The sequence below is a fragment of the Gopherus flavomarginatus genome, chromosome 25 (assembly GCF_025201925.1).
Source record: "Gopherus flavomarginatus isolate rGopFla2 chromosome 25, rGopFla2.mat.asm, whole genome shotgun sequence".
NCBI classification, from domain to species: domain Eukaryota; kingdom Metazoa; phylum Chordata; order Testudines; family Testudinidae; genus Gopherus; species Gopherus flavomarginatus.
Window position 1 is genome coordinate 1,197,442 of NC_066641.1, and position 144,179 is coordinate 1,341,620.

The 144,179-nt window shown below is 48.9% G+C and overlaps 1 protein-coding gene across 7 annotated transcripts; it reads right to left on the bottom strand.

The window, feature by feature from the left end:
* Positions 1-6,770: 6,770 nt before the first annotated feature.
* GPATCH8 (G-patch domain containing 8) lies at positions 6,771-95,684 on the bottom strand. 7 transcript variants are annotated; one of them, XM_050934889.1, is made up of 11 exons: positions 76,249-76,323; positions 68,702-68,719; positions 64,501-64,573; positions 46,821-46,836; positions 45,985-46,052; positions 45,429-45,515; positions 24,585-24,728; positions 20,613-20,649; positions 15,328-15,377; positions 13,698-13,828; positions 6,771-13,198 (listed from the first exon to the last, which is right to left on the bottom strand). In XM_050934889.1, the coding sequence occupies exons 5-11, from the start codon at positions 46,009-46,011 to the stop codon at positions 9,334-9,336; spliced, it is 4,341 nt and encodes a 1,446-aa protein (XP_050790846.1). In that variant the 5' UTR covers positions 46,012-46,052; positions 46,821-46,836; positions 64,501-64,573; positions 68,702-68,719; positions 76,249-76,323; the 3' UTR covers positions 6,771-9,333. The 7 variants fall into 7 exon arrangements, with proteins under 7 accessions (XP_050790846.1, XP_050790843.1, XP_050790839.1 ...); XM_050934886.1 differs by lacking the exon at positions 46,821-46,836 and adding an exon at positions 48,007-48,051; XM_050934882.1 differs by lacking the exons at positions 46,821-46,836; positions 68,702-68,719 and adding an exon at positions 95,577-95,684.
* Between the last annotated feature and the right edge of the window lie 48,495 nt (positions 95,685-144,179).

Genomic DNA, 144,179 nt, shown 5'->3' on the forward strand with positions numbered 1-144,179 from the left:
TAGTTGGCAGACGGTATCAAGCGGAGAGCCCCTAGGGTCAGCCAGTTTTGTTCAATATCTTCATTAATGATCTGGAGGATGGCGTGGACTGTACCCTCAGCAAGTTTGCAGATGACACTAAACTGGGAGGAGTAATAGATACCCTGGAGGGTAGGGATATTATACTGAGAGACCTAGACAAATTAGAGGATTGGGCCAAAAGAAATCAGACGAGGTTCAACAAGGACAAGAGCACAGTCCTGCACTTAGGACAGAAGAATCCCATGCACCACTGCAGGCTGGCTAGGCAGCAGTTCTGCAGAAAAGGACCTAGGGGTTACAGTGGACGAGAAGCTGGATATGAATCGACAGTGTACCCTTGTTGCCAAGAAGGCTAATGACATTTTGGGCTGTATAAGTAGGAGCATTACCAGCAGATCAAGGGACGTGATCATTCCCCTCTATTTGACCTTGGTGAGGCCTCATCTGGAGTACTATGTCCAGTTTTGGGCCCCACACTACAAGAAGAATGGAGAGTCCAACGGAGGGCAACAAAAATGATTAGAGGACTGGAACACATAACTTATGAGGAGAGGCTGAGGGAACTGGGATTATTTAGTCTGCAGAAGAGAAGACTGAGGGGGGATTTGATAGCTGCTTTCAACTACCTGAAAGGGGGTTCCAAACAGGATGGATCTAGACTGTTCTCAGTGGTAGCAGATGACAGAACAAGGAGTAATAGTCTCAAGTTGCAGTGTGGGAGGTCTAGGTTGGATATTAGAAAAAACTTTTTCCCTAGGAGGGGGGTGAAGCGCTGGAATGGGTTACCTAGGGAGGTAGTGGAATCTCCTTCCTCAGAGGTTTTTAAGGTCAGGCTTGACAAAGCCCTGGCTGGGATGATTTAGTTGGGGATTGGTCGTGCTTTGAGTGGGGGGTGGGACTAGATACCTCCTGAGGTCCCTTCCAACCCTGATATTTTCTGATTCTATGATTCACGTGAAATTACAAGGGGGAAAATACACAACATGATATTAGCCTGTGGAACTCCCCACCACAGGATGTGGTTGTGGATAAGAACCTAGCACGGTTCAGAAAGGGACTGGACATTTCTATAGGAAACAGGCAGATTCAGAGCTGGCCTCATTAATGTGAACAATCACTGGACAGTGGGGGTGAAACCTGCTGCAGGGTTCAAGCTAATCCCTGCCCGTCAGAGCCCAGGCTGAGGCTAGGGGGTGATTATCACACAGCTGACATTGCAGTGTTCCTGCCCCTTCCTCTGCAGCAGCTGGTACTGCCTGTGTCAGAGACAGGGCAAGAGGTCAGATGGACCCACAACATGGAGGTGGGAAACGGCAGCGCTGGTGTCCCCGGGGCTTTCTCATCCCTTCCTCGCCGGACCTGTCCCACTGGCCTGCCTGCTGCCCTTCCTCAGCTCCAGGCGCAGTCTCACACTCACCACGGGGTCGCCACCGCACAGGGCAGGTGGAGAAAAGGGCCAAAGTGGCCAAAGGCCAGTAGTGATTTGGGGTTCCAGCTTGAGGCACCCCCAGGGGCCCGTCTCCTTGCCCCTTCTCCCCTTCCTAAGCGGTGTCCCCAGTGGGCAGAAGGGGAGCTGAGACAGAGGGTGTGACTTGCTCCAGGTCACATCTAGCTGAGCTGGGAATCGCCCCCCTTCGCCCAAGCTGGGCCAGCTGCCCTAGCCCTGGCCATGCCCCCAGAACACAGCCAGGCACGGGAAGTGGCACCAGGAGACCAGCAAGGCGTGGCCTGGGGACCCTTCCTCAGAGCAGCAGCGGTCCGGCTCCAGGACCAGGCAAGACCGCCGGGGAGGGTCAGGGCACAGCGGTGCCCTGGGATTCCTGCTCAGAGCGGGTGCTCGCATGGCAGACATCACACGAGGCCCTGCGGTGAGGGGAGCCCTTGTGCCTGCTGCTAGAGTCCCAGAGGGCCCCAGAGCCACGTCATCCAGCAGCTGCAAGGCAAAGCCAGATGCTGGAGTTGGGGGCTCTCCCTCTCCCCTCACCGCACCCCCAGGAAGCTGCTTTGCTGCCAGCGGCAGCTCACGTGGAAGATCCTACAGCACCTCGTGTGGGGTGAATGGTGCAGCCGGGGCTGTGCTGAGCTGAGGTGCCAGGTTCTCCTTCCCCTCCTAGCCCAAACGCTGCCCCCAGGGGTAGCTGAGCTTGGAGGGGGTTGTACCTGGTGCGTGGGGTGGGGCTGTCTGGGGTGGGGGTCTGTGGAGTGGGGCTGTGTCGGGGGGGGGATGCTCTCATACAGGGGTGGTTGTTTGGGGCTAGGGCTGTCTCAGCTCAGGGAGTGCTCCTGTGCTCTGGCCCCAGGGTGTGTGTGGTTGTGGTGTGGGGCTATGGGTCCGGGGGGAGGTGCTCTCACGCTGCACCCCAGAGCTGGCTGCATTTCAGGGTGTGGCTGAGACTCTCCATAGCCGGGGCTGACATGCCCAGCCTATGGATGGAGGTACTGGGCTACTGGCTGATTTGGGGATTTCAGGCTGCCCAGGGTGAGCCCAGAGTGGAGATTACGGGGAAGGTTAGCCATGGAGCAGGCTCCCCCTGCCACAGAAGCTGCATGGAGAATCCTCCATCCAAGGCAGGGGAAGGCAGTTGCTCTCAGATCTGTAAGACCCAGCACCCGATCTCCTAAACCAGACTGGGTTAAATATAATCCTGGCCTGGCTTCCTGCCCCCGCATGGCTGTGAGAGATAGAGCAGCACGGGTTGCCTATCGTGCCACTCCAGCCGGCTTCTACTCAGGCAAAGAGGAAACCTCAGCGCAGCAGGGCCAGGGGAGCTCCTGGGCCAGCCAGGCAGAGGCTGAAGGAACTGCTCCTATTTTTAAAGAAGGTCTCTCCCCCCTCCCCAGTGCATCGAGCAGCCCGGCCCTGTGGGCAGGACACCAGGCCTGGAGGCAGGAGCCCTGGGCTCTATTCCCAGCTCTGCCACTGACCTGGGCCACATCCCTTCACCTCTCTGAGCCTCTCTTTCCCCTCTCACCTTCTGTCTTATCTATAGAGATTTTGAGCTCGGGGGAGAGGGGGGCAGACCCAATGCAGTGTGGCCCTCATCACACTGGGGACCTCTCCCACTTGGCACTAGTGCAGTAATCTGGTGCTTGCGCCTGAGGGAAACTGAGGCATAGAGCAGGGCCATGACTTGCCCTAGATCATGCAGCAGGCCCATGGCAGAGCCAGGACCAGACTCCAGGAGTGCTGATTGCGAGGCACCGGCTCTAACTGGTGGCCCGCTGCAGCACTCCTTCCTCGGGCCCAGCCGAATGCAGGGCCCTGCTGGCAGCGAGCACTCGGACCTGAAATGGACAGCGATTAGGACCAGTCTAGCCCCAGTGCTCAGGGCAGCCCAGGATGGAGCTGGGGCTCAGGAGACCGGGGCTCTGCTCCCGGCTGGGTGACTTGGCAAGTTGCTGCCCCGCTCCCTCCCAAGGGCGAGGTCTGGGGCACCAGGGGGGCCTAGGAACTACTGTAATCCACCAACTGCCAGGCGGGGCTGGGCGTGATGAGCATGGGAACAAGCTGTGGGCACTGAGGGTGCCCCACTCATGCCATGCAATGAGCTGCAGACCTGTCCTGCTGCCAGCCCCCAAGCTTGCCTGCACTGGCCCCAGCACAGCAGCTCCCCGCGCTGGGTGCAAGGGTGGGAACACCCCCCAGCTCCAGTCTAGCTTCCACTTTTGGATTTGCTGCAGTAAGGGACCCTTCCCATGTTCATCAGGGTGGCATGGGGGGCTTGCAATCCAGGGAGGGAAGGGTAGAAAAACAGCCAGTAAATCCAGTCTAGTACATGCACAGCCTACGCCAGGGCACAGGAGACAGGAGACAGCGGGTGGGCACAACACCCCAGGACCCCCGGACAGCGGGATAGGCAGCAGCTCTGGCATGCCGGCTGCCTGACCCCGGGCAAGCCTCACGCGTCCCAGCCTCATGGGGTGCTAAGGCAGCCTTAGGACGACACTGGGTTTGATGGGGAGCTCCCGCACACAGAAGGGGCAGGAGCAGGGGCCGATGGCAGGGCTAGGACCGGAAAAGCCTTGAGACTGAGGCTGTCACTTGGGCTTGATGGGGCGGTGCAGGGGGAACCCATGAGCACTTGGCAGCTGCCCCCAGGGCTGGAGTCAGCACTGACAATTTCTAGCCCACGAAAGCTTGTGCCCAAATAAATTTGTTAGTCTCTAAAGTGCCACAAGCACTTCTCATTCTTTTCTCTCTCTTCCCTGCTGCCTAAAGTAGAGGGGCCCAGCCCACCCAGCTGGCCCTGCTCTATGCTCAGCCAGACACTAGCATGTGGTTTGCATTAGCACATGACAGAGAAAACAACAGGACACAAGCTGGGCATTGAAAGGGGAATTTGAGCTCCACAGTCCAGGCACAGACTAAGGCAGTGGGGAAGGCCAGTGCCAGCCTCCGTCATGCAACCTACGAGCACATCTTAGAAAACAAACAAGGGCCTAGGTTTTACTGTGGGGGGGAGGGGGGGAAGAGAACCTTTGGCTGCAAACTCCCCCCAGGCTTTGCCACTCCTAGGAGGGCAGTGGCAGGAACTCGGTGAGAACTAGGTTATGCTGCTTCAGCAGCTTGCCAGGGCAGCCTGAGTCGCACCAGAGATGTAAACCCCTGCCCATGGCTTGGGCAGTCTGCTGCAGAAGCAGCCAGTGTGTAAATGCCACCTCCTGCACACGCCCAGGGGCCTGTGTACAGTGGGCAAGAGCAGCAGGGTGGCTACATGGATACACATGAAGAACGTGTGTGGGGAAGGTACAGGCCAGGCAGTACTGGATTGTGATGTACTGGCACCATAGGAAGAGATGGGTGAGAAAGCTATGCAGAAAGGAGCTCTCTGGGATGGTCTGTTGATGGGGCTGTGAAATCAGGGTGGTTTGCTGAATCCCAGCTGGAGTCCCTCACCAATATCCCTTGCAGACTGGCTTTTAAAATGAGAAGATATGAAAACCTGCCTGCCCCAAGTCATTACTAATTCATTTCACACCAGGGTTCCCAGCCCATGTGCTCCACACACAGCCCCTGCCTCCTGCCAGGAATTAAGATGCAGTAGCACCCACAGCCGAAAGCTTGCATAGGCGCACCACTTTACACACAGCCTGCAGCTCGCCTGGCCGAGATGCTGCATGGCCCGAGGCAGCTCTCTGGAACCCTCCAAGAACGTCTTCTCATGCACCATTAGTCTGGGCCGAGTGCCCAAGCCACAAGCAGTGCATTCTTCACACAAGCCGATTCTTGGGTAACCCTCCCGACATGGGAGTGCACCCATCCCACACAGGAAGGAGCACGCACCTGCATGCTTGAGTCTCTTGTGCGTGCAGAGGTCGTGACAATGAAGAGACTTATGGCGCAGATCTCGTCATCCAATGAACAGGGGGGGGCGGCTAGTCTGAGCAGCTCTTCTCCAAGGCTGCAGGGAGCTAGAAGTGGAGCAGCCCCCGCCCCCCCCTTCAGGAGCTGTGTGTGAAAGGGGCAACAATTCATTCCCCTTCCCAAATCTCTGCCACCAGAACCCACTGCTGGAAACCTGGCTGCTCCTGGGGAACACACTTAGCACAGGAGCAGCAGCAACTGTGAGAGGCTGCAGGCCACTCTAGCACTGCAGGGCCTGACCGGGTCCCGCCGCAGCACTTCTCAGCCACAAACCATGGTGCAGAAAAGTGGAAGGGGATGGCCCTGAGGAGAGATGAGTGGAGGACCGGACAGGCCTGGGGCAGGAAAAAAGCTGCATTTAGTAGTATCTAGTTGTGGGTGAGAGCAACTCTCCTTGCCAGTGCTGCTACCTGGAAGGAAGCTGCAGTCTCTCTCCAGTGTTCGTTTCCAACCATTTCAACTGGGCTTCCTGCACATTGCTCCTTTCATGGCAATGGCAACTATTCACCCCCCGAGCCATAAACTCTGAGTGTAGGACAGCTGGCAAGCATTGTCCAGAGCAGAGGTTTTCAACCTCTCTCATTTGTGGACCCCTACAAATTTTACTGCACAAAGCAGTGACCTGACCGATTCTCCCTCCCCAGAGGAGGGAACCGAGGACTTTCATTTGCAGCCTGCCATAAGCTTCCAGTACCTAATGGCTGTAATTTAAAGCCCAGCCCGGCCTGGAGGATGCGACCGTGAGGAGCTTTTTCAAAAGGAAGATCCAGTTCTCTCCTTGAAGCCTACGGTGCTAAGAAACAGGTGCTGCTGAAGCCTAAAGAAAACAACTTCTTTGATTAAGGAATGATCAGTCTGGGCTTTTTGTCCTCCACCTCCCCCTCTCTACACACCAGACAAACACACTGATAGCAATGCAGGAAACGGGCGGCTGTGTTATGCTCTTGGAAAAGATTACAGCAGATGGAGTTGGGAAAGTGGCAACCAAAGCTCTGGGAGGCAAGGCTCAGACCAGCACACTGGAGCCTACAGCAGAGGTTTTTCTGTATATGTAATTTCTACATCAATTTTGACTCTTAAGAACCCCCTCCCCCCACATGCCAAGGAGGCCAGAGACCACTTTTAGAAACTGCAACCTACCACATGGTAGGAAATGCTTGTGCTGACTGAACAGCCAGCACTGGAAGACAGGTCTTTACATGACCCAGCAGTTCTTACTAGCAATAGTCTCAGTTCTCCTCTGTTGCAATGAACATTTAAAACAGCTGAAATTCAGACTACTGAGAATGCTAAAAGATGACCCAAATTCCACCCCCTTCTCCGTTTCCATCTAGATTAACCACCAGCTGCAAGAGCTTGTCTTGTGTTTTTGGGAAGAACATCATCATTTTTCCACAAATCCTTGGTTTATTAGAAAGTTTCTTTTCCCTCATTTTACAGCATATTTTATATATATATATATATATATATTATGTGACAAAGTTAAATACAGTTTATGCTTGTTAGGTTCATTTTTAGCACTATTCTGGAAGTCAACCTCCTCCCCCCACTGCAGTCTGTCGGGTGCCAGAACACGCACACTGAATCTAACAGCTAATGAAGCTCACGACTGAAACATTAACATTAATACTGTATCTATTAAATATTTACATCAATTAAAAATGGAGTCCCTTTATTTTAACAGGTGATTTTTTTTCAGTGCTGTTTGTTCAAAATGCAAATGTCTCTTTTTAAATAGCGAGCAATCTCAGGGCTTCGAATCCTTTGAATTTACACCCCCGATTTCTCAGTTCTACAGTGCTCGGAGGGGTATGAGGAGGAAAGGGAAGAACAGGAATGCTAGTTATGCTTGTAGCCACAGCATGCTTGTTGCTTCATCTCAGAGCAGGCTGTCTTGGCCTGGGTCTGACAGCACAGAGCATGGAATCCGGCCATGTTTCCAATCCAGACCACAAGGGAGTTACTGTGAACAGAGAGAGTATGGAGCCCCGCACATTTGAAATATGCACTAAACCAGAGACTGGACTTTAACTCCTCCAAAGCAAGCAGGAGAGGAGCTCCTGTTTTAGGGCTGATGCAATGCGAACAGCTGTTTAGCAGAGGGACAGAACTTCCAGAGTTAGTAATGGAGCTGATATGTGAACAAATCCCTTCAGAAAAATGGCACAGGCAGGAGGAGCTTGAATGAATGAGAGATCAACCAAAAAACCTCACTCAAAATAAAAAGGCACATTTTAAAGCTAACAGTTCTTTTATCATTGGAATAGTGGACTTGTGCCTGACAAGTAGCTAGGGTGACATCTGCAAGTCAGTGGTTCAAACCCAGGAATAAACATGGGCGTTTTGTTCTGTATGGGACTTAACCTAATTCCCTGACACTCCTGAATCTGCCAGCAGGATCAGATTCCTCTGAAGCTAGCGGCTTAGCTCTAGATCACAAGCATGCAATATATACCTATGTTGCTTCCATCTGTACAGCATTTTACAAATCCAGCAGTCGTCACCTTCCAACGTGATACAATTCATTAGCTGTTAGAGTCATCAGTGTCTTCAATGCACCGCATTTATTCCAAACCTCACATTTTTCTTCTGCAAAATGCTAAATGATGATTTTTTTATTTTTTTTTACATTTTATAGTCCATAAAAACTCCAAAAATACATGAGCTTGATAAAATATACATGCTTAGTCATTTTGTATCTAGCTGAAAGGGTAAGTTTAACCTTTACAAGTGTCTTATTTCAACTACAGCAAACATATTTACACAAAAGCCACCAGAACAAGTACCACTAAAAGAACTGGCTGTAAAAAATATTATTGCAGTATACTACAAATATGTAACCTTTTTATAGGAGCTACAAAAAGCAGCATTTTTACGTTTACAGAGTTCAGTGCAAGTCTTTACATTTAAAAAAATCCTATAAATTAACAAACAAACATCAATATTACAGAGAAAAGAATACATTTTACATATTCTGGTTAATTTCTCCAGATTGTTATTGGGTTCCGCTCCTCTGTATTGCTTCAACTCAGGAAGGGATTTTTCTTTCATTCTCAATCAAATGCCTCTTTTTTACAACACTTCGGGAGATCGGAGTATGAAAGATCTCTCTCAAGAGTACAGTGGTCAAAGCCTAGACCAAAGTCACAAGCCAGCAATCTGAGAACACCTCTCTGTTTCACTCAAAAGCTTCAGCGCACAATCCTCACCGGAGAGCAGAATTTTAACACAGGATGGAGAAGTGCCCAAGCTTTGAACATAGTTAGCTCTTTTGTTCAGTAAAGCTTTAAAATTAAATCCTATTTCCACCTTCGCCACGTATGTCAGACAGTGGGGTATGTGACATCAGGTACCAAGAACTCTTCTGCAATGTCTGCTAACTGGTCACTGCCTCAGCAAAACCAAGAGTGGCCACGACCTTCCAGCAAAGTCCTCTTGGTAGGACACAGCTGTCAGTTATTAAATGTTTTATGCATGCAGCATCACTGATTACAACCAGGATTCAATCATGTAGACCATTTTAATTAGATGACCTCATTACAAGGATTTGAGAGAGAGAACCATCAGCCAGAGTAGGCAACACTATGTAATTTACAAGAGAGCAGAAGGAAGATGAACAAACATGTAAGAATACAGGGGAAAAAAGCCCTTCACAAAGCATCTTGTCTCTCTGAATTTGAGACAATTCATCTGGGCCATGATGGTGCTACATAAATATGTTCTCTCAGATGTGGAAATGTGAGAAAATCCCTAATAGTAAACAAATGCACACAACACGCACAAAACTGAACTGCTGCACCATAGGTATGGCCTTCAAGCCAGAACTCACTTCCTCAGCTGTTAAGAGTGAAAGGAAATTCTCAGATCTCACCTGTCAGCTGGATCACCTTCACCCCACTTTTCGAAATGTGCAAGTCTCCATTCCCTGAGGTTGAGTTACTTTCTCTTCATGTGCCATGGCTGGGAGGGTGCTGTAAGTCCTGACCTGAGAAAATGGGGTGCAGCAAAGGGTGAAGATGTAAAGCTGTAGCAGCTGCAGCAGCAGCAGGTCGAGGGGCAAGAAGTGTTGGATAAAGAGCAGCATGGTGAACAGGATGAAAGGTGAAGGGACCTGGATGGAGTGCAGATGCAGGAATGATATGTATGGGATGGCTGGCTAGAAATGTAGCGGGGTGCCCTGGAATAATAGAATGGGTTAAATGGGACAATGAAATGGGTGTCAAGTGTGGCTGGGGTATATGATGAACCTGAGCAAGAGGTTGGGGGTGAGGGTGTGGGTGAATTCCGATAGCTGCAGCAGCCGCAGCAGCATGGTGCTGCAGAATGGCATGCTGCACAGTGGTGATGGATGTTGCAGATGCAGCTGCTGGCTGCTGAATGTGGATAGGTTGCAGAGCAGGTGCTGCTGGGGCCAGCGCTGCTGAAGCAGGAAAGGTTTTGACCTGCTTTGCTAGAAGCTGTTGCTGAATGTGCTGCTGAGCTGCTTGCTGAAGCTTACTGTACTTCTCCATTTCTTCAGGCGTGAAAGTGATTGGTTGGCTCTCAAGTGGTGCCAGGGAGGAATCTTCTGCTCCTTCTGGCTCTCCATCAATGCTTGGCTCCCCACTCGGAGTCACGTAACCAGGAAAGTGCTCAACGTCTGGAACTAAAGGCATGATGCTGGTTTCTACAGGGACAGGCGGGTTACCACTCTCCACGGGTTCTAACGCATCACCATCACTGGGATCAGAGAGATAGCTGTGTGGCATAATTAGCTCTCCAGAACTGTAGCATTCAGGAAGTGCCTGCGGTTCCAGAGGAATTGGTGGTGTTTCCACAGCAGGTTCAGCAGGTTTCTGTTCTTCCAGTGGTTTGTCCTGCAGCAGCATCACCACCTCCTCCTCCAGCAGAGGCTGGACTGCCAGTTGACTCGCCGTGCTACCCTGGGGAACTTCATCAGCCTCTGACAGCTCCTGTTCCTCACCCCTCTCTACTCCCACCTCTTCAAACCTCTTGGCATTTGGTTTTCGGATTGTAGGGAGCTTCCCAATTAAAGGTAGAACTGGTTTGTTGCCTAATGAGGGGGGAAGCTTAGGGCCAAAGTACCCCTGTGGAGGATCTTTAAGTTTTATCCCAACCTTGTTTGTCCCTGCTAGCATTTCATCATTAGCAATGGGCTTCTTTTCAACCTTCCTGGACTGAACCTTTTCTAGCAGCAGTTTTGCTGTGACTGAGTTCTTTTCTTCTGGACCACAATCACTTTCAGGAGCTTTCCCCAAGCCAGAACTACAGCTATTTTGAGGAAGAGAGCCAGTTACCTTTGTTTCATCTCCTCTGCTCTCTTTTTTCAGAGCCCCTTCGCTTCGGCCTGCTCTGAAATAGTGTGGAGACTGCGAGCGATATATTTTGGATCTGATGAAGTCTCTTCGCCCAGATCTCCTGTCTTCAGGGCTCTCATGATCCCGAGAGCCCTTTCTTGAAAGAGATCTCTGTGAATGGCTTCTTGTGCTCCGGCTGCGACATCTGCTGTAGCTCCGACTCCTTTTCCAGCTGCGGCCAGTTACACTTCTCCTCTTGCTTCGACTGCGACTGCAACTGCTGCTCTGTGTTCTACTCCGACTTCTTGTTCTTGACCTTCCCCTAGTGTGGGTTCGGCTCCTGCTTCGACTTCTAGACCTGCTTCTACTTAGACTGTAGTCATCTTCCGAGGAGGAGTACTTGTGCCTTTTTGATCTGTGTTTTAAGCTGTTGTAGTCAGAATCCTCTGAGTCATGAGACCTCTTTGAATGACACCTTGATCTATCACTGTAGTCAGTATAGCTATCATCTGAATAACTTCTCCTGCGACTATACCTACTGTGGTCTGAAGAGGCATCAGAACTCGTTGAGTATGACCTTCGAGAGGATCTGCGAGAAGAATGTCTTCGCCCTGATCTGGAACGGCTTCTGGAGTGGTCGCTACCAGAGTCATAGTCATCACTGTACTGTGACACTGATTTCTGTCGGAAGTCTTTTCGGAGAGAGCCTTCATCACTTTCATAGTCCCCACTACTCTGCCGGCTTCTATGGCTGGACCTGCCAAAAGAAGGAGCAGAACACCGCTTCTTTGAGGCAGATGATAGCTGCAGGTCAGTCTTGTGTTTTTTGCTGCTGTGCTCTTGGGAAGAGTTACCACTGTCCTCTTTTTTGCCACTAGTCCCCTCTTCCGCAGAGAGTGCCTTCCGCTGAGGGTCCTGAAAGCAGTGTTTTCTCTTCTGCAGATGGCTCCCCTCATCGGGCACGTCCGGTTTCAGCACCCGCTCTGATTCAGTAGGAAAAGACAATTTGCTTTTTTTGTGTTTGTGTTTTTTCCGTTTCTTGGGTTTCTCCTCCCTCATGTCAGTTTTTCGGCTTTTCTCTTCAGCTTCTTCCTTGTGTTTACGTTTGTGCTTGCTGGACTTTTTGTGCTTCTTTTTCTTTTTGTGTTTGTGGGATTTCCCAGCCTTGTCTTTTTTACTGGTTAGAGTTTTACTACTGTCATCTGTTTCTCCCACTTTGCTAACGCTTGCCAAGCTGGAATCCTGCTTGCTCTGGGTACTACAGATAGAGACAAGTTTATTTTCTGGTTTTGCAGCAGAACTGTTAGTTGTGCTTCCTCTTTCCTTGCTTTTGCTTATGTCACTAAATTCTGTGGACTGTATATTTCCCTTAGAAAGACCTAATGTGTCTTTAGGTTTTTCTGCTCCTTTCGCTTTAGCATCTTTGTTCCGTGACAGCTTAAAATCAAAATACAAGGGATTACAACTGTATGAAACAGATGGCTCTGCCCTGGTGAATATCAGAAGTTCTGAAGGCCACTGCAAAGTAGTGCTTTCATCTTTACTCAAAACTGGGAAAAAGGGTCCCATTGGATGCTTCGGTCCCTCGATGACTTCTTTACAACCTGGGACAGGCTGAGTGGCTTCTTTAGCAGTGTCTTGTTTCGGGGGATTGCTTTCTGTAGACTGCTTGCTTTCTTGCAAACTTGCATTTTCTGGAATTTCTTTTGCTTCTGTTTTGCTTCTCTGAGCTGTAAGTTCAGTTGTACTAGGCTCCTTCTGCTGCACAGTGCACTCAGCTGCCTTTTCTGTGTGCTTGCCAGCTCTGGGTTTTGGAGAACTACTCTTTTTACTTTCATGCACCGTCTTTTTGCTTGCATTTTCTGCTTCCATTTGCTCTGTGGACTTCATGAAAAGCAGGAACTGAAAATTGGGTTTTACTTTACAATGGGCAGGGGGAATATAATGATAATACTCTGGCTCTAGTGGCATTGGTCCATCTTCTCTTCTCATCTTTTTTAACTTAGATAATGTAGTGGCAAGAGATCCATTGTCTTTTTCATGCTGGTCATCATCTTCAACTCTGTTGTCAGGACTATTTGTGGTCTCAGCCTCACCAGTCTTCTGCAAAGTCCCTTGATCGGAGGAGGCTCTCTCCTCAGTTTTTGTTCCATCTGCAGGACTCGATTCCTCCACATGGTCCTTGAAAACAGACGCTATAGACTCAAGCTTTACTGGAGCCTTCTTGGCAAAAGAGAATGACACTCCTATCTTCTGCAGTGGAGTTCCCAAATTATTCTTAACGCCAAAACTGATTGCCTGTGTTGCCTGGATTGGTATTTGGCCTGACAGAATAGTGCTGTTGACTTGTCCAGTGTTCAGAATGACTCCCCTGTCCATGGTTATTTCTGTAGCCTGGCTAGAAGTTGTTTGGATGGAAGAACTGCTGTTAGCAGCTGAATCATTATCATCATCACCACCTTCTTCATCTACAGCCACAGTGGTCGTTTTGAACATGGGCCCGCTTCCAGGAGCGCTATGGAATGTTTTAAAATAGAGGGGAAGACTGATTAGAGAGATTCACAGAAGATTATAGGTGGCGTCATACCTCCGTTTAAATAATTTTTCTCCTGCCCATGCTTAATTTTTAATGCCCCCTAGGCCTGTTCTTAGCATAATTAAGTATATGGTAAATATATTAAAACAATGGCTTTTCACCCTTTTCAGGGTAACTTTTACCCAATCCTGCCCAATGTCTTGCATTCTTTAACACTATGAAGAGCTGTGGGCTACAGCTGGTATGAAAGACAATACAACTGTTTTGCATAGTGCTTAATTTACTCATCTGAATGTCAGTGGAAAGAAGGCTGAGCCTCAAGCCTTGCTAGTTGCAAACACATCACTTCGCAATGGCTCAGATGCACAGCAGCAAGAATGATGTACTGGTTACAAGCAGTAGTTTTTGTAACCTTTTTACTTCAGGTGAAACCCATATCTGTGCTGTCTAGCCATGGCCAGAGATCTCTACCACTCACCATTCAGGTTGCTTTCTCTGCTCAGCCAGTTCATGTAGACGCCGGAGGGCCCTCTCTTGCTTCTTCTCATCTTTACGTGATCTTGAAGAGACATTGCGAGCAAATTCCCTTTGCTTGAGATCTTTCAATCTCTGTGGCAAGAGACAGTGAGAGAGATCAGATGAAAATGGCAAGTGAATCAGTGCATTAAAGAGTTTCTCTGCTGTAACACTGGAAAGTGTGTTGTCATCCCACCCCACCACCAACCAGTAGAAATTTACTGAGCTAAGATGGAGTGACAGCATCTTAGTCCACCAAGCCAAACAGAACACATTGCCATCCTCCCAACAGTTAAATGGAAAGACAACTGTTGATCACTTTTGGCTACTACTTCATATCTAATATCTGCAGTTCCAATCAGTGTTGATACATTTTCTTTAGCATATACAATAAAGCTGATTTCAAAGCAACAAGCAAATTCTGGAAGGAAAAAAAAATGACTTTACTCTGCTGTTCTTGCAGGGTGCAAATATACTTGACAGTGCATGACAGAAGTCTTGATAGTATGCGCCAAAGAATGAAAAGGGATTAGCTAGTGCAGAAAAATTATCCAGGTACATATCTCGAAAAGCAATGTACAAATTACAGTTAGGGAGGCGGGGTGTAACTAGAACTGAACTCATGAAAGTGACTGTTTAATCAACAAAATGGAAAATACCTTTTACCATGAGCAGTAACTCATTTTCCTGTATGTCGTGTTTGGACAGTGTGGAAAAATTTCCAATATTAGCAAGAATGCAGCATGGCTTTGCCAGTTTCTTAGTAAGTCCACTGAAAAAAAGAATCAGAAGTGGCACTGGATACCAGAGAGGCACGGACTGGAAGCTTGGGGTGGAATGGGGTAAACAGAGCTAGGTCCAAGTAGTTTAGCATTTTCTTGACCTAGGACGCAATTTTCAAAGCCCCTAGGAGAGTTTGATCCCCAAAGCCCATTAACTTTAATAGGTTGGGTGCTGAAATCCATTGGGCAGCTTTGAAAAATCTCAGTCTTAAACCTTAGGGGAAAAACGCTTTTTCCACTGATTAACTTGCAAAAATACACAATTAGTTTAAGAGTGCTGTCCTGATCCACAGAGAAAACCAACAAGCAGCTCTTGCTAAGATTTTCAGAAGGGACTAGTGATTTTGGCTGCCTGTTTTTTGGTACCAAAGCACTGAGCACTTCCTCTGAAAAACATCCCTGTAAGGTGTGTCACACTGAGCTACTAAAAATTGTGGCATTCAAAAATCAGTAGTCACTCTTGAAAAACCTTGGACTATAATTTAACAAATTGTTTACTTCAAAATATAACCTTTACCAAAGGCTGATTCTTGATTAGAATAGAACTGCATAGAGATATTCGTCACATGCTAGGATCTGAAAATCTATCAAACGGATCAAGTTTGAGGAACTGATCTGACCCAATGTAAAGTGAACATTGCTTTGTGAAAAAGATGAAGATTGACAAGACGGGGGATTCTCTTACCTAATAATATTTACTAAATGTGATTGAGCTTTATCAAAATCAGAAGGGAGGACACACACACACACACACACAAAATTAAAAAAAAAGAGAAATACAGCTACAGACACTAGTAGAAGGAAACTCACTCTTGTGATCTGGACTCCAAAATTAGAAGGATTTGCTTTCAACACATCAGCTGAAAATGTTACATCACAAAGAAAAAAGAAAGTAAAAATATAACAAGAGTGGAAAAGAGAAAAAATAAAAGCAAGCATTACTACACAAGCGCTCAGCATATCTGCAGACTATCGTATTGACTAAGGAGCGGATCCATCAAAGCTAAAAGGCGCAGTTTCAGGGGTAAGAGGAAGGGAATGCACATACATACACACAGCGCAATGATCCCACCTGAAATAACCACTACTTTGACCAGGATGAAAAGGGCTTAGGGTGTGGGGGAAGGTAATATGTTAAATAATGAATAGTAAATTTCTTTCTAGAGGAAGAACAGGCTAAGCAATGGTATCAGCTTTTTTCAGGCTGATTAAAACGGCTTATCTAAATGCTCCAGGAAGTTAAAAGTCACCAACAGCTGGCAAAACAATTTAACTGGGGTTCGATGCCAAGTTTCTGGATTTTTCATCCATTGGGGGAAAAAATGACCCAGCTTTTTACAATAAAAATGAATTACAACTTTTCACTTTGTATGAGTAAGTGGAGGGTGCAAACACCAAACTCCCAGAAACCCACTCTCATCCTTCAGATGTGGCTTTAAACACCCACCTTTGAACCGTACAGCAGGCTCACTAGAGTCGCAGGCTCAAATATGGTGGTGTTGCCCATAGTGTAATCTTGTTTTCATTACACACACAGTTTAACCAGACAATTAATGCTTTCTTCAATGCTGCTCTTCTCTCCCCCCGGACCCCTTTTGATTCTGAAGTGAGAAAAGGAAGTGCAGTATCACTATACTATACTAATATACTGCAGACTCTGTAAAGGAAGCGAATGACAGACAATTGAGTTGGATCTTTACCTGTGATTTGGGTAAACAGTAATTACACCGTTTTCAAGAGCCAAACCAACAGTGCCCTAAAGACTGTGCTATCCCCCACCTCCAGAAAAACAATTATCTGATTTTACATAAACTCTACATAACATGTCCCTATCCATAGTGTATTCCAGATGCTCTAGCTATCAACATAAAAACTTGTGTATTGTCAACTATTCTCAATCCGTAAGAAAGACTAAGTAAATATTAGTGCAATGGTAAATTAATTTACAGTATGTTCTTGATAACTATGACCTGTGAATACCAGACTACATGACAAGTGGCATAATTCCTTTAATACCAACAGACAATGGTCAGGTTAATCTTCAACTTAATTCAGCAACAGTGCACATTTACTTTATTCACTGGACGTAAGGATAATCTAACTGCTAGCTTTAGCATTTTAAACTCTCACAGCACTGCACCATCATTTCTTCAGGGTTGTACCAAATAAGATGTAAAACAAGGAATATTATATACCGGTAGTTAGTCTCTGGCTCTTGGAAAGATGTGTTTTCAAGCACAAAAGTTTGGAAATAGCCAAAATGCCAAGAAATCTGGCTAAACTGCTAACAAGTTTCATATACAAGTAATCATGGAAAAACAAAAGACCAGTTTGCAAACCTGTAAAAACAAATTACTATGGACACAAGATCCAAAAGTCCTTGTTCACAGGCAGTTTGGTAAGTGCAAAACAACTTGTGGAGTGGTCTTATACGAAGTCCTGCCATGGAATAAACAATTAGCCCCTCCTTTCCAAGTCCAGAACTGAACTAATATGAGCACACCAATGGATGTCAGTGGTGTCAATGGAACACACTGACGGACCAGTCAACGGAATTACAATATTAATAAAACCACCCACCTACCCAAACACATAATTGGGATAGACACAACTAAAGCCATCAAGGCCTAAATCTAGGGGAATCTGTGATTATGGGGTGCCAAGTTAAATTTTTCAACACAAGGCCTTAACTTTCATAGAAAGCTATTCAATAAACAGTCTGCCTTAATTTATCCATCTAAAATCCCTAAACAAATGCTCATCTAATTGTGAGGTCCCTAAACTCATCAACAAGAACATCACTCCTGTTTTAAATACTGATTAATATGAGACTTTTCTGTTATGAGCTTTACTAAACCAAATTACAATTTCACACTACAAGAGGATTTAGAGATCAGGAAATAAAAAAAGGCATGGCTTGAGGAATTGGCTTTCCTAGGAAGCAGCAATGTTTTCCAAGTAGCAATACATGTACTGACCTACTTCAGAACGAAAGTTACCAGAAAACCAAGAGTATTATTCACCACTTTATTAATCAAAATGCAGTAATGGTTATACTGAGAGATCACTTTCACAAAATCACATAAACTGGCCAATCAAGAAACATACAAGGCTCCAGACCTTGAAATGAATTTTACCAGAATGTAGACACTTCAGCTAGATAAGACACTCAGACTGCATTGAGGAGATCATAAAACACTCTGAAATGCTTCATCTCATGGGATCACTAATGTTTTCATCCACAGCCACCAAGCTCAGCTTAGATGGAGTATGAGAATATTTTCATCTGTGACTTAGGTCTTGATCCTGCGCCCACAGAAGTCAATGGCAAAACTTCCATTGATTTCAATGGGGCATGAACAGGCACTTTCAGAACAGGTTTTCTAGAGCTCTAGAGTTACCATAGTAATCTGGTGCACAGAAAGAAGATTGGTAAAGGAGGGTGTCTTATGATGCCATGAGATGCTGGCATTTAAAGCAACTTACAACCCTCCTACAAAATATGCCCACAGGACTTCTCTAACTAGCTCAAATAGGCTACATTCCTGGATGATTTTAAATTTATGCTACATACAAGACTCTGGAGATATGCCCATTACAGGCACGTAAGGAAGACTCAGTCAAGACAAACAGCTGCTCAGTAGAGTGTGTAAGAACGAACAATAAAGCCAGAATTGTGACCCATGAAGTAACCAAAGCATTCCAGGCTGAAGTTCACTTTACACCATTTAATCTGGTACTTATTTTATTAGGGCACAAAGACAGTTGAGTCTGCTGAGTATTTATTTTCAGACAGAAGGAGAAGGCTAATCTGAAATAAAATCATGCACAGATCTCAGTTGTGGGGAGAGAGGAGAAAAGTTTACTCATGTTCTTTAGCATGTACCTGCCTTCAGACAGAACTCAAGTACAGGGGACTTCACAAAGTGAAGAGAATATCCTGAAGCTACTTGGTATTATAAAGTAGAGACGCTGGCAACACTAAAGCTGTAATAGTCTGCCCTCAAAATGAAACAAGTATCTTAGAACCAACTGAAACATGAGGATGTAGGTGTTTTCATGAAGAAAGGCACATTTTGGAAGGCTATTTTGTTAGTTCTCTCAGTGCAGTGATGCTCCTCCCTTTGTGTCTCTGCATTTATTCCATCTATAACTTGGGAAGTTATTTAGCAGAACTGGATCCCCACTGCTCTGGGCATACTACAGAACTGTATCTTAGTCTATGCCACCTCTGGAGTTTGTTGCTTTGTGAATGCTAATATCAGCGAAGGGCAATAGTTTTCTGTGCCACAGGGTTACCGGTATACCCTTAAGTTTAGAAGTTATTTTCATAAATTGAAAATGAAATACGAAGGGAGACAAAGATGAAACAAGAATCCATGTCTGTTTCCATCTAACACACAAGTTGATGCAAAAACACTTGTCTTGCTAGATGAGTGTAAAGAACAAGTGCAATGTTATAATCATTTTTATGAAATGAAATACAGACTCTGAATGTCTGCACAATATATGACAGACCATACAGTCTCTCCCAGAAGCGTATACAATACAGAACAAACTAACGTAAAAGGTTCAGAAAACCAGTATCTGCTCTTCTATACTAAAAAGTACACTAATTTTATTTAACAGCAGTTGGCAGAGAGATGAGGACAGTAGCCTGGAAGGAATAGGTTCTCTAGTCAGATCATACTGTTGCATGAGTTGCGTTCTATTTAAAGTAAATCTGCAATCCTCACACGTGTGAACATTCCGGAGCCCTCACATTTGAAGACAAGACTTGCCACGGAATACTGTGCTTTTAGGGCACTACACAGGGAGCACTTTCCTTTCTGCTGGGCGGTGCAATGGTGCTTCTCCTCTTACTTGGCACAGTAGCGATGGAAAACTGACTAGTGGATATAGATATGCAAGTTCAGAAAACATTTGATCAATGCTATGTTATAGAACTTAAATGTTCCTGGAGTCAAATGAGAGGATGATTTAAAAAAAAAAAGCCAGAAGCTGTAAGATTTAAGAGACTGTTACAGGTCCTGGAGTTTTGAAAAAGCTGTAGTGTATCATACACTATTCAGAAGATAGACGATCCCTGTCTGACTGATGGTCATCAATATTGTACGATGTAGTCAAATAGGAATAGGGCTCTAAGAAAGGAGAACATAAATGTAAATATAGAATATCTGAGTGCTGAGGCTAGAAAGCTACATGCATCATTCCAAGCCACATAGAGCTGGTTTAATTCAAAGGTGACTGATGTAGCATCACAAAGGGAGAAATCTGCCGTCCCCATAAAACACAAGGGCTTTGGTGCCCTCCCTAGATGCCTAATGGCATACATTTGAGCTGAGGGATTAACTGTGAGGGGTTTTTTTCTATATCACTAAGTCAGCAGCTAGCTACTGAAGTTATCCTTTCATCTAACCCTTTCTTTTTGAATCTGAACCTTTAATAAAAGGCTGCATCACAATTTCTACAGCTTCAGAGGTGGGACAGTTCACACAACCATTAACTTTTGTTTGCTGCACCCAACAGCTCTCCCCTCATTTAGAAATCTCCATTAAAAATTATAGTAACTTTCCATGGTACAAAGCAAAATTAACACTTTTTAACTGCTCTTTGAATGTACTCAAAAAGTCTTAATTTATTTGAGTCATTTTCCTCCTCCTGTATGAATATCAGTTGCCATAATAAGTCTTCTCAAGTTTTTCTTCAGAGGAATTTACTACTCTGAGGATGGGGTTATACTCTTTAAAACATCCATTACATCATCTTATTTTCAAATGTTAACCTTATTTTAAAGAAAAAAGCGTTATTTCCCAGATATTCTGGTTAAAAATGTAGAGAATTAAACCAGCCAATGGGTCTTGGCAGTCACAGGAATATGCATTTCACAATTTAATGCACAATTCAAAATCTGAAAAACTGAAAAATTCCAGATAGAGAATTCCTGGTGTTTTGAATTTGGTTGTGAAGCTGGAGAACTCAAACATGTCTCTCCATTAACAAACATACATAACCAGGTCATTCCCTTTATACTTTTAATGTCGACAACTTGGTGGCAGGTCCAAAATGTATTGGGTAGGGATCAATACACTTACCTATTGTCCCTGATTCGCAATAATCCTGAGTTCCTTCCTGGAATACAAGACAGTGTTTTTATATCTTGGGAACAGAAGGAGATGTAGGGATGGAAGATCTATTTAATAGGGATAAAGTAATGTCCACTGAGCAGTTTTAGAAATAAGGAAACTGCCATTTTAAATTATTTAAAAGCAATGACTATTCCCAAAGGAAATTTACTCGACAGGTAATATGCTATGGAAAATGTAAACTAAAGTTATGGTCTTACGAATTTCTCCCTCTCACACATCTGTATCGGATCACTGCTGCCAGATATTGCCAAGCACACCAAACTCCAGTGACTATAGAAGTTTGGTATATTTATCCACTAAGGATGTTGTGGAGTCTTGTTTTCCCCAGCAATAAAGCCAAATGGGAAACACAAGTTCCCAGCCTCTGTCATATTCAAGCTTTAGTTGAGAAGAAAAATGATCCAAAGAAAGTATGAAATAAGAAATCAATTCTGCAAGTGCTTTATTTAATCTTGGTCCCCTATACATTCTGGCAACAGGCAGAAGGTGATTCACCTTAACTATATGTTCTTTTTTCCTATTGGAATCTCTCTGCTTTATAGAATTAGATAATAAAAAGTCGATCTCAGTTCTAAAATTTCTTCTCTACTCCACTTTCATTATTTCCTTGGAAGGTAACTATCACTGCTGCCTTTTCCTTGAAGAGGCTGCACAATTAAGGGAAAATATTCTAGAAAATGGGATAGCTTTTTAAAAAAAATAATTGTCAGCTTCAACTAAAGGTTACGCAGGACAGCTTGCACTTGGTTTATTTTAGCACACTAGTCGTTCTTTTGGGCTAATTAACTAACCTTAATAACTACTTGCATAAGTCAATGCTCAAGAAGAATAAATGCTTTTGTCTTCTTCACATCGCTTTGCTTCCTTCACTGATCAAAGATGATTCTAGGAAAGCGGACCTGTCAATCTGCAGTACCTTCTATTGTCTCACAACAAAACTACAGACTAGTATTTTAAAAGCTACCCTCATAAAAAGGATAAATCTGTCTCTCAGAAGTGACCCTACCTTCAATCATAATTAGTAAAGGCAATGGGACATGCTAAGATACAGTTATCTACTGCAAGATTCTATTTCAAATATTCCCAGGCAGTTTCAAATTTGCTGCTAAACTCAGACCTTCTTAACAAGGCCAGCTGCACCTTAACACTACACAAATCTCCTAAATGCAGCACGATTTCTTCTGCCTTTAACTTTCTATAGATGACTTCCTGAACTGTTTATTGGATGATTTCCCATTAAAAAAAAAATCTGGAGGTTCATAAGCTCCAGGATTCATTCAATACTGATGTAACAGCTGCAAATTATCCAGTGGTGGTATCCATTCAGATGACCAACACCAGAAAGAGTTTTTCACCAAAAGCAGAAATCTATTTGTATGGATGAGAAGATTATGCCAGCAAAGTTTTCCCCAAGCAGCTTTTACTTCTGCCACCTGATTCTCGGACACTAATGGTGGACAGTTCTTCCACCAACATGAGGTTGGCCCATGCTCTGCAGGTCAGTTTTTCCTCTAAGTCTCTCCAAGCTGTGGCTGAAATATGTCAGTTCAGTCATTCTCCTTCAGATCTCTTCGTTGTTAATTGTTCAGATACATTTATCAAGAGCTGCCATTAATATATCATCACACTGAAAGATATGGTATTAAACAGGCCCCCCTGTTGCCATGCACTCAAATTTCAGCCAAACTGATGAAAAGTCCAAAGAATATTAAATCAGAAGGTTGCAACAACTCCGTCTATCAGCAGTCTAATGTGCCCATCAACTAAGTCAAAATAGCCCTTGTATAGCTGTTTTCCATAATACAATAGAAACTCACTAATTTGTACTTTGCTAGTCTGTAAACCTCAATTTACTGCACTATAGTTTTCGGAGAATTGAGGAGTGCTATAGTGAGGTCTCGTATTATTAAAACTTCATTACTTTTAAAAAAATACTGAATTTATTTAGTATCAAATTCTATACTTAAATGAACAAAGTATATTTTATGATGCATTCTCCTTGGTTTTAAAATTGTATTTGTTGCTCACTTGCTGTTTTACAGAAGTCAATAATGCACAATACATCTTCCAGTCATCAGGACAAATTAATGATGTTCTATTAGAGGTAATATTACAGAAGACCAAAATCTCTTCTTTCTGAGAAGTGATATCTATAGACAGAATTGTTGTGGCTGTGTTGGTCCCAGTATATTGGAGAGAGAAGGTGGGTAAGGTAACAGCTTTTATTGGACCAACTTCTGTTGGTGAGAGAGAAGCTTTCGGGCTATACAAAGCTCTTCTTCAGCTTGTCTCTTTCACCAACAGAAGTTGGTCCAATTCAAGGTATTACCTCACCCACCTCATCTATCTATAGACACACATTTAAAACAGAAAGTTGTGTAATGCCTAAAACTCAATCAGTCTAAAGCAAGGGTTCTCAAACTGCGGGTCATGACCCCTCAGTGGGTTGCAAGGTGGTTACATGGGGGCTGACAGCTTCCACCCTCCTTAAATTAAATTACCCGTCCCATTTTTAATGTATAACAACTGGGGGATGGGGGAAGGAGTCCACACTCAAAGGCTTGCTGTGTGAAAGGGGTCACCAATACAAAACATTTGAAAACCACTGGTCTAAAGTGTGTGAACAGACTGAGGGCATGGCTACACTTGCAGATGTAGAGCACTTTGAGTTAAACCAGTCTTCGGAGACCACACTAGGGAAAGTGCTGCAGTCTGTCCACATTGACATTTCAAGCGTACTGGAGTGGCCATATTTGTGGCACTTGCAGCAGCACTGGGAGTGGTGCATTATGGGCAGCTAACCCAGCATGCAAGTGACTGCAACGTGCTTTTCAAATGGGGAGGGTGGGGTGGAGTGTGACAGGGAGCATGTTGTGTGTATGTGGGAGGAGAAGGATGGGTTTCTTGGGGGGCTGAGAGTATGTCAGCATGCTGTCTTGTAAGTTCAGACAGCAGCAGACCCCCTCCCCACCCCTCTCACACACAGCATTCCACAGTAATGGTTGCTTTGTCTTGGAGCAGATAAGCATGCCGGCTGTCAGAAATGGAGCTTTGAAAGGGCATATCTGCATTCCTGCAGCGATTCAAAATCAATGACAAGAGCGGTCACTTGACTTAAAGGGACTATGGGACGTTTCCAGAGGTTGGTCAGAGCGCAATAATACAACACCTCGTTCACACTGATGCCAGGCGTTGTAGCCAAGGCACAGCAAACGTTATTCCAGTCGCCAAGGTAGAGTACCATAAGCGCTCTAGCCGTGGAGTCAGAGCGCTCTACGTGCCTTGCCATTGTGGACGGGTAGTGAGCTACGGCGCCTGGGACTGCTTTAATGCACTCTAATTTGCAAGTGTAGCCAAGCCGTAAGTCTGAGGCCTGAACTTTTAGTAATGAACATACAGCAAGATGTCTACAGATATCACAACATAGGCCACCTTTTGAAATTCAAATGTTTCAGAGAATTTTTTAGAATTGGCCAACTCAGCGGAGTTACAGGACTTGGCTATTACTCCTAATGACTTTTTCCTTGCTGCAACCGCCATTCTTCTTATAAAACCTATGTCACCCAGATTTACAATTCTCTATTCCATTTGCAATCTAGTATGTGAAGCTAGATATCCCAGTTATTGGAATTCACCATAGGGCCTATTACTTGGGCCTCAGAAGCTCCACTGTTCATTCCAAAGCACTGATGAATTAAGTGGAAGCCATCCATACACACCTAATCTCCTTTTCAATCTGACTGCCACCTGCTCCTGAACATGGTTAGTTCAAAGCTTCACCCCCTGATGCCATCAGTTACATTTCTTTCACTGAGTATTCCATTGTTGGCAATTGAACACATCTCAAACAAGAGCAGCAAGAAGCTTCCTGCAACGAGAATATCACGGTACTTATCTGCAGTGACCGCAGCTGTTTACCTGTTTGTGAGCATGGTCATAAGAGTTTATGTGGTTGTCAAACTCTTGATGTTTTTGATACTGCTTGTCACAGAGTTCACAGTAAAAGTTTGCTCGGAGGTCTTCCAAGGCCTTGGCAATTGCCTTTTCTTTGTCGACATAATCCTGCAATATTAATGAAAGTCAGTACTGTTAAGTTCCTGTAAAATAACCAGTGAAGCTGAACAATTCCATTAAGGAAAAAAGCCTTTGTATGGAAACCTTAACATGACGCTAGTTAAAATAGAAACATTGTTTTAGAGCAACTTGATACACCCATGTTCTCCCACAAACTAAAATATATGTGAGTGTTGTGAAAAATTACTAGAATACATTCTTTTAATCTGGCCTCTATACGTTCTACATCAGAAAACAGTATTCTTATAAAGTAATGCATTTGTTAAGTGGTCACATGCTCACCACCGTAGAGAACAGAGCCGTCACCGAGGAATTTACAATCTAGAATTTGTGGTTCTGTAGTTGGAGACTGACAAAATATTTAGTACGACTACTTAATAAACCCACCTTATGGCTGCAAATGAAGTGCATCAGATGAGCTGCGCTCACATGAGAAAAACAATTCAAATTTCCAAGCCAATTAATAAAATAATTTAAAAACTGGCAGCTGTTCACATAAAGCTAAGACCAAAATGCCGACTGAACCTCCTTAACCTGCCCAAAGATCAACCTCTCTGCTGTGGAACAGAAAACTCTGTCTACAAGTACTGACATTCTCTCTGTTTCGAGGGATACCTGGAGCTTTTCTAACTGATCTTAACTGGTATGTAATTCAATAAGGATGAATACAAGCACTGCATTGCTTTTCTTAGTTTGTAACACCTCCAGATCAAGTTCATCCCTGGTGTATTTCTACCAAATTCTCTTAAACTATACCAAGAATGAGGATGCCCACTATATGTAGTTAAAGCAAATGAAGTTGTGCCCCCAGTAGGATGATGGCTACACAAGAAGGTGCACAGGCAGTTGCAGTTTACCAGAAATAACAGGGAAACAGAATTTTTAAAATGAAGATGCATGCACAGCAATCACTGGCAAAATCAGTCTACAATCAAATGCACATTAATTTAACATCTCAATGGTGGTGGTGATTTTTTTGGGTTGATATATATATGTAAGTGATTAGTTACCACCCCTTAGAGAGGACAGTTATTTTTTGTACTGTGATAATGCCAAAAGGCTCTCGGTCCCATGGTTTCATTCTCTCCTCTCACACTACAAATCCTAATCCAGCCAATTAATCTCATAGTACAAAGACCACTGTTTAACTCCACGGCGCTCCAACCAGGATCTGCTGGGTACAGCCTATAAGGCAGCTTTCCTACTATATATCAGTGATCTGGACACCAGTTATTCGATGATTAGCCAAATTGGCTGCTGTAAGTATTCTGATATGTAGTTTTGAGCTGAACCTGCTATTGGAAATGAAAAGCCAGTCTGTTACTACCTAAAACCCTGGGCCTACCCATCCTACTTCACAAACCAAATTATTCCAATTGGTACATTAATACCAATGACAAACCCAAGAATGATTTTAAGAAGTTTTGCCCTTCAGGAGCTGAGAAGGAAGTGTTTATTTTAGGGCCGTTGATTAATCGCAGTTAACTCATGCAATTAACTAAAAGAAATCATGGTTAAAAAAAATTAGTCATGATTAACTACAGTTTTAATTGCATTGTTACATGAATACCAATTGAAATTGATTAAATATTTTGGATGTTTCTACATTTTCATATATTGTATTCTGTGCTGTAACTGAAATCAAAGTGTATATTATTTTTTATTACAAAAATAACAAAAAAGTATTTTTCAATTCACCTCATACAAGTATTGGAGGGCAATCTCTGTCATGAAAGTGCAATTTACAAATGTAGATTTTATTTTTTTTTGTTACAGAACTGAACTCAAAACCAAAACAATGTAAAACTTAGAGCAGGGGTCAGCAACCTTTCAGAAGAGGTGTGCCGAGTCTTCATTTATTCACTCTAATTTAAGGTTTCGTGTGCCAATAATACATTTTAACGTTCTTAGAAGGTCTCTTTCTATAAGTCCATAATATATAACTAAACTATTGTTGTATGTAAAGTAAATAAGGTTTTCAAAACGTTTAAGAAGCTTCATTTAAAATTAAATTAAAATGCAGAGCCCCCAGACCGGTGGCCAGGACCCGGGCAGCATGAGTGCCACTGAAAATCAGCATGTGTGGTGCCTTTGGCACACGTGCCATAGGTTGCCTACCCCTGCTTTAGAGCCTACAAGTCCACTCAGTACTACTACTTGTTCAGCCAATCGCTAAGACAAACAAGTTTGTTTACATTGACAGGAGATAATGCTGCTGCCTTCTTATTTACAATGTCACCAGAAAGTGAGAACAGGCATTTGCATGGCACTTCTGTAGCCAGCATTGCAAGGTATTTACGTGCCTGATACGCTAAACATTCGTATGCCCCTTCATGCTTTAGCCACCATTCCAGAGGACACGCTGACGACACTCATTAAAACAACAATAATAATGCATTAATTAAATGTGTTCCCTGCTCTGTTTTACCCACATTCTGCCATATATTTCATGTTATAGCAGTCTCAGATACTGACCCAGCACGTTGTTCATTTTAAGAACACTTTCACAGCAGATGTGACAAAACGCAAAGAAGGTACCAATGTGAGATTCCTAAAGATAGTTATAGCACTCGACCTAAGGTTCAAGAATCTGAAGTGCCTTCCAAAATCTGAGAGGGACGAAATGTGGAGCACGCTTTCAAAAGCCTTGAGCGCAACACTCTGATGCAGAAACTACAGAACCTGAACCACCAAAAAAGAATATCTATCTTCTACTGGTGGCATCTGACTCAGATGATGAAAATGAACACGCATCCACCCACACTGCTTTGGATGGTTATTGAGCAGAACTTGTCATCAGCATGGAAGCACGTCCCCTGGAATGGTGGTTGAAACATGAAGGGACATATGACTCTCTAGCAAATCTGGCCTGTAAATATCTTGTGATGCCAGCTACAACAGTGCCATGCCTATTCTCACTTTCAGGTGACAATGCTGCCCACTTCTTGTTTACCATATCTCCTGAAAATCTAAACAAACTTGTTTATCTGAGCATTGTCTGAACAAGAAATAGGACTGAATGGACTTGCAGGCTCTAAAATTTTTACATTATTTTATTTTTGAATGCAGTGTTTTGTAAATAATTCTATATTTGTAAGTTCAACTTTCATGATAAAGAGATTGCACTACAGTACTTGTATTAGGTGAACTGAAAAATAATATTTATTTTGTTTTTTCACACTGGAAATACTTATAATCAAAAATATAAAGTGAGCACCGTACACTTTATATTGTGTTGTAACTGAAATCAATATACTTGAAAAATGCAGAAAAAATGCATATGAAACTATTTAAATAAATGGTATTCTATTATTAACAGTGTGTTTATTTTTTTTTAATTGCTTGACAGACCTAGTTTATTTCGAACAGGAGCAGTTAACAGGGGAGTTTGGTGAGGGAGTTTACAGGGGCTAGATACACCTAACATTCTTTGCACTTAAAGGTTAAAACACTGCTTCATAAAAACAAAGCATCAACAAAGGAACAAGCTTTGGGAGTAAAAAGAGAATGCAGGCAGAAGTCCAGCAACACAGTGGGAGCTACCCAGTTTATTGCACCCAATGCAGCATGTATGGGCTGGTGGTGTATGTATGTACTTGCTGCAAGAAGCTCCTGGCCCTCAGAGACCATGTACGGACTTTGGAGACCAGGGTGGCTGAGCTGGAGGAGCTAAGGGAGACAGAGGTACATAGATGAGACTTTGTGGGACATAGTAGAACGGTCCATCCCTGGTCTGACAGCCTCTGTGCTGTTGAGGAGGATGAAAGCCTCAGGGAAGAAAAACATCCAACTGGAGCAGAGGAAAACGATCCCATAGTTGGGACCCTTCTCCTAGATGATGTTGTGGTATCCTCTCACACTGAAGATACTTCTCCGGGGCAGGGAATTCCAGTTATTATGAAGACACAGGTATTAGTAATGGGCAATTCGATCATTAGAAACATAGATAGCTGCATTTGTGATGATCGGAAGAACCTCATGGTGACTTGCCTGACTGGTGCAAAGGTTGCAGATCTCTCAAAGACATCTAGATAGGCTTATATGTAGTGCTGGGGAAGAGCCGGTGGCCGTGGTACATGTAGGTACCAATGACATAGGAAGGATAGGAGAGAGGTTCTGGAGGCCAAATTTAGGGTTTAGGTAAGAGATTGAAGTCCAGGACCTCCATGGTACCATTCTCTGAAATGCTTCCAGTTCCATGTGCAGGGCCAGTTAGGCAGAATTGCAGGGTCTCAATGTGTGGATGAGACGACGGTGTACGGAGGAGGGGTTTAGATTTATTAGGAATCAGGCAAGCTTTGGGAGAGGGGAAGCCTTACAGGAAGGATGGGCTCCACGTAAACCAAATCAGAACCAGATAGCTGGCGCTTAAAATTAAAAAGGTCATAGAACAATTTCTAAAATAATGGCTGGGGGAAAGCGGACAGGTGTGGAAAAGAATGTGGTTGAGACATCCCTCAGGGGAGGATCTATAAACGGAGATTCCCTATGTCCTAATAAGGAGGAGGGGATGGAAAATGTTAAAATACAAAGAGGATCTGATGAGAAACAGTCAAATGAAAAAAATTCCCATTCAATTACATCATAGAAAAGACGGTTACTCACCTTTGTAACTGCTGTTCTACGAGATGTGTTGCTCATATCCATTCCAATTAGATGCACACGCCGCATGCACGTTTGTCGGAAGATTTTTACCCTAGCAACACTCGGTGGGTCAGCTGGGTCGCCCCCTAGAGTGGCGCCGCCATGGACTCGGATATATACCCCTGCCGACCCAACGGCCCTTCAGTTCCTTCTTGCTGGCTACTCCGACAGAGGAGAAGGAGGGCAGCTTTGGAATGGATATGAGCAACACATCTCAAAGAACAACAGTTACGAAGGTGAGGAACTGTCTTTTCTTCTTCGAGTGCTTGCTCATATTGATTCCAATTAGGTGACTCCCAAGCCTTACCTAGGCAGTGAGGTCGGAGTGAGATGTTGCAGAATGTAGAACTGCTGATCCACATGCTGCGTCATCTCTGGACTGTTGAACCAGAGCATAATGTGAGGCAAAGGTGTGGACCGAGGACCAGGTAGCTGCGTGACATATCTCCTGGATGGGTACATGAGCCAGGAAGGCGGCAGATGAAGTCTGAGCCCTGGTAGAATGTGCGGGGAGATGGCTCAAGGGAACATGAGCCAAGTCATAACAAGTACGGATGCACATAGTCACCCAAGATGAGATCCTCTGGGAGGAGGCAGGTAGGCCCTTCATTCGGTCTGCCACCGTGATGAAGAGTTGGAGTGTTTTACGAAAGAGTTTTGTCCGCTTGATATAAAATGGGAGCATGCTACGGACGTCTAGGAAGTGCAATTGTTGTTCTCGTCGCGATGAGTGTGGCTTTGGGAAGAAGACCGGAAGGAAGATATCCTGGTTGATATGAAAGGCCTCTACCACTTTAGGGAGGAAAGCCGGGTGTGGTCGCAACTGCACTGTGTTCTTGTGAAACACAGTATACGGTGGGTCCACCATGAGAGCCCTAAGCTCGGAGACTCGTCCGGCCGATGTAATGGCTACGAGGAAAGCTGTCTTTCAGGACAGGTATAGTAGCGAGCAGGTTGCTAACGGCTCGAAAGGGGCAGACATAAGTCTGGTTAGAACCAAGTTGAGGTCCCAGGTTGGGGCGGGACGGTGTACTTGGGGGTATAGGTGGTCCAAGCCCTTGAGGAACCTAGAAACCATAGGGTGTGAGAAAACGGAGCGGCCACTTTCCCCTGGGTGGAAGGTAGAGATGGCCGCCAAGTGCACCCTCAATGATGATACCGCTAGGCCCTGTTGTTTGAGAGACAAGGGGAAGTCCAAGATAGTGGGGATCGAGACCTCAGTGGGAGTAACATTATGCGTTTCGCACCAGCAGGAGAAACGCTTCCACTTGGCCAGATATGTTGACCGAGTGGAAGGTTTCCTGCTACCCAGGAGTATTTGTTGTACTGAGGCAGAGCAACGTAACTCGGACTGGCTTAACCACGCAGCAGCCATGCTGTGAGGTGAAGGGACTGCAGGTCCAGGTGGTGAAGTCTGCCGTGGTCCTGGGTTACGAGGTCTGGGCGAAGAGGCAGGGTAATTGGGTTGGCTATCGATAGGTCGAGCAGCATGGTGTACCAGTGCTGCCTGGGCCACGCTGGAGCGACCATGATCAAGCGAGCTCTGTCCTTGTGGAGCTTTATCAGGACCCTGTGAACCAGCGGGAACGGTGGAAAGGCGTAAAGCAGTTGTCTCGTCCATGGCATTAGGAAAGCATCCGAGATTGAGCCCAGGGAGAGGCCTTGGAAGGAGCAGAACATCTGGTATTTCCTGTTCTCGCGGGAAGCGAAGAGATCTATATGGGGATAGCCCCACTTCCAGAAAACAGAATGAATAACGTCTGGACAAATCGACCACTCATGAGATAGGAAGGATCTGCTGAGTCGATCTGCCAGAGTGTTCCGAAACCCTGGAAGAAAAGACGCTACCAGGTTTATCGAGTGGGCTATACAGAAGTCCCAGAGCTGGATGGCTTCCTGACAAAGGGGGGAGGACTGTGTCCCTCCCTGAATGTTTATGTAATACATGGCTGTTGTGTTGTCTGTGAACACTGAAACACAAAGGCCTTGCGAATGCTGTTGAAACGCCTGCCACGCAAGGCGGACTGCTCTCAGCTCTCGGACATCGATGTGCAAGGCCAGCTCCTGAGATGACCAAAGGCCTTGAGTGCGAAGATGGCCGAGGTGAGCACCCCAGCTGAGAGATGACGCTTCTGTCGTCAGGGACATAGAAGGCTGAGGCAGATGGAACGACATCCCTGCACACACCAGGGAGGGCGTCAACCACCAGTCGAGGGAGCCTAGGATGCTCGGGGGAATCGTGACTATCATGTCTATGGTGTCTCTGCCCGGGTGGTATACCGAGGAGAGCCAAGATTGGAGGGGACGGAGGCATAGCCTAGCGTGTTTGGTCACGAATGTGCAGGCAGCCATGTGACCCAGGAGACTGAGACAAGAGCAAGCCGAAGTTGTCGGGAAGTTCTGTAGGCCTCGGATAATTGTTACCATTGCCTGAAACCGAGGCTGTAGTAAGCAGGCTCTGGCGAGATTGGAGTCCAGGATGGCCCCAATGAAGTCTATCCTCTGTGTGGGAACCAGAGTGGATTTCTCTGTATTGATCATCAGGCCTAGACTCATGAATAGGTCCTTGACGATGTCCACATGATGGGTGACTTGTGCCTCGGAGGTCCCTTGAATGAGCCAATCGTCAACATACGGAAAAATGTATATCTGACGGCGGCGGCGGCAGGCACCGACTACAGTCATGCACTTTGTGAATACTCTTGGGGCTGCAGAGAGGCCGAATGGAAGAACCGTAAACTGGAAATGTTGACTGTTGGCTACAAACCGGAGGTATTGTCTGTGTGGAGGATAAATGGCGATGTGAAAATACATGTCCTTCATATTGAGGGCAGCATACCAGTCTCCGGGATCCAAGGATGGGATGACGGTCCCCAGGGATACCATGTGGAACTTCAACTTTATCATGAACTTGTTGAGTTCTCGCAGGTCTAGGATAGGTCTGAGACCTCCCTTCACCTTGGGGATTAGGAAATAGCGGGAGTAGAACCCCTTGCCCATTTCGTCCTTTGGTACCTCCTCTATGGCTCCCATGGCAAGGAGCATCCGCACCTCTTGTAAGAGGAGTTGCTTGTGAGAGGGGTCCCTGAAGAGGGACAAGATTGGGGGGTGGAAAGGCGGGGGCGCGAAATAAACTGGAAGTGGTACCCAAGTTCCACCGTGCATAGGACCCAATGATCCGAAGTTAGCTGGGACCATGCAGGGAGGAAAAAGGAGAGGCGGTTGTAAAAGGGAGGGAAAGGATCCTGGAAAGTAACTGGTACGCCGTCCTTGGGCGCACCTTCAAAAGTTTGGCTTTGGCCCCATAAGTGGCTTGGAGGGACCCTGATTTTGGCCCCCTTGGGGTCCTGACTGCCGTCTACGATCGGCTCAACCATGCCTTCTGCCAAAGTCCTGCCTCTGTCTAGGCGGAGGGTAAGGGCGGTGAGGCCGGGGGCGGAAAGGCCGGCACTGTGTCACCAGCGTGTGCATGCTGAGAGAGTGCATAATGACCTTGTTGTCCTTCAGGCTTTGCAGCCTAGAGTCAGTCTTTTCAGAAAAGAGGCCTCGACCGTCAAAGGGCAAGTCCTGTATGGTATGCTGTAGTTCCGGCGGGAGGCTTGACACTTGAAGCCATGAAATGCGTCTTATGGCAACTTCCGAGGCCAGAGTCCTGGCTGCAGAGTCTGCTGCATCCAGTGAGCCTGGAGGGAAGTCCTTGCCACTTTCTTCCCCTCCTCCAAGAGGGCAGCAAACTCTTGACGGGAGTCTTGAGGGACTAACTCTGTGAACTTGCCCACCACCACACAGGTGTTGTAATTGTAACGGCTAAGCAGGGCTTGCTGGTTTGCCACCCGGAGTTGGAGGGCCCCTGCAGAGTATACCTTACGGCCCAGTAAGTCCATGTGCCTAGCTTCCTTCGATTTTGGAGCCGGAGCTTGCTGGCCATGGTGTTCCCTCTCATTGAGGGACTGTACGACAAGGGAGCAGGGAGGAGGATGGATGTACAGGTACTTGTACCCCTTAGAGGGCACCATGTACTTGCGCTCAACTCCCCTGGCAGCGGGTGGAACAGAGGCTGGACACTGTCAGATGGTATCAGCATTGGCCTGGATCGTCTGGATGAATGGTAAGGCTACTCTTGTGGGGGTATCAGCCAACAGAATATCCACCACTGGGTCCTCTATCTCTGGTACCTCCTCTACCTGGAGATTCATATTGAGTGCTACACGTCTCAAGAGGTCCTGATGGGCCCTCAGGTCAATTGGAGGAGGTCCCGTGGAGGATGTCCCCGCCACTGCCTCATCAGGAGAGGAGGAAGAGGAGAGGCCAGGGACAAGCAGGTCCTGTGTGGACTCTTGCTCTTGGACGACCTCCGGCTCCAGTGGGATCTGGGAATCTGGTGGCTGAACAGGCGCTTCCTCCGTACTGGTAGGAAGGGGGCGGCTGATAGTCGCCTCCAGCACCCGATGCTCCGATGGAGCAGAGCGAGATGGGACTGGAGGTACACCTTGGGCCTGGTGATATGCTCAAAGTGTCCAGAATGACCACTGATGGGGGCCTTGATCTTGGGCCTGGGTCTCCTGGAAGATTCTGGTGGGCACATCGGAGTCACGGCCCTGTGCATAGGAACTGTCTGCATGAGAGGACACCGATGCGTGTCGGGATGGCCAAGGAGGGGCTGAAAACCCCTGGGAAGAGTCTCCCTCTATGACTGATCTCGCTCTGTGCGGCACCAGGGATCGGTACCGGGAGCCATACCAGTACCAGGAACGAGATTGGGACCTATGACCGGAGCAGCGCAGGGAGGTCGACCGGGATCTTGAAGCTGGGTGTCTGGAGTGGCTGCGAGAGTCGCGGTGCCTGGAGCGATGCCAGGAGCTGGATCAGTGCCGAGAGTACCGGGCCGGCGAACGGGACGCTGATCAGTGCTGCGAATGCGACCAGCGACGGGACTGAGAACGCCGGTAGGATCGCTATCATGAGCGGTGCCGATAGGGAGTGGTCTCATCAAGGCCAGCTTGCCCACAGATTGTATGACCCGCACCGGCGGTGCCAGGGGTTGAGGCAGGGCAGACTGTCATTGTGATCAGCTCCCTCGCCGTGGAAAACGTCTCCGGTGTGGAGGGAATAGTGAGCTCAACCATGGCTCTCACCGGGGCGCTTTCAGGTACCAAACTCGACGTCCCCTGCGGGACCAGAATCAACGTGCCAACGTTGTAGGTGCCGCAGCAGGTGTAGGTGTCGGGCAGTCTGATCTAGCCGGGTGCTCTGGCTGCAGTGCAGGTGGCACGGAAGCAGTGGGAGTCTTATGTCTCTTCACCCGCGGGGAGGGAGAACGGTGCCGAGCAGGCACCAGTGCCGGCGATGGTCGGTGCCGAGAGGTCTTAGCAGTACCAGTGCGATCCGGTGCCGAAGAAGTGCTTCTGCCAGTGGATTGTCCAGCGCTCGGTGCCGAGGGCGGAGGAGTAAGAGCTGCCTCCATCAGGAGCTGTTTGAGACAAAAGTCCCGCTCCTTTTTCGTCCTTGGCTTGAAGGCCTTGCAGATCCAGCACTTATCGGCGAGGTGAGATTCACCGAGGCACTTAAGGCAGGAGTCGTGGGGACCTCCTGTTGGCATCGGCTTGTGACAGGTCGAGCACCGTTTGAAACCTGGTGAACTGGGCATGGGCCCCGGCACTGGGTGTGAGGAAGGGGCTAACCCCCGAACCCGTCTTAACTATATACACTAACAATGTTATAAAAACAAATAAGAATTAACTGCAACTATAGAAATTTCAACTATATACACAAGAATAACAAGAGAACTACAAGTAGTTAGGGAAGTGGAGATCAGCTAAGCCGCGCTCCACTGTTCCAACGACGGACACGGGCAGTAAGAAGGAACTGAAGGGCCATTGGCTCAGCAGGGATATATATCCGGCGCCATGGCGGCGCCACTCTGGGGGGAGACCCAGCTGACCCACCGAGTGTTGCTAGGGTAAAAATCTTCCGACGAATGTGCACGCAGCGCGCGCATCTAATTGGAATCGATATAAGTAAGCACTCAAAGAAGAATGATTGAATATCAAGGTTGGAAGGGAACTCAGGAGGGCATCTATTCCAAACCCCTGCTCAAAGCAGGACCAACCCCCAACTAAATCATCCCAGACAGGGCTTTGTCAAGCCTGACCTTTAAAACCTCTAAGGAAGGAGATTCCACCACCACCTCCCTAGGTAACCCATCCCATTGCTTCACCACTCTCCTAGTGGAAAAGATTTTCTTAATATCCAACCTACACCTCCCCCACTGCAACTTGAGACCATTACTCCTTGTTCTGTCATCTGCTACCACTGAGAACAGTCTAGATCCATCCACTTTGGAACCCCCTTTCAGGTAGTTGAAAGCAGCTATCAAATCTCCCCTCATTCTTCTCTTCTGCAGACTAAACAATCCCAGTTCCCTCAGCCTCTCCTCATAAGTCGTGTGCTCCAGCCCTCTAATAATTTTTGTTGCCCTCCGCTGGACTCTCTCCAATATTTCCACATCCTTCTTGTAGTGTGGTGCCCAAAACTGGACACAGTACTCCAGATGAGGCCTCACCAATATTGAATAGAGGGGAATGATCACGTCCCTCGGGCACGCCCCTACTTATACAGCCCAAAATGCCATTAGCCTTCTTGGCAAGCAGTGCATACTGTCGACTCATATCCAGCTTCTAGTCCACTGCAACCCCTATGTCCTTTTCTGCAGAACTACTGCCTAGCCAGTCAGTAGCAGTGCATGGGATTCTTCCGTCCTAAGTGCAGGACTCTGCACTTGCCCTTGCTGAACCTCATCAGATTTCTTTTGGCTCAACTCTCTATTTTGTGTAGGTCCCTCTGTATCCTATCCCTACCCTCCAGCGTATCTACCACTCCTCCCAGTTTAGTGTCATCTGCAAACTTGCTGAGGGTGCAGTCCACGCCATCCTCCAGATCATTAATGAAGATACTGAGCAAAACCCAGCCCCAGGACTGACCCTTCGGGCACTCCGCTTGATACCGGCTGCCAACTAGACATGGAGCCATTGATCACTACCCGCTGAGCCCAACAATCTAGCCAGCTTTCTATCCACCTTATAGTCCATTCATCCAACCCATACTACTATAACTTGCTGGCAATAGGGGACAGCCAAAAAATGACAAGTTTTTAAAATGCTTATATACCAATGCTAGAAGTCTAAATAATAAACTGGGTGAACTAGAGTGCCTAGTATTAAATGAGGATATTGATATAATAGGCATCACAGAAACCTGGTGGAATGAGAATAATCAATGGGACACAGTAATACCAGGGTATAAAATATATCAGGAGGACACAACAACTGGTCATGCTGGTGGGGGAGTGGCACTATATGGGAAAGAAACCACAGAATCAAATGAAGTAAAAATCTTAAATGAACTAAATTGTACTATAGAACCTCTATGGATAGTAATTCCATGCTTGAAAAATAAGACTATAGAAGGAGGACTATATTACACACCACCTGACCAGGATGGTGTTAGTGACTCTGAAATGCTCAGAGATCAGAGAGGCTATTAAAATAAACTCAATAATAATAATGGGGGATTTCAACTATCCCCGTATTGACTGGGTACATATCACCTCAGGAAGTGATGCACAGATAAAGTTTCTTGACACATTAAATGACTGCTTCTTGGAGAAGCTGGTCCTGCAACCCACAAGAGGAGAGGCAATTCTTGATTTAGCTCTAAATGGAGCATGGGATCAGGTCCAAGAGGTGAATATAGTTGGACCGCTTGGTAATAGTGACCATAATATAAATTAAATTTAACATTCCTGTGGCAGGGAAAACTCCACAGCAGCCCAACACTGTAGCATTTAATTTCAGAAAAGGGAATTACACAAAAATAAAGAGGTTAGTGACACAAAAAATAAAAGGCACAGTATCAAAAGTAAAATCCCTGCAAGCTGCATGGAAACTTTTTAAAGACACCATAACAGGTTTCAGAGTAGCAGCCATGTTAGTCTGTATCTGCAAAAAGAACAGGAGTAGTTGTGGCACCTTAGAGACTAACATTTATTTCAGCATGAGCTTTCGTGAGCTACAGCTCACTTCTCCAGATGCATAGAATGGAACACACAGACAGGAGATATTTATACATACAGAGAACAGTGTATTCCATTCTATGCATCCGAAGTAGTGAGCTGTAGCTCACGAAAGCTCATGCTGAAATAAATTTGCTAGTCTCTAATGTGCCACAAGTACTCCTGTTCTTTTTAAAGACACCATAGAGGCCCAACTTAGATGTATACCCCAATTTAAAAAACAAAGTAAGAGAGCCAAAAAAGAGTCACTGTGGTTAAACAACAAAGTCAAAGAAGCAGTGAGAGGCAAAAAGGCGCCCTTTAAAAAGTGGAAGATAAATCCTAGTGAGGAAAACAGAAAAGAGCATAAACTCTGGCAAATGAAGTGTAAAAATATAATTAGAAAGACCCAAAAAGAATTTGAAGAACAACTAGCCAAAGACTCCAAAAGTAATAGCAATTTTTTTTTAAACACATCAGAAGCAGAAGGCCTGCTAAACAACCAGTGGGGCCACTGGACGATCGAGATGCTAAAGGAGCACTCAAAGAAAGGCCATTGCGGAGAAACTAAATGAATTCTTTGCATTGGTCTTCACTGTTGAGGATGTGAGGGAGATTCCCAAACCAGAGCCATTCTTTTTGGGTGACAAATCTGAGGAACTATCTCGAATTGGGGTGTCATTAGAGGAGGTTTTGGAACAAATAGATAAACTAAACAGTAATAAGTCTCCAGGATCTGATGGTATTCACCCAAGAGTTCTCAAGCAACTCAAATGTGAAATTACATGACTAACTGTCATCTGTAACCTATCATTTAAATCAGCTTCAGTATCAAATGACTGGAGGATAGCTAATGTGCTGCCAATTTTTAAAAATGGCTCCCGAGGTGACCCTGGCAACTACAGGCCAGTAAGCCTCACTTCAGTACTGGGCAAACTGATTGAAGCTATCGTAAAGAACAAAATTGTCAGACATACAGATGAACATAATTTGTTGGGAAATAGTCAACATGGCTTTTATAAAGGGAAATCATGCCTCACCAATCTACTAGAATCCTTTGAGGGGATAAACAAGCATGCGGACAAAGGAAATCCAGTGGATAGGGATTTTCAGAAAGCCTTTGGCAAGATCCGTCACCAAAGGCTCATAAGCAGTCGTGAGATAAGAGGGAAGGGTCTCTCATGGATCGGTAACTGGTTAAAAGATAGGAAACAAAGGGTAGGAATAAATGGTCAGTTTTCAGAAAGGAGAGTGGTAAATAGTGGTGTCCCCCAGCGATCTGTTCTGGGCCCAGTCCTATTTAACATATTCATAAACTATCTGGAAAAAGGGGCAAACAGTGAGGTGGCAAAATTTACAGATGATATAAAACTACTCAAGATAGTTAAGTCCCAGGCAGACTGTGAAGAGCTACAAAAGCATCTCACAAAACTGGGTGACTGAGCAACAAAATGTCAGATGAAATTTAAAGTTGATAAATGCAAAGTAATGCACATTGGAAAACAATCCTAACTATACATATACAATGATGGGGTCTAAATTAGCTGTTACCACTCAAAGATCTCTGAGTCATTGTGGATAGTTCTCTGAAATCATCCACTCAATGCGCAGCGGCAGTCAAAAAAGCAAACAGAACGTTGGGAATCAAGAAAAGAATAGATAATAAGACAGAAAATATATTGCCTCTATGTAAATCCATGGCACACCCACACCTTGAATACTGCGTGCAGATGTGGTCGCCCCATCTCAAAAAAGATATACTGAATTGGAAAAGGTTCAGAAAAGGGCAATAAAAATAATTAGGGGTATGGAACGGCTGCTGTATGAGGAGAGATTAATAAGACTGGGACTTTTCAGCTTGGAAAAGAGGTGACTTAGGGGGGATATGACAGAGGTCTGGATAGCACAGTGGTTTGAGCATTGGCCTGCTAAAATAGGGTTGTGAGTTCAACCCTTGAGGGGGCCATTTAGGGATTTGGGGACTGGTCCTGCTTTGAGCAGGGGGTTGGACTAGATGTTCTCCTGAGGTCCCTTCCAACCATAATAATCTATCTATCTATAAAATCATGAGTGGTATTTTCATAACTATAAAGGGAAGAGTAACAGTCCTCCTGTGTACAATACTGTAAGATCCCTCCTGGCCAGAAACACCAAAATCCTTTTACCTGTAAAGGGTTAAGAAGCTCAGGTAATCTGGCTGACACCTGACCCAAAGGACCAATAAGGGGACAAGATACTTTCAGATCTTGGTGGGGAAAAGGCTTTTGTTTGTGTGCTCTTTGTTTTGGGGGTTGTTCGCTCTTGAGACTAAGATGGACTAGACATCAATCCATGCTCTCCAAATCTTTCTGAACCAGTCTCTCATACTTCAAACTTGTAAGTAACAGCCAGGCAAGGCGTGTTAGTTTTATCTTTGTTTTCTCAACTTGTAAATGCTCCTTTTGCTAAAGGGTTTACCTCTGTTTGCTGTAACTTTGAACCTAAGGCTAGAGGGGGTTCCTCTGGGCTCTTTGAATCCGATTACCCTGTAGAGTTATTTTCCATCCTGATTTTACAGAGATGATTTTTACCTTGCTTTCTTTAATTAAAAGCCTTCTTTTTAAGAACCTGATTGATTTTTCCTTGTTTTAAGATACAAGGAGGTTGGATCTGGACTCATCAGGAATTGATTGGGGGGAAAGGAGGGGAAATGGTTAATTTCTCCTTGTTTTAAGATCCAAGGGTTTGGATCGGTGTTCACCAGGAACTTGGTGGAGAAGTCTCTCAAGGCTACTCAGGGAAGGGTTATAGTACTTGGGAGAAAAATATCCGGGGTGGGGGGGGGAGGTAGACAGAGTTTCCCAAATAACTCAAATAATTTGGGTGGTGGCAGCAAAACCAGATCTAAGCTGGTAGTTAAGCTTAGAGGTTTTCATGCAGGTCCCCACATCTGTACCCTAGAGTTCAGGTGGGGAAGGAACCTCAACAGGTATAGAGAAAGTAAATAAGGAAGTGTTACTTACTCCTTCTCAAAATACAAGAACAAGGGGCCCCAAATGAAATGAATAGGTAGTAGGTTTAAAACAAACAAAAGGAAGTATTTCCTCACACAATGCAGAGTCAGCCTTGCCAGAGGGTGTTGTGAAGGCCAACACTATAACAGGGTTCAAAGAAGAGCTCGACAGATTCATGGAAGATAGGCCCATCAATGGCTATTAGCCAGGATGGGCAGGAATGGTGTCCTTAGCCTTTGTTTGCCAGAAGCTGGCATTGGGCGACAGTGCATGGATCACTTTATGATAACTTGTCTGTTCAGAGGACAGGATACTATGCTTGGTGGACCTTTGATCTGACCCACTATGGCTGCGCTTATGTTCTTAAACAAGACTGATGGAAAACTTTTGTACTAACATATACTGAGAAATAAATTTCCCTCGTGTTACAGGATAGAGCATGCAATGGCAACAATATCATATCTGCTATATTCCTGGTGACTGCTAAACTCTGGACTAAAACAAACCCTAAGCGCACTGAAGAGTGAAAGTCCATCGTAGCACCTTGGAAACGGCACCTGCAAAAAGCTGATCAGCATAAAATGAAATTCAGGTCGATTTTCTGTATTACAGAAGCAACACTTAGTACCATAGAGATTATATATGGAGATAGGCCTATCTACCTCATAGAACTGGAAGGGACCCTGAAAGGTCACTGAGTCCAGCCTTCACTAGCAGGACCAAGTACTGATTTTGCCCTAGATCCCGAAGTGGCTCCCTCAAGAATTGAACTCACAACCCTAGGTTTAGCAGGCCAAGGCTCAAACCACTGAGCTATCCCTCCCCCCAAATTAGGGTTTGCTAGCATTTCCAAAAACGAAATGCTATTTTTAACTGTTTAAAAAGAATGTATCTGTGTTGCATTCAAAGTAGTATAACAATCTGTTGGGGAGCAGTATCCTAGACAGTATCCTAGACAGTTAGTTTTACTTAGGGTTCTGAATGATAACTAATGTATACGTTCACTTTTGTTAATTATTATATAGTGAAGGTCTTATGTCTTAAACTAACACTGGCGCAGGAGAGATTGGTACCCAAACTGACATTGGATTTCACAAAGGACTCCTGGTAACAATTCACTTCTCAGCAAGATAGCAACCCCCAGCTGAGAGATCAGAAGTATCGGTTTTAATTAGAAACAGTGGCCAAATTCACCACTGGAATAAGCAGGCACAGCTCCACTGAAGTTACTGCCAACGCCCCTGCAATGCATGTGGCCTTCTAGGACTTACACCGTTCAAAACATCATGTAAAATTTAGGCTGGGTTCGGTTCATGGTGAGCAGTAGTCACCAACTTTTCCCAGTTCCATTATTTTATCCTCACAAAATCTGTAAGAAATATTAAGATCATTATATCTAAGAATACTATATGCATAAGTGTATCCAGGCAAGAAAATGACCTATGATTGAGGGCTGCAACCCAGTAAAATTCAAATGAAGGCTTATCCTCGTTTGATATTTATTTATGAACTGGACCAGGAATCCTGCATCACAAAAACAGTAGCTTCACTTACTGAGCTGAAACAGACTCTCCATTAGCTGTAAGAACCAGAAAGCCAGATATTCTTTATATTAAGTACAGGTCGGTGGATAGATTCGTGCATTCCTTCAATCCTGAGCTGCTACACATCATCCACAATGTGTTTATGCACACATACATTCGGTTTTACTTATCCAGCTTATACATACAAATTTTGGGTGACCATTTTGAGATACATACGGCCAGATTTTTCAGAGTACTTAGCATTTTTACACCACTTTATATGCTCAAAGCACAGCTTTCAGCTTGAAAGGATTATTTTTGTTAAAATTTTAACTTCAAGGTTAAGAAGGTGTTTCTAAACAAAGCCTACATTCTGAACTAAAGTGAGCCTAATGCAATGCTGAAATTATGCATTTATTTATGTGAAACAAGAACCCTTGTTTCCTCAGAGTTCATCTGCACGAGCTGCTTGCTGCTCCTCTGAAGTTAGAATTGAGGTTACAAATTTAAACTTTCTACCACAAACCAGTTGTGATGTCACTAAAACAAGTTTATGACTCTTTACAGGGAAAAAATACTTGGGGCAGATGAGCTCTGAATCCTCATGCTAATATTCTTAAAGAACAGAAAATATAGGAAATAGAAAAACCACCAGTGTACATGCAAAAATGCTTCTAAATACACCGGCTAGGATTTTCTCCAAGAGGAATTAGTTGTTTTGTAATGTCTTGACTCCTTATGTGTGAATTATGTTTTTTAAACTGCTACAGGTTGACATATTACTATAATACAAGATTGAGTTAAAATATTAGAGCACAGGAAAAAATCCTCACTAAGATTTTATTGTTACACGGTTTTATAATTCTTTTTAAGGGATTTTGAACATTTAGATAAAAATCTATTTTAAGTTATAGCTTCAATATGAAGAATGTGTCTATCATCCAAGGACACTGATATGAAAAAACTAAGGGTTTGAGTCTAGAGCTGGTCAGTATGAAGATGCTAGAAAAGGAAAGCAAAACAACATGAGGTTTGGAGAACAATGGCATTTAAAAGATCTGCTTCTGAAACCATTAGCACACTTCCTCCCCTGAATCAATGTTTAAAAAAGGTTAAAAAACATCATGTGGCCAAACTATAACTCTTCAAACAGTCCTGTTCAGAATCTACACCAGGGAAGGAAATTAGACAGTTTCTTGCTTCACTTTTGGTGGGAGAGCTATCTGAAATTCCTTTGAGACCCCGTGAAAGGCTAATAATAATGTGGCCACAGTTGACAATTACATAATTGTTTGCTCTAAAGCAGTGAAACAATTGTGCTCGAGGAGACTTCCATAGATTAATACAGAAATGCAAAAGCCTAGTGACAAAGCATGATAATAAAACAAATGTGTTGGGAGAAACTCGTCAGAGCTCTCAATAACAGTTGCTTAAAGATTGTGCTCTGAATGCTGGCAAAAAGATAGATTTAAAAAACAGTTACAAAGGCAATACACATTCAATTGTAAAAGCAATACACACATTCAATTGCATTTGAAAAAGTAATAGGAAAAACTAAGAACTCTGCTATAAAAACAGCAATGCAGAATAAGACATCATTACACAATTCACAGAAGAAAAGAAAGGCTTCCTGCCCACCAACACGTAATGAAGATATAAATTTACAGCCTTCAGCTGTTGTTGCCTGCAGATCCTTGGCAGCACAGTTTGGGGTATATTGTAGGGAAACCACCACCAAGGAAAACAAATTCCAGCTTTTAGTCACACATGGCTTTCAAACAGCGAATGTCAGAACTAAACCCCCACTCCTTCTGTAGTGTGTGAATGGTTTGTCCGACAGTATGCCACACCAAAATGAACGACTAGGACAATTTTAATATATTAAAGTAGAAATGTGCCAAAGGGATGTAAGAAAATGTACTGTTTGCTATAACCTGCAAATGACCATTTAAAAACATACTATCCTTTTAAATATGACAATAGATCTGTTTAACTGCACTTCAGTTCAGAACTAAGGGGTGATTAAAAAAATAATTAACATGCTGTTTATTTTCATAATGATCAAATATCATAGAAGTTCATGCAACAGGTAAGTTAAGGTCTTAATAAAGAACAACAAAGCGAGAGGGAGCATACAGCTATTAACTGTTAAATAAACTGCTTTCAGTGCCACCTGCTTCACCAATGAAGTGGTAAGTATTTTATAACTGATATGACTTTGTTTTACTTTAATGCAGTTGGACCTCTGTTCACCACTCCCTAAGCAGAGGTTCTCAAACTGGGGGTCAGTACCCCTAAGGGGATCACAAGGATATTACATGGGGGGTGGCAAGCTGTCAACCTCCACCGCAAGCCCCACTTTGCCTCCAGCATTTATAATGGTGTTAAATACATAAAAAAGTGTTTTTAATTTATGGGAGGGGGGTCACACTCAGAGACTTACTATGTGAAAGGGGGTACCAGTAAAAAAGTTTGAGAGCCACTGCCCCAAAGCATCAAACTTTAGGTAAAATGGATGCCTTAAATCTAGTATCCGCTACTTTTCTTCATCCTTATCACCTCCAATGTCCCTGGACAGCTGAATGAGCAAGTTTCTCCAAGATTTAAAGTGCTTCACAGGAAATGGCTGGTAAGCAGAAGAAGGGATATGGAACAGTGCAATACCCTGGAGGCAACACACTCTCCATTGGCCTCAAAACAGGAAAGCCAGTTGTTGGTGCTGAACTCAGATACACTGCAATGGAGCATGTTCAGTGCCAGCAGGGTGGTCCACTATTATTATTAAAAAAAACATCAGTAGTAGATTGGTTTGCTAAATGCAGGCTTTTGCGGACGATATAACAGGAAAAATTCTTGCTTTAGAACTGACATTAATACTGTATATTGGCAGCATATGAAAATTCTGCTAAGTAGATGCAGTCAATATTTTCCCTACACCAGAGCAGCGTTGCATAAATGTTGGCTTTATTAGAAGGCAGCAACATTACAGTGAAATTCCATTTATTGAAGGAATGAGAGGCAATACAAAGAGGTCTACTCCATTTTCCAGTTGAGCAATGGTCATATGAACTCCACCTGTTGATTTTGCACTAATTAGCCCTCCGTGGGCAGGTTCAGCAGAAAGCCAAGGGCTATAAATAGGCCACAGAGACCAACACTTCCTTTTTACCACCCAGATCAGGGTGGAGGCACAGTGGAAGGAGGCAGTGTTGTGGAACCTTGCAGAACTGTTGCCCACGCAGTAGCTGTTCTGTGAGTAAACAGGGGACCTTCAATTGGCAACGCTGCATTCAGCAGCACAGCATTCATATTAAAGAAACAGGCCAGCAGCAAAGCACAAGATTTTACACTACCAAGGGGTAACTAACTAGTGCCATCAGTGCTGGAGCTGAATGACCAGACTGCTCGGTCCTATCAGAACTAAGTCTCTCCCATTCAGCCCATAGAAACTCAGCCATCAATGGGTTCATTTAAGTACCTTGTACTTCTGCCTCAGCTCTTCAGTGTCTTCTTTCTCCACCTCCAGTACACGCCTCCGTTCAGTGGCATCTTCGGCATAATCAAGCTTAGCAACAAGAACAGATGCAATTACTCCCATAAATTCTTGGTGGTACCCAAATAGCCAAGAAAATGTCATTTATTCAACTGTTTGAAAACAGAATCTCTGTGAGTACTGTGCTTAGCTTTCCTTGCTTTGTCATCCCATTGTCTACAAAACAGTTCATTAAGCCTTCCATGCTGCTGATTCCCACCGTGCACGTCCATTCCCAGTAATGGACTTAGCTTTATGGAAATCCAACTCTCACAGCCAAGGAATTAAAGAAAAGACTCCAGGCCTCAAAAATCAGTTAATCATGGGTGACTAAAGGATACATTTTGAGGAGAAAAACTTTTCTATAGTTCAGATTCAAGGCAAAGTTTTTCTCCAGCTTTGCTCAAAGTTCTTACTTTTAGATCACTCTCCAATTGCACTTCTGGACCCTATGTAAATGAAGCAATGTGTTTTAGAATAAGATGGACCAGGATCAACTTACCTCCATTTCCATCCGGCCCATGCCCATGACATCATACTTGACGACGATAGGGATGGGATCTGTTCTACCTGTAACAGAAACACACAAACAAGGTGAGAGGCCAAGTCTGCTCCAACCGCTCACTTTACACATTAGGTTTGGGTGGTTAGAGATCTTGCCTTTGAGTGCAGAGACCAGAAAGCTACAGTGAACCAAACACAAGCCATTCTCACAGCTTACATCCAAACCTGCTTCTCTCAAACCTGTTAAGGTTAAATGTACTCATTAGCTCTTTGGTGCTTATTACTGAGATTCTCAGAACATTAACCACAAGTACATTGTTAATGTTCAACATTGCCAAGTCCTGGCACCAGGAGATTAAAAGGATCTTTCCTCATTACCCTTACACTATTAGATTATAACCCTGATCTTCTGACCCCTCAATGGAAAAACAAGTACCAAACATGTTTTATTGTATAACTCATTAGTTTCCCACCAAGTTTTGCATCTTATTAAATAAAAAAATAACTGATGCCATGGTAGGCCAGAATTCTCTTATCAAAAAAAATGAGCGCTAATTCCAGAACAGGTATTTAATCACAACTTGCTTCCTAATGTTCCCACTAAGAAACCCTCTATTACTTACTGTGTAACCTGTAAGCTGTGAAAAGGACTAGTAGCGAAGAAAATTGACTTTGAACTAATCAAACTATGCTGGAGATTTTTACGTATCTTTAATCCACTCATAACCAGCCAAACAAAGCAAAATGGGGCAGACAAGCACTTTACTACCACAGCTTTTTTACATCACAACTTGCACTGTTTGTTGTGATGTAAGCCCACTGAAAAGTACTTACCTTATCCGGTGCATACCTTGAGTAAAAAAACAGAATGTTTACTTCCCTTATTACTATTCTTGGGTCGGTGTAAACAATTGTTTTGTTATACACACAGATACACATATATTATACCTTTGGGCTAAAAGATCTAGTTTTAATCATGCCAAAATTAAGACACTATTTCAATTCACGTGCACAAAAAAGGCTTAGTTCTTAAAACCACATCAGAAAAGCCTCTGATTTACATCAAAAGTTTCTCTGTTCTCCAAGAGAAACTCTTCCTAGCTCCTTCAAAAACTATTAATCCATGGACCTCCAACTTCACAGGGACATCAAGGAGATCCTATGAATTGTTAAAGACACGTGTATTTTTATTAATTAAACTAGGAAATAAATATGAGTAATTTCCACTTCAGACACGTATTTAGCTTTATATTAACTGCATTTTTATATTTTTATACATATGCCCAGAGACCATTTAGTTGGGCATCTTACAAGTCCAAAGATAAAAATATTTATTAAGCCATCTCAGTCAACCCAAAACAGCTTTTAGCTATTTAGCTTTTATGTAGGTATTTAACAGTAAAATTTTCACCCAGATTACGCCCAATGGTATAATAAGTAAGCAGTGACTGCAATCTTTAGCAAAAGGACCAAATTAAAGACAGGTTATAAAAATGACTTCCTAGGTGCAATATCACTTTCATAACGTCTCAGCCAGGGATTTACTGGTAAAAGGTAGACCCAATAGAATGATTGAGAACAAGTGCAAAAAGAATTTATTTTGTTTTGTTTACCAGTTTTTGTTTTGTTTCTGCAAGAATCACGATCTTTCTATGCAAGCTCATTACCTTGGTAAACCCCTGTATACAAACAATGAGTCAGTACTTTTGCCTTCTAAGGCAGTCAAAGTTTTAAAAATTCATAAATTGCAGTAGCAAGTGCTAGTGCCCATCATGTTGTGGAAAATCAAGTTTGGACAGGATTAGAATTTTGTTTAAACTGATTTTTGGCAGCTCTAACAAACAAACATCCCTTCTCAGCAACACCCTTTAATGAACAAGGATCAGACAAGTGTGCATAAAGAAAGGAAAGGAAATGAAAGACCAAGCAGAAGGATGAAGGCTACAACAGAGAAAGTAAGCCTAACATATTGGTGCACTGATGACAAAAGGAGTAATTCAGTCTGAAAATAAAAAATTACCACTGCTAAGTTTACCATCACCACAACAAGTCCAGGATCAAAATGCTGTAAAAAAGAAACACCATTTGTTAGGCAGAAACCTTTAGGGGCAGAAAACAGGCCGTTTGCAGTAGGCAGACAGGACGGGTTAAAGGCTTCTTCCTCACCTCCTCCAACCCCACTGCCACACTTCGTCCTGTGGAGTGGGGGAGATAGGAGGTGGTCAGTTTTGAGCAGCTACTGTTTGTTTTCACAGCTGCTCTCACTTATGATTTAGCAGGTGTTGGAAAATGTTTAGTTCCTGGTGATGAATCAGTTTTAAAAGATGCTGCATTTTTTCAAATTCAAAGATGTAGATTTTGAAAATCAAGATCTTAAGGTAAGAAAAAAATATTTTGAAGGACATGAAGTCAACAAGGCATTCCATAAACTTATGGCGTGTTCATACAAGACAAGGGAAATGTTACTTTAACTACTCAAAGTGCCGCCTGTGTTTTAAATATAACCATTATTATTTCATTAGGAGTGAGAGCTGGCTGACCTGGCAGCTGGCCAAGCAGACAGCAGGTTCTAACAGCTCAAGCACAAATTGCAACTACATACAGCGGTGACAGCTTCTATCACCAAAATACTGAAGGCACACCCAATGCTGTAGGGTGCATGCAACGTGCTGCCAGACAGAAGACTAGAATTTAGGTCCCCAGCTCTGAGCCCATAGGAACTAGGAGAGTCCAGTTTCCTGCTAACAGGTTTCAGAGTGGTAGCCATGTTAGGACTTGACTACACTTGCGAGTTAGAGTGCATTAAAAGGAGCACCGGGTGCACTAGCTCACTACCTGTCTACACTGGCAAGGCATGTAGAGCACTCTGACTCCATGGCTAGAGCACTTCTGGTTCTCCACCTCGGAGAGTAGAATAACGTTTGCTGCATCCCTGCTGGAGCACCCCAGCATCAATGTGAACGCGGTGTTGCATTACTGTGCTCTGATCAGCCTCCGGAAACATCCCATAATCCCTTTAAGTCAAGTGGCCACTCTTGTCATTGTTTTGGATATGCCCTTTGAAAGCTCTGTTTGACAGCCGGCATGCTTATCTGCTCCAAGACAAAGCAGCTATTACTGTGGAATGCTGTGTGAGAGAGAGGTGTGGGGGGAGGAGGAGGTCTGCTCCTCTCTGAACTTACAAGACAGCATGCTGACATCTCTCCTCCCCCACATACACACAACACACTCCACCTCACTCCCCCCATTTGAAAAGCACGTTGTAGCCACTTGCATGCTAGGATAGCTACCATGTACTACTCTCTGTGGCCCTTGCAAGAGCTGCTAATGTGGCCACACCAGTGTGCTGGCTGCTGTCAGCGTGGACAGACTACAGCACTTTCCCATCTGCGCTCTACGAAGGCTGGTTTAACTCCAAGTGCTCTACATCTGCAAATGTAGTCATGCCCTTAGTCTGTATCATCAAAAACAATGAGGAGTCCTTGTGGTACCTTAGAGACTAACAAATCAAATAAATTTGTTAGTCTCTAAGGTACCACAAGGAGTCCTTGTTTTTTTCAGTTTCATGCTAGTAAGCCACTTTGGCTGACTGCAGAGAAATGTAATGACTAGCTTAGGAACAAAAACACATCTAACCCCACTGACTGCAATGGACAGAGGACAGCCAAAGGGAAAAGAGGAGGGATCTCTGACAACCAGTGCAAGAAAAACAAACACATAGGGCTTGTCTACATCAGAAAGTTGCAGCGCTGGTGAGGGAGTTACAGCGCTGCAACTTAGGAGGTGTACACATCTGCAGGGCACCACCAGCGCTGCAACTCCCTGTTTGCAGCGCTGGCCGTACTCCTGTTTTGTCTCGGGTGTAGAGGATCCAGCGCTGGTGATCCAGCGCTGGTAATCAAGTATAGACACTTACCAGCGCTTTTCTTGACCTCCGTGGAATAAGCATGTATCCCAGCATACCTGAGGAAGCCTCTGGTAATCAAGCTGGTCTCCTTCCCCGGTTTGCTCTCGCGTTCCCCGAACCCCGAGCAAGCAGGTCTTCTTCCCTGCGGTTTGCAGGGTGGTTCGGGGAACGCGAGAGCAAACCGCGGCGAAGCTGGTCTCCTTCCCCGGCTTGCTCTCGTGTTCCCCGAACCCCGAGCAAGCAGGTCTTCTTCCCTGCGGTTTGCTGGGTGGTTCGGGGAACGCGAGAGCAAACCGCGGCGAAGCTTGTCTCCTTCCCCGGTTTGCTCTCGTGTTCCCCGAACCCCGAGCAAGCAGGTCTTCTTCCCTGCGGTTTGCTGGGTGGTTCGGGGAACGCGAGAGCAAACCGCGGCGAAGCTGGTCTCCTTTCCCGGTTTGCTCTCGCGTTCCCCGAAAGCCCTTGAAGCCGCCCAACAGCGCTGCAGTGTGGCCACATCTAACACCACTTGCAGCGCTGGTTGCTGTAAGTGTGGCCACTCTGCAGCGCTGGCCCTATACAGCTGTACTAATACAGCTGTAACAACCAGCGCTGCAAAATTTTAGATGTAGACATGGCCATAATAGGTTAGCCCACGCCACAATGTGATCTTTAGCATTTCACAAGTAGCCATAGATTTGGGTTCTCTCAGATGTCAAGTGAATCTCCTTAGAGCCGTGTTTAGTTCCTATCCCTCTAAAGGGATTGTTGTTGAGTTCAAGGAAGGGCAGGAACTCAAATTGGTATGTGGCTATATAAGATTGGCACCAACAACTAGCCCACTTCAGAAGGTGAATCACACAGATGACAATCTTATTTTTGCTCCAAACAAATCAGAGAAGTTGTACTATCTCTAGAGCAAAGTCACAATCCCCTTTCTTTTCAGACAGTATTCATAGCAAGGATGATGTGACCAAAGCCACAAGGGGAGTGGGAAATGTTTTGACCTAGTAGGAATGCCCTGGCATAGGTTTACTACAGACTCCCCAGCAGGGGAAGGGAAAAGCAAACTGCGTGTTTAAGAGTTATACTCTAGGAAGGTCAATCTCTGAGGGCATGGCTACACTTGCAGATGTAGAGCGCTTTGAATTAAACCAGTCTTCGGAGAGCGCAGTAGGGAAAGCACTGTAGTCTGCTCACACTGACAGCGCACTGGCGTGGCCACATTAGCAGCTCTTGCAATGGCCACAGAGAGCAGTGCATTGTAGTAGCTATCCCAGCCTGAAAGTGGCTACAATGTGCTTTTCAAATGAGGGGGATGGAGTGGAGTGTGTTGTGTGTATGTGGGGCTAGGGGGGAGAGGAGTTTTTTGGGGAGGCTGAGAGCATGTCAGCATGCTGTTTTGTAAATTCAGACAGCAACAGATCCCCCACCCGCCTCTCTCACACACACACAGCATTCCACAGTAATGGCTGCATTGTCTCGGAGCAGATAAGCATGCTGGTTGTCAGAAACGGAGCTTTCAAAAGGGCATATTGGCATGCCTGCAGTGATTCCAAAACAATGACAAAAGTGGCCACTTGACTTAAAGAGATTATGGGACCTTTCCGGAGGCTGATCAGAGCGCAGTAATGTAACACCTCGGTCACACTGACGCCCGGGCGTTTCAGCCAATGCGCACCAAGTGTGAACCTCACCGAGGTGGAATACCAGGAGCGCTCCAGCCGTGAAGTCAGAGCGCTCTACATGCCTTGCCAATGTGGACAGGTAGTGAGCTAGTGTGCCCAGGGCTCCTTTAATGCGCTCTAACTTGCAAGTGTAGCCAAGCCTTGAAATTAAAGTAAACGCAAGATGTTTAATTATTTCTTTGTTTCCAGAATGCAAGTAGCACTTCAGAACTTGTTAGGTATACCAAATATTTATTCCCCCTCCCCCCAAAAAAGAGAGAGCAGGACTTTTCTCCGGATCTCTGAAAATTGTTCAGACTTTAAATCTGTACTGCAAGTTACATTCCTTACTGAGGCACTGCATCAGCTCAGTGATCTGCAAATGTCTGAAAGATAATCCAACAAGCATGGGGGGAGGGGAGGAAATGGACTGAAGGAAGACACTTTGTGGAATCTCAATAGGTGTCAGCTCCTCTGAATTCAGTTATTTTTATCACACAAACATTTCTTAAAGGAGTGTGTGATAAAGTCACTGACAAACTATTTGATACTGCTTACTAGCACAACTTCTGGTCTACACAAATTTTGGAAGGAATATTAAATCTCATGCTTCAGGGTTCAAGCCTCTCTCTAAACTAATAGAGACCAAGATGAGACCTACTCTTGGGAGATTACCCCCACATATGATATTGGAGGGTTCTTGCACCTTCCTCTGAAGCATCTGGTGCTGGCCACCGTCGGAGACAGGATACTCAACTAGATTACTTCGAGACGGCTCCAGCCTGGCAATTCCCATGTTCCTAATATTAATGCAGATTTATTTCTAACATATAAGAGAGAGGTATTGCAGCTACTGGATAACAATACACCCCCCACCCCAATACTTTTCTGACTGGTATTAACCTATGAGAAGTTCAGAAAAAGAGATAATTCCCATTGGAACTAACTTGGATCCCACCAGGTCTTGTAAATAATTTTCTGGTAATACGCAATGTCTGATGCCTTCAATTAAAAAATTAGGTTTAATATAAAAATCAGGATGTTCCAGCTAACAAACATGAAAATATCAGGAAAGCTATTTGTGATCAGATTTTCATGCCACTTAACTGAATATGTTCTCCTTACTATAAACCCTGTAATGCCTGGTATGAACACGTATCCAGCAAAAGGGTACTGGCCTGCTCCTGATCGCTATATGCTACTCTTCAGTAGACTTGATGTCTGTTAACCATTTGATACCAAAAGTCTGGGATTTTTTGCCACAAAGTGCATTAGTGCTTAGGTCTAATTCACACAGAATAATTTTTTAAAATAGCCAACTTGTAGATATACTATAAAACAGAAGATGACCACAATGAGTTCAGAGAATTTTTTGCTTTTATTGTTATTCTCATCACACTAATGAAAATGAAACAGTAGATATGTTTTTCAGGGGGTTCTAAATTGGATGTGCTTAAAAAGTACTAAAATTTGGAAACACGGTAAAAGCTAAGACGCAAAGCTGTCTAAAGGTAGCCCTGAAAAGTTAAGTGTGCTTGACAATTGCATCATTAGGTTCTATGTTTACTGTGTCAATTAATCTGAATTTGCACAACCCACAAGTAAACAGTTATTCTGAATTACTCATTCCACAAACTCAACATGGGTTCTGAAAGTCAAACTGGCTGTCTCAGTCACGCACGAACACTAGTAGTGCTTATCATGTGGTGGTTAGACCTCTAATTACTGTGCCATATGGTGGCTAAAAAAGGATTGGAAGGAGTAAAGAAGGATTTCATTTTCATAATTGAAGACTGATTTTCTTTTTACTTTTTTCTTTTCTTTTTTTTTTTACACTCTAAAATGAAAATGTTGCCAGCACTTAGAACTCGTGTCTACAATACCTATATGACCACAAACTTGCTGTCAAGTGGGAAATTCCAATTCTCTCGTTTTGCCCACCAGTAAGGGACTAACAGGGGTGGCATAGTCAATTCTTGTTGGAGGGCAACCCTTCAGATATTCAACAACTCCTACTGCCCAACCATAAGCAGTATTGTTGAGCTCAGAAGAGCTTTAAACTCTTGGGGTGGTCATTGCAACACAAAGCAGATTAAAATAAAGGCAAGCCTTTTTTAATAAGGTGTATAGATGTGACCTAGCCTAAGCATGAGCTCTGGATATCCTGCCCACTCATGAAACCCTGCAATGAAGGGCAAAAGCTGGGAAGCATACCATAGTCGGTATGCATATCTATTTGGATTGTATTGAGCATTCCTTTGCTTATATAGAATATAAGATGTTCAGGGAAGCAGCAGGGTCTTCCTTTGCGTGTTGTACAACAGCGAGCATGGTGTTGGTGCTTAGCAAGTAGACAGAGTCAAGCAGTGATTGTGTGGATTTGAGACTACTTCGCAGGGCTAGGGGCAGTTCATCTGTGGCCAAAACCAGAAATGGCCTTTTGCACAATTTTATTGTGCTATGAATAGGTCTGGCAGCATATTGGGCCCAAAACACAACAAAGTCTGATATTAGGTCAAGAGAAGATCATTTCTCTCCATTACGATGTACCCATGTCACTGAAAGAATAAATGGATCAAATTATTATATTGTGTTCAAAGGATCCACAAAACCATCAGTAAGGGAAGGATCTTGTACATTATAAACAAGAGTGGCAACAGTTTTCCTCTTATAAGGAGGCTCAGACCTGATGCATAAAGTCAAATCTCCCTTTGGGCCCTGTCATAATTCATGTATTTTGACAGTAATGGAGACAGCTATTGTAATGGAAATGTTTAAAGGTGTTTTCCAGTTTCTTTACTTCCTAATTTTAAGCAGGACTCTATTGAAAGCATTTAGATTGCAATGTGACGCACCTCGAAATCAGAGTATGTCAGAAGTTAGGCTGCCCATGCATCCTTCTTTGTGCCGCTGGTGATATGCTGTTTGATATACAGTCCTTACTTACAATACTATTTTTTTCTATAGGACGTCTGCCTCATTTAGTGCCCAGGAGAGAAAGCGCTCTGGGAATAAGGCAGCAGTTCAGTATTTTTATCCTCATCATTTGTAATGCATGCGTTATTTATTCTACAAATGCTAAATTCATTGCCTCATGGTCTGTTTCTAGGGAGCTCTTCACTGCAGTATTTGAGGGCCTCACAAACTTTTCTCCCCCACTGTGAGATGACAGCATTTTTACCTCCATTTTATAGCTGGGCAAACTGAGACAGGTACTTTCCTGACACCATTCAGTGAATCAGTGACAGAGCCAGGACTAGAATTCAGCACCTCCTGACTCTCATTTCCCCAGAGCATGCTACTTTACTGCCAGAGATGCTGAGCATCCACAGCTTCCACTGACTTCTGCATATCAGTCCCCAGGTGTCTCAAAGGTGGGTACCCAGAAAATGAGGTATACACAATTAGTGGCCACCTACCAAAATTTGGTATTAGTGACTTGTTCAGTAGCATACCAGAAGATGGCCATTAGAGGCAGGGAGAGAACTGGGTTCTCCTGTGAAGCACTCACCTATCTTAACCACAAGATCATCCTTTCTTCTTGCAGCCCCGTCTTGTTCCCTACACACCTTTGAACTTCCCATGTTAATGCAGCAAGAACTCTTCAAGAAGCTTAAGTCAATACCCAACTGTGATTCTTTCCTTTAGCACAGCGGTGGGCAAACTTTTTGGCCCAAGGGCCACACCTGGATATGGAAATTGTCTGGCGGGCCATGAATGCTCACAAAATTGGGGATGGGGTGCAGGCTCTGGGGTGAGGCCAGAAATGAGGAGTTCAGGGTGTGGGACGGGGCTCCAGGCTCGGGTGCAGGGTGAGGTCTCCAGCCGGACATGCGGGCTCTGGGGTGGAGCTGGGGATGAGGGATTTGGTGTGTAGGAGGGTGCTCCAGGCTGGGACTGAGGGGTTCAGAGGGGCGGGAGGGGGATCATACAGGGGCGAGGGCATGGGAGGGCTCCAGGGTGTAGCCTCCAAGGCAGCACTTACCTCAAGCAGCTCCTGGAAGCAGCAGCATGTTGTCCCTTCAGCTCCTATAAGGAGGTGCGGCCAGGTGGCTCTGTGCACTGCTCCATATGCAGGCGCTGCCCCGCCGCAGCTCCCACTGGCCGGGAACTGCAACCAATGGGAGCTGCAGGGGCAGCATACAGAGCAACTTGGCCGCGCCCTGGCGTAGGAGCCAGAGGGGGGACATTCTGCTTTTTACAGGAGCCGTGTGGAGCTGGGGCACATGCATGTGAAGCAGCCCTCGACCCCATACCCCAGCTGGAGTGCAGCAAGCCCCAGGCCCCGCTCCCCAGCGGGAGCTCAAGGGCCAGATTAAAATCAGCTGGTGGGCCGAATGTGGCCTGCAGGCCATAGTTTGCCCACCCCTGCTTTAGCACCATATATCTTGTGCTTTGAATGAGGAAAAGGTCCTGTACAAAAACCAGGCCTTGTCTATACACAGTTTTTGTACTGACTTAGTAGTGATCATGTAGATAAAAACTACTGTAATACATATGCAAAAGAGGCAGAAGTAAGGTTGCATACACAACCTAAATCATGACATTTTCTAACTTTCACGTTTTTGCTTTGCAACTCAAATAACATTCTTTTAACAGTTGTGTGTGTGAGATTCACTAGGTTTTTATAAAAGGAAAAGCTAAAAACACTAAGTGTTGCTGTAACACCTCCCCACCCCATGCAATATCAGTGAGATTTGAACCACAAACCTTCAGCACAGCTTGGGTTACAGGAATATTAGCTGGGCAGCAGGTAAAGGCAGTTTATCCTGGGGAAAGGAGCTCATGGCCCCGTGTGGTATATCCAAAAAGGAGGATTGGTTACGAGGCACATATGCTAGGTTCGGAAGGGTGGGCTATCCAAAAGAGGCCAGCATGGTGGCTCTTTCCCTCAATCCCCAAGAGGCTGTCTACTCCCGGATTCCCAGTGCAGTGTGTGTTGTTGCTGCTGCTGTGGAGGCAGGTGTGGCTGACCTTTCAGTGATTTTGACATGTTGTCAAAATGTTGCTGACAACATAAGCAACAAAAAGAAAGTGAGGACTTCCCACAGCATCTCAGCTAAATGCCGTGAAACAGAAAAGGCATTTCTCTGGGCCAAGGACTTTCTCCTTTTGGCATGCAAAGGTGTTCACACTCCCTGCCCCCTCCCCTCAAGGTCTCTGTTTTATAACAAAGCATTAGGAAACCTAAATACCACTAGTTCCTTCTATAACTGAACAACAAACTGACTTAAGCAAAGAACCCCAAAGGCTGCCACTTCCCTCAATGAGTCACCCATCGATTATAACCACCATATATTTCAGCCCCCTATGTAACTGATATGAGAATAGAGACCTCACTAGGTGTAGCTATACCACCTTTAAATAAAACACTTACATATTAAACCCATTCTCTGCATTCTACAGTGATTTCCAACAGAATATCAAAGCAAGTTCACAGGCTTGGTTCTTCTTTTCAAGGCACTCCCCAGTCTACATGAAGACTTCTGTTGATAGTTTTGCTCCCTTGGCCCAATGGAACTCTCTACAAGAAGAAGGGTAAAGCTCATCTTTGTGGGCGATGGTACTTTTGTGGGGGCTGACCCAAGACTGTGAAATGAACACCCCTCACAGGAACTAAGGACTATCACAAACCACCTCCTTCTGCTTCCAGTGCATGACATTTCCTCAATGTTGCTTTTTCTAACGAATACACAGCAACATTTGAACAAGACATCCTACCAAAACAAGACACTACAGCGCATGTCTCCTCCAGGAGAAGAGATGAGAAAACACATAAAACATGAGTTTTTATGTCATTTGTGCACTACTGGAAGGCACTCAGATACTATGGTGATGAGCACAGTATAAGAGACTATATGGAACAGAATGTAGCTAAATATTTCTATGGCAACAGTAAAAGAGCACAAAGGAGGTGCCTCAGCCTCACCAGACGATTTGAGAAGTCAACGTAATTAAACATTCCAGAGCCCCAGATTTTTACTGACAAAACTCCCTTCTTGATCAAACAAGCAGAACCAAAATGATTTGATTCAGCAGAGAAATATTAACTTACACTAAAACAATCGTTACACTGACAAAGTTATCAGTTAACTATTAGCTAGCGTAACAAGATACTAAACTCTGATTCACATATCTGAGGCACCAGATTAATATTCTCTTGGACAAAATATATGAAAGTCATCAACTAGATCTGGTATCTACAGTCCAGTGGGAGCAGTTTAAATCAACACTACTACAAGCTTCAGGTATGCCAACTGCCTACATTTACACACAGTATTGCAATCTGAGTAATTTCGAGTAAAGGGAAGTTTAACTTGACTTCTTTAAGACATTAATTCCTGTGTTCTGCATAGAAAGGAGTTAAGAAAATGCACATGCTGCTAATACTTAAAATAAGTGAATCTACTATAGAAATGTTGAAGGATCATTATAATTACGAAACTTTGCTCACAAATGCAATTGGACAATGGCAAAGTTATTGAAGTGTGAACCTGAGGCAGGTACTTAAGGCAGAGTCAGTAAATATTCCTGTAGAATCATCATTTATATGACAAGAACAGATCACTTGAGCCATCCAGACTCATTACCTACATTTTCCATATTGTTCACAACATTTCAGCCAATATTCTACCCGCTGGTTCTCAACCTCTTCCATTCCACAATCCCATATTAGTAAAGAAAAATGTTTTGCAACACCTGAATGGAGTGTTCTCTCTCAAGCTGCTTTTGTGATCCTATATAGCCTCTAACAGAACAGATTCTCAACCTCTGGGAGGTCGCACACTGTTCTAATCTCCTTCTCTTTGTTTATGGTTAGTCAGCTTCACAGCACTGAGCACCACTGAGAAAACCTGTTCTTCCTCCTCCAGATTCAGCTTGGCCTCCTCACAGTCCTCTTCCGGATCTCTTGCATTCCTTTTCTGGGCCATTCAGAATCCTCAAACTGTGCTTAGTCCTCTCCTAGTCAATCTCATTTAGCAGGTTTCCAACGTCTCAAAATGAAAGTTAGTGGGAGCCCTCCCATATACCTATTCTGTATCTTCATGGAGAGTTGTTCCTATACTGAGTTTACTGACTAGGTATCTATTGGCCCCAGGTGCTGAGTTTTATTTTTCCTGGCGGGTGCTCCACCCCCCCTCCACCTAGAGACCCCACCCTCTTTCTGCCTCTTCCCACCCCCAAGGCTCTCTGCCCTCCCACCAGCAAATGAGCAGCTGATCAGCAGCCCCTGCCAAACAGCTGTGGCTGGTGGGTCCTGGGCACCCCCCCTTTTTTTTTCCTGTGGGGCTTGAGCACCAGAGCACCCACGGAGTCAGCACCTATGCTATTGGTGATCTAACTTCTTCAACTAGACCAAGCCCCTGAATCATCTCTTACACATACACACACACTCCCCTCACTCTCCTCTCCCAGAAAAAAGGAGAAATGGTTTGTAATTGCCATGATGTTGCTCCTGACAAAACCACCCTTATACAATCTCTGGAGCAAAATACCTTCGCAAGCCACTCTTCACTGTCAGTGCTGAAGGTGTTGCTAGGCAACTGAGGAGCTTTATTCTGTGTTTTTTGTTTTTTTTTAATGTTTGTTGGCTATTGGTTTGGCTAACGTGCCTGTACTGTGTATAATGATGAAACCTGTTTACCAAAAATGTGTCAACATGAGAGAGATACAGGGCTGAGGGGATAAACCCCCCTGCTGAATTTGTGTATGTATGCTTTGAACCAAACAAATATTAAACAGTCAGTTTCATAATGTTAGTAGGGTCACAGGTGGCAGCCCTTATCAGAGCAGATATTTGATATATCCAAGTATGTTCTTCAATTTTAAATCTACTATTTTAAATACATAAGTTAAGAGAAGCTATATTTTAACCCTATGAAAGTCCTTTTAGGACAGTGGTCTTCGAACACTAAGTATGAGAATTATCACTTAATTATCACTTAACTGCACCATCTGCTCAAGAAACTCCCTGAAAAAGCACAGGAATAGATCTGTACAGACACATGCCTTGAACCCCGAGCAGGAGTATTCTATTTGCTACCCAAGATCCATAAACCTGGAAATCCTGGATGCCCCATCATCTCAGGCATTGTCACTCTAACAGCAGAACTGTCTGGCTATGTGGACTCTCTCCTCAGATCCTACGCTACCAGCACTCCCAGTTATCTTCGAGACACCACTGACTTCCTGAGGAAACTACAATCCAGCGGTGATCTCCCAGAAAACACCATCCTGGCCACTATGGATGTGGAAGCCCTCTACACCAACATTGCACACAAAGATGGACTACAAGCTATTAGTATCCCCAATAATGTCACGGCTAACCTGGTGGCTGAACTTTATGACTTTGTCCTTACCCACAACTATTTCACATTTGGAGACAATATATACCTTCAAGTCAGCAGCACTGCTATGGGCCCCACAACATGCCAACATTTTCATGGCTGACTTAGAACAACGCTTCCTTAGCTCTCGTCCCCTTACGCCCCTACTCTACTTGCGCTACATTGATGACATCATCATCATCTGGACCCATGGAAGAGAAGCCCTTGAAGAATTCCACCATGATTTCAACAATTTTCATCCCACAATCAAACTCAGCGTGGACCAATCCACACAAGCGGTCCACTTCCTGGACTCTAGTGTGCTCATAAACAATGGTCACAAACACCATCCTACACTGAAAACCTACTGTCCGCTATACTTACCTACATGCCTCCAGCTTTCATCCAGGACATACCACTCGATTCATTGTCTACAGCCAAGCTCTAAGATACAATTGCATTTGCTCCAACCCCTCAGACAGAGACAAACACCTACAAGATTTCTATCAGGCATTCTTACAACTACAATACCCACCTGGTGAAGTGAAAAAAGAAAAAGAAAAAAAAAAAAGAAGAAGATTGACAGAGCCAGAAGAGTACCCAAAAGTCACCTCTACAGGACAGGCCCAACAAAGAAAATAACAGGACGCCTCTAGCCGTCACCTTCAGCCCCCAACTAAAACCTCTCCAGCGCATCAAAGACTTACAACCTATCCTGAAAGATGATCCCTTACTCTCACAGATCTTGGGAGACAGAACAGCCCTCGCTTACAGACGGCCCCCTAACCTGAAGCAAATACTCACCAGCAACCACACACCACAGAACAAAAACACTAATCCAGGAACCTATCCTTGCAACAAAGCCCGATGCCAACTCTGTCCACATATCTATTCAAGTGACACCATCACTGGACCTAATCACATCAGCCACGCCATCAGAGGTTCATTCACCTGCACATCTACCAATGTGACATATGCCATGTGCCAGCAATGCCCCTCTGCCATGTACATTGGCCAAATCAGACAGTCTCTATGCAAAAGAATAAATAGACACAAATCTGACATCAGGACTCATATCACTCAAAAACCAGTGGGAGAACACTTCAACCTCTCTGGCCACTCAGTAACAGACCTGAAGGTGGCAATTTTGCAACAGATAGACTTCAAAAACAGACTCCAAGGAGAAACCGCTGAGCTTGAATTGATTTGCAAATTAGATATCATTAACTCTGGCTTGAATAGAGACTGGGAATGGCTTAGTTATTACACTGCTTGAATCTTTTTCCAAATAACTATCCTTATACCTCTTGTCAACTGTCTGTAATTGACCGTCTTGATTATCACTACAGAAGCTTTTTCCTGCTGATAACAGGTCATCTTAATTAATTAGCCTCTTGGAGCTGGTATGGCAGTGTGTATGTGCGTGCGCGCTATGTTCCATTCTATGCATCTGATGAAGTGGGCTGCAGCCCACGAAAGCTTATGCTTAAATAAATTTATTAGTCTCTAAGGTGCCACAAGTACTCCTGTTCTTATCACTTAATATATCAGCATTACAAAAACAGTTACCAAGGCGCTGATATCTTGACAACTCCACTATGCACAGCGTTATTCTGTTTTAGGAACTTTGTGAAGAATGAGCTACCATATGGAAGAATCAGTACTACAAAAAGCTATAGTTAATTCTGCCACTGTGTGAATTTGGAAACTCCCAGCTATTACCCAGGCAGGGAAGATGGAGAATTATGCACTCTCAACTTGCTGGTTTTGAACCATGTTACAAACACAGACACAGCCAACATACCTCAGAGACACAGCTGTATAGAGGCATAGAAAGCTGTTCTTAAAGGCACTCAGGAGGAAGGAGTGGGTGAAAATGTTCTGATTCCATTTGAGGACGTATACCATTTAATGATTGTCATGGATATTGTGACATACACCTATTCCCTACTCTGCTAACTGGAAGACAGGGGAAGCCCTTGCTCAGATGCCTAGAATCAGACTTTTAAAAACTACATAAAAATGAAAACGCATGTTGAAAAGTATCAACTTCGTAACCTGCAGAAGTTAATCATGTGAATAGATGCACAAAGTCATCCCAGCTGATAACACATAATTAGTTCTCATGTGTTGCTTAGACAATGTAGAGACCACTAAAGGTGTTATGCACTTTCACGATGTGCTGTTCTGAGCCAAACCTAATTTGTTACAGGGTAGGATGCCTGTGAGAGACAGGTATCTGTTGACATAATCAGCCATCGTGTTTTAGATCTTCCGGTAAGTATTTTTCATTCTGATGTCAGTGGTTCAAAGTCTAATAGGATTCTTTCAGGGAGGTTGGTAGGCTTTCAGAGCAGATGACCATATCATTTTAAAGAGCAGGACGTGGCAGTATAAGCAAAATCAATATTCAAAAACCTTTTACAGGGTTGCACCCTTGTAAAAATGGCATTCTGCAGCCAAGGACAGGTGTTAATCTGCCCCCATAACTGCTGATGGTAAGGGACAGTTAAAAAGTGGATCTCTTTCGACTACTTTAGCTAAATCTGATGATGGCCATAGAATGTTTTTATAATGTTTAGTTCCATTTACTATATGTTTCAGCTGTTTTAATTCTGCACTAAGCAAATAGTTAGCATGGATAAGGTAATCAAAGCTCTGTGTTTCTTATTCCTAACATGCTCGGAAATCTGCTTTGCCCATTTTTGTCTCTTTTCCTAGCGATTCTCTTTCATCTTCAGTGTATTATCGAAGTGGTTTTACGTCTCAAGCTTACAAACCAAGCGTGAAGGCCCTGCTACTACTTTTCCTGGATGTAGCTACTTGAATTTTATATCATTCAAAAATTAAATAAAAACAAAAAAAAAAAGACAACTTGCCAGTGGGATAAAAAAAATACTCAAAATGAACAGTGTCAGTGCCATGGATATTCTGTACAAGTTCTCTTGTTAGCTATAGCCATGAGGGAGGGACCTTGAAACATCATCATACATCTATCAAGCAATACTGGAACAAAAGTTCTCCTCTCCCTGAGCTCCAGTTTATGTTATCTATAGAGAACAATTCTTTGCACTTCAATAGCACCTTTCAGTCACAAAATTCAATATGCTCAGAAAAGAATGCATTAAAACTGACTCAGACTGGGTTGGATGGTTTTTCCCCTTCACCTTAATTACAAAAGAAGAGGGAGATGTGAGAATATCCCCATGACTGAGATCCACAATTTCCCTTCAAGTCTAAGTCAGTTTCAATCACCACCTGAGATCCAAATACCTATCAGCAGAAGGCAAGGAGAAGATTCAAAAGGCTTACAAACTATGATGTGCATATAAAGTTAAGATGCTTGTGTGAACCTGTGGAGGTCCCCGGCCTCTGTGGCATCTCCCCTCTGCCTCACTCCTAAGCATCTGCTTTTAAACTCAATGGCAACGGGGGGTGTTTCTAGCTTCCTCTCTGATCCCTGGTACCTCTATATTTATTTGAGAGACACAATGAAGTCTTGGGCATAACAGGAACAGATCTGATCAAAACTTGCCTGTGTGCGGTAAACTCCATTCCAATACAGAAGCCCTTCCAAGGTATGTCAATTACAACAGGTTCCTGAACTGGGGCTACAACACTCGTACAAGAGAACTGTATAAATACCATGCATTAACAAAAGAAAATTGAGTTTAAACTGACACTGTGTTAGAGGAAATGAAAAGTGTTTTGATCATTAGATGTAGCCTTGTTTATGTACACACGCTGGAGAAGTTAGAGCGTCTTTCATTTCTACAGGCTTTTAGTATACATTTTCACAGTTCAAAAGGACTTAATTCCTCTCCAACAGCCTTCTGCAGCAGAGAACACTTCTCTGTATGGGGTCATTGCAAGGATACAGGTCCCAAATTGCAAATTCCCAGATCGTTACCAAATAAATAAGGACCACTGCAAAGGAGACAAAAGGAGCCAGAGGCAATTTTCTCCCTCAATTAAACTGGTGCAACCTACCACACTGATTTGAGTCAGGCTTCTCTAGTATAATTGGTGGAAAAATGTGGACTAGGCACAGCAAGAAAACGTAAGCAGCTTATTGGCACCAACTAGCACCAAAAATGTTTCAAATAGACATGTTATACCCATAGTAACTATATTGCTAGAGTTATGGAAATTAGTAAAATTCTTCAATGAAATAAACCTGTCCCATCCATACAAAACCTCTGCCACCATTTCAGCCATCAGTGGGCCCTTTTACTTGCCTTCTAATGGCTTCTGACACCATCAAATGTTCACAGAAATCAGTACATCTATTTTTTATTTGCAAGTTCCCCTTAACATCAAACATCTGCATGTTCCAGCCAGATAAATATCAATGTAATTTTATAAGCTGCGCAAACTACCTGTTACTAGATATGCAGTTAATTCCTCTCCCTCCAAAAACTACAAACAAGGTGATTCACAAACCTACATCTCACACACCTCTATATTTAAGAAAGGTAACAGCTTCCACTTGCAATTTGCTGAACATGAAAATTAACCAGTGCATTTGTTTGGATACATTGGCATTTGGGGTAAATCTAAGCTAGAAAAACAGCAGAAACAATTAAAAAAATGAATCTGGTGTTGAATGTTTCTCAAGTACAAATTTTTGAACTTACCCTGAAGTGATTTTCCCAATCCCTGGCCCAGCTTCCACCCATGTTTCTGGAGTAAGCGGTGTCCAATATTATCCTGACAGACAGAACAGAGAAAACAAACCAAAAATATTCCAATAATATATTCTTCCCTTCCCACTGACATTTAAACATGAGACGAGCAAGAGATTTTCTACATATGTGCATGCAAAAAAATGCTACTAAAAAGGCAATATATGCCCAATAAAAGGGAAGACAAATGTCAAAAAATTGCTGGCTAGAATTTTTCAAGGGGGATAGGGTATCGGGGTGGGTCACTTTCTGATGGTGTTCTGGGCAACTTTTGTGCATAACATTTAAAATAAAAAAAAGCAATATGGGAGAAAATAAAGTGTACCAATAAAAAAATTGACACTAAAAAGCATTTAAAAAGCATAAAATCAAGTTATTTATACAATCATATCCACCACCTAGACAGCACCACTTTTCGATTGTTTTTGAAAAGAAAATCTACATCGTGTTTAGTCTTTTTGTTTTTGTGTCAGTCTTTTATAATACTGAGTAAGTTGTAAGTGCAAGACTGCCCCACCACTAGAAACCAAAACACAATCATAGAAAAATCGAGGCTAGACTTGATTGGGTTTTCATATATAGGTATATATATAAACTAGCATGCAGCCAATATTAAACTGAAAAAAAGTGAGGTTAGTGAAACAAAACAAAAAAACCAAATCAAATAAAATGAGCTCAAGCACAGACTGGGTGATGCATTTCACATGTACTCTAACAAAAATACTAAGATGTTAGAATGAAACAGGCCTAGCAATAGGTTAACAGCAAGGAACCATTAGTGCATGTAAGGGAAACAATAAGCATAATGTCTCATCTTCCTGAGGGAAAAGAGCTAGTTCGTGATACAATAAGTTGGAAGGTATGGGTGCAGCAATAAATGTCAGCTTCTGACTTGAACTAAAGAAAAAGGGTTCATTACATTTTACAAAAGAACCCTTCACAGAAAACAAATACAAGAATGAACGTAAGAATAGCTATATGGGGTCAAACCAATGGTCTGTCTAGCCTAGCAATCTGTCTCTGACAATGGCCAGTGCCAGGCAGTTCAGAGGGAATGAACAAAACAGGCAATTTATTGAGTGATCCATCCCCCATCATCAAGGGCAGGTTCTGGAAGTCAGAGATTTAGAGACATCCAAGAGCAAAGGGTTGAGTCGGTGACTATCCTGGCTAAGAGCCTACACTAACTTATCTAATTCTTTTTTGAACCTATATATACCTCTGACCTTCATAACATCCCGACAGAGAGTTCCACAGGTTGACTGTGTGTTGTGTGAAGAAGTACTTCCTTATGTTTGTTTTAAATCTGCTAGTAATTTCACTGGGTGACCCCTGCTTCATGTGTGATGCGAAGGAGTAAATATTACTTTCTGCACACTATTCACAACGTTATAAAACCTTAGTCATCTCTTTTCTAACTGAGCAGTCTCAGTCTTGAAAGCTCTCCTCAAATGGAAGCTGTGCCATACCCCTAATCATTCCATTGCCTTTCTCTGAACTTTTTCCAATTTCAGTATCTGTTCTGAGATGGGGTGACCAGAATTGCATGCAGTATTCAAGGTCTGAGTGCACCAAAGGTTTATATAGCGGCATTATGATATTTTTTCTTCTATCTATTCCCTTCCTAACAGTTTCTAATATGTTAGCTTTTTTGATTGTCGCAACACATTGAACAGATGCTTTTAGAGCACTATCTATGATGACTTCAAGATCTCTTTCTTGAGTGGTAACAGCTAATTTAGACCTCATCATTTTGCATGTACAGTTGGGATTATGTTTTCCCATGTGCAACACTTTGCATTTATCAACATTGAATTTCACCTGCCATTTTCTTGCCCAGTCATCCAGTTTAGTGAGATCTCTCCATAATTCTTTGCAGTCAGCTTTGGACTTAACTACAGTAAAAGCTTTGTTATCCGGAATGTTGGAGAATGGAGGGATGCTGGTAAATCAAAAATTCTGGTTAACTAAGAGCGAGGAAGTTTGGGTGCGGGAGGGGGGTAAGGGAAAGGGGTTGGGGTGTGGATGAGGTTTCAGGGTGACAGATCTGGGTGGTGCTCACTTTTAGCAGCTCCCCGGAAGCAGCGACATGCCCATGCTGCTCCTAGGCAGAGGTGCATCCAGGTGGTTCTGCGCGCTGCCTCCACCCACAAGCACCACCCCTGAAGTTTTCATTAGCCAAACTCCCTGGCCAATGGGAGCTGCTGAGGCAGCGCTCGGGGCAGGGACAGCGCACTGAGCCCCATGGCCGTTCCTCCACTTAGGAGTGGCAGGGACATGTTGCCACTTCCAGAGAGCCATCTGGAGTCAGGTAGGGAGCCTGCCGACCCTGTTCCAACCCGACCCTACTGAAGATCAGAAATGCCAATTTATAGGGCTTTCTGGTTGGTAAAGTGCTAGATAACACAGCTTTTACTGAATATTAAGTAATTTTGTTTTGCCTATAAACTTTGCCACCTGTTTACCCCTTTTTCCAGATTATCTATGAATAAACTGAACAACACTGGTCCTAGTATAGATCCTTGGGGGACTCTAGTGATCTCTCATTTCTACCCTTTGTTTTCTATCTTTTAACCAGTTACTGATCCATGAGAGGACCTTCCCTCTTATCCCATGACTACTTACTTTCATAGAATATCAGGGTTGGAAGGGACCTCAGGAGATCATCTAGTCCAACCCCCTGCTCAAAGCAGGACCAGTTCCCAACTAAATCATCCCAGCTAGGGCTTTGTCAAGCCTGACCTTAAAAACCTAAAAGGAAGGAGATTCCACCACCTCCCTAGGGAACCCATTCCAGTGCTTCACCACTCTCCGAGTGAAAAAGTTTTCCTAATATCCAACCTAAGGCTTAAGAGCCTTCAGTGAGCAGCGCTGTCAAAGGCTTTCTGAAAGTCCAACTACACTACAGCTACTGGATCACCCTCGTCCACATGACTGTTGTCACCCTCAAAGAATTCTAATAGATTGGTGAGGCATGATTTCCCTTTACAAAAGCCACGTTGACTCTTCCTCAGTGTATCATTTTCATCTGATAAATTGATGATTGAAATTATAGTGAACAGAATTGCCTAGTACTGAAGTTAGACTTACTGACCTGTAATTTCCAGGATTGCCTAAAGAGCATTTTTTCAAAAAAGTGTCTTTAAACTCAATATAGAGTCTGCAGTCATAAATTCTTCTAATTATGCAACCCATTACAACTCATGATATTACAGAATATCCTGAATTGTAATGAGTTGTCTGGGGGTTGTGACACTGAACGATGCATTATATCCAAAAGTCATCTAATAAAAATGCTACGATTTTAGTTTAATTCAATAATGAAGTACTGAACAAAAATCCCAAGTCAGAACAGCAGTGTTTTACACACTCATTCCTCATTGGTGTAAATGACTGAAAAATGTGACCACCACTGGTGCATCAGACCTAAAGAGCAGAAGAGTTTGAGATTTGCAGGGTGCCTGGATGTGTTTCTTCCCCACCCCAAAAAAAACCATTCTAGTGACTAGAAACCTTCTTCTTCTGCTCTGCAGGTAAAATAAAACATTTTAGTCTCACTCACTTTTTCAAGACCAGAGTGTACAACAATGTCCTTCCCATATTATGGGATCTCTCTGTGAAGCATTAGTTAGTTCTACATTGAAAAACCAATGAGGAGGAGTAAGGATATGCCAAGATATAAATGTTTAAATCAATATGAGTGAAAGAAAAAACGAACAACAAATACAGTTTCCAACCATGAATACCATGGAAGAGTGTCTTAGACGTTAAGATTTACAAGAACTTACCGTGAGTGTAACCGCTGCAGATCATTTATGCCACAGTGACAACAATTGCATGTTACTCTTGTAAAATGGGGCCCACGGATCACCAATTATTTTGTGACTACTACACTGTAATTGTTCCTTCTACATTAACAGATTAACTGTACCTGACAAAGGATTATGGGAATCAAATTTAAAAAGCTGATGCTGACAAAAATGGCTGCATTTTTAAAAAAGGACAAGAACAACCGTACAATCTTTTGTTAAGCGGAGATGAGACATTGTGCTGACTGTGTTGTGTCATGAATGCACTAAAATAAACAGACAGATGAAGCAGTAGGCTATTTCCAAAAGCAGTGCAAGTGGAGTGAAAGCATTTCCATACGAACCTGGCTTTAAAAACTGGGCTGTCAAAAGAACAGTTAAATGTAACACAAAGTAAGAAACTGTCCAATCACTAATGGTCGTTTTTCTTTTGCTGTGTTTTTAATTCACTGCTTGCAAGTAATGTATTTATTAAAGAGGAATGAAAGCATAAAATAAATTTAACAAGTCAAGACCAGCAAGGAGATTCAAGAGTGGTGTTGTGACTGACACAGTGAAGGGGTAAACAAATGTTAAAGGGGAAAAAAAGAAGAATTCAGAAGAGTTATACACATTAGCACTTTTACAAAGCCACTCAAGAGGATGATCATGTTTTTCAACTTGCAACAAACCTCCATCTTACCGCATCTCAGTTCCCAGGAAAAAGATGGCATTTTCTCCCAATGGCACAATGTATAGATAGCTTCTGATGTAAAATTAGTTACACACAATTTTTGGCATTGACTAAGCAGTGAAATGGCTGGATAGTTAAAAACAGGCAGCAGAAATGGCATATTTTCTGTTCCTATTGTGAAGATAACGTTCCGAAGAGTCAGGTATTAAATTCCAGAGAAGCCTACACTCTGAAGAGATTAATGATGATCCCTCTCATTTTCCATCTGTCCCTTAATTCCACATCATTGTGACAGACCTCCGGCTAAGGAAAATTGGCACAAACTCTCTTCGCAGTTTAAATGCTGCCCTTAAAATCAGAGGTTGAATTGCTTGGGCCACAAATGGGAACTGAGCTAATGTAGCTTTGCAGTGCTATTAGCTCCTATTGGCCTCTAGAGTGAGACGCAATATTAATCAAATCAGAATCTCTTACTCAGCAGCACAAAGCATTGCAGCTAGGCTGCTGGCTTGTGATCTTTTTCTGGAATAATAATATTTTAATTTTGTTCATCTCTAGAGAAAAATCCCCTTTACTTAGAGGTCTTCCTCTTGATGTCAAGAACTAATGCTCCCTTTGAATAAATCAACCCCATTTTGTAGTAGTTCTCCTTTCTGTACTTTTCTATGCATGTGTGCGGGTTCCCAAACATGCCATTGGCCAGTCTAAGGAAACAACTCTTTCCTCAGAGTATAGGCAGGTGAGTTATAAAAGTAATATCTGCCTATACTCTGAAGAAGGAGTTGTTTCCTTAGACTGGCCAATGGCATGTTTGGGAACCGGCACACATGTAGCTACGCTACAAGGAGCTCTGAAGTAAGAGTCACATTAAAAGTTGTCAAGTCAGCCAAGTGAATAAAATCACTCAATATGCTTTTGACTAAAATGATACAGTAAAACTCAAAGGCAATCAAGACAGTTTATCAGGACTAGCCAGCTACGTATGCAAGAGCCATGCTATTTGTCCTCTTAACCGATGACGTGGTGTCACATTACTGTAACAGATTAGTGAATGGTTAACAGTATCTTTTAATGTGTTTTACTGCTAAGGTATTTTAACATTACTTTGACACTTATACAACACATTTCATCCCAAAATCAGAAAGCTCTAACAAAAGAGAGATCATTCACATTTTTCAGATAGGGAACTCTGGGACACAGATTAAGCATAACATTTTCAAATTGGCTTAAATGATTTAGAAGCCTAAATCTCACTGAAAGTCAATGGGACTTGTCACTTGGCTAAGTCACTTTTTGAAAATTTTATCTCAAGTGACTTGTCCAAGAGCACAGCTAGTCCGTGAGAGCCCACAGAACAGAACCCAGGCTTCCCAACGCAGTCTTGTACTCTAACCATTAGACAAAACAGCCTTATTCAATTACTTTTCACTTGTACCAATGATACTTGATCATGGTTCCTGCAGTAAGTCCCCAGCAATGCCCCTGGCAGATGTAAACTGACACCTATACGAGGGAAATGAGGCAAAGAGTTCAGATGGCATTGTGTGAGGAATATCGTAACTAAATGATTACAGCAAATAGATGTTGAACTGTTACAAATATGCCAAAGGCTAATTTTGTCTAACACCCCCTCTCCTCCCAAAGTCCCCTCCACCCCAGAGACATCCCTTTTATACTATTAATCTGATTTCAGCATAAACAAGAACCATACATCTCTTGAGTGGATTGTAAACTGTGCTGACTGTATCGAGTTACCTATAAGCAAGGACTGGATGCCACTGGGTGAACCCATGCAAACAAGAGGTTGTAAAGATTCCCAACACAAAACCTATAGCTCACTACAGATGACACAATGAAAACTAGAGAGAAAAGCCAAACAGTAATGCTACATCATTCAGTTTCAAGACGCATATTATTTAATAGCGCTGTCCACTTATGGCTACTGCTAAATGTCAAATCAGCAGCCTTATCAGGTTACACTTTGGAACTAGCGGAGTCCACAGATCTGCACAGATATGCCATGTGACAAAAGCCAACTTCAGAAGCTATTGTAGACTTCTAGATGAGAGGACAGAATTGTGATCTTCAACAAGTAACACTTGGAATCTGAACCCCAGCAGGGTTTTAAAGAGCCTTCTCAGGCAACTGAGCAGAACTATATAGGAAAAGGATATTTGTTAGTTATGACAAGGACAAACTAACAAGCAGCTTAGGGGTAAGTGAATGATGTGCAGTCTCACTTCCAACCTGTGAATGACAACTGGATTTAACTCTGATGTTCTGCATACTGTGTTTAGTGGGAGAGGATAGTGGATTTTTATGTTGTCACTTTAAGGGCATGTCTACACTACAGACTTAAGTTGACCTATGTTAGGTTGACTTACAGCCACTCTCAGCTCTATGCAGGTTCCTGCTGGGAGACCAGCTTCCCTCCCACTCCCAACTGGGCTTTCTTGTCAATTTCACAGCTCCAGTATGGAGCCCTGAAATTGACAATATAGTCAACAGCAGATGTAAGTAAACCCTAAGTATATGACATAAGCCCTACATCTGGTGGAGTTATGTTGGTGTAGTACAGCACTTGCATCAGCAGGACAAGGCTATAGTGTGTACACTGACATAATTAGGTCAACATAAGCTGCTTATGTTGAATTAACTATGGAGTGTAGACCAGGCCTGACTAATACTGAACTCCTGAAGTCGTACTACCATGACAAAAAACCCAACGGTCTAAAACAAATTTCCTTTGTAAAACATTAAGGACAATAAAGATTCCAGTAAATCAGCATACTTGGGCACGTCTACACTACAGCATAAAATCGAAATTATTAAAACCGGTTTTATAAAACTGGTTTTATAAAATCGATTTTACGCATCCACACTAGGGCACATTAATTTGGTGGTGTGCGTCCATGGTCCTAGGCTACCATTGATTTCCGGAGCGGTGCACTCCGGGTAGCTCAGTAAAAGAATGAGACCAATAACTTCGATTTCTGTCCACACTAGCCCTAAATCGATATAGTAATATCAATTTTAGGGTTACTCCTCTCGTTGGGGAGGAGTACAGAAATCGATTTTAAGAGCCCTTAAAATCGATTTAAAGTGCCTTGTAGTGTGGACGGGTACAGCGTTAAATCAATTTAACGCTGTTTAAATCGATTTAACGCTGTAGTGTGGACCAGGCCTTGGTAACTGCCCTCTCCACAATCTAGACATAGCGCACTTTCCTACAATGTTTCAAATCAAATGTGTGCAGCTCATTACATAACTGAAAATCAGAATGCTTGTTTCAAAACTTAAATGGTTCTGAGTGCCAACAATTCCCATTTACTTCAGCAGCAGGAGCTGAGAGTGCCCAGAACCTTTTAAAACAGGACAACAGTCTTTTCTTGTAAAAACTAGGATCTACTGCCTTAAAGACAAGTTCATTGTTGCTTCTTTTTGAATTAAAAAAAAAAAAACAACCTGATTCCAATTCCATAGCCATCTGATTTGTAAATATGACCAATGACTTGCACTTTTGCAAAAATCTATATTGAACATTTTCTCCCTTTTATGAAATGTAGAACTCGTTATCACTTAGCCCAACAAAAATTTGTGTTTCCTCTTTAAAGAATTTCAAGGAAAAATAAATCTTGGTATCATTTCACTAATTTGTAACATTTTGGAAATTTAAGTCCTCTTAAGGCTTTACCTTTATTGTTCTACCTCTGACTTCCAAGCCACTAGCATCCTCTAATTCTGCTTTTCACTAGCTTGTTCTAATCCTACTTTTCCATAAGAAGATATTCCTGAGTTATATTCTCATCATGCCTCAGTTCAGAGACATCTTTGCAGTACAATGTAGGATTTCCATGGACACTAGCTGCTGCAGACTGCTTTTTTTTAAAATATGTAGTACAGTAATTCTAAACAGTTAAACAGTGTAATGATCTGTAGACTCCCAAACCTATGAGATTTCAGCCACCTTTGAGTTGCATGCTGTAGCAGTACAGTCAGCATCTTTCGACAGATAATGCTGCAGAGATGGATCTAAACTCAGCAATGATACTCCAAAATGTATGCTCCAAGCAAAGCCATTTTCCCTAGGCAATTCCAAAAGTGGTCTACAGTTACTAGGCTTCAAATAGTTTTCAGATTACTAGAAAATGGGAAAATCTTTTAAAGAAACGCACTTATTTTTAATAGGATGTATTTTAATTCTGTTAATTTTCTATCCTAACCCTAAAATTTAACTGAAAAATGCCTTAACATATTCACTGCTAAAAACAGGTTTTCTTTATTAATAAAAACACTTAGGGGTTCAAGTTCGGCTTCCATTGTAATAAATGGCAAAACGTGCATTGACTTCAATGGTGCAGGATTGGGTTGTCAGTGCTACCAGCTAAATTTATTTCCAAAAGGGGAGCTGAAACACTAACAGAGAACTGTTTAAGACCATAAATCATTAATACAACAAATTGGTAAACTTCAAAATTGCAAATACAGCACATTTTAAAACTAAATATTTAAAATTATTTCCTTTTACTTACCTTTCATGATCTAAGTTCATGGTTGTTACTCTCTCTTCTGGAAGAGCCAATGACATAACACACCCAAAGCAGAGAAAACTCTGATGCCCCATGCTGCTTTAGGTATGAGATCCAACTCTTGCAGGAGGAACAAAGAACCCTAAACTCTAGTTTTAAAAGGTAAAAACCCACTCCTATTTACTTAAAATGTATTTGTAATTTTGCAATTGTAAAGATTACAAATCTACTGTTAAACAATTTGGGATCTTAAGCAATTTTTAATAATTTCAGGTTATGTAACAAATTATATTAAGCTTAATAGCAGTAGATTATCTTAAACACCAACCACATATTTAGTGGAGAGAACAGAAAGATGATCCATCTTTTTCTAAAGTAAAATTTGGTTCCCAGTCTAAAATGAGGTTAGTTACCTCATCTCATCTTTTCTTTTAAACTCCTGTCGTCATAGAAAAATGTATTTTTTAAAAAGCCTATCTCCCCAAAAATAATTACTAGCCAGTCCTCTGATATATACTATGAAGATATAGCTGACAATTGGTCACTAAATATTTTTGGGGAGATTAAATATTTTATTATAAACACACACTTGACCCAACAGATCATAAAATAGAACTTTTTAGTAGTCTGTCCTCTAAAGAATATATTTCTCTATCTTTGATGCAACATAATTCAAGTCCTGAATTCCCAGTGTTTACGCTTTTTTATTTTTTTAATAGCCTATCTTTCTACAGACAGAAAGGAAAAAAAATGTAGCCAATTGCATGGTAGGGTAGGAATTATTTTGGAGCCCCCTCCCCCGCCCCAAAAAAAAAAAAAGGCAGATCATCTTCTTCTCTCCTCCACTAAATGTGTTTTTTACTATTGGTCACGAGACTTCGAATTGTGTACATTTTATATATTAAAATAAAAACCTGCCCAAGTTAAAGTATTTAGATTTGATAATGTCCCTATATTTGCTTTACAATGTATGTAAAAATAAATACTTTTGCTGTAATTTAACCTAAGGTTTCTGCTGCTGTTGAAACTCCTCAAACTGCAGCCAAAGATCACACACACTGGTTACCCAGTGACTATCTTCCTAGGCTTTGTGTACTAATGGGCATATGATGTACTTACATTTTCTGTACAATTTTATATATCTGACTATTCCATAATAATAGCCAGAAGGGATTTACATTTTGAACATACATGCAGTATTTTAATTTGTCACCTATATGTTTTGTTCCTCTATTCTGAGAAAACAAATATTTGTAAAAATAAGATCTTGGTCTAGTCTGTAGATAACATCTGAATAATCTGTCTAATGATAATCCCCAATGTGGTATGGAATAGATGCCAACTCTAGCTATTTCTCATGACATTCACATAGGGAAGTAGGCTTGGCATGTCAGTTAAGATTCTCATGTCACAACACAAGATTGAACTATTCAGCAGAACATCAAATGCAAATTCCCCCCTCTGCAGCATTATCTCATGCGTCATCAATTACTGCCATGCCTAAATCTAGCATCATGCCAGCACATTAAGACAATAGGTACTATATGCAGTGTTCACTGAACCAGAAGAACAGAAATAAGAAGGAAGAAAGGAAACCCTAAAGAAATTAAAAAAGGCAGACCGTGCAATACAAACCAGATCATGGCTGCTTAGCTAATATGGGCCAACTGCTGCGGAAGAAAAATGTCGAACACCCCAAGTTGTGTAAATTTCTGTAAACATCTAAACACGCACACAGACACACACAACACCAACCTACACAGGATGCAAATATATATTGATCCTTTGCTAACACTACAGTTTAAAAAGAGGACACTAACGTGATGAAACTTCAGAGTCAATTTTAGTTTTATCAGGGAAAAAGCTATCTGAAAAGTGCTAATCTTTAATAAAAATCTAGCCTAAATCAGATCACCACTAAGCTTCCCCTTATTTTTCCATCACAGGTTTCACATCACTAAGACTATAAATGATAATTTAGGCAGCATAATAAGAAATGTTACTGTATGTCTGAGACTAGCAAGTGATACTGTGCAAAGTTAAAAGATTCAGAAGCTTAAAAGAAAAGCTACCCAAAAAAGCTACCTTTCCCCATTCTACAGTTTGATATTATTAATTGCCATATCTAATAACAAAATAAAATTACTTTTTAAAACAACATTCTGTGTAGTTCATGTGAAATATAATTTTACAGGCAGGTTTTATCATTACTGAAGCATATTAATTAAAATTCAGTTCTCTTCACTGCTAATGGTAGTTCTAGCATTTATTAAGTTGTTATGCACACTAGTTGATCTCACTATTCAGGAAATGTAAGCTAAAAGGATCAAAATACATTTTACTCCTCTGTTTCCTAAGGTTCACAAAAATAAACTAACTTCTCAACAAAATGTATTAATATTTAGCAAACTAACTTTCCATAAATAATGTATTATTTCAAATAGTTTCTCAAATATCAAGCTTATCTATTTTTACAGTAACCTAGATTATAAAAATTACTATTTAAAGCTTAAAGCCCAGGCCCACTTTACATTAATGCAGGACATGCAAGCATATTAGAAAAGAATATCCCTGAACAGCTATTTACACACTAGTGCCTAGTCCTGTCAAATTTAACTGCATTCACATCAAGTCCCATCCGATCACTGTCTAATTTGCTGGTGGGCCAATGGTGATATGTGTATCTTACCGATTCTATTGGCTTGTCTAGAGATGCCTGTTCAATCTCCAAGTGTCCTTCTTCATACTGATCAAAGTGATTACCCTGCAGAAGAATATTTTTGTTATTTCTCTATGGTAATCAAGACATTTCCCAAAACTATGCAATTCCCTCTCTCAATATAAACTGAGCCCCAAACTCATATTAGACAGCAAAAGAAATCAACTAATTAAATAAGACTCCAATAATTAGGACATAAAAATGTCAGTCCGATGTAATCCTAGCTATGCTGGACTGATGACCTTCATAAACTAGGAAGGTTTAAGAATGCCAGACAATTAAACTGACACCACATGCTACTTTTAGTAAAGTGAAAATTCTGATCATAAGAAACACTGGGTTGGAGGAAATAATATAGGATAAAAATCACAGTAAAATTAAAATTACTCTTACATACAACAGACACAGTCCATATAGGTTCTTTACTTCCATTGGATGATTATATTGCCTGCCTGCCAAGACATGGATTGGATAAAGTGTAACATTTTGGTTATAAAGGGACCCTGTCAACTTGAAATGTAGCCAATTTCAAAAGAACTTCCCTGCCAATTTGAGGCCTTCCAACTACATTTTCCTACAATTAAAAATGTCCCTCCACCTGCCCCTGGATATTTCCATTACATGCATCTGAGGAAGTGGGTATTCACCCACGAAAGCTCATGCTCCAAAACGTCTGTTAGTCTATAAGGTGCCACAGGATTCTTTGCTGCTTTTACAGATCCAGACTAACACGGCTACCCTCTGATCATAAGAACATGGGAAACATCGACTATGCAGACAGTGTTGTCAAATACACTAATCAAATAAGATGAAAAAGAAAAATACTAGTCTAATCTCAGTTGCAATAACCCCAGCTGTTACCTACTAATTATAAAACAAGTTAAATCAAACCGAAGTGTAATTTTTAAGATGACTGTTACCCATTAATATTTGAAGCTTTTAATGGACAGGATCTTCTTGAACTCCTAGATAACGAAATACTCATTGCCTTAGATGTTACAGTGCCTTTGGAGCTTGGAGTTGGCAAGAGTAGAAGCAGCATTGTTCATCTCTTTCCCTCCACAGCCCTTGGAGTTGGTGGAATACCCTTTCTATTGACTTTGGGTGTGTGTGCGGGGCGGGGGGAGGGGGGGGGGATCAACCTTTTAATCTGTTTTTTATGTCCAAAACCCTTCTATGTGGCACATTAAACTGATATATTTTATACTTCTGTTTTTATTGTGTCTAGAATCAGTCACAGACATCAAATATTGTAACATTAAATCTTTAATGGAAGTACACACTTAATTATACCATAAACAATTTACACACATGTGCAGAATAATTGACATTTATTGCAACCTGGAAAAAGGAAACATTAAATTGACCACATTTTATCTGAATTCTTTCCATATCTTTTGTGGACTCAAGCTGTGTCATAAAGGAAGCTCTTCCTATTTCATAGTGCCAATTAATTACCACTGATTAAAGCTTTACTTTAAATGAGCTCTAAGTCACAAAATAAAGGCTGCATATAAAAATGTTATTCCACTCATAGCAACCAAGTCCTAATCCCAAACTTCCTCTTATTATAAAGATCATTAATCTGAAAATCTAGAGTGACATTGTGGTCCCATTAAAGCAATGGCAAAATTCGCGCCAACTACAATGGCTCTAGGATTCCACACCTAGAGTAAAATATTCCAGAACCCATCTGATGAAATGTCCTACCATCCAACTCTTTCTTATCCCTTCTCCTGTCTGGCATTTTCATAAACACAGACTTTAAGACCAGAAGGGATCTCCTGCACATTGGGGGCATAGAACCTCACCCACCATCTCCTGCATAATGCCCCTAACCTCTGGCTGAGTTACTGAAGTCCTCAAATCATGATTTAAAGATGTCCAAGTTACAGAGAACCCACCATTCACTTTAGTTTAAACTTGCAAGTGACCTGTGCCCATGCTGCAGAAGAAAGTGAAAAACTCCCAGGGTCTCTGCCAATCTATCCTGGGGGAAAATTCTTTCCCAACCCCAAATATGGCAGTTAAAACCCAAGGGTTTTTTTTTGTGTAGTTGGGATTGTGTTTTCCAACGTACATCACTTTGCATTTATCAACACTGAACTTCATCTGTCATTTTTGGACTTAACTATCTTGAGTAATTTTTTGTTGTCTGCAAACTTTGCCACCATGCTGTTTACTCCCTTTTTCAGATCATTTATAACTATATTGAACAGCACAGGTCCCAGTACGGATCCTTGAGGGACTACGCTATCGGCCTCTCTTCATTGTGAAAACTGACCATTTATTCCTATCCTTTGTTTCCTATATTTTAAGCAGTTACTGATGCATGACAGGATCTCCAATGACTGAATGCTTTGACAAGATTGCACACCAAAGAGCCTTTGGTGTGCAATCTTGTCAAAGGCTTTCTGAAAGTCCAAGTACACTGGTCCCCTCTTATTCATATTTGACTCTCTCAAAGAATTCTAATAGATTGGTGAGGCATGATTTCCGTTCTGACTCTTCCTCAGCGTGTCCTCTTCCTCTTTGAGGGTTCATCACATCATTTAAGTGTCCTCACATCATTCAAGCATCTGCTATTTCTGTTCTTTACTGTCATTTCAACCAATTTGCATGGTACTGATAGACTTACTGGCCTGCAAATTGCCAGGATTGCCTCTGTAGCCTTTTTAAAAAACAGGTATTACATTAGCTACCCTCCATTAAACTGGTATAAAGGTTGATTTAAGCGACAGGTTACATACCACAGTTAGTAGCTCTGCAATTTCATATGAATTCCTTCAGGACTCTTGGGTGACACCATCTGTCCTGGTGACTTATTGCTTAATTCATCAATTTGTTCCAAAACCTTCTCTACTGACACCTCAATCTGGGACTGTTCCTCAGATTTGTCACCTAAAATGAATGGCTCAGTGTAGGAATCTCCTTCACATCCATTACTGCTTTAGGTCTTGGTTCAACATGGTATTACGGCACACACTCAGGCCATGTCTACATCTAAAATTTTGCAGCGCTGGTTGTTACAGCTGTATTAGTACAGCTGTATAGGGCCAGCGCTGCAGAGTGGCCACACTTACAGCAACCAGCGCTGCAAGTGGTGTTAGATGTGGCCACACTGCAGCGCTGTTGGGCGGCTTCAAGGGGGGTTCGGGGAACGCGAGAGCAAACCGGGAAAGGAGACCAGCTTCGCCGCGGTTTGCTCTCGCGTTCCCCCAACCCCCCTGCAAACCGCAGGGAAGGAGACCTGCTTGCTCGGGGGTTCGGGGAACGAGAGAGCAAACCGGGAAAGGAGACCAGCTTCGCCGCGGTTTGCTCTCGCGTTCCCCGAACCACCCTGCAAACCGCAGGGAAGGAGACCTGCTTGTTCGGGGGTTCGGGGAACGCGAGAGCAAACCGGGAAAGGAGACCAGCTTCGCCGCGGTTTGCTCTCGCGTTCCCCGAACCACCCAGCAAACCTCAGGGAAGGAGACCTGCTTGCTCGGGGGTTCGGGGAACGCGAGAGCAAACCGGGAAAGGAGACCAGCTTTGCCGCGGTTTGCTCTCGCGTTCCCCGAACCACCCAGCAAACCTCAGGGAAGGAGACCTGCTTGCTCGGGGTTCGGGGAACGCGAGAGCAAACCGCAGGGAAGGAGACCTGCTTGCTCGGGGTTTGGGGAACGCGAGAGCAAGACGGGGAAGGAGACCAGCTTGATTACCAGAGGCTTCCTCAGGTATGCTGGGATACCTGCTTATTCCACGGAGGTCAAGAAAAGCGTTGGTGTCTATACTTGATTACCAGCGCTGGATCACCAGCGCTGGATCCTCTACACCCGAGACAAAACGGGAGTACGGCCAGCGCTGCAAACAGGGAGTTGCAGCGCTGGTGGTGCCCTGCAGATGTGTACACCTCCTAAGTTGCAGCGCTGTAACTCCCTCACCAGCGCTGCAACTTTCTGATGTAGACAAGCCCTCAGTTTTAGCACAAGTCCTATTGACTTTCATGGGACTAGGCACCAAGGTGAATGGATTTAAATCACCAATTTCAAACATCACTTAAATCAGCAAGGAGGAAACCTTGATTTTTAAACAATCTATTTTAGTAATTTATAGTTACTTTCTCAAAGAGATGTTGATTCTAATTCATTGTTGGTAACTTTGCAACTACTGTATATACTTGTTCATAAGCCGAATATTTTTGGTAAAAAATTGACGCATCAAAGAGTGAGGGTCAGCTTATAAACAGGTCTACAACAAAATTTGATGATTTTAAATTCTATGGCAGGGCACACGGCTCACAGGGCAAGCACCCTAGCGGGCTGGGCTGGTTTGGTTCAGCCGATCGTGGCTCCCATTGGCCGTGGTTTGTTGCTCCAGGCCAATGGAGGCTGTGGGAAATGGCATGGGCCGAGGGATGTGCTGGCTGGGAACAGCAAACTGCGGCCACAGGGAGCTGAGGGGCTCCATGCCTGCAGACGCTCCAGGTAAACAAAACATCCCAACCCCCCCAGTGGCTTACCCTGGCAGGCTGGGAGCCAAAGTTTTCAAACCCCTGAAATATAGGGTCAGCTTATGAAAGGGTCATACAGTTTTTGCTATTTTTACTTATCCATCTTGTGGGGGGTTGGCTTATAAATGAACGGGCTAATGAACGAGTATATACAGTAATTGCTTACAGTTCCAGGATTGCTTCAGTTAGTTCTTGAGTAACCTAGGATGAATTTCGTCAGGTCCCACTGTCCTGAATACATATGATTTACCTCAATAATCTTTAACCTGTTCTTTACCTATTTTGGCTTGCGTTCTTTCCCCCGTTATCATTAACTGTTGAGTATGTGGTCACCTTTAACCTTTTCAGTGAAGACTGAAGCAAAACAGGCATTAAGCACCTCAGCCTTCTTGATGTCATCAATTAGCTCCCCTCTCTTCCCCTCAGCATAGTAGAAGACCGACATTTTCTTTTGTCCTTTCTTTGGGTTCCTAATGTTTTTAAAAAACATCTTCTTACTGCCTTTTATGTCCCTTTCTGGTGTAACTCATTTGATGCCTCAGCCTTTCTAATTTTTTCCCTACATGCTTGTGCTACTCTTGACTTCCTCCTTAGCTATTTGTCCTTGTCCACTTCTCATAGGATTCCTTTTTTAATTTCAGGTCATTACAAAGCTCCTGAGGAACCATAATTGCCTCTCACTATTCTTATCTTTTCTTTGCATCAGGATAGTTGGCAGTTTCTCAAGTAAACGGTATTAAAGGCATAACTGCAATCTCTCTGCACTCCTTTTTCCCCTTTGATGCTCTGCCAATGGGACCTTACCTATCAGTTCTCTGATTTTGCTGTTTAGAAGTCCACTGTTCTTACTATGCTGCTCTCACTCCTTCCTTTCCTTAGAAATCATAAAATCATCAATGCATGATCTCTTTCACCCAAATTACCTTCCACCTTCAGAATTCACAACCAATTCTTCCCTCTTGGTCAGAATCAAGTCTAAAACGGTGGTACCCTGGTTACCACCTCCACTTTCTGAAACAAAAAGTTATCCCCAATGCATACCAAGAACTTACTGCAAATTTTGTCTTTTTGCCCTATGACTTTTCTAACTGATGATATAGGTAGGTAAAGTCCCCCATTACTACCATATCTTCTCTTATGGTTATTTCTGCCTCATCCCCCTCCTTTTCCTGATTTGGTGGTCACCTCCCTTTTTTATCATTACCCAGAGATTTTCAACTGGTCTACCTCTCACTTCCTTAGGGACCTCAGAGCAACTGTATATACTTTTGATGCATGATACACAGGTAACTCTTCTGATCCTAGGGAAGAAATAGGATCTGTATCAAGGAAAGCAGAGTTACAAGGGGGTGAAACCTTTTTTTAAATAGTCAGAGAGCTCTAAGGCAGACAGCAAGTATGGAAAATTCCTGCTTAAAGAGTGGTAAGGATATAAGCAATGGAAAACGGGCTTATAATGGAAAACAAAGTTGGAGATGCCCACAGTGAATATATGAGCTCTATTATATGTGAAGCCCTCTTCAAAGAGGTTTTTGGAATGATTTATACATAAGGAAGATGACAAACTAGTGAATCATAGTTAGCTAGCTCTTTATGACAGACACAGCAGAACCAAAAACTACTGGTTTTACAATTTCATCACAGCCATATTACTTGTTTAGTGCAAGGCAGCTGTTTAAAATGACTGCCTGCAAATTCAAGACTAACAGAGCTTTATGCAGCTCCCACAAGCCAAGTATGATCATGATGAGTCAACAGGCAGACAGGAGACCTCCAATACCTAACTGATGTAAGAAGTGGTGTCAGTGTTATAAAAATGTCATGTCTAGAGGCGTGTGAAATAATTCACAATGAAAACAAAGTTTAGAAGTACCATATATACTTGATCATAAGCCAGCTCGTTTATAAGCCGATCCCCCCAAGATGGATAAGTAAAAACGGAAAATTTTTATAACCCGTTCATAAGCTGAACCTATAATTCAGGGGTCAGCAAACTTTGGCTCCGGGGTTGTGAGGATAAGCCGCTGGTGGGCCAGGATGGTTTGCTTACCTCGAGCGTCCGCAGGCACGGAGGTAAACTTAAGTAAACAAAGTGTTCCCGCGCCAGCGGCTTACCCTGACAGGCCCAGACAGCAACTGGTGGGGAAATTTTTTTTGGGGGGGAGGGGAAGCTGGGAGTCAGGGGAGTAACCCCTGTGACCACCCCCCATATGACCCCACCCCAGCCTGGGACTCCCCTACTCTCCCCATCTCATCCCTTCCCACCTTATCTGGGGAGGATCTCTCTGGCCTGACTGGAGCTCCTCCGGCAGGCTGGGCAGTGTGGCCACAGCCTACTCCAGCAGGCCAGACCAGGTGGCACGGTCGCAGCATGTTCCAGCGGACTGGGCCGGGCATCGCGGCCGCAGCGTGCTCTGGGGGGGCGGGGCCGAGCAGCAGAGCTGCAGCCTGCCAGCCCCGGAGCTGCAGCTGCTTCTAAGGCTGAGGGAGAGCAGCAGGGCCAGAAGCAGAGAGACTTGGCCTCGTCTCTTCCCTTTTGGCTCTGCTGCCTCTCCTTGCTCCCTCTCCCTCTCTATCCCCGATCATAAGCCAACCCCCTTCTCTGGTGCTTCCTTTTTTTACTAAAAAATTCAGCTTCCGAACAAGTATATACAGTAGGTTTTCTAGAACACTCATTATCTAGTCAGAGTAACAGATATTACTCTTTAAAAGCAAAAATTAAACTCAATCTATGAAGGCAAATGTATTCCATCCATTGCCTGCATTAGAACTACTCTCAGTATTTTTAGAAGTCAAGTAACTTCTAGTGGATACAGAAAAACATAATACAAAGGCAGCTCTGCAAAGATTCCATTGGGACATGGAAATATTTTGTTAAAGCCTCACATAATATTGGACATCTCTCTTTCCATTAGTCTCCTGAAATCATGTGAACGTACCAGATGGTTTAACTTGTACTTTTCTAACAGGAAAAAAAAATGCAGAAGGTAACAGCTAGTTTTCTTATGCCACCTCGGGCATTTATTATTACAATACATTGCTTTGTTTCTGTTGTCAATAAGTAGAGTACAAGGATTGACAATGCATACCTGTAGACAAAAAATTTTGAAAATGTATGCAGTCAGTTTTTTTTGTCAAAGCTGCAGCAAGCCTTTGAGTTTTGATAATGTACCATAATTATATTTTGAGAATGCTTAAAATGCGAGAGAATTTTAATACAACAAAAGCGATCTAATTACTTATGATTCAGTATGGATTTAAAATGCCGTTTTTCTTTAGGAGCACCTTGTAATTACCTATTTAAGATGACACTGTTGAAATTACAAAACAACCAGAAGTTTTGTAAGCAGGAGGGAGGGGGGAGGAGGACTCTGTGCACCTCCAATCCCTCCTGCTGGCGGCAATCAGCTGGCTTGCAGCATTTTGGAGGCAGGAGGAGTAAGGACTTGGCAGGCAGGCTCCCCCTCCCTCCCCTGCCTCACGAACATGGCAAGCCAGCTGATTGCCGCAGGCAGAAGGGAGGGGGAAGGAACGAGGACTCGGCACACCTCCCCCCTCCCTCCCCTACTCAGCAATCAGCTGGTTTGCGGCATTTAGAAGGGATGGGAGTGAGGGGGGAGGAGCCAGGATGCAGCAAGCAAAGTAAAGGGGGAGGAGGTGGGGAGAAGAGGCGAGTCAAGGGTGGGGGCTTGGGGGGAAGGAGTGGAGTGGGCAGGCTGAAGGTTAAACCCCCTCACCTCTGGTGCTTGCAGAGTAGGGGAAGCTGCCCTGGAACCTAACCCCCCTATTTACATTAATTCTTATGGGGAAATTGGATTTGCTTAACATCGTTTCACTTAAAGTCACATTTTTCAGGAACATAACTACAATGTTAAGTGAGGAGTTACTGTACAAAATTAATCTAGTAAAACATGCATTTACCATTTTCTAACTGTATAAATGAAGAATCTGAATAAACGTACATACATTAAGCTATACAATGGCTTATATAAGCGCATATAGAATTAGTGCATCTTCCCGGTTTGCAAAATGTACCAAATTTAGTGTAAAGTCTACATATATTTGCAAATCAACATGTTTTAATGTTTCCAAACAATGAGAATTCACTTTTCTTTAGGAAAATTACTAAAAAAGTATAAGTGCGATACAAGATTAAAATTGTACGCAGTGTATTTGTAGCTGTGCTGGTCCCAGGATATTAGAGAGACAAGGTGGGTGACGTAACATTTTTCATTTGACCAACTTCTGTTGGTGAGAGACACTCTGTTTCACCTTGCATTTTGCTGTGACACTGGGAGTACTTTTTCCAGACCTGAGGAGCAGCTCTGTTCGGCTCAAAAGCTTGTCTTTCCCATCAACAGAAGTTGATCCGATACAAGATATTACTTCACCCATCTTGTCTCTCTAAGACTAAAACCAATTATTTAAATCAAGGTTTCCTGCTTTTTGAATGAAAGCAAACCACCCTGGAATGCAAGCTGGTCTTTAGCTCTTCAACACAGCTAGCAACAGCTACTGAGAAGGGGCAGCATTGGTCTGGTCAAAACAGGGATTAGTGGAGACACTCCTATGTTAAACTGCCTCATCAATTTTTTTAATACATAGTCTCTACTCAAGAGTGGGGAGAATGCAGTAGATGATTCCGAAGCCTGGCAGCTCCCAGGGACAGGAATATCTGAGTGAGAGACTAAGGCCACGTCCAGACTAGGGTATTAAAATCGATTTTAGATACGCAACTTCAGCTACGTGAATAACGTAGCTGAAGTCGAATTTCTAAAATCGAGGTACTCACCAGTCCAGACGGCGCGGCATCGATGTCCGCGGCTCTCCGTGTCGATTCCGGAACTCCGTTCGGGTTGATGGAGTTCCGGAATCGATGTAAGCGCGCTCGGGGATCGATACATCGCGTCCAGACTAGACGCGATACATCGATCCCCGAGCAATCGATTTTAACCCGCCGATGCCGCAGGTTAGTCTGGACGTGGGCTAAGAAAGGGGGATGTCTGCATGACTTAGGGCTTATCTACATAGAAAAGTTGCAGTGGTTTAACTAAGAATAAGATTTTAAAACTATTTATTGAAACTGATGCAAGAGCCTGTCCGGAAACTTATTTTACTTTAAAAAAAAAGGTTATTTTAGTTTAGCTTAAATTGATTAGGAATCAGTTTAAGCAAAACCATCACTCAAACTGAAACAGAAGGTCTGCAAAGGTGTATACACTGGTTTAAAATTACATCTTTAGTTAAACCACTGCAACTTTCTCAGACAGACAATGCCTAAGTGAGGGTAAGTGAAGGGGAGAAGAGAGGTTAAAGGGGAAAAGGAAGAAAAGTCTGGGAAGAGGAAAGAAAAAAAAGCTGTTGAGGCATTATCCTGAGTTATTTAGATATTTACTAGCCAAGACATACAAAAAGATGCTTCTTCCTCCACCCAAAGGGTCCTTGGGCAGCAATCTTTAGGAAGCCCGCAGCACAACCTTCCCAACATGCACAGGTGGAGGCACTGCATGCTGGGCTTCTCAGCGGACTGGTTCCCCTACCTCCCACTAAACCCTCTTGCTCCTCTGACTCCCTCTCTCTGTTTCTGAACAACAGGCTTAGATTACTTATACTACTTGTATAGCCCAAAACGTCCAATTTCCCTGGACATTCAATAAGATTTAAAAGTAGCCATCCTTCAACAAAAAAATCTTCAAAAACAGACTTCAAAGAGAAACCGCAGAGCTACAATTCATTTGCAAACTTAACGCCATTAATTTGGGCTTGAAAAGGGACTGGGAGTGGCTGGTTCACTACAAAAGAAATTTTCCCTGTTTTGGTATTGACACCTCCTCATCAATTATTGGGAGTGGACCACATCCACCCTGACTCAATTCCCCTTGCCAACACTGGTTCTCCACTTGTGTCAGTGTATCTATGCCTGTATCTGTAATTTTCACTCCATGCATCTGAAGAAGTGGGGGTTTTTTACCCACAAAAGCTTATGCCCAAATAAATCTGTTAAGTCTTTAAGGGGCCACCAGACTCCTCGTTTTTTTAATGAATATATAGCCATCTTGGAATTATTTATGTTACATTACGTAGATAAACCTCTGAGATTCCTCTCTGTTAACACACTCACCTCACTGGCTCCATTCTTAGTCTGAATCCCAGACTGTGCCTATGCTGTCATCCTCCTCCCCACCCCAACCTATTTCCTGCTCTCTCTGGAATTTCTGCCCTATTTCCAATAAAGCCATTAAAATTTATAATCTACATTTTCCATTCCGTCAGTCCCCTTGATAGCTTCCCCACCTACTCTTCTCACTCCCCTGCCCTGTAGGATGCAGGAGCCATTTCAGGCCCTATTTTCCTGCAGCTCTCAATGCCTCCCTCTCCCCTCTCATTCCACAATCATTCCTCCAACTGATGCTTGGCTCTTTCTTCCTGACACCAGCTGCCCCCCTTCTTTTCCTCCCTCCAGGAAACTTCTGCTTCCATGTCAATCAGCTCTCAGCCCACTCCTGCAGCCATCACTTCAGTCACTCAACCGCATCTTTATCCAGCGCCATAGTCCCTCTGATCTATCAATTTCTGAGTTGGCACCAATCTCTCTCAGCAACCCTGCTTCCCCACACACCCCAGTACGCTATCCTTCCACAACGTCCAGTCTATTAATATCTTCTATTACTCTCCTGCTCTCAGCACAGTCCTTCTTGAACTGACCTCCCTCCAACATTTAGCTGTTTTCCACCCTCAAGTCAACAATTTTGCTCCTCCTTCACTCTGTGCATCTAACAATCCCCAATTCCAACCCTCCTCTTTAATCCATTTCCTCTGCAGAGCATCTACAAAGAAGTCCTAAAGACCATGCAGATTTCCTCTACATTTGTTCCTTTGTCAACTGTAAAATGCTAATAAGTCAAGTGAACGGCTACCTACCCTTCCTTCATTGACTCCAACCCTCTATTGCAGTCGTTCTCAAACTTTTTTTTTACTGGTTAACCCTTTCACATAGCAAGCCTTCGAGTGTGACCCCCACCCCTTATAAATTAAAAACACTTTTTAATGTATTTAACACCATTATAAATGCTGGAGGCAAAGTGGGGTTGAGGTGGAGTTGACAGCTCGTGACACTCCCAAGGGGTCCCAACCCTCAGTTTGAGAACCCCTGCTCTATTGTCGATCTAATGCTCCACTTCCATGCCAACTGGAGAGTCCCTCCAATTTCTTTCCAAGAAAAAAATAAAACATTTACCGACAATTTTCCTATACTGCTCCTTTTCACACACTCATCTTCCTTTATCAGAGGGGTAGCCGTGTTAGTCTGGATCTGTAAAAGCAGCAAAGAGTCCTGTGGCACCTTATAGACTAACAGATGTTTTGGAGCATGAGCTTTCATGGGTGAATACCCATTCCGTCAGATGCATCTTCCTTTGGCCTCCTCTAATTCTAGAGTATCCCTCTTGTTCTCTTCCAACTCATTAAGTGTTCCCTTGACCTATCCCCTCTTACATATTCCCACTGCCTCCACTTCCTCTAGCAACTCTTTTCAGTATCTTGTGCAATGTGGCTTTTCCGCTTGCTCCACTTTGAGACTATCACCAAGATCCCAAATAAGCTGCTCACAGCCAAGCCTCAGGGCCTCCTCCATGACCCCTCTCTCGCTTTTATCATCCCATGCTGTTCGATGCCTATTTTAGATTGTCTGATCTTTGGAACGAGCTCTTGCCTTTATCAAACTCAACTATGGACCACAGGAGTAGTAACGACAAGTGGCCAAACTGACAGCTAGTACACCTCTACCTCAATATAACACTGTCCTTGGGAGCCAAAAAATCTTACCGCGTTATAGGTGAAAATGTGTTATATTGAACTTGCTTTGATCCACCGGAGCGTGCAGCCCCACCTCCCCAGAGCACTGCTTTACTGCATTACATCCATATTCATGTTATATCAGGTGGCATTATATCGAGGTAGCGGTGTATTAGCTGATAAACTCTATTGATGGCTATGGTGTTGCACCTGCTAACATTAGCAGAGAATTCGGCCCCAAATATTTGTTTAACATTAAATTGGCTGGCGAGCAACCCACACACAAAGGCACCCAGCAAAAATCCAGGTATCTGCTTTCTAACTCAACAAAATAAACTGCAGATTTTTAACTAAGACCCACTTGTACACTACAGAGATGCCTAGATCCTGAAACTAATCTGCTGCATACCTCTGTGAAAGACTTTTTAAATGGCCATTGGAACCACTGTAGATAGGCTTCTGAAGAGAATATTTAGAACAAGTTAAGTTAGCTACCACACTACAGTAATCAGGGAAGGAAGTTATTCTCTTTTTGATTCTAAGGTCATTAATGAATATTGCTTATCAAAAATTAGGGAAGTGCAGACCACTGCGTGTTTTTACATATACTCAACTACAAGGTAACTTTGCACAGTATATTTTGCAATTAAAAGGTTCAAAATATTAAACTGCTTCCTTTCCTACTGAGTTTACTCCACCTCAATCTTATACCTGGAATGACCCTAATTAGAATTCATGAAAAAAAAATGTAGAACTGTGCTCTCTTATGATGCAGTTATCTTGAACACTAAAGATGAGTGCAACTGAGAAACGATAAACAAGACTAAAGATCTTCATATGAAACATTCTTGAGGAGGGATGTGATTAGAACAAACTACTAGGAATCAGGATTCCTGGGCAATATTCCCCACTCTACCACCAATTCAGTGTGACCTTGGTCAAGACACTTCACCTCATTTTCCCCCACGAATATAATTTTCTTTTATAGCCGTCCACTTCCATAATCTCAGTTTTCTGTAACCTCCAACTAAGGGGCCGAATTATTCTATGCTACGTCTCTTTCCAGTCGACTGATACCCACCACCTTCAAGGGAAAGTTTAAAGGCATTAAGAGAAAATTCCTCCATCAATTTGCAATTTTTGGGAGAGGCTAGGAAAAGTAGTTCTACCACACTGTAACAACAACACTAACCTACCTTTATTTTTTAAGCAGGGCTGCAGTAAAAGTGACTGGAGCTAGAAACTTGGCAAGGCTGTAATCCTCACTAAGGACTACTGTCTTTTCTTAGTTTTATAGGAAAATAAAATTGTGACTGAATAATGATTGCTGAGCATGATGAGCTGATTTTAGCAGATGGTTAACAGAGATCTGCCTCCTTTTTGACATTACTACACATTTCCCCAGCATGACCAGAACTGAGGAATGAAGCAGTAACAGGACTTGCTAAGACAATTTTCATGAAGGAAGCTGTCTCACTGATGTCAAAAATCCTCCCTTAACAGGAAAGCAAGAAAACTGCAAGCACAGAAAAGGTTGTGGAACCCATGATTTTAGGGTCTGAACAATTTTTTGGCTGAATTCTGCAATACTTTTCATGATCTACATGGTTTTCAAAAGATAAAGAGAGATCTGCCTCCAACAAAAGGTTGAAATTCACCCCAACCATCACCCCCAGAAAGAAACTTGAAAGTCTAATTAGATTGTTTAAATATTAAGTATTTTTAAATTAAGAAAACAAGGAAATTATGAAAAAACCTATGTTAATGAAACATTTAAAGCACACCGTTAAAATTCACAAAAAGTCAGAAAATGCAAGAGCTGACAATCCAACAGCAAAGTCAAGTCAACTAGGTTTGCACATTTTATTTTCCATTCTTATTATTCCTAAACACATACATAAAACATGTTAACCTAGTAAAACATACAATTATATACACAGTATACATAGTATGACTGAATTACTGTTGTATTTCCTGGTTGTTTTTACATGCGTTATCTTAATAATGCATTAACTAGATTTGTGTGGGTTTGGATTTGTTGTTTATAAAGAGGTTGCTTGGGTGAAAGGCAGTATTATATAAGTGCAAAACATCATTTCAAGAGCCTTCAATCAATGTAAAGATGACCTCATAAGTTAATATATGGTCTCTAACTGACATTCACCTTGAATAATTATTATGTTTTATTATAAACCAGAATCTTTCATTCTGCATCCGCTAGGGAATACCAATTGTCATTTCCTGCAAAACAATAATACCAATTTCTTTTTAAAATATATATTCATTTACTTTCAAACTGTATTTAAAAGTCAGTTTAACACATGGCAGCAAATGTTAATTTTATGGAATGAATGTATCAATTAATTTTTATACAAGAATAAAGAATGCTCTTCCCCATAGGTTAGGGACCTTAGCACATGCTGAAGACAGCTGGAGAAACAGCGAAGATTTCTTTTTGCTTTCCCCAAATAGAAGTGTAAATACCATTCTGTAAGAAAGCAGGAAACAAGTTGAGAAGCAGATGAGAATGTTAGGTAACCCAGTCAGGAAACTGAACAGCCTCTCATTAGAAATCCTGATCTGTTGTAGCATTCATCATGAATAACAGCATCAAATCATCAAAGAAGAAAGCCAGTTTAAGCACATACTAATCTGTTGTTTTTGAAGGAGAAACTAAGATGAGTGAATTTCTGAATAACTTCACTGTCAATGTTTAGGTCTTCTCTTCACAAAAATGTTTACCAACCTTTAAACTGTTTCAGTATGTGTTTGCTATATTAAAGAATTCTATCTTAATTCCTCAATAATTTTAATTTCCTAATATTTAAATTGTACCCACTCCTAGTTTAACTTCCTTCCACCTGCAAAGTTAAATTTCTGAAGACTTGTTCCACTTTATTAAACCCATTTATAATTTGAGCTCTTTCATTAGGTCACCTTGCCATTCTCTAGGATGAGAGGCAGCTTACCCCTCTTTCGCCTTTAAGTATACTGTTAAAAATTATAATAATCCCAGGTTACACGTTCTTCACAAAAAACTCTCCACCACACCCAGTGAAAGAGAATTCAAAAGTGAAAGACCATATTTTACATTAGGGCACAAAGCACAGTAATTTTATTTTGAGCTGAATTCTGTTAATAAATCCCAGTATCATTTTTACCAAAGGCTCATAAGTGCAAGGATTTTCAATCATTGTTTTCATGTTCAGTATACTGCATAAATGTTTCTGTGTATACTCTCTTTTTCTCTACCATTGTCAGACTTATTTAACAGTTACCCATGCTAAACTGCATTTTCCATTTACTGCCCATTACCTAAAGATCCCAAATCCCTCTTAATCTGGTTGCCTGAACACAGCTATTTTCATACTCCTCAAAAAAAAGGACCTGCAGTTTGATGAAAAAAATTCAGTGCCAGTATTCATCCCCTGACCCAAATTACTGTTGCCAGGATATGCAGCAGTAATGCAGTAGTTTCTTTGAGATTCAGAGGTTTCATTTTACGCAGGGAACAGGCAAACTATTTAGCTTTATTATTCAATATTTTCCACAGTGACATTGCTCAACAGTAAGATATTTGAAAGAGCAAGCGTGACAGATTTCTAAGCCTCATTTCAGAATGATATCTAGCTAATATACAGTGTTCTGTACATGAATGCTTAACATTTCCAAGAAAAAAACAACTAAATTATTTACCCCTATTCCAGAAACTTCAATCAACAGACAAGCATACCCAGTGATAGCTTCCCTCTGGAAATGTCAATGTCTGCCCTCAGATTATGTATAGAATTCATTAAAATGTTATTAATAAAGTATCTCAGTGCCATGGCACTCCAGCAGCAAACATTTAAACCAATATAAATACTAAAAAGCCAAACAAAGGATCAAGTAAATAATTAAAGAACTAGATTAGGTAACACATTTCTGAAGCATCACTTCTAACCCCCTCTCTACCTCACATCAACACTGACTCTCTCCAGGCAGCTAGTGCCCCTGCTGCAGGCACAGACTACATCCTGGGAGAATCACTGGCTGGACAGGTGCAACGTTTCTTAGGACTGAAAACCAGGATTTGGAAAGATGACACGGGAGCTCCCAAGCCACTGCAGTGGACAATGATTCCAATCCTCCAATATCATGGCCTGAGAGGGAAGGGATGGTGGGGAGGCGGGGTGGAGCAGAGGCCAGTGATACCCATACATACTAAAGGGTCCAGAATGAGCCGGGGAAGAGTGTACAGACTAGTGAACTCCATTATGAGTTTGAGGAAGCAAGGGAGAAGTGTGGACCCCCCCAGCCCTGGGGCAGCTTGAAAGAAGGGTGCAGAGACTAGCAAACCCCCCCCCCCCACTGGGTTCTCTGTGGGGAGAAGGGGAAAGAGGACAGTGCATGCCACTGCCCCATTAGATTCTCTGGGGAAAAGGAGGAGATCCGCTGGGCTCCAGAGGAGGAGGAATTGCAGTAACTAAAAAGCCCCCAACCCCCAGAGGTGCTGGGGGGGACACAGAAGAGCGCAGAGGGTGCTCGGGGGACAAGACGCAGAGGCCAGCAGGGCCCTCTCACGTTGAGCTGCGGGCAGCAGAAGGGCGCAGAGGCGGGGACCCTCCCACGTTGGGCTCGGAGAGGGGGGCAGAAGGGCGCAGAGGCGGGGACCCCCCCCACACACACTGGGCTTGGGGGGGCAGAAAGGCGCAGAGCCCGGGACCCCCCCACACACGCTGGGCTCGGGGGGGGGGCAGAAAGGCGCAGAGCCCGGGACCCCCCCACACACGCTGGGCTCGGGGGGGGGCAGAAGGGCGCAGAGCCCGGGACCCCCCCACACACGCTGGGCTCGGGGGGGGCAGAAGGGCGCAGAGCCCGGGACCCCCCCACACACGCTGGGCTCGGGGGGGGCAGAAGGGCGCAGAGCCCGGGACCCCCCCACACACGCTGGGCTCGGGGGGGGCAGAAGGGCGCAGAGCCCGGGACCCCCCCACACACGCTGGGCTCGGGGGGGGCAGAAGGGCGCAGAGCCCGGGACCCCCCCACACACGCTGGGCTCGGGGGAGGGGGGCAGAAGGGCGCAGGCCCGGGACCCCCCCACACACGCTGGGCTCGGGGGAGGGGGGCAGAAGGGCGCAGGCCCGGGACCCCCCCACACACGCTGGGCTCGGGGGAGGGGGGCAGAAGGGCGCAGGCCCGGGACCCCCCCACACACGCTGGGCTCGGGGGAGGGGGGCAGAAGGGCGCAGGCCCGGGACCCCCCCACACACGCTGGGCTCGGGGGGGGCAGAAGGGCGCAGGCCCGGGACCCCTCCACACACGCTGGGCTCGGGGGGGGGGGGCAGAAGGGCGCAGGCCCGGGACCCCCCCACACACGCTGGGCTCGGGGGGGGGCAGAAGGGCGCAGGCCCGGGACCCCCCCACACACGCTGGGCTCGGGGGGGGGGCAGAAGGGCGCAGGCCCGGGACCCCCCCACACACGCTGGGCTCGGGGGGGGGGCAGAAGGGCGCAGGCCCGGGACCCCCCCACACACGCTGGGCTCGGGGGGGGGGCAGAAGGGCGCAGAGCCCGGGACCCCCCCCACACACGCTGGGCTCGGGGGGGGGCAGAAGGGCGCAGAGCCCGGGACCCCCCCACACACACGCTGGGCTCGGGGGGGGGGCAGAAGGGCGCAGAGCCCGGGACCCCCCCACACACACGCTGGGCTCGGGGGGGGGGAGAAGGGCGCAGAGCCCGGGACCCCCCCACACACGCTGGGCTCGGGGGGGGGGCAGAAGGGCGCAGAGCCCGGGACCCCCCCACACACGCTGGGCTCGGGGGGGGGGCAGAAGGGCGCAGAGCCCGGGACCCCCCCACACACGCTGGGCTCGGGGGGGGGGGGCAGAAGGGCGCAGAGCCCGGGACCCCCCCACACACGCTGGGCTCGGGGGGGGGGCAGAAGGGCGCAGAGCCCGGGACCCCCCCACACACGCTGGGCTCGGGGGGGGGGGGCAGAAGGGCGCAGAGCCCGGGACCCCCCCACACACGCTGGGCTCGGGGGGGGGGGGCAGAAGGGCGCAGAGCCCGGGACCCCCCCACACACGCTGGGCTCGGGGGGGGGGGGGCAGAAGGGCGCAGAGCCCGGGACCCCCCCACACACGCTGGGCTCGGGGGGGGGGGCAGAAGGGCGCAGAGCCCGGGACCCCCCCACACACACGCTGGGCTCGGGGGGGGGCAGAAGGGCGCAGAGCCCGGGACCCCCCCACACACACGCTGGGCTCGGGGGGGGCAGAAGGGCGCAGAGCCCGGGACCCCCCCACACACACGCTGGGCTCGGGGGGGGGCAGAAGGGCGCAGAGCCCGGGACCCCCCCACACACACGCTGGGCTCGGGGGGGGGGCAGAAGGGCGCAGAGCCCGGGACCCCCCCACACACACGCTGGGCTCGGGGGGGGGCAGAAGGGCGCAGAGCCCGGGACCCCCCCACACACGCTGGGCTCGGGGGGGGGCAGAAGGGCGCAGAGCCCGGGACCCCCCCACACACGCTGGGCTCGGGGGGGGGGCAGAAGGGCGCAGAGCCCGGGACCCCCCCACACACGCTGGGCTCGGGGGGGGGGGGCAGAAGGGCGCAGAGCCCGGGACCCCCCCACACACGCTGGGCTCGGGGGGGGGGGGCAGAAGGGCGCAGAGCCCGGGACCCCCCCACACACGCTGGGCTCGGGGGGGGGCAGAAGGGCGCAGAGCCCGGGACCCCCCCACACACGCTGGGCTCGGGGGGGGCAGAAGGGCGCAGAGCCCGGGACCCCCCCACACACGCTGGGCTCGGGGGGGGCAGAAGGGCGCAGAGCCCGGGACCCCCCCACACACGCTGGGCTCGGGGGGGGCAGAAAGGCGCAGAGCCCGGGACCCCGCCAGGAACAGGCTGAAACCCCCCCGCGATCGCCCCCTTCCGCCCCAAACACGCCCCCGGGCGGGAGGGACCAGGGCAGGCCCCGCGGGCGGGACCGGTGCGGGCCGGGGAGGGGCCGCGGGGGTCTGGGCCGGGCGCTACCTGGAAGTCCCTGTCCTCGTTGAAGCGCGAGAACCTGTCCGCCATTTTCTGCTGCCGTCTCCTCCGCAGCCACCGCCTCGGCCCGGCTCGGCCTCGCTCTCAGCGCGGCCCGCGGGAGCGCGCCTGCGCGGCCCCAGCGCGTCCCTTAGGCCTCCGCGCGCATGCGCGCTGAGCTGAGCTGAGGGCTTGCCCTCTCCTCCCCTGCTGTGCAAGGGGGCTTCGGTGGGGGCGGGGTAACGAGTGCGGGGCTGGGGCAGGGAAATAGCAGGTGGCTGCCAGAGGAAGATTGATGGGGCAGTTTGGCCTTGTCTGGCTTGACACAGCTTCACCTTCCATTGTTGTTGTCGTTGGTGCGGTTATTGTTACTACAAAGCATCTGTATTGCTGTAGCGCTTAGCACCCCAGTCATGGACTAGGACTCCATTGCGCTAGGTGCTGTACAAACAGAACAATAAGACACTCACTTCCCCCAAAGCGCTGACAAGCTAGTGCTGCTCTCAGCTGCCCCTCTGATATTTTTTACTACCATGTCTAATGCTGACAGTCATGGTGGCCAGCCTACTGTGGCATTAGCAAAGGTGAGCCCATAATAGTGGGAAAACTTTTGGAAATCCCGAATGTAGACACAGACTGCATGCTAATAAGTTTAAGGAGTAAGGAAACTACAGAGCAAAAATAAACTCATAATGGATCTATGTGCCTTAAAATCAGGAATTGTGTAAAAAAAGTAAGATGGGAAAGAAAATACTGATGGTGAAAGCAGAGAGAAAAGGGGGGGGCAACATGCTCCAAACCATCCAAAAGCTGGCTGAGGAGGGGCTCTAACAAAAGAGGGTGGAACCTGCCACCCCAACACAGTTACACACATTTCAGGTGATAAACTGAAGTGGGCAAACCACAGCCCATCAGCTGTTTCAAGCCAGTCCTTGAGCTCCCATTGGGGAGCAGGGTCTGGCACTTGCCCCACTCTGGCGCTGCAGCAGGGTCATGGGGTCACTCCATGCGGCTCCTGGAAACCACGGCATGGCCCCCCTCTGGTTCCTACGTGCTCCAATGGCCCCCTCCCGGTGCTCCAGTGGGAGCTGCTGGGACAGCGCCTGCGGGTGGGGCAGCATGCAGAGCCTCCTGGCCACACCTCTGCGTAGGAGCCAGAGGAGGGATATGCCGCTGTTTCTGGGAACCACTTGATGTAAGCGCCGCCTGAAGCCTGCACCCCTGAGCCTCTCCCCACACCCCAACTCCCTGCCCTGATCACACTTCCATCCTCCAAACCCCTCAATCTCAGCCCAGAGCAGCCTCCTGCACTCTAAACCCCTTGTCCCCAGCCCCAGCCCTGAGCCCACACACCCATCCAGAGCCTGCACCCCTTCTCACACCCCAACAGCCTGCCCTGATCCTCCTCCCACCCTCCAAACCCCCCAGTCCCAGCCCAGAGCACCCTCCTACACCCCAAACTCCTCATCCCCAGCCCCACCACAGAGCCCTCACCCCCCACACACCTGCCCCAGCCCAGAGCCCACACCCTGAACTCATTTCTGGCCCAACCCCAATTTTGTGAGAATTCATGGCCCACCATACAATTTCTATTCCCAGACGTGGCCCTGGGGCCAAAATGTTTGCCCACTCCTGTGACAGACTGAAAGTAAGAGGCTTATTTTTTTTTCTTTCTTACATGGCCTCATTTACATATTATTATTGCCCAAGAGCTCAAAGCTACTTCACAGCAATTTTAGTGCCTGAACCACAGGGATAAATTGAACTATTCTGGTGTGCTTTTTGGATGCAATGAGTTCTTGCTTGCTTTGCAACCCAGAATTTGAAAGATTTTTTCTCTGTTTGCCTTCTCTGCTTATATTTATATAGATCATCAGCTAGTGAAGCTCAGCCAAGCTTCATTGACTTCAATAGAACTATACTGACGTAAACCTGCTGAGTATCTGATCTGTTATGTACAAAAACAAAATAAATACGGAAAGAGCAAGATCTAGCTGGTAGAAATTTAAGAGACTGTTTTAATTATATTAAAGCTGTTTGCTTTTCTATAGCTATTTTAACTTAGTTAAAAACAACAGAAACAGATTGTTTGTTAGTAATTTTTTAACTAAAGCTTCCTATAGTGTGTTTGTTTGATTTTAGTATATAATTTATCATCATATTGACATGTTTTTAAATGACATCAAAACACAGTAGCATGCATTTCTGCATCTGTAATAGAGTCAAGAGCAGACATTCCTAAATGTGTCCATTATATATCAATTACTTTGGAAATATTAGAAATTGTGGGATCCAAAATTAATGTTATAGGCTCCCAATATAGATTTTCTTAACATTGTTTATGTATATATTTTTCAGTTTGAATCCCTTCATATGCTGGGATGCAAGAAGTATTTTTGATTAGCACTAATGTTTTGCACTTAAATCATATCTTGCAACCAGTTACCACTCTCTAAGATATTATGAATTAAATACTGGCTCCATTGAAGTCAATGGCAACATTCCTGTTGATTTCACCCTATATGCCTTAAAATGTAATTCATTTGAGCTGCTTCTTTTTTTGCTAGGCAGAGTTTTCTGACCTAGGAGCTTTGGAGCCTAGGAAGGAATTACGGTCCTATCTCATTTGCATAAAGCTGTATCTGCCAAGATTGTCAAGGCTCTCTAGAGCTGAGGAAAGATACCAGTATCCCTAAGGTTCAGCTGAGGAAGAACAACACAGAACCTTTGGGCCACATTCCAATTATTATTATTTCATTATACTACTCTGTCAGTACAGCACAATGCCCTGCCTTATGGTACAGTACATGCTGTAAGGACTCTGATAATAAATAAGGAGAAAGTAAATAAGGAAGTGTTATTTACTTCTTCTCATAACACAAGAACTAAGGGTCACCAAATGAAATTAATAGGCAGCAGGCTTAAAACAAAAGGAAGTATATTTACATACAACACATAGTCAACCAGTGGAACTTCTTGCCAGAGGATGTTGTGAAGGCCAAGACTATAACAGGGTTCAAAAAAGAACTAGAGAAATTCACGGAGGATAGATCCATCAAGGCTTATTGGGCAGGAATGGTGTCCCTAGCCTCTGTTTGCCAGAAGTTGGGAATGGGCAACAGGGGATCACTTGATGATTACCTGTTCTGTTCATTCCCTCTGGGGCACCCGGCATTGGCCGCTATCATAAGAAAGGACACTGGGCTGGATGAATCTTTAGTCTTACTCAGTGTAGCCATTCTTATGTTCTTAAATTGCTGTTTATCTAGAAGTGATCAGCCTACTACCCTGTCTTCATTCAAGTCTCTCCATCAGACGCTTCCTCTGTGATTAGGCCACGTCCAGACTAGGAATTAAAATCGATTTTAGATACGCAACTTCAGCTACGAGAATAACGTAGCTGAAGTCGAATTTCTAAAATCGAGGTACTCACCAGTCTGGACGGCGCGGCATCGATGTCCGCGGCTCTCCGCGTCGATTCCGGAACTCCGTTCGGATTGATGGAGTTCCGGAATCGATGTAAGCGCGCTCGGGGATCGATACACCGCGTCCAGACTAGACGCGATATATCGATCCCCGAGCAATCGATTTTAACCCGCCGATGCCGTGGGTTAGTCTGGACGAGGGCTTAAATGGATAAGATACCCACACAGCCAAGATCTTACTGCTGTTAAAACAAACACTGGACCTGGTGATTATGCGGTTAGGTTTATTTTCCAAAGTACATGCATACATGATATATATGACAACATTGAATTAAATATTTTGCTGCAGTACCAATAACTGGGTGAATCCTAGAGAATACATTAATGATTACTGGGGGTGAAAGTTGCAATACTATTTCTAGCATTCTTTTGTATTTCAGAGGATCTTTGCTGATACAGAACCCTAATCTCAGTCTGATAAGGGATGGAACACAGGAATTGCCAGACAGGATCAGACTTGTGGTCCATTAAATCCAATGTCTGCTCTCTTGACAGTTGCCAGCACCAAATGCTTCAAAGGAAGGGCCAAGAACCCAGATGTGTGTGGGCAGGGCCGGTGCAACCATTTAGGCAAACTAGGCGGCCACCTAGGGCGCCTAGTAGTTGGGGGCACCTAAAAGTCCCCTCAGGTGAGGAGGTGAGGTGGAGGTGAGCTGTGTGGGCAGGCGCACGGGGAGGGCTGCCCGCAGTAACGGGGGTGGGCACACAGGGGAACAGCTCCCCACTCCAGCTTACCTCCACTCTGCCTTCTCCGCTGAGCACACAGCCCAGCTCTAAGTCTCCTCCAATCAGAGCTGCAAGCCTGGGCAGGGAGGAGAATTAGAGCAGCCCCAGGGTGCTCAGTGGAGGAGGCGGAGCCAAGGTGAGCTGGGGCAGGCTACCCAGGCAGGGTTAGCTGCCGGGGGTGGGAAGGAGGAAGTCTCCCCAGGCAGGGTTAGCTGCCAGGGGAGCAGGGGGAAAGGGGGAAGTCTCCCTAGGCAGGGTTAGTTGCCGTGGGATGATGGGGAGGGAGAGGAGTTAGCTGTCGTGGTGGGGCAGGGGTAGCTGCTGCGGGGGGAGGGCTCCCCGGCTCAGATGCTGAGTTAGTTGCCGTGGGGGGGGGGGGCAGGGTTAGCTGGGTGGGGGGTGCAAGGTGGAAGTTTCACCTAGGGCGCGAAACTTCCTTGCACCAGCCCTGTGTGTGGGGTAGATTATCACACATTAGGTCACATCCTAATCTCTAACAGAGCTTGGTTTAAACCTCAAATAATTAATTATGTTAAATAACCCTTCAAAAATTGTAAGAACTAACAATGAGCTTACATGATCTTCAGCAAAGGTGGTCAGCTCTGGGTCTCATAGAGAGCCACAATTAGACCTGTCTGAAAGTTTAGCCTCACTGAATCCAGAAGTGCTGCACCCAGCTCTGAATTTCACACAGTGCACTGACCACGGTTATCACACTATGCTAGGCAGAGGGGCTAGACGGAAACTAGTTTACCAGTCCTCCTCACCCAAACAGCCCAACCTCTGCTCATTTACCCAGACAAACGCAAAGATGTTCTAGAGCACGTGGAGGGCACATCAGTCCCTGGGGTCCAACGGTGCCAGTGCTCGTAGGGAGCCCGGCTCGCACGGCCTGGGCCGCGCCCCCCGAAGGCTGCAGCCAGCGGTGCTGGAACAATGTGTCCAGCGGGGGCGCTGGGAGCCACTGCCCCACACTGTGTATGACGGGAAGCACTGTACGGCGGGGAGCGGCCGCACGCCCAGCTCCGGCCCCGGGGGGGCGGGGGGGCTTCGGGCTGTGTTCTGGGGTTCAAAGCTCCTTCCCCCCCCGCCCCCCCGGGGTCATGGCCGAGCACCACCATGTGCAGCAGCTCCCTTCTCCTGCGCGTGCGCACTCGGTGCCTCACCGCAGAGCTATGTCAACTGCGCACGCGCAACAGGAAGGTCGCGCATTCGGCACCTTCTCCCCAGTGCGGGCCGAAGAGGCAGTCTCCTGCGCGTGCGCAGTACGGGGCCGGGCGAGGCCTGGGGGAGAGAAGAGACGCCCGTAGTGTGACGGCCGTGCGGAGGGGTCCAGCAGGCCTGCGGAACCGACTCAGGCTGCGGAGCGGAACCGGCCCTGTCATGTTTCCAGACACTGGGCTCCGCTGCTCTTTGATTGATAACTGTCCAAGCCAATAGGTGGCCGGGATTGGCAACCCTTGGGGCGGGCTGTTGGCCCCTCCTCGCTGCGTGGGAAGTGGCGCGTTTGCGGGGAGTGCGCCTGCGCAGAACCCTCCACCGTCCGGCTTTCCTGAGGGAGGGCAAAGGTCATGTGGCGGTTGGGGGAAGGGAAGAGCCCAGTTGCCCAGCACCGCCCCCCCGCCCCCCCCCCGGGCAGGGGGAGAACCCAGGTGTCCGGCCCCGCCCTGCGCAGAGCCCTCAGGGGCCCGGCTCTGGGCAGTTCCAGGCCCTGCTCTGCTGCCCTCGGCCCGGGCCGTCGGACCCGCAGAGGGGACCCGTCCCTGTGAGGCTGAGCAGGGCCCGGGCCGTCGCCCCCGCAGGGGGGACCCGTCCCTGTGAGGCTGAGCAGGGCCCGGGCCGTCGGACCCGCAGGGGGGACCCGTCCCTGTGAGGCCGAGCGGGGCCCGGGCCGTCGCCCCCGCAGGGGGGACCCGTCCCTGTGAGGCTGAGCGGGGCCCGGGCCGTCGCCCCCGCAGAGGGGACGTGTCCCTGTGAGGCTGAGCAGGGCCCGGGCCGTCGCCCCCGCAGAGGGGACGTGTCCCTGTGAGGCTGAGCAGGGCCCGGGCCGTCGCCCCCGCAGGGGGGACCCATCCCTGTGAGGCCGAGCGGGGCCCGGGCCGTCGCCCCCGCAGAGGGGACCCGTCCCTGTGAGGCTGAGCGGGGCCCGGGCCATCACCCCCGCAGAGGGGACCCGTCCCTGTGAGGCTGAGCGGGGCCCGGGCCATCACCCCCGCAGAGGGGACCCGTCCCTGTGAGGCTGAGCAGGGCCCGGGCCGTCGCCCCCGCAGAGGGGACCCGTCCCTGTGAGGCTGAGCGGGGCCCGGGCCGTCGCCCCCGCAGAGGGGACCCGTCCCTGTGAGGCTGAGCAGGGCCCGGGCCGTCGCCCCCGCAGAGGGGACGTGTCCCTGTGAGGCCGAGCAGGGCCCGGGCCGTCGCCCCCGCAGAGGGGACCCGTCCCTGTGAGGCTGAGCAGGGCCCGGGCCGTCGCCCCCTGCAGAGGGGGACGTGTCCCTGTGAGGCTGAGCAGGGCCCGGGCCGTCGCCCCCGCAGAGGGGACGTGTCCCTGTGAGGCCGAGCAGGGCCCGGGCCGTCGCCCCCGCAGAGGGGACCCGACCCTGTGAGGCTGAGCAGGGCCCGGGCCGTCGCCCCCGCAGGGGGGACGTGTCCCTGTGAGGCTGAGCAGGGCCCGGGCCGTCGCCCCCGCAGGGGGGACGTGTCCCTGTGAGGCTGAGCAGGGCCCGGGCCGTCGCCCCCGCAGGGGGGACGTGTCCCTGTGAGGCTGAGCAGGGCCCGGGCCGTCGCCCCCGCAGGGGGGACGTGTCCCTGTGAGGCTGAGCAGGGCCCGGGCCGTCGCCCCCGCAGGGGGGACGTGTCCCTGTGAGGCTGAGCAGGGCCCGGGCCGTCGCCCCCGCAGGGGGGACCCGTCCCTGTGAGGCTGAGCAGGGCCCGGGCCGTCGCCCCCGCAGAGGGGACGTGTCCCTGTGAGGCTGAGCAGGGCCCGGGCCGTCGCCCCCGCAGGGGGGACCCGTCCCTGTGAGGCTGAGCAGGGCCCGGGCCGTCGCCCCCGCAGGGGGGACCCGTCCCTGTGAGGCTGAGCTGGGCCCTGGCCGTCGCCCCCGCAGAGGGGACCCGTCCCTGTGAGGCCGAGCAGGGCCCAGGCCGTCGCCCCCGCAGAGGGGACGTGTCCCTGTGAGGCTGAGCAGGGCCCGGGCCGTCGCCCCCGCAGAGGGGACGTGTCCCTGTGATGCTGAGCAGGGCCCGGGCCGTCGCCCCCGCAGGGGGGACGTGTCCCTGTGAGGCCGAGCAGGGCCCGGGCCGTCACCCCCGCAGAGGGGACCCGTCCCTGTGAGGCTGAGCAGGGCCCGGGCCGTCGCCCCCGCAGGGGGGACGTGTCCCTGTGCTGCTGAGCAGGGCCCGGGCCGTCGCCCCCGCAGAGGGGACCCGTCCCTGTGAGGCTGAGCAGGGCCCGGGCCGTCGCCCCCGCAGAGGGGACGTGTCCCTGTGAGGCTTAGCAGGGCCCGGGCCGTCGCCCCCGCAGAGGGGACCCATCCCTGTGAGGCTGAGCAGGGCCCGGGCCGTCGCCCCCGCAGAGGGGACGTGTCCCTGTGAGGCCGAGCAGGGCTCGGGCCGTCGCCCCCGCAGAGGGGACGTGTCCCTGTGAGGCCGAGCAGGGCCCGGGCCGTCGCCCCCGCAGAGGGGACGTGTCCCTGTGAGGCCGAGCAGGGCCCGGGCCGTCGTCCCCGCAGAGGGGACCCGTCCCTGTGAGGCCGAGCAGGGCCCGGGCCGTCGCCCCCGCAGAGGGGACGTGTCCCTGTGAGGCCGAGCGGGGCCCGGGCCGTCGCCCCCGCAGGGGGGACGTGTCCCTGTGAGGCCGAGCGGGGCCCGGGCCGTCGCCCCCGCAGGGGGGACGTGTCCCTGTGAGGCCGAGCGGGGCCCGGGCCGTCGCCCCCGCAGAGGGGACCCGTCCCTGTGAGGCCGAGCGGGGCCCGGGCCGTCGCCCCCGCAGAGGGGACGTGTCCCTGTGAGGCCGAGCGGGGCCCGGGCCGTCGCCCCCGCAGAGGGGACATGTCCCTGTGAGGCCGAGCGGGGCCCGGGCCGTCGCCCCCGCAAAGGGGACGTGTCCCTGTGAGGCCGAGCGGGGCCCGGGCCGTCGCCCCCGCAGAGGGGACGTGTCCCTGTGAGGCCGAGCAGGGCCCGGGCCGTCGCCCCCGCAGAGGGGACGTGTCCCTGTGAGGCCGAGCAGGGCCCGGGCCGTCGCCCCCGCAGAGGGGACCCATCCCTGTGAGGCTGAGCGGGGCCCGGGCCGTCGCCCCCGCAGAGGGGACGTGTCCCTGTGAGGCTGAGCAGGGCCCGGGCCGTCGCCCCCACAGGAGGGACGTGTCCTTGTGAGGCTGAGCGGGGCCCGGGCCGTCACCCCTGCAGAGGGGACGTGTCCCTGTGAGGCTGAGCGGGGCCCGGGCCGTCGCCCCCGCAGGGGGGACCCGTCCCTGTGGGGCCGAGCGGGGCCCAGGCCGTCGCCCCCGCAGGGGGGACCCGTCCCTGTGAGGCTGAGCTGGGCCCTGGCCGTCGCCCCCGCAGGGGGGACCCGTCCCTGTGAGGCCGAGCGGGGCCCGGGCCGTCGCCCCCGCAGGGGGGACCCATCCCTGTGAGGCCGAGCGGGGCCCGGGCCATCGCCCCCGCAGAGGGGACCCATCCCTGTGAGGCCGAGCGAGGCCCGGGCCCAGGCCCCCAACCGCTCGGCTCCAGCCCCTCTACGTAGCGCTAAGGCTCTGGGCAGTTCCAGGCCCTGCTCTGCTGCCCTCGGCCCGGGCCGTCGGACCCGCAGGGGGGACCCGTCCCTGTGAGGCTGAGCGGGGCCCGGGCCTGTCGCCCCCGCAGGGGGACCCGTCCCTGTGAGGCTGAGCAGGGCCCGGGCCGTCACCCCCGCAGAGGGGACGTGTCCCTGTGAGGCCGAGCAGGGCCCGGGCCGTCGCCCCCGCAGAGGGGACGTGTCCCTGTGAGGCCGAGCAGGGCCCGGGCCGTCACCCCCGCAGAGGGGACCCGTCCCTGTGAGGCTGAGCAGGGCCCGGGCCGTCGCCCCCGCAGGGGGGACGTGTCCCTGTGCTGCTGAGCAGGGCCCGGGCCGTCGCCCCCGCAGAGGGGACCCGTCCCTGTGAGGCTGAGCAGGGCCCGGGCCGTCGCCCCCGCAGAGGGGACGTGTCCCTGTGAGGCCGAGCAGGGCCCGGGCCGTCGCCCCCGCAGAGGGGACCCGTCCCTGTGAGGCCGAGCAGGGCCCGGGCCGTCGCCCCCGCAGAGGGGACGTGTCCCTGTGAGGCCGAGCAGGGCCCGGGCCGTCGCCCCCGCAGAGGGGACGTGTCCCTGTGAGGCCGAGCAGGGCCCGGGCCGTCGCCCCCGCAGAGGGGACGTGTCCCTGTGAGGCCGAGCAGGGCCCGGGCCGTCGCCCCCGCAGAGGGGACGTGTCCCTGTGAGGCCGAGCAGGGCCCGGGCCGTCGCCCCCGCAGAGGGGACGTGTCCCTGTGAGGCCGAGCAGGGCCCGGGCCGTCGCCCCCGCAGAGGGGACGTGTCCCTGTGAGGCCGAGCAGGGCCCGGGCCGTCGCCCCCGCAGAGGGGACGTGTCCCTGTGAGGCCGAGCAGGGCCCGGGCCGTCGCCCCCGCAGAGGGGACGTGTCCCTGTGAGGCCGAGCAGGGCCCGGGCCGTCGCCCCCGCAGAGGGGACGTGTCCCTGTGAGGCCGAGCAGGGCCCGGGCCGTCGCCCCCGCAGAGGGGACGTGTCCCTGTGAGGCCGAGCAGGGCCCGGGCCGTCGCCCCCGCAGAGGGGACGTGTCCCTGTGAGGCCGAGCAGGGCCCGGGCCGTCGCCCCCGCAGAGGGGACGTGTCCCTGTGAGGCCGAGCAGGGCCCGGGCCGTCGCCCCCGCAGAGGGGACGTGTCCCTGTGAGGCCGAGCAGGGCCCGGGCCGTCGCCCCCGCAGAGGGGACGTGTCCCTGTGAGGCCGAGCAGGGCCCGGGCCGTCGCCCCCGCAGAGGGGACGTGTCCCTGTGATGCCGAGCAGGGCCCGGGCCGTCGCCCCCGCAGGGGGGACGTGTCCCTGTGAGGCCGAGCAGGGCCCGGGCCGTCGCCCCCCGCAGAGGGGACCCGTCCCTGTGAGGCTGAGCAGGGCCCGGGCCGTCGCCCCCGCAGGGGGGACGTGTCCCTGTGCTGCTGAGCAGGGCCCGGGCCGTCGCCCCCGCAGAGGGGACCCGTCCCTGTGAGGCTGAGCAGGGCCCGGGCCGTCGCCCCCGCAGGGGGGACGTGTCCCTGTGAGGCTGAGCAGGGCCCGGGCCGTCGCCCCCGCAGAGGGGACGTGTCCCTGTGAGGCTGAGCAGGGCCCAGGCCGTCGCCCCCGCAGAGGGGACGTGTCCCTGTGAGGCTGAGCAGGGCCCGGGCCGTCGCCCCCGCAGAGGGGACGTGTCCCTGTGATGCTGAGCAGGGCCCGGGCCGTCGCCCCCGCAGGGGGGACGTGTCCCTGTGAGGCCGAGCAGGGCCCGGGCCGTCACCCCCGCAGAGGGGACCCGTCCCTGTGAGGCTGAGCAGGGCCCGGGCCGTCGCCCCCGCAGGGGGGACGTGTCCCTGTGCTGCTGAGCAGGGCCCGGGCCGTCGCCCCCGCAGAGGGGACGTGTCCCTGTGAGGCTGAGCAGGGCCCGGGCCGTCGCCCCCGCAGAGGGGACCCATCCCTGTGAGGCTGAGCAGGGCCCGGGCCGTCGCCCCCGCAGAGGGGACGTGTCCCTGTGAGGCCGAGCAGGGCCCGGGCCGTCGCCCCCGCAGAGGGGACGTGTCCCTGTGAGGCCGAGCAGGGCCCGGGCCGTCGCCCCCGCAGAGGGGACGTGTCCCTGTGAGGCCGAGCAGGGCCCGGGCCGTCGTCCCCGCAGAGGGGACCCGTCCCTGTGAGGCCGAGCAGGGCCCGGGCCGTCGTCCCCGCAGAGGGGACCCGTCCCTGTGAGGCCGAGCGGGGCCCGGGCCGTCGCCCCCGCAGGGGGGACGTGTCCCTGTGAGGCCGAGCGGGGCCCGGGCCGTCGCCCCCGCAGGGGGGACGTGTCCCTGTGAGGCCGAGCGGGGCCCGGGCCGTCGCCCCCGCAGAGGGGACCCGTCCCTGTGAGGCCGAGCGGGGCCCGGGCCGTCGCCCCCGCAGAGGGGACGTGTCCCTGTGAGGCCGAGCGGGGCCCGGGCCGTCGCCCCCGCAGAGGGGACATGTCCCTGTGAGGCCGAGCGGGGCCCGGGCCGTCGCCCCCGCAAAGGGGACGTGTCCCTGTGAGGCCGAGCGGGGCCCGGGCCGTCGCCCCCGCAGAGGGGACGTGTCCCTGTGAGGCCGAGCGGGGCCCGGGCCGTCGCCCCCGCAGAGGGGACGTGTCCCTGTGAGGCCGAGCAGGGCCCGGGCCGTCGCCCCCGCAGAGGGGACCCATCCCTGTGAGGCTGAGCGGGGCCCGGGCCGTCGCCCCCGCAGAGGGGACGTGTCCCTGTGAGGCTGAGCAGGGCCCGGGCCGTCGCCCCCACAGGAGGGACGTGTCCTTGTGAGGCTGAGCGGGGCCCGGGCCGTCACCCCTGCAGAGGGGACGTGTCCCTGTGAGGCTGAGCGGGGCCCGGGCCGTCGCCCCCGCAGGGGGGACCCGTCCCTGTGGGGCCGAGCGGGGCCCAGGCCGTCGCCCCCGCAGGGGGGACCCGTCCCTGTGAGGCTGAGCTGGGCCCTGGCCGTCGCCCCCGCAGGGGGGACCCGTCCCTGTGAGGCCGAGCGGGGCCCGGGCCGTCGCCCCCGCAGGGGGGACCCATCCCTGTGAGGCCGAGCGGGGCCCGGGCCGTCGCCCCCGCAGAGGGGACCCATCCCTGTGAGGCCGAGCGAGGCCCGGGCCCAGGCCCCCAACCGCTCGGCTCCAGCCCCTCTACGTAGCGCTAAGGCAGCCGTGCGAGCTATTGCCCCGCTGGGCTGAGACAGGCCCCGTGTCTAATGGGCAAACAAAGGGCTTTGGGCTTCGTTTTGTTTTCACCGTGATGGTGGGGGGGAAGAGTTTGTGCCCAGGCTCGGAGACTGACATGGCAGCTTGGCAGGACTGGCTGTACAGTGCAGGTTATTTGCTGCACTCCCTTCCTGTCATGTGAATGGAATCGAGTAATCCTGCCATCTGTATTGTCTGTTTCTTACAGCAATGCCTAGGGGCTAGGTGAGATTTGGCCTGTTGTGCTGGCCACTGTGTGTAGCTCCAGCACTTCCTAACAGAAATAGAACAGGCTTCTGCATATCGGATCTCTGTTCCTCCATTTCACTGACCAGGCTATTCGTTACCAGGTGGCTGCAAGCTGCCATTGCATCTGCAGCAGGACAGTCAGATTACAGCTGTTTCTCCCAAAAGAGAGAAACTGGATGAGGGATTTGACAGACACCCTGCTCCCTAAATCCCACTTGCAGGACACCCCCTCTGGCTTTGCTAAGAATGGGCATATACAGGCTATTACAGAGTCAGTACCTGCTACCTTTGTAAGAAATCCACAGGGCCAGTCCCTTGTGACACTTGTCCAGTTTGAAAAAACAGCATCCATTGAAATATATGCCCCACAGCAAGCATGTAACTCATCTGCATTACAAAACAGTCTTTCACTATGTGGTCACTGTGGTTTGCCACAGGACCTCTGCCTTTGGTGCACAGGTGGTAACCTAACTAATGTTCTTTGATTCAGTCTTTGTTTCTTCAGTGCCCCAAAACCTAGATGACAGACATGCTGCTGAAGTTTTAACTAGGAGCTCCCTCAAACATTTCCTGCTTCTGTCAGTGAATGTGATTCTCCCTGGGAAAAGTACTCCTCTCCTCCTCCCCTCCCCAGTACAGGCTCATCAGACTCCACACTGAAACTGGGCAGGCTGTGGTGGGGGAGAGGGGAACAGTTCAGCCCTGTCTCTGGGTGCTGCTAGAGCAGCCAGCTGGGAGGAAAGACTGAACTGTATCAGACTTGGGACCACAGCTCTGCCTGGTGCAGCCACTACACTGTAGTTTTCAGAGTAGCAGTCGTGTTAGTCTGTATCCGCAAAAAGAACAGGAGTACTTGTGGCATCTTAGAGAATAACAAATGTATTTGAGCATAAGCTTTCGTGGGCTACAGCCCACTTCATCGGATGCATACAGTGGAAAATACAGTAGGAAGATATATATATATATACACACACACACAGAGAGAATATGAAACAATGGGTTTTACCATACACACTCTAACGAGAGTGATCAGTTAAGGTGAGCTATTACCAGCAGGAGAGAGAAAAACTTTTTGTAGTGGTAATGAAAATGATCCATTTGCAGCAGTTGACAAGTAGTTGTGAGGAACAGTGTGTGTGTGGGGTGGGGAGGGAATAAACATGGGGAAATAGTTTTACTTTGTGTAATGACCCATCCAGTGATAGCAGCTGTATGAGCAGCAGCCAGCTAAATCCTGATCTGTGGTTACCAGCCTTCTCTTAATAGGCCTCTGTATTTCCTGGTGGGTCTGCAGAACAACAGTCTACCAGCACGGCCCAAGGAGTTGAGGGAGGGGTAGAAAGCAGATGCCCCACATGTAACAGACTCATTCTATGTTAATGGATGTGTGTGATGGGGAAAGGGGGGGATCTCTGGCCAGCACGGCCCCACCCCTGCTGCCAAAGTGGAGCCCAGCTGTTTGCTTCTCGCAGCCCTAGCTAGGAGCTCATATTGGCCTCTGCTTCTGAGACTTCTCTGATACTTTATTTTGACTTTTGGGAGATTCCCATTCAAGAGGCCGAAGCTTTGGGTCTCTGAGCAAAGGGCTCGCCTGAGGCACCTCCAGCTGCTCAGTGAGCTAGGCGCCTTATTGTGGGGCTGGGGAGAATAGAGATGGCCCCATCCTTATGAGATTCCACGGTGTCATATGCCTCCCCCCCCGATTTTTTGGGATGCCTCTCGCCGGGATGCCCAGCAGTGTGGCGGCAGCGGCTCCCTCTGGCCGCAGAACTGACCATGTCTGTGAGCACAAGAAGGGAGGAAGCAGCAAGGAGGCTGGTTGTGAGCTGAGCTCCCTCGCACACTACATAGGGCTCCTCCTTCCCTGCTGCTGGAGTCCCAGGACTTCCCACTGCCTGCTTTGCAGACCACCTGCTGAGTGAGTCGGGGTGGGGGAGAGGACTTGCGATGTGGTGCTCAGAGCCAGGTAGCTCAGGTGGAGTGCCAGTCAGCCCGAGAGCCCTGGGAGTGAGGGGAGCATGCTAGGAGGAATGGGGAGGATGGGAATGGGCAGGGGCGGATCCTGCTGCTGCTGCTTTAGTGCACCCTCTGCTGGGGGTGCATTGAAACAGCCACACCCTCAAGGAGAAGGTGATGTGGGGTGCCACAGTCCCCCCCCAACACAAAGTGACTCATAATTCTCCAACTTCTTGTTAACTGGGATGCTGCAGCCCCAAGCAACATCCAGCGAGGAGTTGTCTGAGCCATCACCATGCCCAGTGTGGGGGCTGCAGGCCATGGGGAAAGTGGCCTCATAGCATTCGCTGACTCCACTTCGGCTGTGATTGCCCAGCAAGGGGCTGCCTGTGGTTATGTGCTCTGTGGACAGGCAGGTTTTGATCGGTGTAGACAGCAAACCTGAGAAGCTTTGGCACTTGGAAGGCAGCTTTAATGCTGATGGAATACACCCATGTCCCCACCCTGCACCCGACAAACAATCTTCCTACAGGATGTGCCTTGTCAGGGATCATTTGAAACTCGTAATTTGCTGGTCAGCATTGTCCTGATAAAATGTGTGGCAACATTGTACGTGAAGTTATAAGGTTCCCCTGTATGGTGTTATTAACCCATGTTCCAAACCCCACAGCCCTCCCCAGGCAGAAGTAAGGTCTGTCCTGAACAAAGAAAGGAATATGCGTGTGCCTTCGTTTGCATTTAAGTACTAAGCAGAGTTATCGAGCAGGAAGGAAAACAAAGGAAGCTCAGACAGATGGGAAAAACCAGCAGGGAACATCCTACCACACAGAATCTGTCTCCTGGTGCCCAGGTGGAAATATTTTGCAAGAGTGGAACTGAAACTATGGAAAGGCGGGGCAAACACCCTGAGACCCCCCTCTCTCTTTTCCTGCCCATCAGGTTCTCCATGCTTGAGAGGATAAAAGGAAACAGCCGTTAGATTCTGAGGAAGGAGTCCTGACCTGAAAGTTTGGTCAGTAATCTGTGGGAGCATGTAATGAGAAAGAGGGCTTTGCAACTAAGATAGTTTCTTAAGTAGATACTCGGAAGTGTTTTATCTTTATTTTTCTTGTAACCATTTCTGACTTTTATGCTTCATTACTTGTACTCACTTGAAATCTCTCTTTGTAGTTAATAAACTTGTTTTACTGTTTATCTAAGCCATTGTGTTTCAGTGAAGTGTGTGGGTAACTCTAAAATAATAAGCTGACATATTATTGGCATAAAGGAATAATGGACTTCATCTGTTTGGACTGTTCAGGAGAGGGCTGGGCAGGACAGGACAGACCTTTCTGGAGGAAGATCTGGGGCTGGGAATGTGTCGGGGTTGCCCTGCAGTATAATCGAGGCTAGTGACAGCCAGAGTGTAACCCAAGAGTGGCTGGCAGGCTGCAATTACACACACACTCAGGCTGTAGCTTACACGCTGGAGGCTGTTTGTGAGGGGCCCAGGTGAGAGCTACTTCAGCAGGGCCTGATAAGGCGCCAAAGGTGCAGGTCAAGGATGACACAGTCCCCACTAGTCTGGATGTGCCCCAATATGTATCAAACTCCCTGCCCTGAAATCTAAGCCAGCTGCTGTCCCTTGGGAGGGAGCACTATTAAAACAGGAGCAGGGAGTCAAGGTTACTGGGTTTCATTGCTACCTCTGACACAGACTCACACTGTGCAAGTCCCTTGGGCCACAAGTAGCCCTGATTTGGGACACATCCATTCTGGGGGCACTCAGCTTGGTTTTCAGAAGTGCAGAAGGTGCTCGGGGTGCTCAGAGCCTCAGGAAGCCCAGCCCTTGCTGGCTTTGAATGAGACCTTGGATGACTTGTGAAAATCTAGTCTGTGACCTTTCAGCCCCTCGGTCTGGGGAAGGAGATCTCCCAGCCCACACTAGGCTGTGCTGGTCCAGAAACGCATGTAAAGTGCTGCAAGACCCATCACTGTAAGGTGCTAGAGAAAGGACAGGCCTCTGCTAACTGAGAAGAGGAGCCAAGCCCTGACCCAGCTCAGAAACCGACCCCCAGCTCCTTGGGTCTCACTAGGCACTGCTCTCTTCTTTCCCAGCCAGGTGGGAAAAGGATCCCATCCCCCAGGATCCTCATGTTGCCCTGCGTCTGAGGGTAGACACGCAGCTTGGGGAGCTGGCCCTCCACCTGGGGGGTATCTCTAAGCACTTGATAAAGAGGAGTAAATATAATTATCCGCTTTTACAGGGGGGGCTCCCAAGGCTCAGAAGGGGGAAGGAACATGGTTGGGGTATCCCAGAACAACTGTATTCACAGCTTCAGCACTGGCACTCCACCATGTCCTGAGAGTGATTTGGGCACTTGGCATTCCTTTGGTACTGAATTTCTATGAATCATCCAACAACTGGTTGATGCAGAATAAAAAATGTACAATTCTTGGACAAATCCAAAAAACGAAACACAACAATCCATGGCAGACTGACCAACACCATTGAGTGCATGTGCAGCACATGGTACATAATCAACCAAAGCATTGCACGCTTTCATCTTTGCCTGCGTCCCTGAATATTTGCCACTCCTATTACTTGCATTGTCATAGCTTTGGCTAGCACAAAGGCTGATGTCAATCCACTTTTGGTGACAAAATTGAGTAGTTATGAGGCAAGTTTCTCCCCTGTGTAGCTGGTGATGTTTATGAAGGTCATGAAGAGCTCAGCTGGTCTGCTGGGTAGTGCATAATGCAAGCTGGCAGCCATCTGAGCCACAAGTGACACATCCTGTGCTGAGTCGACGGACACTGACAAATATCCCACACCTCTGATCTCATCTACAATGGCTGATAGCGTCTTCTTTGTCAGCAGTGCAATGAATTCATCACAAACAGTCTTTGACAGGTATGATGTATGGCCTTTTCCACGGTTTGTGTGTTCATTGATGTGCTGAGCTAAGAAACGGTCAAACTTAGTGATTAGCTCTAGAATGCCAACGTAATTGCCATTGTGTTTTGATCCAGCAGTTTCATCTGAGCCATGGAATGGCAGACTGCATTCAGCAAGAAAAACTATGGTTTCAACTACCCTTCTGACAACGTTCTTCCAATAAGCACAAGCTTCCAAAAACTGGTTTTCCATTTGGGTATCAATTCTGCTACTAACTTTCTTTTGGGCATGGTAGCTGCTAACTGACAATGTATGCCACCCACTCACTACATGATTGGTAATGTATACAGAATTCTTCCAATCACTGAAGCCTTCACAGAACTCTCTTTGGTATCAGAAAACAGGCGGCAATAAAAACAGTTCATGTTCTTCTTAGATGGTGAATAGATGAGCCATTCTTGCTTGCCAATCCGTTGGTTAGGCTTCACATATTCAAACATTGATTTGGTCAGATAACGATTCTGACTGATGTACTCTTGCTTTGTCAATGAAAAGTCAGCATCTAGATTGTGGCATTTCTGTGAGCCCTTCTCAGTCCAATATGCCATGAGAGCTTGAGAAGTCATGTCCCACTTGCCTGGATCGCTGGAGAAGGATATGTTTGTATTATTATCACTGGGAAAGTCTTCAGATGGGTGGGGTTAGACTGCAGCGAGAAAAGTCACAGGAGGCTGCTTCTTTTCATCGGGCGCAGACGCAGCAGGTGCACTTGGGTTGGTATTTGCCTGGACTTCCTCACCACCAGACTCAGCAGGAGGAAAAAACATTAGGAGAGAAGAAGTTCCTTCCAGCACTGCAACTTGTCTTTGCTGTCTTTCTTTGGCCTCCTTCAATTTCTGCCATCCTCCTTTCTTCAACATGGTTTCTATTGTCCAGTGTAGGCCTGCTGTGTACAAAGTTCAGTATGGCTTGGGCCCACAAACACTTCCTTAGCCCACAAAGACAAAATCACAACCCCCATACATTGAATCGCAATCTTGATGGATTCATTTGTGCAAAGCAATATCTAATGAGACAACATTTCAGGGGGCTCCGCTACTGTTGCTCAGCTGTACTTCAATATGGAATGTGGGGCCTACAGTAGGGCCTAAGGCTATAGCCTTATTAGCCTATAGTTTAATCCGGCCCTATCTGCGCCCAGGGCAAGCTTCACACTGGGTCTGGGTGGGCTGATTTAAGCCTGCGTCCACTGCTGAGCCGGTAGCTTCTGCTACTTCCTCTTGGGAGGCTGGTTCTGATGCCTTTTTCCTCTTGCTCAGTCCTAGTCTGGCATGCTTCCAGCGAGTGCAGGCGGCTCACGCACAGCGCCTGCAGCCAGACGCCAGGGCTGAGCATGGCCGGCAGATGAAAGCCTTTCCCTGGGATATGAACTAGCCTCACCCCCCGAACCCCATGTGGCAGGTGTCCCACTTGTAGTGATGCTTCCCATACGAGCTGATGGATTCCATCCCTTGCTGCTTCCTTGAATTCCTCCTGCATGTTCAGCTGGGAATATCATTTTCTGCTTAGCTTCCCACCCTATGCTGTTGTGGCTTCGCTGTGCGCGGTTAGATGGCTGCCAGGCTTCACCCCAGCAGGAGCTGCATTTTAGCAATGGAGCCAGGGATTCACAGGTGTGGATAAAGCTGCAGTGCGGCCTGGCCCAGGGTGGGATTCTCCAAAGAAGCCGGCTTTCGGAAGTCCCTGCGAGCAGCTAGCCCTCTGTAAATCCAGCCATGGTGGCCCAGGAAATGGGCAGGTAGTCACTCTGTTTGGATTCGCAGAGCTTGTGTCTGTGTATCTCTCCAGGAGCACCTGGAGGGGGGAAGGGGAAAAGGATTATTTCCCTTTGTTGTGAGACTCAAGGGATTTGGGTCTTGGGGTCCCCAGGGAAGGTTTTTCAGGGGGACCAGAGTGCCCCAAAACACTCTAATTTTTTGGGTGGTGGCAGCAGTACCAACTCCAAGCTGGTAACTAAGCTTGGAGGTTTTCATGCTAACCCCCATATTTTGGACGCTAAGGTCCAAATCTGGGACTAAAGTTATGACAAATGGGCAGATGGTTTATGAGTTACATAGAGTGTTCTATTAAAAGCTGTTACTGGGACACTAGCAAGTTTCCTGCAGCAAGGGAGGATTAATGGTTCCCTGTTGTACTAAAAGTGTGCAGCCCCTGCACTGCGTCCCCCTGCCCCCAGTGCTGGTGGCAGTTCCTAACAGCAAAGGGGTCTCTTTTGCTGCTCGGCCACAGTTTGCTGCCTCTCATCCTCAGGGCCAGAGGTAGTGAACTGTGACAGATGCAGGCCTACCTGTCCCTAGCCTTCCCCGTTCACCATCTCCCGATCCACATTCCAGGGGGTCACCAGTGCTGAGGATTGGAGAGGCTCTGCCACAATTTGTTACTATTGGGAAATCTCCATTTTAAATATGGACACAAGGACAGACAGAGATGTTTGGAAAAGCATTAAACCACAGGACTGCACGAAGGTGGTCGCTCCTTTCTTAGGGTATGTCTACACTGGCAGAGTTACAGTGCTGGCAGTCACAGCGCCACTCAGAGAGCGCTGAAGGGAAACTGCCGTTGTGTGTTCACACAGACAGCTGCCTGTGCAATTAGCATGTTCACACTTGCACCCTGGGGTGAAAGTAACTTACAGGACTTACCGGTACTGCCGGAGTCCTGAGGGGGGCGTGGCATCCTCTGGAAGAGGCGTGGCCTCAACCGGAAGAGGCGGTGCCTCTCAAGATTTAAAGACCTTGGGGCACCAGCTGTGGCTGGGAGACCCAGGGCCTTTAAATCAACCTGGGGCTCCCAGCTGCTGAGGTGGCTGGGAGCCCCCCAGGGCTCCTGCCAGCACAGAGCTCCAGACCCTTTAAATCTCCACAGCAGCTCTGGCTGCCGGAGCCACGGGCGGGGGGTTTAAAGGGCTCTGGGCTTCCCGCAGCCGGGGGAGCTCTGAGCCCTTTAAATCCGGCCCCAGCTCAGCTGCTGGAACCGCGGGTGGGATTTAAAGGGCTCTGGGTTGACCGCAGCCAGGGCAGCCCAGAGCCCTTTAAATCCGGCCCCCGCTCGGCCGCGGGCAGGAGGTTTAAAGGGTTCTGGGCTGATCACAGCCACGGCAGCCCAAAGCCCTTTAAATCCAGCTCCAGCCCGGCCACCGAAGCTGCGAGTGGGATTTAAGGGGCTCTGGGTTGACCGCTGTGGTGGGGAGCCCAGAGCCCTTTAAATCCCTGCCGCGGAAGCCGGTGCGGTCAGGCACGGCGTACTGGCTCTTGCTGGTACGCCGTACTGGACCGGACTGGCTTACTTTCACCTCTGCTTGCACCAATTGCAGCGGTATTTGGAGCAATGCACTCTGGGCAGCTATCCCACAGAGCACCTCTTCCTCTTCTGCCACTAAGAGTTGTGGGAAGGCAGAGGGGGTCATGGGGTATCCTGGGTCCTGTCCCAATGCCCCATGATGCATCGCTTCGCGTCCCAGCAATCCCTGTGTTTCTATCTGCATTTGACATCATCTTTCAATGGTTTGTGCACTGCACGCTCTGCCTCTTCGGGCTGCAGGAACGGATCCCGAACTGCTGACCAGTGTGCTGCTCGCTCTGACCAACAAACACATCATGAGAGGCAGTGGAGTTATTTCTTAAGTTACAAAGGCAAGAGGAGTGTGACACTGATCTCACCAGGCATAGCAGCTATGACATGAGATGGCTTGTGGCATTCATGGAGGTGCTGACCACAGTGGATCGCTGTTTTTGGGCTCGGGAAACAAGCACTGAATGGTGGGATCACATTGTCATGCACGTCTGGGATGACGAACAGTGGCTGCTGAACTTTTGGATGAGCGTTACATACATGGGACTGTGTGATGAGCTCGCCCCAGCCCAGCGGCACAAGGAATGTGAATGAGAGCTGCCCTGTCACTGGAGAAGTGCATGGCGATTGCACTGTGGAAGCTGGGCACTCCAGACTGCTACAGATCGGTTGCTAACCAGTTCAGAGTGGGGAAGTCGCCCATTGGACTCCTGTTGATGGAAGTGTGCAGGGCCATTAATAGTATCCTGTTCGAAAGACCGTGACTCTGGGCAATGTGCATGAGATTGTGGATGGCTTTGCACAAGTGAGTTTCTCTAACTGCGGAGGGGTAATAGATGGGACGCATATTCCAATTCTGGCACCAGACCACCTAGTCACCGAATACATGAATCACACGGGGTATTTCTCTAAGGTTCTCCAGGTGCTTGTGGATCACCGTGGGCATTTCACGGACGTTAACGCAGGCTGGTCCGGAAAGGTACACAATGCACACATCTTTCAGAACACTGGCCTGTTCAGGAAGCTGCAAGCAGGGACTTTCTTCCTGGACCAGAAGATCACTGTGGGGGACGTCAAAATGCCCATTGTGGTCCTGGTTGACCCTGCCTACCCCTTAATGCTGTGGCTTATGAAGCCATATGCGGGGCATCTTGATAGCCGCAAGGAGCAGTTCGACAACAGGCTGAGCAAGTGCAGAATGACGGTGGAGTGAGCTTTGGGCTGTTCAAAGGCCCGCTGGTGCTGCCATTGCCTATAGGGGAGGCTGGACCCGGCTGATGACAATATTTCTATGCTTCTAGCTGCATGCTGTACGCCCATGATATTTGTGAAGGGAAGGGTGAAAGCTTCACTCAGAGCTGGACCGCTGAGGCTCAGCGCCTGGAGGCTGATTTTGAGCAGTCAGAGCCCAGGGGTGCAGCGCGGGGCCATAAGGATGCCTTCGGGCAGCACTTTGAAGCTGCAAGTCACTATTATTTGTTGCTATGCTCAGGAGTGCAGTGCTCGTAATGCTCGGAGGCGAGTGTGTTTGGTGCAGACAATGCACTATGAAGATGTAAGAAAATTACCTGTTGCTTTGCAGGGCTCTGTTTGCTTCCAGTTAATGGACTAAAGATTGCTTTCAAACCCAAACAATTCCTGTATTAAAAAACAACCACCGCAGGAGAGAGACAAAGAAAAAACCACATCAGCACTGTGTGGAGTGGGGGAAGGGAGGGTCACAGGAGGAGCTGGGGTCCCAGGCCGGTTAAAGGTTTGTGTATGTCCTGGTATCATATGCAGCCTTGTCCCGTGGAGTACAGGGCAGAGAGTCCTGTACTTCAGCAGGGCTAAACTGCAGAGGGACGATGGTGAGTGCAGTGGGTACTGGGAGTCGGCAGGGCTGGACTGTGACGGGCAGGAGTGGAAAGCAGCGGGTACAGACTGCAGCCAGGAGGGTGATAAGTGTGTTGGTGGTGTCGGGGGGCCACATGGGAGGTTTTGTGACAGTGGCTGCAGGGGAGGGCGGGTGCGGAGCTGCTCGGTTTGCAGTGCTAGTAGTGCCTGGAGCGTGTCCGTTTGGCCTCCATACCGTTTAAGAGCTGCTCCGTGGCTTTGTTCTGGCCTGCCGCTTTCCCCTTTCGGCCCCTCTTCTCGCTGTCCTTCAACTTCTGTTTTTCAGTCTCGGAGTGCATCCTGCCATCACGCAGAACGTCTCTTTGTTCTTTGTGGCCGCTTTGTAGTTCTGCGCAGCCGTTCAGCCGGCGATAACAAAGGGGGAGGCTGGGCTCCCAGGTCATCTCTGTGAAGCCAAAATGCAGCATTTTACAGAAGCAGCATTGTTTGCAACACACAGACCACTGAGTCAGTGATTTCAAACACAGCCACTGTTCACACACCTGTCACTAACTGGCTGACCCCAGGCAAGCACACATGAGCCACAAGTCCCCCAAAATGGTGAGTAACCGCAGGGGCAGGGGAAATCAGCGTTCCAGGACCGTACTGTCCACTGGGCATGTGGCTCTTGGGGGGAGCCAGCACTGGAGGGGGGAGGCTTATAATAATTCCTGTGCCCACATTTTCCACAGGCTGTGTTGATTATGGACGATCTCGCTGCTGAGGGTGAGCAGAGAATCAAGGGAGGGTCTTCTCCAACTGCGGCTTCCGCCCTGGCCCTTATGCGGCTCACCTGTGTGCAGCAATGGCCTCCCGTCACCCCCAGTGACAGCAGAGTGGCACGGGAAAGTTACCCTTAATGGGGCAAGAAACAAAGCAGCTCTGCCAAAGATCCTGCGGCAGTGGATTGCCCAGTATCTCCATGAGCGTTTTGTAGAGATCTCTGGGGCAGATTCCCATGAAGTGAGGGAGTCAATCAACACCCTGTTCCTCCGCTCAGACTAGACATGTGGTGGTACCTGCATCATACAGACTCAAGCCTGCTTTCTGCAACCCTCCTGCCCCCAGCAACTCGCTTCAGCGATTCCCCAAATCAAAGCCACTTACCAGGGGCCTCCTCTCCTGTTTGCGCTTCGCCAAGCTCTGACAGCTGTGACTGGCTGGCTCCTCCAGGGTAGAGAAGAGCTCCTGGCTGAAGGCACCTCTGACCTCCGAGTTGTATTCTGCCTCTAGGTCCCTCTCCCCCTCCACGCCCTCTGGCATGTGAGCCACCGAAGTATCCCCAGGGCCCTTCGCAGTGGACGTGGGGTCATCAACGAGTATCATGTCCAGCTCTTTGTAGAACCGACAGCTCGTGGGCACAGCACCGCAACAGCGGTTTGCCTCCTGCACCTTATGCTAGGTGTTCCGCAGCTCCTTTCACTTTGACCCTGCACTGCAGTGTGCCCCGGTCATGGCCCCTTTCTGTCATGCATCAGGAAATCTGTCTGTAGGTATCATAATTCCTGCAGCTGGGACTGTGCAGCCTCCTCTCCCCAGTGCAATGAGGTCCAGCAGCTCGGCATTGCTCCAAGCAGGGGATCTCCTGGTGCATGGAGCAGGCATGGCCACCTGGAAAGATGCACTGAGACCACTGCACCGAGCAAACAGCAAGGGGACTTTCAAAATTCCCAAGGGATTTAAGGGTTGGGGCTCGCGGTTGGTCTCCTGAGGGCAGGGCAGCAGAGTTCAAACCGATGACTGAGAACGGGCAGTGTGGGACACCTCTGTTGGCAGTGAGGAAAAGGCCCAAGGACCTAGCTTCCCAAAGGGCCTCAGGCCAGGCCAGGCCCAGTGTTATCAGGCTTCGCCTCTTCTGGGCACCAAGCAAGTCCCAGAGACGCTCTGTGAGTCACAGATCCTGAGGGGGACGCCTGGGTGAATGGGGAGAGAGGGGTCCCAGAGTGAGATCCACAAAAGCCAGTGTGTCGACTAGAGGGGTGTGTGCGAAGCCCCGTCCCCTTGGTGCCTAACTCCCCGCTGCAGGGAGCTGCCTCGCTCTGCCTGGCCAAGAGTCACCTGGTCGCATCCCCCTCCTGGGTCTCAGGTTACGAAGGGGCGGCCATAGCATCCCTGCCAGTAGCTGGAGCAACCTTGCAAAAGTCACACACCCTTATTCCCACCACCTAGGCATTGGTGCAATACACAGGGAAACTGAGGCACACACAGTATTCATGCAAAACAGTAAGACTCACATACAACATAACAAGGGGAAATCCCCACTACGTCACATCTCTCCCCCCCTCAGACCAAACTGAGCGGCTCACTTTAGCCAGCGACCTGGGGAAGTTCAGGCCTTGTTCTCTGGGACAAAGCATCAGTTCTAACATTTGCACTCCCCTTAACATGGACCACTTCCATCTCATAATCCTGGGAGGACAGACTCCACCTCGGGAGCTCAGCATTGGCCCCTCTCATCCGGTGCAGACACGGCAGGGCGAGTGGTCCAGTATACAGTGAAGTGCTGCCCAAATAGATCCGGCTGCAGCCTTCTAAGAGCCCGCTCCACGGCCAGGCACTCCTTCTCTACGGCCACATAGCCCTGCTCCTGGGGCAGCAGCTTCCTGCTTGGGTGTTTCTCCCCCTTTGTATTGCCCTGCCTCAGCACCATGCCCAGCCCTGTGGGGGGGGCATCGGTGGACAGCATAAAGGTCTTGTCAAACTCTGGGTTTCCCGGGGGGAAGAGATGTGACGTAGTGGGGATTTTCCCGTGTTATGTTGTATGTGAGCCTATGTGAGTCTTACTGTTTTGCATGAATACTGTGTGTGCCTCAATTTCCCTGTGTATTGCACCAACACATCATCTCCATATTGGTGCAAATAACAAAATTCATGTGGTGGGGATGGGGCCTCCGGGCGGTATCCCACAGTGCACCATTGTGACCGCTCTGGAAAGCAATCTGAACTTGGATGCACTGGCCAGGTAGACAGGAAAAGCCCCACGAACTTTTGAATTTCATTTCCTGTTTGCCCAGCGTGGACCTCTGATGAGCACGGGTGGCGATGCAGTCCCAAATCCAAAAAGAGCTCAAGCATGGACCGCACGGGAGATACTGGATCTGATCGCTGTATGGGGAGACAAATCTGTTCTATCAGAGCTCCGTTACAGAAGATGGGGGCGCATCAGTTGGAAGCGACGGAGGAGGAGAAGGACCTTGGGGTACTGGTTGATAGCAGGATGACTATGAGTCGCCAATGTGATACGGCTGTTAAAAAAGCAAATGCGATTTTGGGATGCATCAGGCGGGGTATTTCCTGAAAGGATAAGGAGGTGTTAGTACCATTATATAAGGCGTTGGTGAGACCCCATCTGGAATACTGTGTGCAGTTCTGGTGTCCCATATTCAAGAAGGATGAATTCAAACTGGAACAGGTTCAGAGACGGGCCACAAGGATGATCCGAGGAATGGAAAACCTGCCTTATGAAAGGAGACTCAAAGAGCTTGGCTTGTTTAGCCTGGCCAAAAGAAGGCTGCGGGGGGATATGCTTGCTCTATATAAATATATCAGGGGGGTTAACGTTAGGGAGGGAGAGGAATTATTTAAGTTTAGTACTAATGTAGGCACGAGGATGAATGGGTATAAACTGGATATTAGGAAGTTTAGACTTGAAATTAGACGAAGGTTTCTAACCATTAGGGGAGTGAAGTTCTGGAACAGCCTTCCAAGGGAAGTAGTAGGGGCAAAAGACTTTTCTGGCTTTAAGACAAAGCTTGATAAGTATATGGAGGGGATGTTATGATAGGATCGTTAATTTGGGCAATTGATCTTGGATTACCACCAGATAGGTCTGCTCAATGGTCTGCGGGGAGATGTTGGATGGGATGGGAACTGGGTTACTGCAGAGAATTCCTTCTTGGGTGCTGGCTGGTGAGTCTTGCCCACATGCTCAGGGTTTAGCTGATCGCCATATTTGGGGTCGGGAAGGAATTTTCCTCCAGGGTGGATTGGCAGGGGCCCTGGAGGTTTTTCGCCTTCCCCTGCAGCGTGGGGCACGGGTCACTTGCTGGAGGATTCTCTGCAGCTTGAGGTCTTCAAACCAACTTTCAGGATTTCAATAACTCGGTCCTGGGTTAGGGGTTATTATAAAATTGGATGGGTGGGGTTCTGTGGCCTGCCTTGTGCAGGAGGTCAGACTAGATGATCATATTGGTCCCTTCTGACCTATGAGTCTATGAGTCTATGAGTCTATGAAAAAATCTCCAGGCTATGATACAGAGGCCACAGCACAGTGCTGTGTGACAAGCGTAACGGAAAGCCAAAGAATCAAATGGACACTCATGGAGGGAGGGAGGGGGGGACTGAGGACTCCAGCTATCCCACAGTCCCCGCAGTCTCTGAAAAGCATTTGCATTCTTGGCTGAGCTCCCAATGCCTGAAAGGTCAAAAACATTTTCCCGGGTGGTTCAGGGTGTATGTTGTCAATTTACCCCCTCCCCCCTGAAAGAAAAGGGAAAAAAACATTTCTCGCCTTTTTTCAATGTCACCCTATGTCTACTGCATGCTGCTGGTAGACGGGGTGCTGCAGCGCTGAACACCAGCATCCCCTTCCCAGTGGCAGACGGTACAATATGACTGCTATCCATCGTCATCAGCAGCAGCCTATAAGTGCTCCTGGCTGGCCTCGGTAAAAATGGGAATGACTCCCGGTCATTCCCGGCAGATGATACAGAACGGCTGGTATCCGTCCTCATCATAGCAACTGGAGGCTGAGCTCTGTCAGCCCCCCTCTTTCATGTCTAAAGAAAAGATTCTGTACTGCCTGGACTATCATAGCAGCTGGAGGCTGCCTCCCCCTCATTTTATCTCGCTAAAAAGTCAGTGTTTCTTATTACTTCATCACACAAATGGGGGGACACTGCCACGGTAGCCCAGGAGGGTTGGGGGAGGAGGGAAGCAACGGGTGGGGTTGTTGCAGGGGCACCCCCTAGAATAGCATGCAGCTTATCATTTCTGTGGGATCTCTGGGGCTCTGACCCGGAGTGGCTGTGCTCTCTGGCTCTCTAGTAGACTTGCCCCATGTTCTAGGCAGGACTGACTCTATTTTTAGAGAAAACATAAAGAAGGGAATGACCCGGGGAGTCATTCCCATTTTTGTCCGTGCGCCCCCGGCCGACCTCAGTGAGGCCAGCCAGGAGCACCCATGACAGCAGCAGACTGTACAGAATGACTGATAACCATCATCTCATCGCCAATTTACAATGGCAGACGATGCAATACGGATGGTAACCATCTCTGCTACCTTGCAAAAGCAAATGAATGCTGCTGTGTAGCACTGCAGTACCTCCTCTGTCAGCAGCATCCTGTACACGTACGGTGACAATGACAAAAGGCAAAACGGGCTCCATGGTTGCCATGTTATGGCATCTGCCAGGGCAATCCAGGGGAAAAAGGGCGCGAAATGATTGTCTGCCATTGCTTTCACAGAGGAAGGATTGAGTGACGACATCTACCCAGAATCACCCGCGACACTTTTTGCACCATCATGCATTGGGATCTCAACCCAGAATTCCAATGGGCGGGAGAGACTGCGGGAACTATGGGTTAGCTACGGGATAGCTACCCACAGTGCAACGCTCCGGAAATCGACGCTACCCTCGGTACATGGACACACACTGCCGAATTAATGTGCTTAGTGTTGCCGCGTGCACTCAACTTTATACCATCTGTTTTACAAAACTGGTTTATGTAAAATCAGAATAATCCCATAGTGTAGACATACCCTATGTCGCCACATGGCAAGAGTCCATAGCCACCTTTCCTAGTGTCTAGAGCCTGTGGCAGTGTCACCCAATGGTGAGAGCCAGCAACTGGGGGTAGGGGAACCTGGGTCTACCCTACTCCACTGGGTTCTAACCCAGGACCCTTTAAAACAGTGGTTCCAGTTCGTGGCCTGGGATAGATGCCCTTACACCTGTTCCCTAGGCCACGTCTTATCCCAGCTTCTGTTCCTCCATCTGCACTATGGGTCCATCTTGGGGTCCCCCTTGGCATCTCCTCAGCTCACTCCCTTCTCAACAGCCACTCTCTGTCCTCAGCCCCTGCGGTTGAGCGGTCTGGGGCAGCATGACAGTGTGACCCCATCCCAGCCACTTGGAGCCCCAGTGGCTTCTGCGCAGTTGGCTGCAGCACCTGACTGCTCCCTGGCTTGGTCTGCCCAGCCTGAGCTGAGCGGCTCCCCCATGTATTAGCTATCCCAGAGGGGAGATGAGGAGCTGTTCATTTCAGCTAAAGGCAGTCTGGGGGGGTCAGCCCTCTGCCCCCTGCCAACCAGTGCAGGGGAGGAACAGGAGCGCTCGTTTAAAACATCAGCACAGAACAGCAAACTTATCAGGATGAAGAATGTCTCGGAAATGTTTCAGAGCCAGCTACGTAGCTACATAAAAGGCCATGAAATTAAAATGTGCAATTAGAAGTATAAACAGTGCCGCAGAAAGAAATCAACATTTATGTTCACAACAAATCCAGTCCTGCAGGAGTGCAGTGTGCGCAGCAGTGCTCGCGGGGTGGGGGACTGCCCATGGAAATAAGGATTTGAATCAGTTTTCAGTGACAGGGAATCACAGGTTACTGGAAGTCCAAACCAGCAGGGAATGTTACAGGCGCCTGCCACTGATCAGGGCTGCGATGCCTTGGGGAGGGAACAGAAAAAGGATGACGCTAGCGCCCCCTACTGGCTCAGAAACAAACAGGCAAATTAAAAGAACCCAACTTTCCTTGAATACTTGTGGCCGTCAATCTACCTTGAGTTTGGGTACCTCTGTTGAGGAATAATTACAGTAGAAATGTATCTTTGAGAGGGATTTCACACAAGATAATCTAGTGCCTTTAGGGCCAGACATTTAAAGGAATTTAGGCGACTAGTGGGATTTTCAAAAGCCTCTAGATACTTTCCGCCGTGACGAACCTGTCCTGTAGTGACCATTTGGGAATCAAGTTCTAGTCACAGATGGTTACATGTGGAAAAGAACAAGGCAAAATAATAGTTGACAAAGGCAATCCCCATTGGTGGGTTAAAGGAAGCTGACAACCTTTTGACATCAACCCAGGAAATCAGTCAGCCTTTGGGGTCACATGAGCCCACAGAATAAACTTGTGCATAAAAATAAATGAAAAAAGAACAAAAATGTAGAATTAAAACCTAATGTTGCAGGACAAGCGGGAAGTGCTGTCCTGGGAGACTGAGAGGGGAGGATTCAAGCTACTAGCAACTATAGCACACTGGCCTCCATCTGCACAATCAGAGGATCGGAAGGCACTTGAGAGGTCACCTAGCCCAATCCCCTGCACACTGCTAGCCTTTCAAAAGTAAGCCATGGAAAGGCGGGAAATTCCATTGCCAGAGCCTTAGAGAAAAGGCACCCGGCTCAGGCCGTCGGACCAGCAGCTGACACCGTGAGGTTTACCCAGACATCTCACCTGATGAGGGATTCTGCGAACCACTGACCAGGACAGTTCTTGGAGAGGGCGGATGTCAAATATGTCACTGCCTCGAGTCTTCCTCACCAGCTCAGATCCCACCAGGGAGGGAGGCGCTGCCTTGCCCAGGCCCTGGGATGGGCCGTGCCCCTGGGAAGTGGGTGCTTAGCTGCACCGTCCTGTCCCTCACGCGTTTTTTTTGCAGCTACTGCTGGTGGCTCCCCTCATCTGTGATAACCGTTATCCCCTCTACCCCTCCCTGGTCCGGTCGCCGGTCTGCCACTGTCTGGCAGCACAACCTCCCATTTGGAACCCCACCTCCTGCCCCTCAGCCCCATCCTTCCCCTGCCTCCAGCCATTACCCCTCCTGGGCAGTCAGGCTCCTTCCTGCACAGACTCTGCCCATCCCTCCCCTCCCATGTGCCCCTCGGCCCTGTGAGCAGCCAGGAGCAGATTGTCACCCCTAGGCAGGGCGAGGGCAGATGTTACTGAGCATGCTCAGAACCGGCAATGCAAGGGATCCTGCCGGGCAGAGCTTTGTGAATTACACTAGCACCCAACTCCAGCTGGGCTGGCCCCCCGAAACAGCTCTGCTTTCCCAGGACTGAGATGCCTTCGCCACCAGAGGGGGCTCTTGGTGCATCGTGGCTCTCCCACCTGCCGACTGCACAGCCTACCTGGGGGTGGGTGTCCAGCGAGTGATCCTGGGCTTGCCTGGAGGGTGCCCTGCCCACTCCCCTGGGCAGTCACGACCAGCTGCCTGAGCAGCCCCACTCTCAGAGACCGGTGGATTGGCCCAGACCAGGCCACCTGCCCTCACAGTGCTGGGCCAGGCCGGATGGGCGCCAGGCAGGCTGGGCACTGCCCAGGCACAGCACCTTTGTGCCCATGTGACGAGGGGCTGCGGTGCTGCTGGGATCCAGCTGGTGCTGCCCAGAAGGAGGAAGGAGCAGCATGGCAGCTTTCCCCTCAATCCCCGCCGAGCTCCAGGACTCGGCCACCGAAAAGGTGCTTTGGCCAGGGATCAGCTGGCCAGCCGGGCTGCTCCGTGCAGACAGGGCCTTGTGGTCGAGGCCCTGGTCAGCTCATGGTTATACACTGGGTCCACGCTGCAGCCAAGGGGGAGCTGAGAATTAATGTGGCCCCACAGCTTCAGACTGGCCAACATGGTGCTGTGCTTCCAAACCCCTCCTTGGAAGAGACCCCAGCTGGGGGCTTCAGGTTGGGCTGAGTAGTGCTGGCAAAGTGAGCAGCCTGGATGGGGACAGCAGTGGGGCTGCGGGTCGGGATTGAGGAGTGCTGGCAGAAAAGGGGGCCCGGACGGGGAGAACAATGGGGCTGCGGTTCAGAACTGAGGAGCGCTGGCAGAGCGGGGGGCCCGGACGGGGACAGCAGTGGGGCTGCAGATCAGGATTGAGGAGCATTGGTAGAGCAGGGGGCCCGGACAGGGAGAACAATGGGGCTGCGGTTCAGAACTGAGGAGTGCTGGCAGAGCAGGGGGCCCGGACGGGGACAGCAGTGGGGCTGCGGATCAGGACTGGGAGGCATTGATGATGTTGTTGATAGGGTTGCACAAGCCCTGCTTAGCAGATCCCCATGTGATAAGTGGCTCTAGACAACCCCATGCTGTGGGGGACCCTAAACCTCTGGCTGCCAGAAGCTGGGACTGGGTGACAGGGACTGGAGCACTCAATAATGGCCCTGTTCTGTTCACTCTCTCTGAAACCGCTGGGCCTAGCCACTGTCGGCAGATGGGCCACTGGGCTAGATGGACCATTGGTCTGACTCACTGCAGCTGTGCTTATGAGACAAGACCTGTGGCCATGAAGGATCTAAGCCAGCCAGCCGGTGGGCGTGGTGATCCAGCCAGGGGAGCTCTCCTCCGTCTTGGCCGTGAGCCAGGCAGGGGCTGGAGCTGGTCGCTGCTTGCCCCAGCTGCTGTTGCACATGCCACAGCATCACCAATGTTCCCAATTTTATCCCGAGTCTCACCTGAGCTGGTGTGAAAGGCCCAGCTCCTGGAGTCAGGGGATTGTGTGGGAAAGATAATGGAGCAAATAATTAAGCAATCAATTTGCAAAGACCTAGAAGAAAATTAGGTAATAAATAACAGCATGGATTTGTCAAGAACAAATCGTGACAAACCAACCTGCTAGCTTTCCTTGACAGGGTAACAAGCTTTGTAGATAGGGGGGAAGTGGTAGACTTGGTATAGGTTGACTTTAGTAAGGCTTTTGATACTGTCTCGCATGACCTTCTCATAAACAAACTAGGGAAATGCAACCTAGATGGAGCTACTATAAGGTGGGTTCATAACTGGTTAGAAAATCATTCCCAGAGAGTAGTTATCAGTGGTTCACAGTCATGCTGGAAGGGCATAACGAGTGGGGTCCTGCAGGGATTTGTTCTGTTCAATATCTTCATCAATGATTTAGATAACGGCATAGAGAGCTCACTGATAAAGTTTGCGGATGATACCAAGCTGGGTGGGGTTGCAAGTGCCTTGGACGATAGGATTAAAATTCAAAATGATCTGGACAAACTGGAGAAATGGTCTGAAGTCAATAGGATGAAATTCAATAAGGACAAATGCAAAGTTCTCCACGTAGGAAGGGACAATCAGTTGCACACATACAAAATGGGCAATGACTGCCTAGGAAGGAGTACTGGGGAAAGGGATCTGGGGGTCATAGTGGATCACAAGCTAAATATGAATCAATACTGCTGTTGCAGAAAAAGCAAACATCATTCTGGGCTGTATTAGCAAGACTGTTGTAAGCAAGACACGAGAAGTGATTCTTCTGTGCTGCTTAGGCCTCAATTGGAGTATTGTGTCCAGTTCTGGGTGCCACATTTCAGGAAAGATGTGGACAAATTGGAGAAAGTCCCAAGAAGAGCAACAAGAATGATTAATGGTCTAGAAACCATGGCCTGCGAGGGAAGATTGAAAGAATGGGGTTTGTTTAGTCTGGAGAAGAGAAGCCTGAGAGGGAACATGAGAACAGTTTTCAAGTACATAAAAGGTTGTTACAAGCATAGGCACTGACTCGGGGGCTGCTCTGGGGCTGGAAAAATTAGTGGATGCTCAGCACCCACCAGCAGCCAAGCTCCCCTCCCTCCTGCCCCACCTCCTCCCCCACCTGGAGCGCACTGTGTCCCTGCTCCTCCACCTACCCCCCAGTGCTTCCCGCCCGGCCTCCGCCAAACAGCTGATTGGCAGCATTGGCACACTCTGGGAGGGAGGGGAGGACTGGAAACATGGCGCGCTCAGGGCAGGAGGTGGGGAAGAGGCAGGGCCGGGGTGGGGATTTGGGGAAGGGGTTGGAATGGGGGTAGGACAGGGGCTGGGCTTCGTGGAAGGGATGGAGAGGGGCCGGGGCCGGGGGCAGCGGGGGGCTAAGCACCCACGGGAAAGAGGGGAAGTTGGTGCCTTTGGTTACAAGGGAGGAGGGAGAAGAGTTGTTCTTCTTAACCTCTGAGGCCAGGACAAGAAGCAATGGGCTTAAATTGCAGCAAGGGAGGTTTAGGTTGGACGTTAGGAAAAGCTTCCAACCTGTCAGGGTGGTTAAGCACTGGGATAAATTGCCCAGGGAGGTGGTGGAATCTCCATCATTGGGGATTTTTAAGAGCAGGTTGGACAAACATCTGTCAGGGATGATCTAGATAATACTTAGTCCTGCCACGGGTACAGGGGGCTGGCCTAGAGCCCCCTCGGGTCCCTTCCAGTTCAGTGATTCTATGGTTCTAGTCTATGATAATCTCGGCTTTCATTTAACTTCAAGCCCCGTGGTTCTGAGAAGAGCTGGAAACAGGACTGGAAAGGCTCAAAGGCCAGGAGGGAAACAAATGTGCTGCCCCCCCCCCGCCCCCGGGTGTGTTATTGGGATGACCCATTCGCAGATTTTCAAGCCGATTTGATGGTTTCTGGGCCCAGCTCATAAGCAGCTTCCCCCAGGGCCGGCGCCCCCACAAGTCAGTTGGGGCAGCTTTGGCATCAGGGCAGTTAGAGCAGCACCCGTGAGGTTGGAACCAGGCCAGGGCAGCCTGATCGAAGGGCTGGCTGTGTTCACCCAAAGCAGAGACTCCAAGAGGGAAATCAGGCCCGCTCAGCCAAGCAGTGACTACGGGGGAGGCTGGGAGCAAAGGAGAGTCTCTCTGACCAGGGCAGGCAGTGTCCAGAGCAGATCTGGCTGAGCAGTTAAAGGCCGGTCGGCTGGGGAGAGGGGGGCAGACGCTGCTCACTGATCCCTGTGGTTCCGTACACCCCGCTGGCCTAGCGCCTTCCCAGCAGGGATCTCCAAACCCTGGACAGCCGCCCTGGCGCGAGACTTGGTGGGATGCTCTGAGGCACAGTGAAGGGACGTGATTTAATCAGGGTCGCGCAGCAACTCTCTGCAGCACTGAGAAGGGAACCCAGGCGGCTGCCTCTAGGCAAGTGCCTCCCCCTGCGAGGGCCTCAGTCTCCCCAGCTGGAGAGGGAGTGATGGGCTCAGCACTCCTTTAACCCCCTCGGATGCAGCGTATCTGGCCCCATGGACTTGTGCTCGTCCAGCTTTTCTAAATAGTCCTGAATCACTTCCTTCTCCACAGAGGGATGGTCACCTCCTCCCCATACTGTGCTGCCCAGTGCAGCAGTCTGGGAGCTGACCTTGTTTGTGAAGACAGGGGCAAAAAAATCATTGAGTACATTAGCTTTTTCCACATCCTCTGTCACTAGGTTGCCTCCCTCGTTCAGTAAGGGGCCCACACTTTCCTTGACTTTCTTCTTGTTGCTGACATACCTGAAGAAACCCTTCTTGTTACTCTTAACATCTCTTGCTAGCTGCAACTCCAAGTCTGATTTGGCCTTCCTGGTTTCACTCCTGCCTGAGCAATATCTTTATACTCCTCCCTGGTCATTTGTCCAATCTTCCACTTCTTGGAAGCTTCTTTTTTGTGTTTAAGATCAGCAAGGATTTCACTGTTAAGCCAAGCTGGTCGCCTGCCATATTTACTATTCTTTCTACACATCAGGATGGTTTGTTCCTGCAACCTCAGTAAGGATTCTTTAAAATACAGCCAGCTCTCCTGGACTCCTTTCCTCGTCATGTTATTCTCCCAGGGGATCCTGCCCATCAGTTCCCTGAGGGAGTCAGTCTGCTTTTCTGAAGTCCAGGGTCCATAGTCTGCTGCTCTCCTTTCTTCCTTGTGTCAGGATCCTGAACTCAACCATCTCCTGGTCACTGCCTCCCAGGTTCCCATCTACTTTTGCTTCCCCTACTAACTCTTCTCTGTTTGTGAGCAGCAGGTCAAGAAGAGCTCTGCCCCTAGTTGGTTCCTCCAGCACTTGCACCAGGAAATTGCTCACTGTCCCCTGGACTCATATCATGTCCCCTCATTGGTCTCCTCTCTAAGCCATTGGGCCTTTCCAGCCAATTCCACCCCCCTGGGCCTTGGCAGGGCCGGAGCTGTGCAGTTCCCCTCTCAGCAGGAGCTCTCCCCAGCCCCTCTGGGCAGCGCCGGCTGAGCCCAGGCCCCATTAGAAGCGGCTGCATCCCCTCTGATAAGGACTTGCTGGTGGCCGGGTCTGACAGGACGGAACCGCGTCAGCCAGGCTGGGCTGTTCGCAGTGGCCTGCCTGGAGCGTTCGATCCCCGTGAGGCAGAGGAGGAGGGACGCCAGGACGATGGTTCCCATCCACTTTTGCTTCCCCTACTAATTCTTCCCTGTTTGTGAGCAGCAGGTCAAGAAGAGCTCTGCCCCTAGTTGGTTCCTCCAGCACTGGCACCAAAACTTTCCAAAAACTTCCTGGATTGTCTGTGCTCTGCTGTATTGCTCTCCCAGCAGATATCAGGGTGATTGAAGTCTCCCATGAGAACCAGGGCCTGCCATCTAGTAACTTCTGTTAGTTGCCAGAAGAAAGCCTCGTCCACCTCATCCCCCTGGTCTGGTGGTCTGTAGCAGACTCCCACCATGACATCACCCTTGTTGCCCACACTTCTAAACTTAATCCAGAGACTCTCAGGTTTTTCTTCAGTTTCATACCGGAGCTCTGAGCAGTCATACTTCTCTCTTACATACATTGCAACTCCCCCACCTTTTCTGCTCTGCCTGTCCGTCCTGAACAGTTTATATCCATCCATGACAGTACTCCAGCCATGTGAGTTATCCCACCAGGTCTCTGTTATTCCAGTCACATCACAGAAGGAAGGACCACAGCTGTCCAGCAGGGCTCCCTACCAGGGGCTGACCCTGAGTGAGCCCGCCTGCCTTGTCAGAGCTGGGGGGCAAGAGGCAGCCCCCCCACAAGCGGGTGCTCAGGTACCCAGAAAGGAGCATGGTGGAAATAACTAGAGCCAGAGCTCAGGGCAGCTCCAAATCTCATTCCTCCCTGGGCTCTGCCGCCCATGGCACGTATGGGGATACACGGGGAGCCCAGCTATTGGACCCCTGAACACAGCAAAACCATCTTCTCCACAGAGCTGGGACCTTCCACACCCCTGGGCGTTTGCCCTGTGGGCGTGCAGGCACATGGCATGTCCCTGTGTGGGGAACTGGTCTGTCAGTGTCTAGGGGAGATAGGACTGAGCAACAAAGGGGGTGGAGGTCTCTATCTATCCCCGTGCACACCCCTCCCCCATCTATCCCCTTGTGCACCCACCCACTCACCCCCATCTATCCCCGTGCACACCCCTCCCCATCTATCCCTGTGTACCCCCAGCCACTCACCCCCATCTTTCCCCATGCACATCCCTCCCCCATCTATCCCCATGAAACCCATGCACACTCCCCCCATCTATCCCCAGGCACACTCCCCCATCTAGCCATCTATCCCCATGCACACCCAGCCACTCACCCCCCATCTATCCCCTGCACACCCACCCACTCACCCCCATCTATCCCCGTTCATACTTACCCATCTAGCCATCTATCCCTGTGCACACCCACCCACTCACCCTCCATCTATCCCCATGCACACCTACTCACTCACCCCCATCTATCCCCGTGCACACTCCCCCATCTAGCCATCTATCCCCATGCACACCCAGCCACTCACCCCGCCATCTATCCCCATGCACACTCACCCATTCACCCCCATCTATCCCCGTGCACACTCCCCCATCTAGCCATCTATACCTGTGCGCACCCACCCACCCACCGTCCCTCTATCCGCATGCACACCCAGCCACTCACCCCCCCATCTATCCCCATGCACACCCAGTCACTCACCCCCCATCTTTCCCCATGCACACCCACCCACTCACCCCCATCTATCCCCGTGCACACTCCCCCCATCTAGCCATCTATCCTCATGCACACACAGCCACTCACCCCCATCTATCCCCGTGCACACCCACTCACTCCCCCATCTAGCTACCTATCCCCATGCACATCCACCCACTCCCGCATCTAGCCATCTATCCCTGTGCACACCCACCCACTCCCCCATCTAGCTACCTATCCCCAGGCACACCCCTCCCCCATCTATCCCCGTGCACACCCCCCCACTCACCCCCCCATCTATACCCATGCACACTCTCCCCATCTAGCCATCTATCCCCGTGCATACCCAGCCACTCACCCCCCATCTATCCCCGTGCACACCCACCCACTCCCCCCATCTAGGCATTTATCTCCATGCACACACCTCCACTCCCCCCATGTAGCTACCTATCCCCGTGGACCCCCCCTCTCACATCTAGCTCCCTATCCCTATGCACACCCATCTGTCTAGGCCTTGCTGGAGTGCGCCTCTCTCACTAGATCTGCAATGCGGGTGCCCCGCCTGTGGGGGTGTCACTCCAAAGAAAGGGCCATTCCCCACCCACCAGTGCTGGGAACTCTCCCTGCCCCTGGCTCTGCCGCTGCCCTGCTGGGGGGTTTGGGGGCGGCTCTGCCGAGGTGCCCATTGGGAGGGCTGTGCAGGTCCCTGCTTGGGGGGCAAAGCTCCAGGGATATGCAAAGAATTGTTAATTGCAAGTCAATGAGGCCCCTTTGTCCAGCGAAGGGGGCAGCCAGATCCCAGCTGTCAGGGCGGAGGGGCCTTTGAGCGAGGCGGGTGTCTGCCAGGCCTCCCTTGGCCCCTCTTCACATGGAGAGTGCCTTTGTGTGGGGCGGGCCGAGGGGAGGGCTCGCGAGCCGGGAGTCGTTCCTGTCAGCGAGTGGGGGCTGCGGGAGCTGGGCAAGGCCGCAAAATAAAGGCCTCCTCTCTGCTTCCCCCTCCGCACCCCTCCTCGGGCCCACCTTTCCACCCCCTCCCCACGCCACTGCCTGCAGCCCCTTGCAACCCTGTGCCCCCTCCCCATAGCTCCCTGCCCCTGTGCCCCCGCACCCTGTCCCCATGCCCCTCTGCCTCCTGCCTCCTCCCCATAGCCCCAGTGCCCCCATGCCCGATCTCCCCCTCCTCCTAGCCCCCTGCCCCAGTGCCCCCGCACCATCTCCTCCATGCCCCCTTCCCATAGCCCCTGTGCCCCTATGCCCGATCTTGCCTCGCCCCCCTCTGCCCTCTCCCCATAGCCCCTGCCCCTGTGCCCCCACACCCTCTCCCCATGCCCCCCCATAGCCCCTGTGCCCCCATGCCCAATCTCCCACTCCTAATAGCCCCCTGCCCCTGTGCCCCCGCACCCTCTCCCCCATGCCCCCTCTGCATAGCCCCTGTGCCCACACCCTCTCCCCATGCCCCTCTGCCTCCTGCCCCCTCCGCATAGCCCCTGTGCCTGTACCCTCTCCCCATGCCCCTCCTCATAGCCCCTTGCCCCTGTGCCCCCGCACCCTCTCCCCATGTCCCTCTGCCTCCTGCCCCCTCCCCACGCTACTGCCTCCAGCCCCTTGCATCCCCTCTGCCCCCTCCCCATAGCCCCTACCCCCGTGCCCCCGCACCCTCTCCCCATGCCCCCTCCCCATAGCCCCTGTGCCCCCATGCCTGATCTCACCTCATCTCCCTGTGCCCCCTCCCCATAGCCCCTGCCCCTTTGCCCCCACACCCTCTCCTCATGCCCCTTCGCCTCCTGCCCCCTCCGCATAGCCTATGTGCCCCCATGCCTGATCCTCTCCTCATAGCCCTCTGTCCCTGTGCCCCCACACCCTCTCCCCTATGCCCCCTCCCCGTAGCCCCTGTGCCCCCATGCCCGATCTCTCCTCGATCTCCTGTGCCCCCTCCCCATAGCTCCCTGACCACATGCCCCCGCACCCTCTCCTCATGCCCCTCCGCCTCCTGCCCCTCCCCATAGCCCCTGTGCCCCCATGCCCTATCTCGCCTCACCCCCTGTGCCCCCTTCCCATAGCTCCCTGTCCCTGTGCCCCCACACCCTCTCCCCATAGCACCTGTGCCCCTTCCCCATATCCCCTGTTCCCCCATGCCTGTTCTCCCCTCGCCCCCCTGTACCCCCTCCCCGTAGCTCCCTGCCCGTGTCCCTGCACCCTCTCCTCCATGTGCCCTCCCCATAGCCCCTGTGCCCCTATGCCCGATCTCCCCCTCCTCATAGCCACCTGCCCCTGTGCCCCCGCACCCTCTCCCCGATGCCCCCTCCACATAGCCCCTGTGCCCTCATGCCCAATCTCGCCTTGCCCCCCTGTGCCCCCTCCCCATAGCTCCCTGCCCCTGTGCCCCCACACCCTCTCCCCCATGCCCCCTCCCCATAGCCCCTGTGCCCCCATGCCCGATCTCCCCCTCCTCATAGCCCCCTGCCCCTGTGCCCTTGCACCCTTTTCCCCATGCCCCCTCCCCATAGCCCCTGTGCCCCCATGCCTGATCTCCCCCTCCTCATAGCCCCCTTCCCCGTGCCCCTGCACCGTCTCCAACCATGCCCCTCTCCCCTTGCCCCCTCCCCATAGCCCCTGTGCCCCCATGCCCGATCTCACCTCGCCCCTTGTGTCCCCTCTCCATAGCCCCTGCCCCTGTGCCCCCACACCCTCTCCCCCATGCCTCCTCTCCGTAGCCCCCTGCCCCTGTGCCCCATCCTCCCTCCTCCTCCCCCCCATACCGCCTCCACAGCCCAACCCCCTCCCCACAGTCTCTGACACTTTTCAGGGCTCCAGCTCTGACCCTGCCTCACACTGGAGGCGGGGGCTTTCCTGACTGGCGGGTGTGTGTGTGTGTGTGTGTGTGTGTGTGTGTGTGTGTGTGTGTCACCCCTTCCCCACCCCCGTAACTCGCCCCATCCCGTCCCCTGCCGTGGGAACCTGCCAGGGCCAATTACCTTGGCTGAGCTGGGGAGGGGGATGGGCTTTCCAAGTGGGGTGTGTGCCTGGGCCTGATCCTGGATGGGCCTCAGTGACACCCCATCCCAGGGCAGGGGCAACGCTCATGGTGGAGGAGGGGGACCCGAACCCACCTCACCATGCCAGGGGTGGGGATGGCACAAGGAGACCAGCCCATCAGGGCGCCTGGGGTGCCAAGGTCAGAATTTGGCCTGTGGCCTGTGGGGGATGGGGTGGGGCCTGGGTGCCCCCACCCCCATCCATCTCCAGCTATGCTCAAGTCTCCTGACGCCATGCCAGGTCCCATGCCCTCGCTTGCCTGCTGACTCTCTGCCGGGATTCCCTCGCCTGGCCCCACACAGCTCCGCTGTGACCCTTGCGGGCAGGGCCCGGGTCCACTCTAACTGCGGGCAGGGTCCCTCAATGTCCCAGACTGCAACAGCTGTTCCCAGAGCCCATGGTCCAGCTGGAGCAGGGCAGGGGCCTTAAGAGTAATTGCAGCTGCCTGCCCGGAAAGCTCACAGCACTTCACAGGCAGGCAAGCGCCTCGAGCCCCCACCCCCTGGGCAGGGGTCCGTGTGTTACCCCACAACCCTTGTGTGCAGATGGAGAAACTGAGGCACAGAGGCTAACTAACTTACCCCAATACCAGAGCTGGGACTAGAACCCCAGAGTCTGACTCCCAGCCCCCCAGGCTGGGAATAGAACCCAGGTGTCCTGACTCCCAGTCCCCTGCCCTAACCACTAGATACCACTCCCTTGCTCTCTACACGGCCTGTGGTCTCAGGGAGGCAGGGCACACATACTGATGAACACAGGGGTCATGTCAGCTGGCCCTGTCCCCCTGCTTGACCCTGCAGAGACCTCCTGGGGCACAGGCCATGGCACCGACAGGCTCTGCGGTGCCATCAGAGCTTTTCATCTAGCAGGACGAATGATCACGTCATGGTACCTCCCTCCCCATCCAGTGCCCTCCTGACCCAGCCACTCACCTCATGACCTACTTACCCAGCGCTCATCTACCTCCTGACCCATCTACCCAGCTCCTTCCCCACCCATCTCCCTCCCTCCTGACCTACCTCCCTACCCCAGCCCAGCAATGGAGCATCAGGTCTCCAGGCTCCTGCAGCCCCGGTACTGACAGCACCAGCTGTGTCATGTAGACCAGGTTGGGGGTGGCCAGGCTGACCTGATTCTCTGCCTCCCTCCTGTGCCCACACCCTGCCCTTCTTTATGGCTGTAACACTGGCAGGCTCCAGGGCAGAGGTGCTGTAGCCCCTTGCACTGGGGGCGGGAGGGTGTCTCATGGTCCATTTATTCTGGCCGAGATGGTCAGCAAGGCAGACACACCTCATGCTCGCCCAGCCACTCACGCCAAGCACCCCTGACATGGTAACAGTGGGGCCCTGGTAACGTAGGGTCCCTGGGGCTGTCCAGTTCCCCCGTCCACGTGCAAGACTTGCCCCAGGTCGCAAGGTGTCTGTGCTCAGCAGAGTGAGGGCTGGAAGCCCAGTCTAGTCCTGTGTCCAATCACTCGTCAAGTAGGGCCCCTTTGGTCACTGGCATCTGGGCTGTTGGGTCCCGGGCACGGCCCCTGTGTGAACAGCTGTTGGCATCACCTTGGTGGTAGAACTGGACCATCTCCTCCTCCTCCCGCCAGGCCCAAGGGCTCTACGCAGCGCCAGGAACGGGGCAGAGGGTGCAGCCTATTGCACAGCCCCGTGTGCCCGTGAGGAGCGCTGGCACCAAGCAGGATGCAGGGCAGATGGTAGTGCTCAAAGCTCTGCCAGCCCCTGGCGCTCCCTGGGCCCCTGCTCAATGCTCTGGGGAGCACAGCCCTGCCCAGCACCGGGCTGGCAGCTCTTCTCGTTCACGCTGCTTGTGTTTGGCTGCTGAGTGATTCCAAGGGCCCGAGAGCCCCTAGCTGAGGCTCAGCATGCTCCAGGGGGGTGGAGGTGCCAGGCTGGTTCAATTCATGACCTGACGGATGGGCACATCGCTGGGGCTGCTCTATGCAGAAAGGCTTTGCTGGAGAGTGTGACCCCTGCACCCCGCGCCAAGCCCCAGTGTGGACACCATGACGCTGGCTGGGTGGAAGCTCTGCGGCGAAAGCTGCGTCTCCACTGGATGGCTCTGCGGGGGTCTCGGCACTTTCCAGTGCAGACCAGGCCTTAGTGTCTCCGGGCCTTCAGCTAGCAGCACTGCTCAGAGCAGGGGTGTTAGGCACAGGGAGGCACCTGGATCCAGGATGCGGGAGCCATAGAAGCTCCCCAGAGAGTGAATGAGGGGCTGGTGAACGGTCCCTGGTGCACCTGGAGGGCAAGGCAGGTTCGGCAGCCCCATTCCCCACTGGCAGCGCATCCTCCAGGCAACAGCAGCTCTGTCCCTTCTCCCCTGGATGGGTCAGAATCAGCAGCCTTCTGGAGACGGGGGAACCCCCACAACCCCCCAGGCCACCCGCTCTCCTTCAGCCTCGTTCCCAGCCCCCAGGGAAGGCTCTCCGCACGGAGGGGATGCCTGGAGACGGTCCTTCCCCAGCTGGGCGGGAAGTTTCCCAGTTCTTATCATGAGAATGCCCCCCAAACCACCCCCACACTGCCTGGCAGCTCCACCTCGCCCCAAACGTCCCCGTCTTATCAGGGCTGGAACTAACAGGGCCTCAGGACAGTGACAGCTGGGGTCCTGGGCCAGCAAACGCAAAGGGGGAAAGGCCTGGAGTGATTTCTGCAATCTCTTTAAATAGGCCTGGGGCCTCTCACACTCCCGGCGGTTCCCTCGCCCTCGGCTGGGCCCGCTGCAGACCCCGCTCGGAGGGTCCCCAGGGCCTTCCTGTTCGCAGATGCTGGCACAAGGTTGCTGTGGCTGGATTTCCCCAAATGCAGTGTTTGAATCCCGGCTCGATTGCAAGGAACCCCGCCCGCTCGCGTCTCTGGTGCTGTGCTCTTTCTTCTTATGTGTGTGTAACATGGCGGGGCCCCCTCCGGACAGCACATCGTTGGCTGCCTTTTCTGGGCCCGAGGGGTCGGCAGTCTCTGGCCATGTCCAGCAGTGTTCTCCCCACACCGACCCCCAGCCCTCTCTCCTCCTCACAGAACACTCCACCCCGTGGGCAGCAGCATGGACGCGGGAGCTGAGCCAACCCAGCTCAGGCTGCTACGGCTGCCTCTCTCGCTGGCTCCCCCATCCCTCCCCAGAGGCCCCTAATCCATCTCTCGCAGCGGGAGGCGCTAAGCCGCCTTTTCAATTCCCTTCCTCAGCACGCCGAGCTCTCGGCGCTTTCAATGCCGGCCCTGGCAGGAGACGTGTCAGACAAGCTGGAGGGATCCCTCCCCTGCCAGGAAGGTCAAGGTGTGCTTAAGCCAGCTTCCCTCTCTCACAAACCCTGGGCCCCTGGGGAGGGCAGCACGGGCACCAGCCCCTTCTGGCTGGAGACTCCCCGAGCACAGAAGGACAAACAGCCGGCAGCCAGAGAAAGCTGGTTTGTTCCTCTGGGGACCTGCTTTCTGGACAGGCTGGAGAAAATCCAGCCAAGCTGGTGACGATGCCCATGCCATGCTCCAGGGGCTGGGGCTTCTGCACAGCCAGCCGTCTAGGGAGGGCATCGAGCTTCGGCTGGGGGTGCCAGCCCTCAGGGAGGGGATCTACTGAACCCCCTCCCCGCCTGTGTAATAAAGATAATAATAATAGGAGATATTCTACCTCCTAGAACTGGAAGGGACCTTGAAAGGTCATTGAGTCCAGCCCCCTGCCTTCACTAGCAGGACCAAGTACTGATTTTTGCCCCAGATCCTTAAGTGGCCCCCTCAAGGATTGGGCTCACAATGCTGGGTTTAGCAGGCCAATGCTCAAACCACTGAGCTATCCCTCCCCCTGCTGTGGACGAGGCCCCTCTAGTGGAGGGGCATGCAGGGGAAAAAGCACTGAAGAGGCAGCCCTGGCTGGGGGGGGTTACTGCTAATATAAGCAAGAGGTGAGCTGGGAAGGGATGGGCCGGATATGAACACGCCCTGGCATAGAGCAGTCCTGAACTGGGGACAATCAGGAACTCGCAGAGGGCGAGGGGGTGTGGGAGGGTGGGAGCCACACCTGCCCTCTGTCCCGCAGGCCCAGCCCCTGCCTGGCATGGACAGCAGCGGAAAGGGCTGTAAAATCACAGCGACACTTACCAGTGCTGTAGACAGGCCTTGGAGCACAGTGAGGGGCTTTGTTTATGTGTCGGACCAGGGCCGGCTCCAGCTTTTCTGCCACTCCAAGCAACAAAAACCCAAAGACGGCGACAAGCGGCAGCACTTCAGGGGCAGCTAAATTGTGCAGCTTCTTCGCCAGCAATTCAGCGGCGGGTCCTCCCTCTCTTCCTCGAGGGAATGAGGGACCTGCCGCCGAATTGCCGCCGAAGGCTCAGACGTGCCGCCCCAATACCAGACGGAGTGCCGCCCCTTTGAATTGGCTGCCCCCCTGCTTCCTGTGCTGGTGTCTGGAGCCGGCCCTGTGTACTGTGTAGGACCTGGAGTAATGGCTGTTCTGTTTTCTTTGTAATAGTTCTGAGCTGGGAGCAGCCCTGTGCTGGGATTGGAAGGAGTAAGGGCACTTTGCGGCTACGAGTCCAGGAACCATGCACCATCCCCAGGACTGGGTGCCCAGCGTGTGCTCCGTGCCATTTAGCAACGCCTGGCATCACCATGACCGCTCGGCAGGGCCGGCTTTAGGCCTATTCCACCAATTTCCCCGAATCGGGCCCCGCACCCAGCGAGAATCCCTTCCCTGGCTAGAGGCGCCTTTTTAATTTTTACTCACCCACAGGCACTCTGGGTCTTCGGCGGCGCTTTGACGGCGGGTACTTTGCTCACTCTGTGTCTTCAGTGCCGCCGAAGACTCGGAGCACCGCCCGGTGAGTACAAGCCCCATGTGTTTTGTTTTGTTTGTTTTTTAGTCATCCCTGCCGGGGCCCCATTGAAATAGTTCGAATTGGGCCCCATACTTCCTAAAGCCGGCCCTGCCGCTCAGTGTCCGACCCAGCCCACGGAAGTGCTGGAAGGACTGGCTTAATCCTCCTCTCAGCCCCGACACAGCCACCCCCATCGTCCCACCAGGGACTCTATGGAGACTGAGACCCAGATCCAGCCTGGGCAGAGAAGCTACGCAAGCCACCCCCGGAGCAGCACTCGGAGCCAGTGTGTGGTGCCAAGGGCAGATTTGGAGAGTAATTAACCTTCGGAACAATATACCGAGGGACTGGCTGGACTGGCATCTGCCAGGAGGGTGCGTGTGCTCAGTGCCTGACTGCCCCTGTGCTCTGCTCCGCCCTCCAGGGGCCCCATCACAGTGTCCTGCCTGTGCTGCTTTCCGCTTTCCACCTCTCTCCAGTGGTGTCCCTGTCCTGTGTCCTTTGCTAGGGCCGTTCCCACCCAGGTGAACTCGTCTCTATGCCCCAGATGGAGTGAGGCCACTACTTCAGCCTGGGAAAGACCAAGCCCTTAGGAAGCCACTAGGGTTCTTTGGAGCATATGGGCAGAGAGGCCAGGGGATCTGTTACCAGTCCAGCACCATGGGCTTGGAAATGTTTAGAACATTGTTACATCTTGGCTAGGCAGCCAGGATCCCTTGGTTCGAAGGCCCACTCCCAACGGGCCCCACGACTTCTGTGGCAGGCCTCAGACAGCGCCCTTTGGTAGAGACAAGCAATGCAGAGCCGGGGGCCCCTTTGCCAGAGGCTCCGTGGATTTAGCATCTCGCTGCCGCCCATGGCCCTAGGGGAGGGAGGTGCGCCAGGCCACACTTAGCCAAGAGCTCCTTGTCCGCCGGTGTCCTGCTGCTGCTCTGCTCGCTAATCTCCTGCACCTTGATCTCCTGCATGTGGGACGGAGAGGCTCTGAAAGGAGAAAGGGAAGCCGCTCCCCAGTAACCGTTGGTCTTCCAGTTGTGTCTGTGCAGTCCCACTCCCCGGGTGCCTTCCCTTCTACCCTGGAGTGCTCTGAGCCACCAGGCCCGGAGGTCTGGGGCACAGCTGTGGGTGCCCCCCCAGTGGCTTTTCCAAGCAGTTCCACTGTGCAACATCAGGGACCCCATATCCCACAAGTGGGCATGCACCAAGCCGGCTCCCAGAGCTCCACCAGCAAAACCGCCTAGTGGAAACGCAGCTCTAGCGGGACCCCAGAGCAGCTTGTACCCCCAACAGGAGAAAATGCTGGCAGAACCTGTGGCTCTCCAGGGCTTTGCTGTCACAGACGGGTTGGCTGGGGGGATTTTCACACTCTACCACACACCAGCGATGCTGGCAAAACCATCACGTGGAGACCAGGCTCCTGGTGAGAAGCCTCAGGAGTCCACAGTGGGTGGGGGATGGTGGTGTCCTTTCCGGAGGGCCTGCACACACACGCTCACACACACACACTCGCACACACACGCTCGCCTGCCCATTCAAACAGCTCATCCACTCACATGCATCACACACACATATTCAAACATCTCATCCACTCACATGCATCACACACACATATTCAAACAGCTCATCCACTCACATGCATCACACACACATATTCAAACATCTCATTCACCACACGCACACACCCCCCGCAACACATGCACACACACTCCACTCGTACACACTTGAACCTTTCATACTCTCTCACTCACACGCCCCATGCACCCCCCCCCCCCACACACAACCATTTCCTGCACTCCCCACACCAGACTCTACCCCTCCCCCTGTGCTCAGGGTTAGCCTGAGGGTGGCACCCACGTCCCTTGGGGGCAGCAGTAGGGGGGTGGGTTCAGGAGCTGTTCCCTGCAGCTCTGGGTCGCCATGGGGGATGGGGGGAGAGCTGGCATCCATAGCAGGCCCAGCGTGTCTCTTCATTTCCATAGCAATGAACCCCATTCTCCTCCACACAGAGCCGCCAGAGCTTTTGTAATGGGTTTTAATTAAAGGCTCTTAAGTGTGAGACAAAGGCGAGGGGGGGGTGCCCTCCTCCCTGGGGCCTGCACCAGAAATGTGAGGAACCACCCAGCTCCCCATGCTCTTCCCTCCCTGGCCCAGTCCCACAGTCCATCCTCTGTGTAGCCCTGGCAAAGGGCCCTTGCCCCAGGGTGGCACAGCATGGGAGGCACCCACCTTCCAGGCTGCCCTAGGGAGCAGTGGGCAGGGGCAGCATTTGAGGTGCCCATCAGGGTGTTCCTGGCCAGCTCCCAGCATTGTGCCCCAGGACGTTCTGCCGCTGAGGCTGGGACACCAATGCACTGTGCCAAGGCGATTTGAGGCCCGCTGGTTCCCCCACAGCCCAGCCAGCAGCTCTGGTGAACAACAAACTCCAACCCCAGTGGAGATGGGCCTACAGGGGGGTCAGGAGCAAATCTGGGCCAGAACTGGAATTCGGGATCCAACCCCGAGAGTCCAAACTGCATGCAGCTGGAGCTGGGCCCAAAGCAGCCTCCCCCCCGGGCTTAGGGGGTCCAAGGTGCAAGCTCCAGGTGCCCCCTGCGTGCCTGGCCCTGCAACATTGGCTGCAAAGTTGGCCTTTGGCATGCAGTCCATGGGGATGTTTGGATTTGGCATGGGCCTGTAACAGGGTGCTGGCTCAGAGAAACAAGCCAGGCCCCTGGTAGCCCTGTCCAGAGGAAGAAGGGTCTTAGTTGGACTGGCTGAGGGGCCACACCCTAATTACCAGAGTGAATCCACCTGCAGGCCTGGGTAGCCAGCCTGCCCTATGAAGCTGGCTGGGAGACAGGAAAGGGAGGAATGGGGGCTGTAGGTCCCTGCTGGCTAGGAAGTTAGCCGTCTCCCAGAGCGTCGGTCTCTGTAGATACCTGTAAATAATAGGTGGTGGGAACGGACACAAACAATAAAAGGACCCAGGTGCTGCACTTCATTTGGTCTCTGACTGTGTTTGTGGAGGGGCCGGGAGAAGGCACCGCTCCAGGGCCCCGCTCCAGGCAGAGCAGAGGTCAGCAAGAATGGGGGCATGGCCCCAGTGCGGGGTGTCAGTTCTTCCAGCCCAGGGTGTGGTGGCAGGCAGTGCTGCGCATACATAACATTCTCTGAATTCCTTTGCATTTCCTGTCCTAGCCGGACGTTGCTGTGTGCGGTTTGACAGCTGCTGCCTCCCACCCCAGAAGCAGCTTCATGTCCGTGAGTCTTGTCTCTCGGGGCGGGGCCTGCGTGGGATCCTTCCAGATGAAAGACCCCACAGGAACGGCAGGGGGGGTCTCCGTCTCTCTCCCTTTGCTAACTGACATGCTGTCAGCATTGCGGCCAGCCCTCAAAGTGAGTGATATTCTTATTAACCCACCCTGGGTGCTGGGGCTGCCAGAATCAAAGCTCTGGTCAAATCCCTGAGTCCGGTCCAGCCCCTGGATGATCCTGCTCCTGACTTGGGGAGTCCCGGTGCAAATAGACATCTCTGCTTTTGCACCCCAGAAAGTTGGGGGGGCATCTCTGCTTCGGGTGAGAGAGCGGCTGGCACCCCAACATGGACAGACACTCCCCTTGAAACTAACAATCGACTGCCT

Coding starts and splice junctions, on each gene's coding strand:
- GPATCH8 (XM_050934882.1), bottom strand. CDS start 95,621: ATGGCGGACAGGTTCTCGCGCTTCAACGAGGACAGGGACTTCCAG. Junction 76,324..95,576: donor ACGAGGACAGGGACTTCCAG/GTAGCGCCCGGC, acceptor ATTCTTCTGCAG/GGTAATCACTTTGATCAGTA. Junction 15,378..20,612: donor TTGCGAATCAGGGACAATAG/GTAAGTGTATTG, acceptor TAACATTTTCAG/CTGATGTGTTGAAAGCAAAT.